We start from the raw sequence: 144,179 nt of genomic DNA, 5'->3' as shown, positions 1-144,179 counted from the left end.
GACCAAACAAAAATATCATATGTCATCGATGACCACCTCACATCTATTCTGATATAAGAATTCTCAGGTGGAGCATACAAGACCGTAAGCTTGAATAAAACACTGCAAATCCAATTGCTCAACTAAACTATCCAAGCCCTAAGGTACTACACTTGTATGGCAAGGAAACACGTAATATACAAATCCAAGATCTTGATTCCTTCTTACGAATCCAATCTAGTGGTTCATCAATCCCATCAATCATTACTTGACATAATACTCCAGCAAATTTAAAATTGATGGAGTTCTACATAATCTCCTAGAGTTCCTATAATCCACAAATCATTGGAAGGACTATTATTACAGTATATCCACCAATTCCCATCATGATGATCTAGAAAACTCCAATGTTAGGTGTATTTAGATCCTGGAATCAAATTGGACAACAATCTAGTGTTCCAGGTTTATCTTCTGTCAAGAAACATGGTATCATGGTTGACATCAATGGACTAAATCCAAATTACTCCGAACCATGTAGACTTACTTAACACCATTACTTTATTAGGATCACCTTTTAAATCCATATATCATGTCCAACGAGAATTCCTACTTGTTCCTCCAAGTCATCATTGTAACATCATCAATCCATGACTATTACTTGACAACATTAAATTCTTATACCACCAAGAATTTTAGCTCGTGAACCCAATTGTCCTACTAAATCCAACTTACTCAAGGGGGGAGTAAATCATGATACTATATCAACCTTATCTACCAAGTTCATCTATCATCATGAAAGTATCGTAATACACCAAAGAGTATCATCTACATCCTCAAGTCATCTACTAAGGCTAAATCAAATCATTGTGTACTAATCATATATCCTTAGGATGATCCTTCCTATGGAATCAATGTTCTGGTGCTAGCTTAAAAACGAAAGGTGTCTGTTCACTATGATCACTAGTCCCATAAGGAACCTAGTGCTAAATAATTGTTATTGAAGTTCAATAGGTTCCCTTGGAAATCCGCAGATTAAGAACATGGTTAAGGGTTTGAGCTGGGATAACTAGTGATGTCTAGGTTTGTCTAGGGAAGGGTTCCAATATCGAGCGGTAAGCATAACTCTATTGGGTGACACTTGATTAAGTAGGTTGTCACAATATTGTTTAGTGCTAGTTGTTTGTCAAGGTGGGTCCTTGGTGTATCTTGTCTTGCTGGCCTTCAGTTGCCGATAAAGGTGAGAGAGAAAATTTGCGTAGGGGGAATGCCTAAGGGGGTGGTATAGCGCGAGTCTAATGAAACAAGTGTCGAAAGGCCAAACGCAACATTAAGATAAGGTAGGCAATATAGCCGGTTTCTTGATTCCTATGGAAAAAGTGCGACTTATCTCAAAGCACAAACAAGAAAATAAGCAACACACAACATGGTCCCATATTAACCATCACAAGGACTCGACTTCGCATAGAGGATACATGACTTATCCTACCCTAGGGGTTGTCGGACTTAGTAGTCATGCTTGTTTGATGTCTTGGAGAGAAAGACTTTCAGTCTTCTATTTCTTCCTCAAATTTTGCTACATCTCTTGTATTTGCTCATTGAAATGATATGTGTTGATCCGGAAGTATTTTGTCAACTTCTTATCTGGTAAGCTGATGAGAAGGTGGTTCCTAATAGCTGCCATTGACTTGGTCTTTTGTTGTCTTCTTAAACATGACATCGCCTTTTGTCTTCTAAGACATCAAGGGTTCCAGGTAGGCAATCCTTTATGCAATGACATTGACAAGGCATAGAAGAGGTCCATCCTGTCAGTTATGTTGAGGATAATATCGACACCGAGAGTGGGGGATGAAGATAACCATTTTCCTTCTCACTATGGTGAGGCACGCCGATTGCCGAGCTTCTGATCCACCGGTGGTTGCCGACACAATTTTGGTAAAGACATGGTTGATCTATTAGTGATGTATTTCATGATCTTTTTATTGGAGATATGCCCTAGAGGCAATTCTGTAAGATGCTATTTCCTACGTGTTTATGAATAAAGATAGTCCTTCGACATTATCAATGATGTTTATTAACACGTACGTGTCTTGTTTGTGAGACTATGCATTGTATGATAACTGTACTAAATGGTCCTTACTTGAAAGGGTTGTGTGGACGCGCAGCCAATAAGCCTATCATATGGCATGGTGTATGGTCCGGTCTCACTGACCATGTAGCATTGGACGCTAGCCAGACAATATGGACACAAAAAGCTCTGATTGGATTCGACGTAGTCGGATCCAAGTCGAGTTAAACATCTGAGTTAGACAGACACAACTATAAGATGCAGCGATAGGTCATATGTGAGTCTCTAGTGCAATATACATTCTTTGTCCTAAGATCTGAGCTGGCGCATGTACTTGGGATGGTGACCAAATTGCTTTGGGCCGACCAAAGGCTACTTCGTGACTGTGTAGTTACAAAGTTAGGTTTCGGGCTTTTCCATACTCATGCTGCGAGACGTGGTTAAGCAACATGGGATTTGCCCCTCCCGTGAGGAGAGATATACTCTAGGCCCCTCGGGTGATCTCACCTAGATAAGCATGGCCATGCAATGAGGATTATGGGATAAGCCAAGTGTTGGTCGGATTCACCAAAACTTGAAATAGGTCATGTTGCAACAAGGATGACCATGCCACCTTGCGCACGAGAACATATATCATGTGGCAAAGGGAACAGAAGTATGAATTACATGTTCGCCTAACCAGCTTCATCAGATACTTGGATTTGGCACACTTTTCTAGAGGCCACTATCGGCTAGCCAAGTCAAATGTAATCTGACTCACGACCAAGTGAACGAGAACCTAAGGGGTCGCACACTCAAGGGAAGTAACACGTGGGCTTTAGGGGTCCGTGCGAGGCCCAAGAGCTGAGCCCTCATTTGATGCCAATATATAGCGGAGATGCAACACACTCATTTGATTGATCACTTTGGCACCATGAATGGGGCTTTGCATGTGTTCTGACCTAGCAGTCCGTCGCACAGTGTTCCTCCTGCACGCACGGATACCATTCGAACCGGTGCACTTGTGCCACTCCGGTGAATTTGTAGGTGGGTTACAGTGACCAAAAGTTCGAGGGGGAGGATCCAGCGACTCACTATTTGAGGGAGATCAGACGAGGAGGAGACAGACCACGTGAACACGCTTCCCCAACTCTACTTCCGCTACACGACACCACGCTTCTAGTGGTAACGATCTGTGATCCATGCCCGTAGCATGTTCTTGGTTGCTCTGTGTGTAGGACTTTTTTTTATTTGCAAGCGATACACCTACCGCATAACCCAACACTTTGTGTATCTTGCGCCTTGATCATTGTAGGCCAATGTTGCATCATCCTGGGCCAGTGTTGAGCGTGTCACCTGCTGCTGAGTCTTGATGTACTCATTCCTCGAGAATTATCTTTTGGTGGTATCGTCTTGTAACAGTGTCGCCAAGCTTGTGTTCAAGAAATGTGAGAAAACATCGGCTAGGTGGCTTCCTTCCAGTTTATCCATGAGGACTACAAGGAATCCAACGATCACGGCCATAAGGGTTCTATCGGCCGTTTACAAGGTTTAAAGAAGCAGATGAGGAGAGCCAAGAAAAAAAAGGTGGACGTGGTAAGGCAAAAACCTTCACTTTCATTGAAAATTATAAGAGGAGAGAAATATAGAGGTTTATAAGTGGTTTGAAGTGTCTCTATTTTCTTTGTCCTAACTAATGTGCATGCTAAGTAAGGCTTCCTACAATCAAGATGGCTCGGATACCATCTCTTTGGGCACCCCGACTCATAAGTTCTGATCACTGAATGCACGTGTACAGTGATCCCAGAGATTAATACTCACTGAACACACAAAAACTGAATACTAAGAGTCTAAAATCCAGTACATAGCATTTTACTCAGATATGACCATTATGGCCAAGTCATCGTACACTCGCATCGAAAATCTTCAACAATAGTGTGGACCCATGCCATGTTCCTTGACCCTACAAGCATTCTGACTGGGAAGCGCCATAGCTCGCATGTTTCTCACCAAGGTATTCTTCATTATATCCTGATCTTTCATGCCTGGCCAATAAAATAACAAGTGGCAAGCCAATGAGTACTTTGAATGTACTCGCAAGCAACCCATGTTTGGAACAAGGTAAACAATCCATGGTAAAGCACTAAATAGATAGTTTTGCGGAAAGCTAGTTTGAAATGTAATATCATGCCCTACCATTTCAAATGCATGCATCAAGATGCTACAGATATCCATAGGACATGTTAAAGATATCAACATAAATAGTGTATTTTAACTCTAGTTTCATCTTCTCGTCAATTCATTTGACTTAGCTCAAGTGTCACTTTTTTCACACACACCAAGTTTGTTAAAACAATGTACGTAGCACATGAGAGGTCATCCAACTGTCCTTGACCATGGACACAGCTATTCGAATAGTTTTACACTCTGCAGGGGTTGCACACTTTACCTACAAGACTCGGGGAACTTCCCTCTCATTCACGACTTGTGGTACCTTAGGTACTTGAGGTAAGCACCTAAAGAATGCCTTTCCTTTGACAACACTAAACAAATAGTCCACTCTTTGGTGACATCACTCATGATGTACATAACACGTACCATCCATGAGGTCAAGAAATGGTGTGCCCGGTGTCTATGTAAACAACCCCTGGTTGTCCTTTGAGGCACGACCCCGTAACGAGTGTGACCAGGCCACTCCCGCCACTAGTAATACAGGCTCTCTGCTAGCATTGACTAAAGTAATAAACAAAGCTCCTTCCCATATGGGGTTAGAGTGGTTGTACATGAAAGGTTTTAGTAACAGTTGCAACTTGAACAAATCCCTTTTTCAAAACAACACACACACTTGCCTCGGGAATTAGTGGAACCCGAGGGGGTTTTCAAAATGGTCTTTGGTAAAGATTTGTTATCCATCTCAACAGATATGCCGATCCCACTTGCGCAACAACTACTCAGCATGCTAACTACTTCCCACCCAGATAACCCCCATAGGAAGGTAGGGTGATGTACAATGCAAGTATCCTCGAGAAATGCATCGGAGAGCAACCCAACAAGGTGGTCACCACACCATCGACATTCTCTATCATGCAACAAGTAAGGTACTATAATTCCATGCATAAAAATAGTTTCACAACATGGTGAAAGGGCTGCTTGTCTAGCTCAGCAAAGTCTTGGAGGTCATTACCTGCTTCCGCTCCAACTCTGAGCATTCCGTCTACTACGTCAAGTACCATCGGGAAGAACCATAATAAGCGAAAGAACAAGAAGGGAAATAGAAGTGTTCTTAAATAGGAAGTTTATTTTTATTGCACACTTCTGGTTATAAGAAACATAACCAAAGAGGTTCTAATGGATCTCGATCAAGGGGGATTTTTGAAAGGTGCAAATGGAGGGATTAACGATCCTATAAGAAGTCTATAGAAAATATTTTTATAAAAAAGAGTGGAGGCACTCATTTAATAGGGCATGATTTTAGAAACATTTGGAAAGTGGTTTCACTAGATTTGGAGTTGGGATTAATTTCCTATGATTTTCCTAAGATGAAATGAATGGAAATCGGGCCTTTTATTAGATCCAATAAAAATGTAGCATGGGAAAAATGTTCACCCTAGATAGATAAATAGGTCATGCCTTTATAGTGATCTAGTAATTGTTGTGGGGAGAAACTTGACAATGAGTGAAGGAATCCAGCCCAGTGCAAGGTGGCACATGCGATGGTTTTTATTTAAACCTGCAGGAGGGTCTGCTTGGCAGTGAGAGGGTGGAGGATGAGGCTATGACAAGTGGGCTCCACATGTTATTCCTCACCTCGCGATAGGATGCACATAGGAGCTCACCGTTGACGGTTTAGGCCACGGTGGGCCACGTGGAGGGCACTAACATGCCTAGTGCAATCCCATGCATCAGTGAGTGGAGGAGGTAGTCGTCAGTGTCGGAGGAATCGACGACGAGGATGAACCGTATGACAAAGGTTCGGTTCGGGTTCGGGTGGCTCGTTCCTGTAGGAAGAATGGAAAATGGAGAGGGGTTGAGGCTTCTAAGGAAGCAGGAGAGTGAATGGAGAGGAAACGACGGCCGGAGCGGCTCTGTACCAGTCGGATGACGGTGGCACGTGGCGGCGGACCTCCATCTTGGGTCGACCACAGGGAGTTCGGGAGGGAGATTGGGTGACGCCCGCATTCAAAGGGGAGAGAGGATCACATGGTGGCCTTAAATAGGTGAGGCGCTCGTACACCATGGACCAAAGTCCGAGTACCTTGCGGTTGATTCCAGGTTTCTCAGGGGCTCTCCGGCCCGTCTCTGCGGCTTTGCAAGAGTTGGTATCGGTCTAGGGGAAGATAGAGAGGGAGCACAGGAGCGATAGGAGCTCGCGCGTGCGAGGCTGTCAATTGGAGCTCTCGGGTGGTCGCCTCGCGTGCAAGGAGGGGCAGCGAGAGGGAGAAGAAAGATGGGGTGACTCCTCGGTGTGTTGCGGATACCAAGGGAAATTGACAGGCGTGCAAGGGAGGGCCGAGGCTGTCGGGGGCCTTCGAAAAAGCGCGGCTATAATGTCAGAGAGCACTATAGCGCACTCCAGAGCGCCCATATGGCCTGCATGGCCACCCCTCGCATGCTTTAGATTGTACGCAAGTGCTCGGGGGTTTCTGGAGATGCTCTGAGCTGCTTAGGTGCTAGGGGAAGAGATAGCAAGTGAAAATGGGGAGGAGAGAGGTGTCGCCATGGCTGTCCAAAGAGGAAAAATAGGGGTTTTACCCTTTCAATGACGGAGGCTTGGCGAGGTAAACTTACTGGGTAGAGAGGGAATGAGAGGACAGTGGTAAAAAGGTAGGGTCAAGGAGTTCAATGTAGGTGCTGAAAACAACAACTTTAGAGAATCACTAGAAGGTGTTTGTTTCTAGTTTGGGCAAGCTAAATGGTCCTCCTTCCTATGAAATTGAACTGGAGTAAATGGTAGATGGAAATGAGGTTGATCACCAATTTTGAGCTTATTTTATGGAAGTTGCCGATGCAAACTATATAAACCCTACAAATGGGCAGATATTGTTTTGCTTAGATCTACTGATGCAAATCTATTGTCCTTGATGCACCACTTGGTGTGGTGGCATAATTTGGGGTTGATATAGTGTGAAGTCAAATGAAGAAACTTGACAATGTAAAATTCCACAAATTCTGATCTGGACAGGGAGGGTTTTGAGACATTTTGGTGAACAAAAACTATTTTGATCAGAATGAAACTTGTCAAGATCATCACATATGGCATATGTGACATGCTAGAATTTTTCTGGATTTATTTCCGAATATTTTTTATACAAATATTGCAAATACTTGAATTATGTAGAAAGGGTATTGTAGTGTTTTGTCCAATATTTTGAACATGACCATATGTGGAAACTCTTATATATGGAAGTTATATGTCCACTGAGTTTCCCTAAATTTTCTCAAATATTTTGAAAGCATTAAAAATACTCTGTAAAATAATATTTATGGCCTAAAAAGGGATGTTAATAAAATACGAAAATAACTTTTAAAATAATTTTTTGTGGTTTTGGGAAGTCTTTTTGATAATAGGATCCAAATAAAATATTCCGGGCATAACATTCACCCTATTTTGAGGACTTGTAGTACAGAACTCAATTGAGGGTGTTTTGAAAAGCTAATACAAATAAAAGCTTTTTGGTAAAATAATAAATGTTAAAAATAGGTTTAGGTCCTATACAAACTACATGGTCATTGGGAAAATATTTGGATCAAGGAGATGAATCTAGAGGGTAGGATGATATTTGTGAATTAAAACACAAACAAGTAAGCAAGCAAGCAACAATCAAGTCAATCATCACAAGCACACACAAAGTTTTTGTTGGCCCAAATTTTGGACCTATCCTCACTTACTAGTATAAGGCAAAACGCTGGGTGTGACAACTGCCGGAGCACCTGCTACACGGCACACTGGTCAGTTGCCCTCTTCTTGACAGCTTCTCCGCCTGCCGATTATAGACGAATGGGCTCTCCTGTGACTGTATTCCGAATCACACGACTCATCCTCGACACAACTAGAGGGATGAGGTGCTCATCATCCTCCTTGGCCTCGCAAACTCGTAGTCCTTCTCTCCGACGAACTCCTCCAACAAGTCCTCTACTTACTCATCTTCGGTCTCTTTATCATCATCGACTGCCGCAGATCTTTATCCACCGGTAGCCTTTCCCATGACTGATCCCTTCACCCTATAGGTGATGTGGGCCAGCTTCCCTTTGGTGGTGTCCCGGATGAGGCCTTCCCCCATCTAGACAGGCTTCTCTGTCAAGTTGTTGAACCACCACAACAACAACGCGTCAGCTCGTGTCTCCCATGTAGGTTTGACCCCGTGCGTGTTTCCTAAAGGCATCATCGCGAGGACGGTGTCCTTGGCGGAGTTGTTGCATAACAGGACCACGTCAACCGGTAGGTTGAACTTAACAGACACCCGAAAAGCTGATGGCAAAGGGCCTTCTTTTGCAGCATCGTCAGGTTGCTGCCGAGCCTAGTGTGCAGTCGCATAATATATGCCGCATTCTTGAAGTCCCAAGAAGCACATTGCCGTTCTTGTAAAGGAATAATGCAGAGGAGGAGAAAATCAGCTCCTGTCATCTCGATAGTGAGCACAATAGTCCTAAGGCAAAGATAACAAGTTACTGTGATCTTGAGGTCATTGTCGTGGGCGTCAAGATTGCTCCATGAATTGTGGTGGCCCCACTTCTTCTGGAGCAAGAAGAACTCCAAAATGTATTTCTCCTTGATCCAACACTAGTCTACCTGCCAGTCATCCCACTTTTGATGTAGCTGGCCTACGGGGTAGACCTGCTTGATGTCGTTCCAGTGGCTCCAAGCGACGTCGTAAAGAGAATCTCCTTGGATGCGGAGGACAAAGTAATGGAAGAACATGGCAATGCTAGGCATCACCCCGAAAAATTTCTCGCACATATGCTCGAACACGGCCATGCAGGTGACTGCGGTCGGCATGAAATCAAGGAGATGGAATCCATGAGTCACCATGAGCTCGGTGAAGAAGGCAGAAAAAGGAGGGCCAAACCCGCAATAGAAATATGAGGCAAAAATGATGTTTATCCGGCACAGGGTCATTGGTATTGGGCAGCACGACTAGCGTCAGGTGCGTCATCTTCTCCCTCCCCCACATATATGCATACATGACGGTGATGTCGTTGGCCTTTAGCATCAGCGGGAGGAAGACGACGTTCTCCCCATGCTTCTTAAAGATGGCCCCCTTCTATGCCTTTGCCTTTGGGTCGACTGGCTTTCGTGCCTTAGCGGCCTTGCTGCCCTTCTTTAGCACCATCTTTGGCTTAAGAAGCTGGGTGGTGGTAGATCAAGGGGCTATGTGGCGGTGGCGGTGCGCTCTAACGCAAGCAAAAAGAACATGAGAATGGTTGGTTGAACATGTGAAAAGAGGGGATGAATAAGCATCACCCCTCATGATTGTATTCTTATGGGGGAGGTACAGGGGCTGGTTCTTCATGTCTAACACATCCGCGCTTTTGTAGGGGCACGACCCAAACGCTATTTTGCTCGACCTCTCCCATGACACTAATTTAATGCCCATCGTGGGCAGACGGTAAAAAAGCACCATTATGGCGCTAACTCCCTACCACGTGTGCATGCTCATAGTTTTGGTCCTTACCCAACGATGCTTTGCATGTGTGTAGCTGAGGTCCAGGGACTCATGGCTCTTAGTACCCTGACTTATGTACACACGATAGTGGAAGTGTCCTTGCCGGCCTCATCCTACAGAGGACATATCCAACACAAGACTTAAAGCCAAGCAACCATGCGCCCGCAAGCTACTTGCGGGCAAGCGAAGGCTCGGCAACCTCCATGACATCGGGCTCTCCACTACCTACCCACTAGTCCACCTCATCAGTATGGTAGTCACTTGTCGATGACGTGTCAAGTGGGTACGTAGTATGGTGAGGCCTATCGGGGCACGTGTCATATCCATGTCGGAGGAGTAACTTTATTGCCACCTATCCTAATGGTGTCGCAGAGAAATAAGAGGTAGTTGGGCTGACGGCAAACAAGGAGATGCACCTCTTGCCGGGAAATGTCTCAGCGTACATCTCACGGCACATTTAATGCATTTGTCCTATCCCGTTAGTGCTAGGTATTTGGCAATGTAGACATTATTTACCCTATGTGAAGATTGTTTTACCACCATGGTAACCCCTTGGTCTATGAAAGCAGGTCCATGGCGACCTTTATAGCATTCGAACCCCCTTCCATTTGCACGGGTAGCTGCCCTTCCCATGCACTTTGCCGACTAGCCGCGCTCCTTGTACTTTGGACATACACATAATCTATGGGGACCCCGACTAATAAGTTGAAGTCACCAAATACACGTGCATAGTGATCCTAGAGATCAATGCTCACTAGACACACATAAACTGAATAACAAGAGTCTTACATCAATTACATACCGTATTACACAAATATGACCTTTATGGACAAGTCTTCATAGCTAGTTACAGGAAGGCCAAAGCACCAATCATAAACTCATAGCAGAAATTTTCAATGATAGTATGGAACCATGCCATCTGCCTTAACCATAGAGGCATTATGATTGGGAAGTGTCTTAGCTCGCATCTTCTGCACCAAGGTACTCTTCATCATATCATGTTCATTCATGCCTGGCTAATTAAATAACCAGGGATAATCCAATGAGTAATTTTGAATGTAATTGCAAGCAACCCATGTTTGGAGACAGGTAAACAATGCATGGCATAATTCTAAGCAAGTATTTTGCGTAAAGCTGATTTTGAGTACAATATCATGTCCTACCATTTATAAAAATCATGCATCAACAGGTTGCAGATTTCGTATGAACAAGTTACAAATATAAATATAAACAGAGTATCTCAACTCTAGTTTCATCATCTCATCTAGTCATCTGACTTAGTTCAAGTATTTTTTTGTCACACACCAAGTTTTCTAAAACAATGGACGTAGCCCAAGAGCGGTTATCCAAGTGTCCTTAACCATGAACACGGCTATTCGACTAGTTGTACACTGTGTATAGGTTGCACACTTTACCAACAAGACTCGGGGAACTTCTGTGTCATCCATGACTTGGAGTATATTACATACCCGAGGTAAGCACTCGAACAATGTCTTTCCCTTGACAACACTAAACAAAGAGTCCATTCATTAGACCACGTCCTCATGATGTACATCTGACGAGACACACTCAACATTGTACCATACATGAGGGGACACAACGGTGTGCCCCGTTGTAGGATCGAAAATATGTCTAGAGGGGGACACTCTATTTTTTCCTTTTCCCAATTCTACTTGAGAAACAACTATGACAGTCATAGCAGGTAAAGTACACCCTGCACATGCAATTCTAATAGTATAGCAGCGGAAAGTAAAACATGCAAGTGGAAAGTAGAGGAGTAAGGTAGGGATATCAAATGCATGAGGTTGACACGGCGATTTTTGGCATGCTTCCGATAGGTTGCGCTATCGTACGTCCATTTTAGTGGATACTTCAACCCATGTAGGGTAATGGCTGCGAGAGTCCACGGAGGGTCCACAAAGAAGCGGACTTGTCTATTCCAGCACGACTTCCATCCATGGAGGACTAGCCTTACTCATGGTAGATCTTCATGAAGTAGGTGATCTTCTTTCCCTTACAAACATCTTGGTTGACCTCCACAACATGATGTTGGAGGCTCCCAAGTAACACCTAACCAATCTAGGAGGCACCACCCTCGAAAAGGTAATAGATGTGGTAGATCAATGAACTCCTTGCTCTTGTGCTTATAAAGATAGTCTCGTCAACACAAATCACTCTCTCAAAGAATATGCATGTGTTGGAGAGGTTGATTTGGTGGAAAGAGGTTTGGGGAGGCTAGATATCAAGTTTCAAATGATTGGTTTGGAATATCTTGGTCTCAACACATGAGTAGGTGGTTCTCTCTCAGAAAATAGACCTGGTAGTGAAGTGTGTGTTGTCAGTGCTTCTCCCACAAATGAGAGGTGGGTGAAGTGGTATATATAGGCAACAGCCAAAATCCAACCATTACACACAAAAGGGAAAACTCGGTGACACCAAAGTTGAAAACTTGGTGGTACCGACTAGCACAAAGGTGTGAATTTTTGAATCTCGATGAGACCGATATATGAAACACGGTGGCAACAAAAGGGAGACTGATGGTCAAACGGCCAAACTCGGTGGCACCGATACTCAAACTCATAAATTCCAACTTTGCGTATCTTGTCAACAGAATGTTGGTCACACTAAACTCGGTAGCTCCGGCTGGGTTTCGGTTGCACCGATTTTGTGGGAATGGCTAGGGTTTCTGTCTGAGGTCAAACTCAGCGGGTGCGATATGGGAATGTTGGTGACACCGAGTATTTGTATGTGGAATTTCACACAGTGAATATGTGGGAAAAATGATTGAGTGTTTTGGTCGCTAACTTTGAGCATTTGAGCAATCAGTTCATTTTACTACCTCATCCCCTTTTAATAGTATTGTCTTTCCTATGGACTGAAAAGTGATTTCTCACAAATATAAAATAAAGAGTCTTCTAGCTTGAAGCTTGAGCCAACATTATTCCTTGCTTGCATCCAGGGGGCATTGATGACCCACAAGTATAGGGGATCAATCGTAGTCCTTTCGATAATTAAGAGTGTCGAACCCAACGAGGAGCAGAAGGATCTGACAAGTGGTTTTCAGCAAGGTAAAATCTGGAGGCACTGAAATTGTCGGTAACAAGTGATTGTGTGGTGAGATGATTCGTAGCAAGAAACAAGTAACAAAAGTAGCAATTGTGCAACAAAGTGGCCCAATCCCTTTTGTAGCAAGGGACAAGCCTGGACAAAGTCTTATAGGAGGAAAAACGCTCCCGAGGACACACGGGAATTTCTGTCATGCTAGTTTCATCATGTTCGTATGATTCACGTTCGTTACTTTGATAGTTTCATATGTGGGTGGACCGGCCCTTGGTTACTGCCCTTACTTGGACAAGCATCCCACTTATGATTAACCCCTCTGGCAAGCATCCGCAACTACGAAAGAAGAACTAAGACAAAGTCTAACCATAGCATTAAACTAGTGCATCCAAATATGCCCCTTACGAAGCAACGCATAAACTAGGGTTTAAGCTTCTGTCACTCTAGCAACCCATCGTCTACTTACTACTTCCCAATGCCTTCCTCTAGGACCAAATAATGGTGAAGTGTTATGTAGTCAACGTTCACATAACACCACTAGAGGAAAAACAACATACAACATATCAAATTACCGAACGAATACTAAATTCACATGACTACTATTAGCATGACTTATCCCATGTCCTCAGGAACAAAAGTAACTACTCACAAAGCATAATCATATTCATGACCAGAGAGGTAATGAGTAGAATCAAGGATCTGAACATAAACTCTTCCACCAAATAATCCAACTAGCATCAACTAGAAAGAGTAATCAACACTACTAACAACCTTACAAGTACCAATCGGAGTCGCGAGACGGAGATTGGTTACAAGTGATGAACTAGGGTTTGGAGATGAGATGGTGCTGATGAAGATGTTGATGGTGACGAGTCCCCTCTGATGAGAGGAGTTTTGGTGATGACGATGGCGACGATTTCCCCCTCCGGGAGGGAAGTTTCCCCGGCAGGATCGTCCTGCCGGAGCTCTAGATTGGTTCTGCTCAAGTTTCGCCTCGTGGCGGCGGCGAATCCATGAAAAAGCTGCTCCCTGATTTTTTCTTGGACGAAACCGTTCAAATAGAAAAAGAGGGGGCAATTGGGCCAGCAGGGTGCCCACAAGCCCCCATGGCGCGGCCTGGGGGGTGGCCGCGCCGTGCAGGCTTGTGGCCACCCCCTGGCGCCCCTGTGGCACTTCTTCGTCCCAGTATTTTTGATAACCGGAAAAAAATCCTCGTTGATTTTCACGATGTTTGGAGTTGCGCAGAATACGTATATCAACTTTGCTCCACTTTCAGGCCAGAATTCCTGTTGCCGGCATTCTCCCTCTTCATGTAAACCTTGCAAAATAAGAGAGAAAAGGCATAAGAATTGTATCGTGAAGTGAAATAACAGCCAAAGAAGCGAGAAATATCAACATGAAAACATGATGCAAAATGGACGTATCAACTCCCCCAAGCTTAGACCTCGCTTGTCCTCAAGCGAAAGCCGAGCTCAATAAATATGTCCACATGTTTAGGGAGAGAGGTGTCAACAAAACAAGATACGAACATACATGCATCATGATCAAGATCAGAACATCAATACCAACATATAATATCTCATGCTAAAGTGATAATTCCTTCACAAAGTAAAGCATGGATCAAGAACCTTACCGAGAAGTAAAAACCGATAGCCTTTAGTCATTGAAGCACTTGCAATTTATCACAACATCAGAAAGAGTCAAATAAGTGCTTGTAAAGCAAATCCACATACTCAATCATTCTTTCATTCTATACAATTGCTACAACTCACGTGGTACTCATGAGATCAAAGTTTGAGTTGGACACACAGAAAGATAGGGGCTTACAGTTTTGCCTCCCAACTGCTTACCTCAAGGGTAATGTCAACAATAATAATTCATGAATGCCTACCTCCAAGTTGACATATGAATATATATCTTTCCCAAGCATGTGACGGTAGCCAAGACAAAGGCGAAATAAGGAATCGGTGAAGATCACCATGACTCTTTCAAGGGCTAAAAGTAAAGGTACAAGATAGGACCTTCGTAGAGGGAAGCAGAGGTTGTCATGCGCTTTTGAGGTTTGGATGTGTGTCCTATTAGTGCGGAGGAACGTCACTTTATATTGCCTCCTATGATAAAGAACTTTATTATACAGTCTGTCGCTTTTATGTGTTCCTCATCACAAGTTCGTATAAAGCTTATTTTCCACACAGTAATAGATCATACATATTAGAGATCAATTTTTATTTCTTGCACCGATGACAACTTACTTGAGGGATCTTATTCAATCCATAGGTAGGTATGGTGGACTCACATGGGAAAACTGGTTTGAACCTTTATGGATGCACAAGTAGTATCTCTACTTGGTGCGGGAGTTTTGGCTAATGTGAGGTGGAAGCAATCTTCACATGCTAAGGGATCTCTAATCATATAACATTGTTTGGAGCCAAGAAAACACAATTCATTATGTTGTCTTCCTTGTCCAACACATCTACTTCTAGGCATGCAATAGTTTGGTGAGTGTTCACAATCATAGATGGTGTCAAGGATGATATATTTATATGTGAACCTCGCCTTCTTTATCACTTCCTATTAATTGCAACAATGACCAAGGTCTACGTTTTCCTACCCTCAACAAGTTTCAATCCTAATTCTTTTTATATGTGAAGCCATCACTTCCCAAAAGATCATTACATGATCTTTCATGCTTTTGTTCTATTCTCACTCTTTTGATCATGGCAAGAGGCAAAGCCCTTCAACTAACACACTCTTTATTATATGGCTCACGAGCTCGAATACATCGGGGGTGACACAAAGCAAAACTCAAGACTAAAACACTAAGACTTTTAATCTACTAGAGAAAAAAGAAAAGTGAAAAGGAACAAACTAAAAAAGGTAAAGGCAAAAGATGTGATGGTGATATGATACCGGGGCAACTCCCCCAAGCTTGGCTCAAGCCAAGGGGATTGCCCATACCAATGCTCAGTTGTCTTCCTTTGGTGGTGATGGTGGAGTTGTTGTTGAAGAGGTCTTGAGTTTGTTTAATTTCCACTTGAGCATAAAATTCTGCTCCCTCAGATCATCACTTTCCTCTTCAAGCTTCAACACCCATTGGCATAATTCCTGCTTACTCTCCTGCAAGAAGCGAGAAGGGACAAACAAGGTCTTAGGCTTCTTCCTTGAGTCAGGGAGGCTCGATCGACTTCTTGAACTCCACATGAGTGTGTCCAGGTTGAGGTAGAGGAGCATCCTCTTCATTGGAACTTGTTTGTTCCTTCCCCTTCGGATCATAATCTTCTTCCTGATCAGTGGTCCAGCCATAAGGATCCAAGTCCCCATAGACCTTGGGATTAGCAAGGTAATCAGCCACATAGATCTCCCCCTCTGGATCCTGAGAAGACATCTTGACCTAGATCAGCGGCAGAAAACAGGCTCGAAACCAAAAACAGAGGAAATCTGCGTGATGCAGGGGGCAGACCAAACGGGAGTATATATAATGATTTTTTCCTGACCAAAAGGAGTACCTTGCACGAAAACGGGGTCCGGGAGGCGCACGAGGTGTCCGCAAGCCCTCACGGCGCAGCCAGGTGGTGGGCCCGCGCCATGCAGGCTTGTCGCCTCCTCGCGGACTTTCCGGACTACTTCCATTTTTTGTATTTTTTCAAATATTCCAAAACGGAGAAAATTTCCTACAGGAAAAGTTTTGGACTCTGTTTTCTTACCGAATCACATAGCTCTTCGTTTTCGGAGTCTGTAATAGGCTGATAAATATCCCTTAGGTATTCTTCCGGAGTTATGGCATTGATAATATTGCTTTCAATATTTATGGGAGTACCTGACATATAATGCTTGATTCTCTGCCCATTTACCACTCTCCAAAAATTACCTTCCATGTTGTTGATCTTGCTAGCACCGGAATGATATACTTCCTCAACAACATTGGGACCTTCCCATTTAGAGAGAAGCTTGCCTGCAAAGAATCTTAAATGAGAGTTATATAGCAAGGCATAATCACCTACATTGAACTCACGCTTTTGTATCCTCTTATCATGCCACCTCTTAACCTTTCTCTTTGAACAGCTTGGCATTCTCATATGCTTGAGTTCTCCACTCATCAAGCGAGCTAATATCAAATAACCTCTTCTCACCGGCAAGTTTGAAATCAAAGTTGAGCTCCTTGATTGCCCAATAAGCTTTATGCTCTAGCTCAAGAGGTAAGTGGCATGCTTTCTCATACACCATTTTGTACGGAGACATGCCCACGGGATTCTTATAGGCAGCTCTATAAGCCCACAATGCATCATCGAGCTTCTTAGACCAATTCTTTCTAGACCTTTTGACAGTCTTTTGCAGAATCAGTTTAATCTCTCTATTACTTAGCTCTACTTGACCACTGGACTGAGGGTGATAGGGAGACGCAATTCTATGGTTGACACTGTAATTAGCAAGCATTTTACAGAAAGCATCAGGAATGAAGTGTGAACCACCGTCGGTCATTAGATATCTAGGGACTCCAAATCTACGGAAGATAACTTCTTTCAGCATCCTGATAGAGGTGTTGTGATCAGCACTACTAGTGGGGATAGCTTCTACCCACTTAGTGACGTAATCAACAGCAACTAAGATATGAGTATACCCGTTGGATTTTGGAAAAGGTCCCATATAATCAAAGCCCCAGACATCAAATGGTTCAATGACAAGTGAATAGTTCATAGGCATTTCCTGCCGTTTGCTAATATTACCTATTCTTTGACATTCGTCACAAGACAAGACAAACTTACGGGCATCCTTGAAGAGATTGGGCCAATAGAAACCTGATTGCAATACCTTGTGTGCAGTTCTATCTCCCGCATGGTGTCCTCCGTAAGCCTCAGAATGACACTTCTGTAGGATCTGTCCCTGTTCATGTTCAGGTACACAACGTCTAATAACACCATCTACTCCTTCCTTATAAAGGTGAGGATCATCCCAAAAGTAATGTCTCAAGTCAAAGAAGAATTTCTTCTTTTGTTGGTACCTGAAACTAGGTGGTATGTATTTGGCAACGATATAGTTTGCATAATCAGCATACCACGGTGCACTATGTGAAGCATTGATGACATTCAGTTGCTCATCGGAAAGCTATCATCAATAGGTTGTGGGTCATCAAGAATGTTCTCCAACTTAGACAAGTTATCCTCTACTGGGTTATCAACACCATTCGTGTCGACAACGTGCAAATCAAATTCTTGTAGCAAGAGAACCCATCTGATAAGTCTAGGTTTAGCGTCCTTCTTCTCCATGAGGTACTTAATAGCAGCATGATCAGTGTGAATAGTGACTTTGGAATCAACTATGTAAGACCTGAAATTTTCACATGCAAACATGACTGCTAAAAACTCCTTCTCCGTAGTAGCATAGTTTCTCTGGGCGCTGTCTAGAGTTTTACTAGCGTAGCGAATAACATTCTACTTCTTATTGACTCTTTGCCCTAGAACAGCACCAACAGCATAATCACTAACATCACACATGATCTCAAAAGGCAAGTTCCAATCAGGTGGTTGAACAATTGGTGCAGTTATCAAAGCCCTCTTAAGTATTTCGAAGGCTTCCTCACAATCATCGCCAAAAAAAAGGAATATCCTTTTGCAAGAGATTGGTAACATGCCTAGAAATCTTATAGTAGTCTTTAATGAACCTCCTATAGAAACCATCATGACCAAGGAAACTTCTTATACCTTTGATATCTGTGGGCTATGGCATTTTCTCGATTGCATCAACCTTAGCCTTATCGACTTTAATACCTCTTTCAGGAATTTTATGTCCTAAGACGATGCCTTCATTAACCATAAAGTGGCACTTCTCCCAATTCAAGACAAGATTGGTGTCTTTACATCTCTGTAAGACTCGATCAAGGTTGCTGAGGCAATCATCAAAGGAAGACCCATAAACGGAAAAGTCCTCCATGAAAACCTCGTCAATATTTTCACAAAAGTCAGAGAATAAGGCCATCATACATCTTTGAAAGGTGACAGGTGCATTACATAAGCCAAAAGACATACATCTATAAGCAAAGGTACCGAAAGGGCAGGTGAAAGTGGTTTTCTCCTGATCATATTGTGCAACTGGTATTTGGGAGAAACCAGAATAACCGTCTAGAAATCAGAAGTGTGTGTGTTTAGACAACCTTTCTAGCATTTGGTCGATAAAAGGCAAAGGGTAATGATTTTTCCTAGTGGCTTTATTCAGTTTCCTAAAATCAATCACCATCCTAAAGCCAGTAATAATTCTCTGCGGGATCAATTCATCCTTATCATTAGGGACAACGGTAATGCCTCCCTTCTTAGGGACGCAATGCACCAGACTCACCCAATCGCTATCAGCAACAGGATAGATAATACCCGCTTACAGGAGCTTTAGTATTTCTTTTCTTACTACCTCCTTCATCTTAGGATTTAATCTCCTTTGATGATCAGCAATTGGTTTGAAATCAGGATCGGTTTTAATCTTGTGTTGGCATAGAGTAGGACTAATGCCCTTAAGATCATCAAGAGTATATCCAATAGCAGCACGGTGCTTCCTCAGAGTTTTTAGTAAGTTTTTTTCTTCATGCTCTGAGAGGCTAGCACTAATAATGACAGGATATATCTCGTTTTCGTCAAGATAGGCATACTTAAGAGTATCAGGCAACTGTTTAAGCTCGAACATAGGATCACCCTTTGGTGGTGGTGGATCCCCAAGAAGTTCAACAGGCAAGTTATTCTTAAGGATAGGATATTGTTCTAAGACAAATCTATCTATCTCATCCCTTTCATCCATATGCATATCATTTTCATGCTCAAGCAAATATTGCTCTAAGGGATCAGTAGGAGGCAGGACAATAGAAGCTAAGGCAATAGTTTCATCCTTACTAGGCAACTCCTTTTCATGAGGTTGTCTACCAAACTTAGAGAAATTTAACTCATGTGACACACCTTCAAACCCAACAGTGACAATTTGCTTCTCACAATCAATATGAGCATTGAAAGTATTGATAAAATGTCTACCAAACATGATGGGACAAAAGCTATCTTGTGCGGTAGCAAGAACGAGGAAATCAGCAGGATAATTCATTTTACCACACAAGACTTCAACATCCCTAACAATTCCCATAGGGTAGATAGTATCTCTAATGTCAAACTGAATAGTGACGTCTATAGGTTCGATCTCAACAGGTGCAATCTCATCTTTGATTTCATCGTATAAGGATTGAGGTATTGCACTAACGCTAGCACCCACGTCACAGAAACCATGATAACAATGATCTCCTATCTTAACAGAAACCACAGGCATGACAAGAACATGCCTATGTTTGTCTCTAATGTGAGGTTTAGCAATTCTAGCAGCATCTTCACATAAGTGAATATTATGTCCCTCAACTTCTTCAGACAGAAGATCTTTGATAATAGCAATGCTAGGTTCAACTCTAATTTTCTCACGTGGTGTAGGTGTTCTAATATAGCCTCTACGTATCACAGTTGAGGCTTTAGAATGATCCTTTATCCTAACAGGGAAAGGTGGTTTCTCAATGTAAGCACTAGGAACAACAGGATCATTATAGACATTGACTTTCTCTTCAACTGGAGTGGGTTTAACTACATTGACTTCTAAAGGAGGATGATATTTAAACCACTTCTCTTTGGGGAGATCAATATGAGCAGCAGAAGATTCACACAATGAAGCTACTATCTCAGAGTCAAGTCCATACTTAGCGCTAAAATCACTAAAGCTATTTGTCTCAACAAAGGATTTAACGCAATCAAAAGTGAAATTCATACCTGACTCCTTACCTTCTTCAAGCTCCCAATCTTTCGAGTTGCATTTAATTCTCTCCAATAAATTTTGAAGTCAATATCTCTCTTCATAAAAGAACCGGTACAAGAAGTGTCAAGCATGGTGCGATCATCATGAGAAAGCCGAGCATAGAAGTTCTGAACGATAATTTATATCGAGAGCTCATGATTGGGGCATGAATATAGCATTGATTTAAGCCTCCCCCAAGCTTGAGTGATGCTTTCTGTGTCACGAGGCCAAAACTTGTAAATATGATTCTGATTACGATGTACTAAATGCATAGGATAAAACTTTGTATATGTCAACGCCTTATACTTCAAAGATAAAGGAGAGACCTTCTTCTTGACCTCATCCTCGGACACACCTGCAAGCTTAAATAAACCATAAACTTCATCTACATAGATCAGATGCAAGTGTGGATGTGATGTTCCATCTCTTGTAAAAGGATTAGCCAGCAGTTTCTCAAGCATACCCGAAGGAAATTCAAAGCAAATATTTTTAGTAGGTGCAGCAGGTTGAGGCGCAACTATTTGTGCTTCCGTTCGAGGTGAAGATACCCCAAACAAGCCCCTCAAAGGATTAGTTTCCATAGTGACAAGTGAGAACAAATTTCAACACACTATATGAATGTTTCCTTACCAAGTTCCACTAACCAAAGGCGCTTCACTCCCCGGCAACGGCGCCAGAAAAGAGTTTTGATGACCCACAAGAAAAGGGGATCAATCGTAGTCCTTTTGATAAGTAAGAGTGTCGAACCCAACGAGCAGCAGAAGGATCTGACAAGTGGTTTTCAGCAAGGTAAAATCTGCACGCACTAAAATTATCGGTAACAAGTGATTGTGTGGTGAGATGATTCGTAGCAAGCAACAAGTAACAAAAGTAGCAACGGTGCATAAAAGTGGCCCAATCCCTTTTGTAGCAAGGGACAAGCCTGGACAAAGTCTTATAGGAGGAAAAATGCTCCCGTGGACACACGGGAATTTCTATCATGCTAGGTTCATCATGTTCATATGATTCACGTTCGTTACTTTGATAGTTTGATATGTGGGTGGTCCGACGCTTGGGTACTGCCCTTACTTGTACAAGCATCCCACTTATGATTAACCCCTCTCCCAAGCATCCGCAACTATGAAAGAAAAATTAAGACAAAGTCTAACCATAGCATTAAACTAGTGGATCCAAATGAGCACCTTACGAAGCAACGCATAAAGTAGGGTTTAAGCTTCTGTTACTCTAGCAACCCATCTTCTACTTACTACTTCCCAATGCCTTCATCTAGGACCAAATAATGGTGAAGTGCTATGTAGTCGACGTTCACATAACACCACTAGAGGAAAAACAACATACAACATATCAAATTACCGAACAAATACCAAATTCACATGACTACTATTATCATGGCTTATCCCATGCCCTCAGGAACCAAAGTAACTACTCACAAGCATAATCATATTAATGACCAGAGAGGTAATGAGTAGCATCAAGGATCTGAACATAAACTCTTCTACCAAATAATCCAACTAGCATCAACTACAAAGAGTAATCAACACTACTAGCAATCTTACAAGTACCAATCGGAGTCGCGAGCCGGAGATTGGTTACAAGTGATGAACTAGGGTTTGGAGATGAGATGGTGCTGATGAAGATGTTGTTGGTGAAGAGTCCCCTTCGATGAGAGGAGTGTTGGTGATGACGATGGTGATGATTTCCCCCTCTGGGAGGGAAGCTTCCCCTGTAGGATCGTCCTGTCGGAGCTCTAGATTAGTTCTGCTCAAGTTCTGCCTCGTGGCGGCGGCGAATCCACGAAAAAGCTCCTCCGTGATATTTTCCTGGACGAATCCCTTCATATAGAAAAAGAGGGGGGAAAATGGGCCAGCAGGGTGCCCACATGCCCCCATGGCGCGACCTTGGGTGGAGGGCGCGCCGTGCAGGCTTGTGGCCACCCCCTGGCGCACCTCTAGCACTTCTTCGGCCTAGTATTTTTGATAAATCGGGAAAAAATCCTCGTTGATTTTCACGACGTTTGGAGTTGCGTAGAATAGGTATCTCAACTTTGCTCCACTTTCAAGCCAGAATTCCAGTTGCCGGCATTGTCCCTCTTCATGTAAACCTTGCAAAATAAGAGAGAAAAGTCATAAGAATTGTACCATGAAGTGAAATAACATCCAAAGAAGCGATAAATATCAACATGGAAACAAGATGCAAAATGGACGTATCAGCCATCTCCACATAAACCTTAAGCCATAACATCTTTTGAACTTTTTGAAATATACTTTAAAAACATATTAGTCCAATGATGCATATGTTGTGATCAATTATCAAACCACCCTAGGGAGCAATTTTGCTTTCACTTGTATGTGTATAAACAACCATAGTCGCCCGTCCAGGTACCACCCTGTATCGAGAGAGTGACTCGGCTCTTCTCGCCACTAGTAATGTGGGCTCTTGTCACATCCCTGACCCCTTAAGCAAGTTAGTCTTGTGCTCATGTCTTCTTTGCATTTGCATCTAAGAAGTTTCAACAAAAACAAGATAGTGGCAAAGGAAAAACTCAAAACCCTAGCTACTACTTTAAATAAAGGAAATCTCAAAGTAGTCAAAATCAATGAACCCAAAATGGCCTCAAGAAATGTTCAAACTTTCTGATAAATCATGAAAGTAAATGAGCATTGGAGAAAACTATTTTCTTGACAATTTAAGGATTTTAAATTAATGCAAAAGCCACTGGTTTCAAACTTTAAATTTGAAATCAGAAACTATAAATTTTCAAAAATGTTGAAAATTTTGGAAATGGTTGGGAATATTATAACAAATATTCAGGTGTGTTTAAAATAGTTTTTACAACCTTTTTGGAGCTGAAATAAATAGCAAAACATTAGTTAGCTAAAATAGAAACAAAAATAGAAAAAAATGGGAAACTCTTACATGTCGCCTAGCCTGGCCCTGCCCATCCCAGCTCCTGTCGTCTCCCTCGCGCCAGTAGGAGCAGGAGGTGGCCGCCGCCTTCTCCGGCGCGGCCACGCACCTGCGCGCCTGCCTGGTCGCGGCCTCGCGCTGGCAAGGCCGGGGATAAGCTCCCCGAGGCCACCGCTATCCATTCCCAGCGTCGGTTCCTTCCCCTCCTCTCGGATCTCTCCTCCCCCTCCTGCCGCCATTGGAGCCGAGCTCAAGCTCGAGCTGCTCGTGCCCCTAGCCTTAGCATCCTCTTGCTGAGCACGCCGTTAGCTCCGCCGCGTCGCGCCGGTCCTCTCTGCAGAAGCCGAAGCTTCCCCGAGCTCTGCATCGCCCGCGGCGCCATCGTCTTCCACCTCCGGCCGCCGGACCTCTCCCGTCGATTCGCTCCCTCCGACGCACCCCCGAGCCCTTTGTCAACACGATCGGAACCGCCGTGAGCTCGTCGTTGTTTCCCCTCTCGCCCCACGCTCTTCCGTGCATCGTAGCCCCGTTCCCCACCAAGGACGAGAGCTTCTCGCCGCCGGTCATGTCGTCGCCGTCGCTGTGTTGTCTTATCCACGCGCTCGAGCTAGGGATCCAGCTCCTGGAGCCTCCAGGACCGTGATGAGCCCTTCAGCTGCCCTGCCCGTGCCCTAGAGCCATCGCTCGTAGTAGGCTGAGCTTCGTCCGCCGCTTCGGCTCGTCGCCGGAGCCTCTTCCGGCGACCCTAGCCACCCCTGATGCCCCTGCTAGATCGGCTACTTCGCCAGCGTTCCGTAGCTGCAAACCGCGTTCGAATTGGTGCTGTGCAGCGCCTTTTAGGTTGTCTCCGGCGAGCCCTCTGCCGCGGGTTTGGTCGCCGGCGACCACCCTCCGGTGGGCGTCGACGTGGCCGACCATTAGGGCGTAATTTCCCTCCCCTCAGTCACTGCCAGAGGGCCCCACGCCTGGTCAAACCCCAATTAGGGGCTGGTCAGCGTGGGGTTAGCCCCTGGGTCACTGACCAGTGGGTCCCCCCTGTCAGGTTTGACCTGAACAGGTCGGCTGACCTGCTGACGTCAGTCTGATGCAATAAATAGGATTTCCAGTATAGAAATAATTCCAGGAAATTGCCAAAACTTGTAAAAATCATAGAAATTAATCTGTAACTCCAATGAAAATAATTTATATATGAAAAAGTATTAGAAAAATTCAAGGATTCTGATTATGCTATTTTCAACCATGTTTGAAAAAGTTACAGAACCCTAAATTGTGGAATAAGGAATAATTCAATTCTTATAATTACTTTTTAAATGGAATTTGGAAAAATATTCAAATTTCATTATGAATGCAATGATCACACACTGTCCTAGTTACAAACCAGTACCATAACATGACATTTCATGCATGCTAACATCAAGTTGATCTGAGCATCAGGTCGAATCAATTAAAACGGTATCCGAGAATACCCCGTTTGAATTGATATTCGAATGTGATTCAAATCAACTCTAAACCTAATACATGTTGAATATAATAACTTATCACCTTACATTCTCATGCCATGCTCACGCATCATTTTGATTGCATATGGTTGTTATTGAATGTTGCCATTTATTTCGGTAGGCTCCGCACCCTCGGATCCCACCGAATATCCGTCTGACGGATATCGTTCCTCCTCTGAGCAACAAGGCAAGCAACCTTTCGATCATCCCGATAATTCCCATGTTCTTGCTCCTGCACTTATTTATTGCATTAGGATCAAATGCTTCAACTGCTTTTGGCACGATAGTTGAAACCACTTCCTTTGCATGACCTAACCTTGTCACAGTAAATAGCCGAACCTTGCAACCTAGCATACCTGGTAGTTGCTTGAGCTATGATGTGCCTTATCCTGCTATGCATGCTATGCTTAGAGTTGTGTATGGTCTGTCATCTGGGAGATGAACAGAATTGTGGAATGTGTTCGGTGAGCAAAGGTTGTGTGTTGAACTTGATTTGGTAAAGTTACCGGTGAAAGGCTGTGTAGGAGTACATGGCGGGTTGTTTCATTGGAACCGTCCTTAGGAACTGAGTTCCGTGTATGTAATCCAAGACTAGATACTACCACATGCTGGGCCCTGAAATATGACCCCGCTCGGCCTATTAATCGCGTAGTACTCGGTCCAGGAGTTGCAAGTAGTTTCTGGTGTTTATAGAAATGCTGGAGGCCGTGCATGGTGCTGACCTGAGAGGTGGACCGTGATGCGGTAGGCAGTGGCACGGTGTACCAAGTGGCACCCGGATGGTGGGCTTGGGAACCCTGCGCATATCGTTTGAGGCCGTGGCGGAAACCTCGGCCGGACTTCCGTACGGGTTACTCTCAGATAGGCGATAAACCTGGACTAGGTACTAGTGTGGTTAACGGTCGTGGCCGACTCCCTCGCTGGGCTTCCGCTTGAAGGTTGCCGAGGTGCATGACGTGCACATGGCGATAAGTGGCGAGAGCGTGTTTGACGAAGTACACCCCTGCAGGGTTATGATCTATTCGAATAGCCGCGTCCGCGGATATGGACTACTTGGAGACATATGTTGTTCATAGATAACTTCAATGGCTACTCATAAAATTGCCAAGATAAGCGTGAGTGTCGTGGACGGCATTTCCGTATGGAGACGGAATGATTCCACGATAGAGTATTGTTGTGGTGTTAGTGGACTCGTGTGCGAGAAATCAAGTTGTCAAAATTATTTAAAAATGCAAGTTGTCTAGCCACGAGTCAAATGCTGGCTTTCCGCATGAAACCCCCACAATAGCTTTTGATACCTTGCATGAGTAGTTAGTTGTCCTAAAGTCTTGCTGAGTACCTTCGTACTCATGTTTGCTAAATACATGTTGCAGAGGTTGCTAATGACCCTAATGGAGGGTTCCTCTTAGACATCGACGACGACGAGTAGCTGGTGTCCCAGCTACGATCTGGCCCTACGTTGGATCTGTAGTATAGTCAGGCCATGTGCCTTCTAGTTGCCCTGTCTGTACTCAGACAGTTTATAACTCTTCCGCTGGCTTGTAACTGAATGACTGCTATTATGGGTCGTGAGACCCTTAATGTGTAATATTATGTGTGTGGCTCTTCCGAGCCTCTTAAATAAAGGTTGTATGTTTATGGTTATGTTGTGATGCCATCGATCTATCTATACATATCGGTATGCCATGCGTACGTGTGTCGTACTTGATATGTATGGGGTTCGATTACCTAGTCGTGAACTTTAGTAGCACTCCTTACAAGGAAATGCCCCTTTGTGATCCAATGAGCCTTGGTAGTTCGCTACTGCTCCGGACACATTGGTTGACCGGCATGTGTCCTTTTTAGCTGCCGTGTCTGTCCTCTTTGGGGAAATGTCACGCGATGTAATGGAGTCCTTGTAGCTTGCTACGACTCGTCTACATTCGCTGATGACCGACACCTGCTTTGTTGGGTCATGTATGCCTGTCCTTGTGCGGAACTGCCACTTTGGTTTATGACTAGACATGTCGATCCGGGTTCTTTGACATTGGAATGCTAGCGACACTATTGCATACGCGAGTCAAAAGACGCAAACGGTCCCGGCTAAGGTAAGGCTGCAGCCGAGGAGTTAACCGTGCGTGAGACCGCAAAGGGATGCGATGTGTTACAGGCTAGATTCTTATGGCTTAGGATCGGGGTCCCGACAGCTCTCTACTAGCATCGACCAACGTAATCAACAAAGCCCCATCCCATAAGGATTAGCATGGTTGTACATGTAAGGTTGGCATCACACCTTGTGTTTTTACCACTTTGCCACATTAGGATTTTATAAAATTTAGGACCATTTAAAACTTTTTGGTGTGCTTGTGATGATTGAATTGGTTGCTATATGCTTGTTTGCCTATTTGGGTTTTTTATTCGAAAAAAATCCCCTTCTCTCAAAACTCATCTTTTTGCACCAAATCCTTGCCCAATGACCATACCATGTGTATAGGACCTATACCTGCTTTTATTAAGTATTATTTTGACTAAAAAGTTTTCTTTAGTTTAAGTATTCAAAAACCCATGAATTGACGTTTGTACTACAACTCCTCAAATTAGGGTAGATGGTTTGCCCGAAAGATTTTATTTGGATCCTATTATCAAAAAGACTACACAAAACTAGAATTTTTTCCCAAATTTAATTAAATAAATTTTTGTGAGGCTAGAAATGATCTTTTATAGGGAAAAAAATTTATGCTTTCAAAATCTTTGAGAAAATTTAGAGAAACTCAGTGGACATATATTTTCCGTATAGAAGAGTTTCAACACATGGTCATGTTCAAAATATTGGGAAAAGCCCTCTACAACCCATTGTGCCTTCTTCAAGATTTTGAAGTATTGTCATAGGAATTGTTCTCAAATAGATCTAGGAAAATTCTAGCAAGTCACACATGTTATATGTGATGATCTCTCCAAGTATCATCCCAAGCCAAATTGATTTGGTCCACCAAAATATTCCAAAACCCTCTCTGTCCAGAACCATATTTGAGCAACTCTACATTGCCAAGTTTCTCCAATAAACCCCAAACTTTGTGGGCATGCTCGAATCACCAAATAATTCGACCACACCAAGTGGTGCAGTAGGAGGGATAGTTTAGCTTGACTATATCTAAGGAAAACCATTTCTATTGATTTCTAGGGTTTACCAAGTTTACATTGGTAACTTTCTTCAAATGAGCTCAAGCTTGGTGATCAAGCTTAATAATTCTGAGTATTTGATCCTGTTAAGTATCATACCTAGTAGGGAAGTTTCTCTTGCTCAAACAGTCATCAAACACCTTCTGGCCAGTTCTAAAAGTTGTTGTTTTCCCATTTTAACTTGTTCTCTTTGGGATGCAAAATTTACCACAACTCCTCCTAGTCACCAGCCATCTCGAGTAGCATCCCCAATGACTAGATCAATGGTTGAGCGCGTGAAACACCAACTTGCACCCCTTGAGAGCAAGGATTCCTTCCACACTCACCCTCCCCTCTCTCATGGCCAGCATCTAGAGCATCCAATGCTCCCTCCCCTGTTAATTATTCCTCATGCAGTGTGTGGACACAAGTGGCCGCGCCAGAGCACGTTAGTGGCATGCCCATGCCGGCTGAAAACCTACTCTCGAGCATTCTACAGGACAGGATGATGGTTGACCTCGTGCCCCGCCCCTGCCCCTGGCCACCTCGAGTCCCTTCCTTGCGCTAGTCAAGGAGCCTTAGCATCCGCGAAATGCTGCCGTGTCGGGAGCCACCTCTCCCCCTCTCTCTCATCCTCTCCAACGCGCGCTAGCCGTCGCCCGTCTCATCCAACCGCGTGCCTCGCACGGGCGTGCATGCCCACTATCCCTATGCCTCCCTGGACTCCTAGGCCACTCCCACGAGCACCCCCAAGCCTCCCATTTCTCCTCCCGTGGCCTACATCACCTCTCCAGCCAGCGCCGGTGGACCTTGTCCATGGTGAGCCATGGGCCGACTATATAAGACCCCCCAGAGGTGTCTCCCCTCTTGATCCTCTCTCTCACCTCAAACCGAGGCCCATGACCACCCAAACCACCTCCCGAGCTCCATGCGCTCGGTTCGAAGCGGAGCTCCGCCGCCTCGAGTGTCCGGTGATCTCGAGGTAGAGAGCTCCTCCAGCCCATTTTGCTTCCCGGCAGTTCTACCTCATCACCCTGACGTGATGCCATCTCTCTCTCTCGTGCGTTTGCAACTCGAAATCATTGACGGTGACCTCTTCCCGTAGCTCTCCACTGCGGCCTCCTCGTCGCTAACAGCTCTGTGCTCTCCGACGACTCCTCTGACCAGCATCCGAATGACAACTCCCTCCGGGTTCCATTCTTATCGTCGGTTGCCCTCGCTATGTCTGCTAGCATCTCTGGCAAGCACGCAGTCCCCTTTGCCCCGAGGTGGAATATGACAAGTGGAACCCACATGTCATGCTCACACCTCCCTCCTCTCCTCTCGGTGTGGTTTATGATGGGCCACACCTGTTGGGTTTAAAACCCACAAAGGTATGCGCTTCAGCTCACGCCATGCTACTTAGCCTCTGGGCAGGTCCCATTCCTTTTTCTAATTTCTGCCATTTTCCAAAAATTCAACATGAAAGAATAATTGTCCAAATTCAAAAATTCCACCTCGTAAATTCTTGTAATTTCGTAGGATAACTAATGATGCCACTTGTGCAATTTTTGAAGAAAGTTTTATACACTATTCTTATATAAAACCTTGTTTTAAATATTCTAACTCTCTTTAAAATGCGTTTCACTATTTTTGTGCTTCGAAACCAAACCCCAATAATTTTTACAAAGTTTATATTCACGCAAGTATTTACAAAAATGGTTTGACATTTTTATGAGTGATTCATTTTTCCTAGTTTTGCCCTGTCCTTATTTTGACCCGTTATATTGGGACGATAGATTGTGGTGTTGATGAAGGAGTTGGACCAGAAGATCTTGAAGACTTTGAAGACCTTGTTGAGCCAGGCAACCAACCCCTTGACCATGACTTGAAACCATTTTTATGCATGTCATAGGGCACTTTACTTCAATGCATTTGTATCATGTTGAACCAGTGACCCCCTTTGTGGGTTCTCTCTGATAAATCCTCGTTGAATCTTGCCCCGAGCATGACCCTAATTTCCTATGAGGGTTGTGCTGGTGGGATGTAGTTCGGACGCTAAGTACTTGATACGCAAATGGGATGGTATTATGCATGGTGTTGGAAACAATGGTGTTTTCAAAGACACTCGAAACCCCCGTCGGGTGCCACAAATACCCGAGGAAGATGATGTTGAGTTAGGTAACCAGTTGAGAAAGAAGTGGTGCACCAGAGCAAGTTGTGAGTATCTTGTTTTCAACAATGGATTTGTTTAATTTGTGACCTTTACTCCAACCTTACATGTGTGGTGCACGAGAGCAAGTTGTGACCTTTTCTCTTGGTGGAAGTGTGGATCTAGGCCTTCTCAACCAATCCCTAAAGAATCAACAAGTTTAATTGGCTAGGGAGAGAGATCGGGCACTTTTGAGCTTAGGGAGAAACAATGGAGCTTGGGGAGGTAAGAGATGAGATTCCACAGCTAGAAGAACCCTTTATATAGTGGAGGAAAAAATCCAACCGTTTTCCCACTCTCTGCACGAGCTCCAGCGGTACTACCGCTGGGTGCAGCGGTACTACCACTGGCACTGCAGCAGTACTACCGTTGGCTGCAGCGGTACTACCGCTGGGCCCCTGGTAGTGCAAACGCACTACCACCGCCAAGAAAGTTTTCGCAAAAAGGTCCGGCCACGAACAACCGCTAGGCAGGCGGTACTAAGCTCCTGGAGCGGTACTACCGCTGATCAGGAGAGGTACTACCGCCACCTAGCTGTACTACCGCTGACTGCAGCGATACTACCGCAAGCACTCCAGCGGTACTACCGCTAGGGCTAGCGGTACTACCGCTAGGGCCAGCGGTACTACCGCTTGGCCCAGTGGTACTACCGCTGGGGGACTATTTTGCAAAAATGAAATAAACGCAGAGGCGGGGGCCGCTCCAAAGATGCAGGTAAGGGAAAATATGTGAAGTGTGCGCGTGCAAAGATTGATTCCACCCAAACCTTTCCACTACGGTTCCCCTCTTAATAGTACGGCTTTCCTATGACTCAAATAAAGAGAATCATAGAGAACGCCGTGCTTCTGTTCCATGAACGAGGAGGCGAGTCGTCTTGTGTCGTTGACGTGTATTATCTGAAACCTTAACACACACGGTTAGTCCTTTACGTTACTGTCATCAATCACCAAAATTACTTAGGCATAAACTATGCCCCAACAATCTCCCCCTTTTTGGTGGATTGATGACAATACCGGATTTGCACAGAGAGAAATATGAGAACAAAAAAAGATAGAGATGTATGACAATACGGGGCATATGACTCACAGCATATGATGGAAATAAATCTCACATAAGTTCATGTCTCACAAACGATAGCAAACTAGAAGCAAACCAAGTTCGAAGTAAAACACGAAAGAAAGCAAAGCAAAGCAAAGTTCGACTCTGAAAGCAAATCGAACTCCTAGACTCTCTCCCCCTTTGGCACAAGACACCAAAAAGGGGCACACCTAATGCCACAGGTGGTTACTCCTCATCCTCAACATTGCCAGACTCGTCGGTACCCTCCGGATCGTCCTGCTCCTCCTCTTCCTCCTCATCGCCAGACCACTGGTAACCCTGAGCCTACATCCAAGTAGCCTCTGGAGTGATGTCGTCCTCTGATCCACTGGAGATGTCAACATCAAGAGTCCTTAGGACACGCTTGTGCCTCTGGCGACTCTCCTTCTAAGCCACGTGCGTCTGGTACTGACCCTTAGCCTGCATACAGAATAGAGTCTTCATCTTATCCTGCAGTTTGATGGCCCAAGATGGCATGGCAGAAGAGTGGGACTGAGAGGTGGTTCCTCTGTCAGCAGAAGTCTCTGTGTCAGTATCCATGTGCTGAGAGGAAGTTGATGGGTTGGCCCATTTATCCTTGACGCGAAGCTTGACAGGGTCGTGCACAATGTAGTCAGCATGAATGTATAGCTCCTCCTGCGGATAGGTATCTTGCCACTTCTGACGGATATAAGCGAACAAATAGGGCCCGTAGATGGGAACCTTGCGCATCATGATGCAGTTCCAGAGCTCCGTGAACATCACATCAGAAATATCAAGAGGACCAGACTCCTTAGTCATAGCCTCCTCACAAAGCAGCAGCATCTCAGCCAGAGAGCCATGAACCTCGTCGAAGTTACCAATGCGAGGAAAGAGAGTGTTGGGAAGATCCGATGCATGATGTCCGGATGCTTGGGGAGCACACCCATCTTCACATAGAGTTGCTGCAATCTTTCCTTGGCGGGGGGGCCTATCAGTGGGAGCTGCAACATGAGGACGCGACCCAAGTGGAGTATCAGCTCCCTGGAACTCAACCTTGAGGAATACCATGAATTCACACCAGGTATCGGTCATCTTCTGAGTCCCAGTCATCCACACCATAGAGCACTCGTCATCAGGAGAGAAATGGACCATGACATAGAACTAGGCAACAACATTGGGGTCAAAATCTGTCTTGAAAGTGATGATGTCCTTGATGCCCAGTTTGTCAATCAGAGAAAGGGCACCACCAAAATAGTCCATGTTCCGCCGAAGATGAGCTAGGTCAATCCACTGAACGGGGACAAAGTTCTTCTTGAAATGCATGACAATATCAGGTAGATCCTGCAGTGATCCCTTGCCCAAACATGGTCAACATTCTTGATCACAGCCTTCTCTTGGAGATAATTGTTTTGAGTGCGGAATCGCAGAAAGTCCTTGGGGGGCATTGTGCGGACATTGATCCCCTTGTCCTTGTGTGCGGTCTTCTTGAAGGACTCATTTTTGGGTTGGAGACCTGAAGTGGCGGAACCCTCTGGAGCCTCTGGGTTGCGATAATGCTTTGACTGCGTGTCCCGTGAGGTGTTCGAACGGCGAGCACCACCTATGACACAAAACACACACCGAAAAGGAGCGACAGAAAAAGAGTCAAGGCAACGAACTAGAGAAGGCAGAAAAGTAAACACTCATTGCCAAGCACATGAAAGGAATGCATAGTGAATCCTCTTGGCGGTAGTACCGCTACCCCTGGCGGTAGTACCGCTGGGGTCCTAGCGGTAGTACCACTACCCGTGGCGGTAGTACCGCTGGGGGTCCTAGCAGTAGTACCGCTACCCTGGCGGTAGTACCGCTGGGGTTTGATTTTCAGATCTGACAGATAAAATAGACCCCATAAATATGGCTACACGAATTTTACGAGGGGCATGGGCTATGTATGAACACTAAGAACTCCACCACAGCCCTACACACATGAGGATCACAAGTACCACCGAAATAAGTACATGCCTAGGCAAGAGAGAGCAAGTTTTAGATCTAATCCAAACATAGTTCAAGTGCTTGATCTAAAACATGTAAATCCTAGGGCATGGCAAAATAAACACCAAAGATTCATAGGACCTACACTCCCCTCAAATATCTCCTTCATGCCATCCAAGAACAAGGAACAAGATCAAAGACATGGATCCAAACCACCAATGCTCCTAACCCTAGAACAAGAACAACAACCAAGAGAAGAAGGGGAGGAGCTTTACCGGGATTCATGGCCCTTGGAGGAGGAAGGAGAAGTGGAGCAATACCTCCAATCCAACGGAGAGAAGGAGCTCCACGAATAGAGATCAAAACAGGGGGATTTCGGGGTTGGGGAGGGAGGAGCCGCGAGGAAGAAGAAAGAGCTAGGGAAAAACGGGCCCCCCTCCTTTATATGGCCCAAGGGGTACGGGCCAGCGATAGTACCGCTGTGGACCTGGCGGTAGTACCGCTACCTGGCGGTAGTACCGCTGGATGCAGCGGTAGTACCGCTCCCCCTGGCGGTAGTACCGCTCCCCCTTGAGACAGCCCTAAATATTTCCTAGCAAGTCGTGTTAGATGGGGATCCTGGCGGTAGTACCGCTATCCCTAGCGATAGTACCGCTACCCCTGGCGGTAGTACCGCTGCAAATGTCTCAACGCGACCTAGGATAAGAGAAGAACGTGGGCAAATGACAAGTAAGTGAAAAAGCAAGATGGCACCTGAAATATATACTAACTTGTCATTTTATATCCTTTCTTCTATAAGAGAGAAAGGTGGGGGGGGGCAGTGACCGAGGCCACCTATGTTTGAGACAAAGGTATGACACCGCGACGAATTATCCTTGGGTTCATGACCAATGCTCGTCTTTGAAGCACAAGTGCCATTTGACAATGGCTAAAGTGAAAGACTAGATTGATTTATGCATAATGGGGGGAGGGAAAGTTCATTGAGAGAACAACACCCCCCCTATGTCCATGCCTACATCTAGACCAAGATGGAATGCAAAGTGAGGTGCAACATGCCTAGCTTCAATCCACATTACTTGAATCAATGATATTTAGCTGATGCCTTAACTCCCGGAACCTTGCTTCATCTAGAGGCTTAGTGAAAATATCTGCAAGTTGCTCTTAAGTGTGGATGAAGTGAACCTCAATATCACCTAGCTTGATATGTTCACGAATGAAGTGATGGCGAATATCAATATGTTTGGTTTCGCTATGTTGCACTAGGTTGAGGGAAATCTTGATAGCACTTTGATTGTCACATAGAAGAGGCACTTTGTCACAAGTGACACCATAATCCTTTAAAGTTTGCCTCATCCATAGCAATTGTGCACAACAACTTGCAGCTGCCACATACTCAGCTTCGGTGCATGAGAAAGAGACGCAATTCTGCTTCTTTGTCGACCAACTTACCAATGAGCGACCAAGGAATTGGCATCCTCCAGACGTTGACTTCCTCTCCACACAATCTCCTGCCCAATGTGAGTCAGAATAGCCAACTAGATTGAAGTTTGCTCCTTTGGGATACCAAAGGCCAAAGTTTGGGGTATGAGCCAACTATCGAAGGATTCGCTTAACAGCCATATAATGACTTTCTTTTGGTGAGGATTGAAACCGTGCACATATCCCTACACTCAACATAATATCCGGTCTAGATGCACAAAGGTAAAGGAGGGATCCAATCATGGAGCGATATACCTTTTGATCCACTGCTTTACCATTGGGATCACTATCAAGCTTGCATCTTGTTGGCATGGGGAACTTGACCGGTTTGACATCTTCGAGCTCGAACCGTTTGAGCATGTCTTGAGTGTACTTGGCTTGTTTGATGAATGTCCCTTCTAGACCTTGTTTAATCTCGAACCCGAGGAAGAACTTCAACTCTCGCATCATGGACATCTCAAACTTCTCAGTCATTAGTGCAGCAAATTCTTCATTGAAGGAAATGTTAGGAGAGCCAAAGATAATATCATCAACATATAGTTGGCATATGAACAAATCCCCTTTAACCCTCTTAGTAAAAAGAGTGGGATCTATCTTCCCAATTTCAAACCCACGATCTTGTAACAACTCAGTAAGATACTCATACCACGCTCGTGGGGCTTGTTTAAGCCCATAGAGTGCCGTATTAAGTTTGTACACATGATTGGGGAGCTTGGGATGTTCGAATCCCGGGGGTAGTTTGACATAGACCAACTCATTTAAAGGACTATTAAGAAAGACACTTTTCACATCCATTTGTTGTAATTCGAAGTTATGATGAGACGAAAATGCAAGCAACATGCGAATAGATTCTAGATGAGCAACAGGGGCAAAGGTTTCACCGTAGTCCATACCCTCGACTTGGGAGTAGCCTTGAGCCACCAATCTTGCCTTGTTTCAAATCACAATCCCATTGGCATCTTTCTTGTTCTTGATTATCCATTTGGTCCCGATGACATTATGTTCCTCCGTTGGCCTAGGCACTAAATCCCAGACTTGGTTGCGCTCGAAGTTGTTAAGTTCTTCGTGCATGGACATAAGCCAATACTCATCATCAAGCGCTTCCTGTACCTATTGAGGTTCACAATACGAAACAAACGCGTGATGCTCACAATAATTCCAAATCTGTTGACGGGTGGATACTCCCCCTTTTAAACTGCCAAGTACATTCTTCATAAGATGTGACTTGACTGTCAGCTTGTTCGCAATCTTGGCTGCTCGACGCTCCAAGAGTTCTTCATTAGATAACGGAGGAGCATCGACTTGTTTACTTTGCTTGCCCTTGCGTCTTGAGCCGGCTGTTGGTGCTGCAGAAGGGAATTGTGAGACAGTCTCCTGATCATCTTGTCCTTCGACTTGAGAAGGTTAACTAGTTTGTTCTTGTATTTGCGGTTGCTCTTGATCTTGATCTTGTGCTTCTACTTGGTCTGGATCTCGGGGTTGCACTTGATCTTGATCATGAGCAGGTTCGGAGTCTTGGGGTAGTGCTTGAATATTCTGAGACACAACATCATTGTTGGGCAATTTATCTTGACCTTGAGCTTGTTTATTTTGTTGAGAGTCTTCTCTTTGTTCATCGGAAGCGTGTGGGACTTGTGGAGGTGATGGCTCCACTTGAGTAGAGCATTGTCCTTCTCCTTCAGCCACAAGGGGTTCCTCAATGGGGAGTATTTGACCAATCCCTAATCTTCTTATGGCTTGGGGAGGAATTTCATCACCTATATCACAAAGACCACTTTGCTCCACTTGGGAGCCATTATTTTCATCAAACTCTACGTTACACGTCTCCTCAATTAGTCCGGTGGACTTGTTGAGGCCACGGTAAGCATGAGAGTTTGTAGCATAACCAACAAAGATACCCTCATGTGCTCTAGAATCAAATTTAGCTAACCATGCACCTTTCTTGAGAATGAAACACTTACAACCAAATACCCGAATGTACTTGAGATTGGGTTTGTTTCTAGTTAGAATCTCATACGGAGTCTTGTTCAAGCCTTTGCGAATATAGAGCCGATTGGATGCATGACACACTGTGTTGATGGCCTCAACCCAGATGTTATATGGAGATTTGAAGTCTGCCATCATTGTCCTTACAACGTCTATCAAGGTCCGGTTCTTCCTTTCTGCCACGCCGTTTTGTTGAGGGGTATATGGTGCAGAATATTGGTGTTTTATTCCCTCATCACCTAGGAACTCATCCAAGGTGTAGTTCTTGAACTCGGTGCCGTTGTCACTTCTAATCATCAAAATCTTTGCTTCATGTTGACGTTGCGCTTCATTAGCAAAGTTGATGACCGTTTGTTGAGTCTCACTCTTCTTTTTAAAGAAATATACCCAGGTATATCTTGAGTAGTCGTCAACAACCACCAAGCAATACTTTCTGCCTCCAAGACTATCAAATGAGGGAGGACCAAACAGATCCATATGGAGAAGCTCCAATGGCCTCTTAGTGTAGATAAGAGTCGTCGGACGATGAGCGGTTTCATGAATCTTTCCTTCAATGCAGGCACTTCAAACACGATCTTTATCAAAACTCACATTTGTTTGTCCACGAATATGGTCCCCTGTCAGAAGGCTCTGCAGGGATCTCATATTGACATGAGCTAAATGGCGATGCCAAAGCCATCCCACATCAACTTTAGCCATTAAACATGTCGCGGTCTTAGTGAGTCGCTTTGAAAAGTTCACCACATAAAGACCATTTTCGACATATCCAACATAGGCTACTTTAAGAGTCTTGCTCCTCAGGAGAACCACAGTATCAAGATTAAAGAATGTGGAAAATCCCATAATTGCGAGTTGACGAACCAAAAGTAAATTGTAGGCAAGTGACTCAACAAGCATGACCTTCTCAATAGATAGATTTTGAGAGACGACCACCTTACCAAATCCCAATACCTTTGACGAGGATGCATCGGCGAATTGGACATGGGTGGGCATAGATGGAGAAGGATGCACATCCACCACTAAGTCCTTGCTTCCGGTCATATGATTTGTTGCTCCACTATCGAGCAAGCATGACACCCCACCGGAAGCAAACTCCTGCAATAGATCAAGGCTTGGTTTTAGGTACCCATTTCTTAATGGGTCCTTTCATGTTAGAGACAAGGGTCTTAGGAACCCAAATAGCCCATTCAATATCCTCATCGTAGGAACCAACAAATCTGGCATAAACATGCCCATCACTAGCACAACATAAGAAATAAGAAGAATTGAGTTTCCCGGTTGTGTCAGTAGGAATGGTTTTGCCCTTCTTGAGGTTTCCATAGTCCACCTTGTTCCTGTTCACCTTCTGAGTCCCCTCACCCTCTTTGACAAAGATGTCCATGAGGGTGGGAGATCGTTTGTTCCTGTTCCTCCTTTTACCTTTTGACTTGAAGGTAAGTCCAAGTCCCTCCTTTCCTACAACACCATTTTGAGTGCTCAAGAGGTCGTTCAGACTCTTCTCACCTTGTATGCATGCCATAAGGCCCTTCTCTAGTTTCTCCTTTAACTTGGCATTTTCCTCCACAAGATGTACATGCTCACAACAGGGGTTAGTTGCACAAGCATTATCAATTAACACAAAGGGAGGTCAAGTAGAGATCTCCTTGGTATGCTTTGGTTGGACTTGATCATGAGACTCTTTCAGAGAGAAATGGGCACCTTTCAAGACCTTGTGGGCCTTGTCAAGTGCGTCAAACTCCTCTTTGAGTCTATCATGGCCAACCCCAAGATCATACTTTTCAGACTTAAGCATACGAGTAAGAACAACATCATGATCTAGTTTCTTTTGCATTTTAGCGCAGTCGTCGTTATATGACTCCTCAAGAGCCAAACGAAGAGTGTGCTCCTTTTCTAGAGCATTAGATAATTCGACAATTTCATCGGCATAGTCACGATCGTGTCCCTGAAGCTCGGATATGGTCTCCTCATGAGACTCAATGAGGTCAGTGGCCTCACCTAGTTGTTCCAAGAGAGCAACAAAGTGCTTCTTGGGTTCTCCCTTAATAGTGCACAGAAACTTGTCAAGATCATGCTCATTAAGTTACCCAACAGCACTATCTTCAACACAATTTAACAATGAAGGGGCGGAAGCAATGTTGGTCTTAATGATGGGAGTTACCTGATTGATACCTTTTGCCATGAGGCACTTGGTGATGTGGTTCTCGTTGGGGGCGTTGAAGAGAGACACCTTCTGGGGAGAGGTAGTGGCAATAGCAACAGTTGCCGTTGCCACTGTATCATCATCATCATCGGAAGGGTACTCTTCAAGGGCCACCATCCCTTTTGGGTGAGGTTTCTTCACAAAGTTGTTCTTGATTGGAAATGATTTGGTTTTGTCTTTGCGAATGAGCTTGCCGCCGTTTTCTTCCCTTTTCTCATAGGGACATTCGGCCACGAAGTGACTCAGTTACCACATTTATAACATGTCCTTACTCGTTGTTTGGGTTTGAATCCACTCGAGTTGTTCTTGGTGAAGGTCGGTCTTGAGTTCCTCTTGTGGCCCAGAATTGCCTTGATGCAAGAGCCATGTGCTCATGACAGGCATACTTTGTGCCTTCAGGGCAGCCCTCCTCTTCGTCATCTTCTTCTTCTTCTTCTTCAAGCATTGCTTTTTCTTTCAACGCAAGGTTGGGTGAAGTTGTCTTTGAGCGAACACGAGCAAGTGCATTGTCGGCTGTTTCGTTCATGATTGACATAGCAGTGAATTCATCCAACACCTCATTGGAAGACAAGGAGTGGATGTCTGGCCACTGACGAATGACAGATGACATGGCTTTGTTGAAAGGCATGATGGCTTTAAGGAACTTGCGCTTGACCCATGTATCATCCACATCCTTACTCCCATGATCCTTGAGTGCCACAACAATAGTAGTCACCCTCCGATAGAGATCACGAGGGTCCTCGTCTTCCTTCATCACAAACTCATCGGCCTTATCAAGTATCACTTAATAGTTGGATCGTTGAATGCTTGAGCTTCCCTTGTACAACACCACAATATGCTCCCAACAATCCTTGGCCAAAGTGAAGGGACGCAAGTGAGGAAGATCTTCAGGTGGCACTGCAGACTGGAGAATAAACAAAGCGGAGTGATTGTATTGATTGTCTGCATCTTCTCTTGGAGTGAGGTTGCTTGGATCATGGGGATAATATCCTTGCTCGATGATTCTCCACAAGTTTGTTGAGCTGTGATTCAAATGAGACTTAATAGAAAATACCCAGTTAGCAAAGTCACCTTTCACAAGCTTAGGAGGAGGACCAATAGGATTAAGACGTGGTGCGGGAACGGATCCTACATAGACCATGGGGGGTGGAACTGAGGCATATGTTCCAGTCCAATCCTTTTCGTGAGATGAGGAAGGTCGCATACCTTTAGCCACTTCCTTAGAGGAGTTGGCCTCCGAATCGGTGACGGTGGGTTTAACCACTATAGCCGGTTCGGGTGAACTTTTAAATCCCTCAATTAACTCTTTAAGCATGGTATTGACTTAGTTTGTCAAGGACGTCTTGAGGGCGGCCATAGCCGTATTCAAGTCGTCCCTTCTGAACGAAGTTAAGTCCATGGCCTTGGGTTGCCCATGGTTAATTCCCTCTTCATCTTCCATACTCTTCGGGTGGTTAGACCCTTAATAAAGAGACGTGGCTCTGATACCAATTGAAAGGATCGATATGGTTGACTAGAGGGGGGGGTGAATAGACAACAACCACTTTTTAATTAATCTTAGCAAGTTAAGGTAAACAACTTATAGGTTCACAAATATTACGACAATGAGGTGAACCCTAATGAATCTAACAACGAGAGCTATTAAGACAAGTAAGATATAGTCAACAACATAAGCATACATAAAGTAAAGGATAGAGATAACCACAAGTGGAACCGATGGAGACGAGGATGTGTTACCGAAGTTCCTTCCCTTTGATAGGAAGTACGTCTCCGTTGGAGCAGTGTGGAGGCACAATGCTCCCCAATAAGCCACTAAGGCCACCGTATTCTCCTCACGCCCTCGCACGATGCAAGGTACCGTGATTCCACTGTAGGTGCCCTTGAAGGCGGAGACCGAACCTTTACAAACAAGGTAGGGGCAAACTCCACACAAAGCTTGGAGGCTCCCAACAAGACCACGAACCTTCACCACAATGGAATATGGATTCGAGGTGACCTCAACCGTCTAGGATGCTCAAACACCCAAGAGTAACAAGATCCACAAGGGATTGGTGGGGGAATCAACTTTTCTCTTGGTGGAAGTGTGGATCTAGGCCTTCTCAACCAATCCCTAAAGAATCAACAAGTTTGATTGGCTAGGGAGAGAGATCGGGCACTTTTGAGCTTAGGGAGCAACAATGGAGCTTGGGGAGGTAAGAGATGAGGTTCCACAGCTAGAAGAACCCTTTATATAGTGGGGGGAAAATCCAACCGTTTTCCCACTCTCTGCCCGAGCTCCAGCGGTACTACCGCTGGCTGCAGCGGTACTACCGTTGGCTGCAGCGGTACTACCGCAGGGCTCCTGGTAGTGCAAAGGCACTACCACCGCCAAGAAAGTCTTCGCAAAAAGGTCCGTACACGAACAACCGCTAGGCAGGCGGTACTAAGCTCCTCGAGCAGTACTACCGCTGACCAGGGGCGGTACTACCGCCACCTAGCGGTACTACCGCTGGCTGTAGCGGTAGTACCGCTAGCACTCCAGCGGTAGGCCAACGGTACTACCGCTTGGCCCAACGATACTACCACTGGGGGACTATTTTGCAAAGATGAAATGAACACAGAGCCGGGGGCCGCTCCAAAGATGCAGGTAAGGGAAAATATGTGAAGTGTGCGCGTGCAAAGATTGATTCCACCCAAACCTTTCCACTACGGTTCCCCTCTTAATAGTACGACTTTCCTATGACTCAAATAAAGAGAATCGTAGAGAACGCCGTGCTTCTGTTCCATGAATGAGGAGGCGAGTCGTCTTGTGTTGTTGACGTGTGTTATCTGAAACCTTAACACACACGGTTAGTCCTTTACGGTACTGTCATCAATCACCAAAATTACTTAGGCATAAACTATGCCCCAACAGTGTGTGTGTGTGTGTGTGTGCATGTGCAAAAGATGACACCCAAGTTATGTTAGATGACTTAACATTATGATTGAACACGAGATGTTCCACCCATGCTTACATTGATGTTAGTGACTTATTCCTATGAATATGTGCAACCTCATGATGCATCCTTTTACAAGTTATAGTGATCATGTGATTGCACTCAAAATTATTTTTCTACAACTTATGTGTTTAGTGTTATATCATGCATTCTTATACCTTGTTCCAAAACATGGGTTGCTTACGAGTACATTCAAAGTACTCATTGGCTTGGCACTGGTTATTTAATTGGCCAGGCATGGTAGAACAATAGTATGATGAAGAGTTTGTTGGAGATGAACATGCGAACTAGGACGCTTCCCAGTCGTAATGCTTGTAGGGTTAAGGTAGATAGCATGGGCTCGTTCTTTCGTTCAAGATTTCCGCTGCTAGCTTTGTTTGGTGTGTTGGCCTTCGAGGCCCTATTTTATGTAAGACTTGATCTTAAAGGAATTTATTTGTGTAAGAGGGTAAGTATTGATGAAACACCCTTGATTATCTAGCTTTTGTGTGTTCGGTGAGCATTGATCTGTGGGATCAATGTACACGTGCATTCGGCAATCACGACTTATGAGTTGGGGTCCCCGTAGAGGTGGTACCAGAGACATCCTAACTTTAGGAAGCCTTAGTTAGCATGGACGTTAGTATGGATAAAACCCCTTTCTAAAACCATACCTAGTACATATATTTGGAGTTTCTGCACTTCTTACCTCTTCCATTCTACATCCAAAATTTACTAACACCCACCCCTTAAGCTTTGTAGATGGCCATCGTACCCGAAGACCTCATAGCATCTGGATTTCCCTTACTCCTTAAGGATAGCCTGGAGAGGTGCCTGTTTTTCCGGTCCCCCATTTTCCTCTACCACGAGCACTGGGTCTATGCCACTACGAGGGAGTACCATGTTGATGTGGTCGTGAAGGCAATTGATTCCCCGAAAAGCTGGTTCTTTGCAGGAACACAGATGGATACACTTGCGTTAGCATTCGAGACAAGTGCACGGAAGGCACTCGTCCTCCTTCAAGACCTTATCCCACAGATGGCTGTCAAACCAGCTACCCGCCACCTACCTTTGAGGAAGGATGATATTTGCAAAAGTTGGACGTTGGTCCCATCCAAGGAGGATGGAACACCACTCAGATTCCAGACCTTCTTTGGCCTCTCCGCTGACAGTCTAGGTCATAACCTGATTAGGGAGTCCATGAAGATCTGCAAGGAACTTCACCACACCCGAGAGCTACTTCGTCAAGCCAAGACGGAGCCAAAGAAAAACAAGAAGGATGGAGCTCCCTAGGGATGACCAGCTATTGCTTACGATGGAGGAGGACCCCCAGCTAGATATGCACCCATACGTCATGGTCGCATGAGTACCAAGGAGTACCGTGCGCTCTTCACCAACCCACCGGTGAAGTGTTGTCAGGATGGACCTCCTCATTCCTCGACCCCGTCTACGAGAGGCGATGCCCGTATGGATGATGACCAGGAGGAATACCGTGAGGAGCGTGAGTATGAGACCGATCACTCCACCACTTGAGTTTGAGAACCCCTAGGGTAGGATAAGTCTTGTACCCCTCATGTGAAGTCAAGTCCGTGTAATGGTTCAAATGAAACCATGTGTGCTTGTTGCTTGTTTTGTTGTTTGTGTTACGATGTGTGCTTATTTTTTGTTTTGTTGTTTGTGTTTTGACGCAAGCCGCACATTTTCCTTTGGCAACATGTAAGCGACTACATCGCCTATCTTATCTTAATGTTATATGTTTGGACCTTCGACCTTTGTTTGATCACACATGCACTATACCAACCCCCTTAGGCGTGTTTTCCTCTTATTGCTTTTCCCTCTTGGATATTCTAGTTGTTTGATTTGGCTGCTCTAAATGAGATGCTAACTACAAGCTGCACCAAAACTTTTGGCAACACCAACACCAACAACTCTAGCCAGCACTCGGGGGTTGGTCGATCTGCTCAAGCTGGAGATCACCAGGAACAGCCACAAGGCGACATTCCCCCGCCACCACCTAGACCGGAGAACATGACCATAGCTCACTTTCTCGAAGTTCTTTGGGAGGAACGCCAAGCAAACTCTGCTGTTATGCAACAGATGGCTCGGGCTCTTATGAACATCCTGCATGGAAAGAACAATAATCGCTGCTCCACTCTATTGGAGTTTATGAGGAATTCCCCCCAACCTTCACCGAGACTCTTGAACCTCTGGATGTTAATGACTGGATCCGCACCATAGAGGAACTCCTTGCGTTGGTCAACTACAATGAGGATCGTGAGAAGGTTATCTATACCTCTCACTACCTTGGAGGTACCACCAGAGCTTGGTGGGCTGCATTCAAGTCCATGCAAGGCAAACATGTGATAACTTGGGCTGATTTCAAACAAGGATTCCACACGGCCCACATTCCTTCTAGGATTATGGCTATCAAGAAGCGGGAATTCCGAGCACTGAAGCAAGGAAGTGTTTTTGTCAAGGAGTACATGAATAAGTTCAACCTCATGTCAAGATATGCACCTCAAGACGTCATTAGTGAGGCAACCACGGTAGAACACTTCATGGAAGGACTCCCGCAAGCCGTGTAGTATCAACTTGTTGTCTACTACTGTTGGACCTTCTTCAACCTAGTGAATGAGGCTCTCATGTTGGAAGACAAGCATCGTGCCATGGAAGACACTCACAAACGCAAGATGATCAACAATAGTAGTTGCAACAACCAGAAGCCTCTCCTGGGGCAGTCAGCTCTAGCTACGCCAACCTATCAGTCTCAGCAAGCGAGGACTCCTACACCACGTCCGAGCTACCAGCCTCAGCAATATGCCAATATCAGACCATCTAACAACAACCACAACAATAATTGTGGAAACAACAACTAACGTCTAGTCACTTGTTTTGGATGTGGTCAGCCAGGGCACATCTCTAGGTAGTGCCCCAACAAGAAGCCAGATGCACCGTGCCCCAATGCGCTAAATCAAGGTCAAGGCCATGGAGCGCCACAAAGGAACCAAGCTCCCTGCAACTAGACCGACAAAGGCAAAGGTTGTGTGAACCACGTCACCGCTGGAGAGTCCCGGGAAGATCCAGATGTCATACTGGGTATGTTCCTTGTCAACTCAACCCTATCAATACTTATGTCTGATTATGGTGCTTCGCATTCTTTTGTTACCCAAAAGTTTGCAATTAAGAGTGGTATGAAGCCTATGCCACTGTATAGTCATATGATGGTACAAACCCCGGGTTTTAGTTGGGATTAACATCACCGGGGTAAACTTCCAAGCGGACCTCGTAGTTTTGTATTCGCCAGGCTTGGACGTCATTCTTGGCATGAATTGGTTGACCAAGAACCAAGGCTTGCTAGACTGCGCCAAGCGGACTATTACCATGACCAATAGCCAAGGAGTTGATGTCAAGTATGTTCCCAACCCAACCTCTGATCAAGACTCGTAGGTCAATAGTCTGGCAGGAATCGAGTTTGATGAAGTGCCAATGGTATGTGAATACCTTCTACCTCTTGAGCTTGAGTTGGTTTTTCCCTTGAAGAGGAAAGGGTGATGCAGCACAGTAGCAGTAAGTATTTCCCTCAGTTTGAGAACGAAGGTATCAATCCAGTAGGAGTATCAAGACAAGTCTCCAAAGTACATGCACAAAAACAAACAAACTTGCACCCAACGCTATAAAGGGATGGTCAATCCCTTCACGATTAATTGCAAGGTGAGATCTGAACGTGGAAAGTGCAACAAAGTGAAAGTGTAGAGCTGAAAATATGATGTGAAGTAGACCCGGGGGGCATAGTGTTCACTAGAGACTTCTCTCAAGATAGCAAGTATTACGGTGGGTGAACAAATTACTGTCGAGCAATTGATAGAATCGAGCAAAGTCATGATGATATCTAAGGCAATGATCATACATATAGGCATCACGTCCGAGACAAGTAGACCGATACTTTTTGCATCTACTATCCACACATCAACCACTATCCAGCATGCATCTAGTGTATTGAGTTCATGACGAACAGAGTAACGCCTTAAGCAAGATGACATGATGTAGAGGGATAAATTCATGCAATAGATATAAACCCCATCTTTTTACCCTTGATGGCAACAACACGATGCGTGCCTTGCTACCCCTTCTGTCACTGGGTGAGGTCACTACATGGTATGAACCCAAAACCAAGCACTTCTCCCATTACAAGAATCATAGATCAAGTTGGCCAAACAAAACCCACAACTCGAAGAGAATTACATGGATATGAAATCATGCATATAAGAGACCAGAAGAAACTCAAATAAGATTCATAGATAATTTGATCATAAATCCACAATTCATCAGATCTCGACAAACACACTGCAAAAGAAGATTACATCCGATAGATCTCCATGAAGATCATGGAGAACTTTCTATTGAAGATCCAATAGAGAGAAGAAGCCATCTAGCTACTAGCTATGGACCCGAAGGTCTATGGTGAACTACTCACGCATCATCAGAGAGGCAATGGTGTTGATGAAGAAGCCTTCCGTATCTGAATCCTCCCTCTGGCAGGGCAGCAGAACGTGCCCCAGATGGGATCTTGCGGAGACAAAAGCATGCGGCGGCGGAAAAGTATTTTTGTGGATCTTTCCCGTGGTTTTGGATTTTTTGGCGATTTATAGGCGGAAGAAGTAGGGCTGAGGAGCCACAAGGGGCCCACAAGCTTGCTGGCTCCCCCCTTGGTCGCGCCTAGGGGGCTAGTGGCCTCCCCTAGTGGCCTCTGCCTTGGTTCTCACGCTCCCTCCGTATCTTTTGTTCCGGAAAAAATCTTTTTGGAGGTTTTATTCCGTTTGGACTCCGTTTAATATTCTCCTCTGAAAAGGGTCAAAAACACGGAAAAAACAGGAACTAGCACTTGGCACTTAGTTAATAAGTTAGTCCCAAAAAAGATATAAAAGGTATACAAAACATCCAAAGTTTGACAAGATAATAGCATGGAACCATAAAATATTATAGATACGTTGGAGACGTATCAATACCCAGATGTCTTTCCTGATGAGCTCCTCGGAAAGCCTCCTCACCATGACTTTGAGTTCATTACTGAGGTAATTCCTGGAGTAGGACCCATCTATAATAAGCCTTATAGAATGGGTTCGGAAGAGTTGGCTAAAGTGAAGAAGTAACTAGGAGAGTAGCTCAGGAAGGGATTTATTCGCCCTAGTGCCTTCCTTGGGGATCACGTGTTCTATTTGTGTCAAATATGGACGAAACTATTTGACTCCATGTCAATTACTGTTCTCTCAATGAGGTCACAATATAGAACAAGTACCCACTCCGCAAGATTGAAGACCTATTTGATCAGCTGAATGGTCCCAAGGTGTTGAAGATCAGACACCAAGATATTTTGAAGACGACCTGTGTGACCAGGTATGGCATATATGTGTACACGGTCATGTCATTTGGGTTAACCAATGCCCCATCCTACTTCATGTACCTCATTAGCAAAGTCTTGATGGAGTATTCGGGAAAGTTTGTCGTTGTCTTCATCAAAGACATACTCGTCTTCTCCAAGTCTGAAGAAGAGCATGAGCAACACTTGGGGATGGTCTTGGATAAGCTTCGAGAGCACCAGCTTTATGCCAAATTCAGGATGTGTGAATTTTGGCTACATGAAGTTGGATTCCTGAGTCATGTGTTGACGGCAGAAGGATTTTCAATAGATCTTGCCAAGATTTAAGACGTGACTAAATGGAAATCTCGAAGCAATGTGAAGGAAGTGAGAAGCTTCCTCGGACTCGTTGGATATTACGGTTACCAAGTGTCGCCCGACCTATGACTCAACTCTTGAAGAAGGACGTTGTAGTGTGAAGAAAGCATCCAAGAGCGCAAGACGAGACCGACGATAGCCCCCAGTTTTGGCCACCCCGATAGTCACAAAGAGTTTGTGATATATTCTGATGCATCAAGAATTAGGCTTTGTGGTTATCCGATGCAAGAAGTCAGGGTCATAGCATATCTATCCATATAGCTACGTCCTCATGAAGATAACTACGCCACTCACGATCTTGAGTTGGCAGCTCCGGTCCATGTCTTGAAGACATGGTGACATTATCTTCTGGGAAAGCGATATGAGGTATACATAGACCACAAGAGTTTGAAGTATATTTTCACACAATAGGAATTGAACATGAGGCAACGAAGGTGGCTTGAGTTTATCAAGGATTATGACCTTAGTGTTCAATACCACCCCTACGAGGCTAATGTTGTAGCGTATGCCTTGAGCAGAAAGGCTTGTTCCTTGAATGCTATGATCAAGAAAAGGCTACCCGCCTTGTATGCACAACTTGAAAGCTTTGGGTTGGAAGTAGCAACACAAGGATTTATCACTAACCTCGAAGCAAAGCCTATGTTGATGGATGATATCAAGGAAGCTCGTAAATAACATGATAGCATTAAAGTCATCAAGAGGAAGATCAACATAGGCAAGGCCCTAGGATTCTCAGTGGATGAACAAGGAGTCGTATGGTTTGGGAACCACATTTGTGTACCCAACAAAGTTGATCTCAATAATATGATCTTGCAAGAAGCCTATGACACTTCATATTCTATCCATCCTAGAGGAACCAAGATGTACCCAGATCTCAAAGAAATATTTTGGTGGCATGGCATGAAGCGAGAAATAGCCACTTATGTCGTCAAGTATGACATATGCTAGAGAGTGAAAGCGGGGCATCAACGACCCGCTAGATTGCTACAACCTCTCAAAGTTCTTAAGTGGAAGTGGGAAAAAGTTGGGATGGACTTCATCATCGGATTACCCAGATCAAGCAAGGGACATGATTCCGTTTGGATCATCGTCGGCCACCTAACCCAGGTAGCCCACTTCATACCTGTCAAAATAACCTACAATGGGAACCAACTACCCAACCTCAACATCAACTCGATCATGAGTCCACATGGAGTCCCTAAGGAAATCATGTCAGATCGAGCTACTCAGTTTACGTCGAGATTTTGGAACATATTTGAAGAAGCCATGGGAACCAAGCTATCATTCAACACTACTTTACAACCTCAGACTAATGGACAGAGGGAACTAGTAAATCAGATAATCAAAGACATGCTTCGTGCTTGTGTTTTGGCATATGGACCCAAATGGGTAGATTGCTTTCCCTTTGTCGAGTTCTCGTACAACAACAACTATGAGACTAGTCTTCAAACGGCACCATTTGAGGTGTTTTATGGATGCAAGTGCCGCACTAGCCTCAACTGGTCAGAAACCAGAGAAGGACTAGTTTTGGACCAGATATCCTCCGTGAAGCAGAAGAGAAAGTTCAACTTGTCAGAGAATATTTGGAAACTTCCAAGTCAAGATAGAAGAGCTACATCGACTCACATCACCGAGACATGAGTTTCTGTGTTGGAGACAATATCTATTTTCGAGTCACACCTCTCAAGGGAACCAAGTGCTTTCACGTCAAGGAAAAGCTCGCACCAAGATACATAGGCCCCTTCAAGGTGACCGACAGGCAAGGATAAGTTGCCTACCAGCTAGACATACCTTTTGAGCTCTTCGATGAGCACAACGTTTTCCATGTATCACACCTCAGGGAGTGCCTCCAAGTTCCCGACGGCCCAGATCTCTACAAGGACATTGATCAACAAGCCACCTACCTTCAGCGAGACCTCACTTATCTTGAGAGACCAGTTTGTATCTTAGATGAAGCCGAGCGTTGCACGCCTAGTCGTACCATCAAGTATTTCAAGGTCCACTTGAGCAACCACACTAAAGCAGAAGCAACCTAGGAGCATGAAGACTATCTTAGATCTGATTTCCCTTATCTCTTTAGCACTTAGCCTAGGAATCTCGGCAACGAGATTCTTCTAAGGGAGTAAGATTGTCACACCCTGTGTTTGTACCACTTTGCCATGTTATGATTTTGTATAATTTAGGACCATTTAAAGCTTTTTTTGTGTCTTGTGATCATTGAATTGGTTGCTATATGCATGTTTGCCTATTTGGATTTTTATTCACAAAATTTCCCCTTCTCTCAATACTCATCTTATTGCACCAAATCCTTGCCCCATGACCATACGATGTGTATAGGACCTAAAACTACTTTATTATATATTATTTTGACCAAAAAGCTTTTCTTTATTTTAAGTTTTCGAAACCCTCTAAATTGATGTTTGTACTACAAATCCTCAAATTAGGGTAGATAGTTTGCCCCAAAGGTTTTATTTGGATCCGATTATCAAAAAGACTCCCCAAAACCACAAAATTATTATTTTAAAAATTATTTTCCTATTTTAATTAAATACCTTTTTCTGTGATGAGAAATGGTCTTTTATAGGGAAAACTTACTTTTATGCTTTTAAAATATTTGAGAAAATTTAGAGAAACTCACTCTAAGTCATTGTTTGATCATATTAAGTATCATAGCTACTAGGGAGGTTTATCTTGCTCAAACAATCATTCAACACCATTTGTCCACTTATAAAGTAATTGTTTTCCAATTTTAACTTGTTCTCCTTGGGCTGCATATTTTACCACGACTCCTCCTGGTCATGAGCCATCTCGAGTAGGAACCCCAACGGCTAGCTCCATGATTGAGGGGTGAAACCCCCACTTGCACCCCCTGGATAGCAAGGAGTCCTTCCTCTCTCACCCACCCCTCTCTCCAGGCAAGCATCTAGAGAATCCAATTCTCCCTCCCCTATAATTTATTCCTCCTGTAGCTGGTGGACACAAGTGGCTGCACCACAACACGTTAGTGGCATGCCCATGCCGACCAAGAAGATGCTCTGGAGCGTGCTACAGGATAAGCTGAGGGTTGACCTCTCGCCCTGCCCCTGTCCACCTCAAGCCCCTCCATTGCGCTAGTCGAGGTGCCTCAACGTTCGCGACATGCTACCGTGTCGGCAGCCACCTCTCCCCCTCTCTCTCGCCGTCTGCAGCATGCGCCCAATGCTTCCCTTCTTGGCAAACCACGACCTCACGCGCCTATGTACCCCCGCTCTTCGTCTGCCTCCCTGGACTCATACACCACTCCCACGAGCACCCCTCAGCCTCCCATTTCTCCTCTAGTGTCCTGCATCACCTCTCCAGTTAGCTCTGGCGGACCCTATCCATGTTGTGCCGCAGGCCGGCTATATAAAGCCCTCCTCGAGATCTCTCTCCCCTCTTGGTACTCTCTCTCCCCTCAAATCAAGCCCGAGCACTACACAAACCTCCTCCCGAGCCCCCTGTACTCGTATCAAAGCGGAGCTCCACCGGCTTGAGTCTCCGGCTATCTAGAGGTAGAGAGATTCTCTAGCCCCATTTCTCTTCCACGTAGCTCTACCTCATCACTCTGACACGGTTCCATTTCTCTCCCATGCGTTTATAGCTCAAAATCATCAGCGATGACATCTTCCCGTAGCTCTCCGTCGTGGCCTCCTCGTCGTCGGTGACTCCGTGTGCTCCGACGACTCCTCCGACCACCAACCGAGCGGCGACTCCCTCTTGGTTCCATTCCCGTCGTCGGCTGCCCTCGTCGTGCCTTCTAGCATTGCTGGTGAGCTCACCGTCCCCTCTATCCTGAGGTGGAAGATGACAGGTGGAACCCACCTATAATCCTCACACCGCCCTCCTCTCTTGTTTGTTTGGCTGACGCTGGGCCACACCTATCGGGTTTATTACCCAGAGGCGCGGGCCTCAGCTTGCCCCGGGCTAGTTAGCCTCTCGGCCAGCCGAGCTGTGGCCAGATCTGATCGAGGGCACCACGTCCTTTTCCTTTTTCTAATTTCTTCCATTTTCCAAAAATTCTATAGGAAAGAATAATTGTCCAAATTAAAAAATCCCACCTCCTAAATTCTTGTAATATCCTAGGGTATTTAATGATGCCACTTGTGCAAATTTTGAGGGAAATTTTATACATTGTTTTTCTTTAAAACCTTTTGTTAAAATTTTTTAACTCTTTATAAAATGCCTTTCACTACTTTTTATGTTTGAAAACCAAACACCAATAATTCTTCCAAAGCATATATTCACCCAAGTATTTTACAAAAATGGTTTTCCATTTTTAGCACTGATTTATTTTTCATGTTTTTATCATAGCCTTATTTGTACCCGTTATATTGCAACGAGGGATTGCGGTGTTGAAGAAGGACTTGAACCAGAAGATTTTGAAGACTTTTAAGACCTTGTTGATCCAGGAAACAACCCCTTGACCATGAGTTGAAACCATTTTATGCATGTCATATGGCACTTTACTTTGTTGCATTTGAATCATGTTGAATCGATCAATCACTTGGTGGGTTGTCTCTGATAACACCCCGTTGATACTTTCCCTGAGCATGAACCTACCTTCCTATGAGGGTTGTATTGGGTTGGATGTAGTTAGGATGCTAATTAGTTGATACACAAATGGGATGGGATAATGCACGGTGCTGGAAACAATGGTGTTTTCAAAGACTTTTGAAAACCCCGTCGAGTGCCACTAATGCCCGAGGGAGATACTATTGAGTTAGGTAAACACTTGAGAAAGAAGTGGTGTACCGGAGCATCTGTGAGTATATTGTTTTCGAAAATGGATTTGTTTAAGTTGCGACCGTTACTCGAACTTTACATGTACGACCATAATGCCCCTTACGGGACGGGGCCTTGTTGATTACTTCGGCAGGTACTAGGAGAGAGCCCGCATTACTAGTGGCGGGAGTGACATGGTCAAGGACAATTGGATGACTGCTCTTGGGCTACGTCTATTGTTACAAAACTTTGTGTGTGTCTATGCAGAAGATGATACCCGAGCTAACTCAGATGACTTACCATGATGATTGAACATGAGATTTTGAACACCTACTTAAATTGATATCTGTGACCTGTTCCTATGGATATCCGCAACCCCATGATGCATTCTTTTACAAGTTATATTGATCATGCCATTGCACTCAAAATTAGCTTTTTGCAACTTGCCTAATTAGTGTTATATCATGCATTTTTATACCTTGTTCCAGAACATGGGTTGCTTGCGAGTACATTCAAAGTACTCATTGGCTTGCTAGTGGTTATTTGATTGGCCAGGCAAGGAAGGACAAGATTATGATGAAGAGTTCGTTAGAGACGAACATGGGAACTAGGACACTTCCAAATTATAATGCTTGTAGGGTTAAGGTAGATGGCATGGGTTCACGCTTTCGTTTAAGATTTCTACTGCTAGCTATGTTTGGTGTGTTGGCCTTTGAGGCCCTATCTATGTAAGACCTGACGTTAAAGATCTTTATTTGTGTAAGACGGTATGTATGAATGTAAGACCGTTGATCATCCAACTTCTGTGTGTTCACTGAGTATTGATCTTTGGGACCGCTACACAGGTGCATTCAGTGATCACCACTTATGAGTCGGGGTCCCCCACAGTGGGAGTAACGGTCGCAACTTAAACCAAGCCCTTTCTGAAAAACATCACACAGTTGCCTCGGTACACCACTTCTTTATCGAGTGGTTACCTATCTCAACATCTCCCTCGGGCATGAGTGGCACCGATGGGGTTTTCAAGAAGTCTTTGGTAAAATGATTTGCCTTCCTTCTCATGCATACTCCTATCCCATTTGCGTAGAAACAACTTGCACCTATCTACTTCCCGCCCGCATAACTTTCAATAGAAAGTAGAGTCATGCACCACGCAAGTATCAGCTAGCAATGCATCAGAGACAACGCAACAAGGTGGTCACCGTATCATTATGCTTTTCAATGCAACGAAATAAACTGCTAGAATGATATGAAAAAAAGGGTTTGATCAATATGGTCAAAGGGATTCTTGCCTGGTTCAGCAAAGTCTTTGAGGTTTTTAAAGCTTCTCGTCCAACACCTTCATCAATAATGTGATCTAACGTCACAAAGTAACACGCACAAATAAGGCCATCACAAAAACATGAAAAATAAAGCTGTAACACCATATGTTTTAACTCTCCTGACTAATTTAACTTATTTCAAAAGTCAGGACGAATTAATGTTTTTGTGAATGCTTGTGATGCTTGATGTGATTGTTGCTTGCTTGCCCCTTGCTTGTATCTGAATCAATGTTCCTTATACTCTCTAGACTCACCTCCTTGGCCCAAATCCTTGCCTAATGATCATGCCATGTTTATAGGACCAGAAACTATTTTTACCAAATATTATTTTCACCAAAAAGCCTTTCCTTGATTTAAGCTTTGAGAAACCCCTCAGTTGGGATTTGTACTACAAGTCCTCAAATTAGGGAACTTATTTTGCACCAAATGTTTTATTTAAAACCCATTATCAAAATTACTTCCCAAAAGCACAATACTATTATTATAAAATTTATATTACAATTTTATTTAAATACCGTTCTCTGAGGCTAGAAGTGGTCCCTTATGAAGGAAAGTTATTTTTATTGCTTTCAAAATATTTGAGAAAAATTAGGAAAACAGTGTGGATATATATATTTGAGATATGAGAGTTTCAACACATATGATATATATATTTGTGGATATATATATTTGTTATGTTAAAAATATTAGGCAAAACCATTCAAAACCCTCTGTGCCTATTTCAAGCCTTTGAAATATTTCTATGGGAAATATTCTCAATAAATTCGTGTAAAATTCTAGCATGTCACATATGATATATGTGATGATCTTGCCAAGTTTCGTCTCAATCAAAGTTGATTTGATTCACTTAATTATTCTAAAACCCTATCTATCCAGATCCAAATTGAGCAACTCTACATTACCAAGTGTCTCCAATTCTGCTCAACTTTGGTGGACATGTTCTCATACTCCAATAATGCATCAACACCAAGTGGTGCATCAAGGAGAATAGAAGGACTTGTCCCAAAACCCTCAGAACCTTGTCTGTTGATTTCTAACTTTGAGAAATTTTCATTATAAAGTTCTCCAATTGATCCCAAACTTTTCGGGCATGCTTTAATGCTCAAATAATGACCCCACACCAAGTTGTGGGTTTGTGGGAATTGATTTGCATGGTCTCATAAGCACAAAGGCATTTTGCCCATTTCCCAGGTTTTTCAAGTCTACATTGGAAACTTTCTCCACCAAATGAATTTTTTTGTGTCCAAGCTTATTTGCATCTATTATGTGATCCTGTTAAGTTTCATATCAATTGGAATCCATCTGTTAGCCCTAACCTCCATCAAACACCTTGTGTGCATATACCAAAATAGCTACTTTGGCCACTTCCACTTTTTCCTTGGGCTTAGATTTTTACCACAACCTTCCCTAGTTCCCCTTTACCTGCAGTAACCTTTCCATGGCCACTTGTCAATTATTGGAGGATAACTCCATGTATCTACCTTTCAATTTCTACCTTGCCAGCACTGTTTCACCCCTGTTGCTATACTTTTGCTTAAGCCAAAGCCCCCACATTCTTCCAAGCATCTCTAGCATGATAATGCATCATTCCAAACCTAATTATGGCATGCTCATGTGGGAAAATTGAGCAACACATCTGAAACTTGATTTCTGGTAGCATTGTAGCCTTGCACTACAACTACCATCTAAACTCATCCCCCTGAGCTAAAACTTTGCGGAACTGTAGTCCTTCCATGCCTAAGACTACTAGAAATTGTTTCACCCCATTATCTCTCTAGTAAGTGCCTTCATTATTAGCCCTAAGTTTGCTGCTGCAAAATAAACTAAAGTCAAAACCAATTCAAACCAGCCCCATTTGGGTCCAAAATTCACAACTGATCTCTAGAACGCATGCCTTACATGCTTGACACCTTGGTACGGCCAAGGGGTGGCTTTGGAAAAGTAGAGGGGTGGTGACCATCTCCTCGGCGTGCAAAAATAGTGCTCTACGCCTTGTCTTCTTCCTCCAGGCAGTGTCCGGCCATTGCAGCGTGTCTCAGCGCGCCACAAAGGTCCCTTTGACTGGACTTGCCCCTCCCTGACGCCAGCTCGCCTCCAAGAAGCCTCTGGCATGCGTGTCTCCCCCGTGCCAGCGCATCTAAGGTGAGCCCGAGCTCCCCTTGTCTCCCCCCCCCTCATTTTCCTTCTCCCCCGAGCACCCTGGCCCTTTCCACCACTCAAGTGGCGGGAATGGACGGCAGCCCTTGTCAAATTGGCATGCCTGAGCCCCTTCTCCCACCTTGAGGTCGCTAGGGCCTCCCGGAGCTCCACCTGCTTCTTCCCATGGCTCCTCTCCCTCTTCTCGGTGACTGGAGCACCCTTTTCGCAGCCGATGTCGCTGGCCTCCGCCGCGGCCGAGGCCGCCTCTCCCTAGGCCCTCCCCATCGGAGGTGAAGCTCTAGGAGGATGCGACATGTCGCCCCGTGGGCGTCGGTGAACGGGGCGCTGCTGGGCATGGTCGGAGCCACCAAGGCGGTCGCGAGCACCAGCCGGGTCGGCCTCCCCTGCCTCTCGTGCATGCGAGCAGGAGGTAGGAGGAAGACCTGTCCAACGGAGCCCCGTGTCAGCCTCCCAGTGGGCGGGCCCAGTCCTTTTGAGTGGACATGGGTCCTGTTGGGCCGCGTGACCCCGTGGCGAAGGCATATTTCACGAAAGGCGCCTACGGCCTGGCCCTCGCGCACCAGCCTCTCTATTGGGCCGGCCCGAGGCCTATCTTGTGCCAAGGGCGACAATAGCCCCTCCAGTATAGACCCCTTTACCTTTTTCTTTTCTTAGGAACGTAAAAAATCCTCAACAAATTCATTTCTACACCAAATCTAATGATTCAAATTTCTACAGGTTCCTAAAATCAAGACCTCTCCGAATATGTGCTTTGCACATTTTTCCAAGGATATTTTCGGCAGAGATCTAATGCAAACATGGATCTGGATATCTAACACCCCACCTTGTGAAATTCCTAGGAATCCCAAATCAACTCCAAATGGAGTGATTCCAATTTCCAAAGACATCTTAAATCATTCCCTAATTTCCTATCCTAGGTGAACAGTTTTCTCTGCCTTCTTTTTGTTGCATTAATTGCATTAAATAAATAGTGTCTATTCCTATTTATTCCATATTGTAAAATCCCTAGAATATTCACATCAACTCCAAATCTAGTGAAACCACTTCCTAAATTTTCTAAAATCATGCTCTGTTAAATGAGTGCCCCCACTCATTTTTAGCAGAATGTTTTCTGTAGGCTTCTTAAAGGATCACCTACTCCTCCTTTCGTCCATTCAAAAATCCCTGATGGTCCAAATCTCCTATGGCAAGCTTGAGGTATTTTTCTTATGACCAGAGAGGTCCAACAAAAATAAAACTCATATTTATATTGCACTTTTGATTATGCTTGTTGTGTGGCTTACTGTGATTGTTTTCGACGATAGTTGACGGACTAGACGGAGTACTCGGAGTTGGACCAGAAGACCTCGAAGACCCCGAGGACTTATGTGAGGAAAGGCAAGCAACCCTTTGACCATCTCTGAGAAAATGTTTTATGCATGACATGTTGATTACTTTATTCCGATGCATATAGTCATTATTAATCAGTACACCCAGGTATGGTGTTATCGATGGCTCCTCTTGAGCAATTGCATTTGAGCATGACCTTACCATCTATGAGGGTCATGCTGACAAAATCTTGACAAGTAGATAGTAGTGCTACACATAGGATGAGCATATGCATGATGATGGTAACACATATTTGATATCAAAGGTTTTATGAAAACCTCGTCGGGTACCAGTAATGCCCGAGGGTCATGATGTGGAGTTTGATGACCACTTGAGAAATAAGTGGTGTACCAGACAAGTTTTGTCTGAGTGGTTTCAGAAATGGGATTAGATTTATGATGTGTCGACCGTCCCAACCTTACAGGTGAGACCACGATACCCCTTTATGGGACGGGGCTTTGTTGATTACTTTGATCGGTACTAGCAAAGAGCCCGCATTACTAGTGGCAGGAGTGATATGTTCACTCTCGTGATGTGGTCATATTAGCTAGGTTGACTATGCCATTTTTACGTGTTCTGGGCACATCGTTGGTCCCTGCATGGATTATACGGTCTAGAGTTGGTGCTCGTAAGACGTACATCATGTGGGCTGGGTACCAATCCAGTGGACTCTTTGTCTAGTGTCGTCAGGGGGAAGGCATTGATCGGGTACATACCTCGGGTATGTTATATACCGCAAGTCGTGGATGACACGAAAGTTTCCACAGCATACAACCTCTACAGAGTGTAAAACTATTTGAATAGCTGTGTCTATGGTCAAGGACAGTTGGGTGGTGCTTCTTAAACTACGTCCAGTCGTTTCCGCATAAACCAAGTGTGTGTGTTTAAATATGTTATCCGAGAAAGATGATATTGTCAAGTCCGATGACTTGGCATATACACTAGTAGGAAAAACCTTATAGGTAGGATCCTATTAGTAGCGCTCGAAAATAGCACGCACTGCTGCTACTTAGAATAGATATACTACGCGCTATTGCTAATGTCCTTAGTTGTAGCGCTGGCCCTATTTTCAGCGCTACTGATAAACAAGGCCCAACGAGGCCACCCGCAGTAGCTATAGTAGCAGCGCTGGTCCTAATCTAACGCTACTACTAAGGTCCATAGCTGTAGCGTTGTGTCGCATCCAGCGCTACTACTAAAAGGGGCCCAATGAGACCACCGACAGTAGCTGTAGTAGCAGCGCTATCATGGTAAAAGCGCTACTACTATGTTGAGTTAAGTACAATAGCAGTAGAGCTCCTCCGGAACCAGCGTTACTGCTATGTTCAGTTAACACCCCACCGCGGACTCAAAATTTCCTAACTCCCCCACTCCACCACCCCCTCACCTCAATCTCAAGTCGTCGCCGCCTCCCTCGCCGTCACCATCATCATCGCCGCCTCCTCCCTCGTTGTCCCCATCGCCCCCTACCCTCATCACCTCCACCGCCCCCTCGCCGCCGCCTCCCTCGACGTCGCCACCGCCCCCCTCCCGCTCCAGTAAGCCCCCACAGCGGCCTTGATCTTGTTCACTGCCTCGTACCCATGTAGTGGGATTGTTGTTTTCTCAGTTTGTTTGTTGCTGGTGGTTGGTTCCAGCAGAATGGAGGCATCACAACCCTGCAAAAGGTCTTTATAAAAGATACATTGTTAGATTTGTACGCATCTATGTATATTTCAGTAAAGTTCATTGAAATATATAGTACTATTTCCACCATAATAGTTTTAATCTACTCTTAATGATTGGTAGTTATAACTAGAATGTTAAATGCATCCTTTGTGGATAGTCTCATGTTTATTCTACAAGGGACACAGGGAGTAGTATGTTTCTTAGTTTATATAGTATGAAAATGATAAGACAACTTCTTCGTTGTTTGTGACCACATAAATGGATTTAGTTCATGCTATGACATGTTGATCATTGGTCATCTAAACTTGGGGAAAATATCCCTTGTCATATGATCCTTAATCATCTGAAATTGTTGGTGTTGTTCACCTAAAGGTCGATGCTTTCAAGTACTTAGACTTAGTAAGAAACACCTCTTGCATAATTTAGGTTTAAAACATAAATCTTATTTTTCTAGACCCTATAATCTTAATAAGAGTTGAAGTTCTCTCAAAATATTGCTGCAAAGAAGGTACTTATGACAATTTGGTGAGAAACCAAAAATTAAGCAAATGTTTTTTCTTACCTAACATCTAGCAAAAGTTATATTTGGAATGTAGCGCACATTATTATTCGAGTTTTGTCAGAATGTCCGACTCACCTATGTTTTGCCGGAATATTTATTTCTTTTCTGTTCCAGCAAATTTCAGGCGCTCCATATCTCCACTTTTTAGCAAAGTTCGTGCTGAAAATGTCCTTGAATTTCTACATGACTAGTGCTAGAAACTAGGACATATGGAGTGCTTGGGAATTGCGGGAAAGGGAAATGAATCAACATTCTGACCAAATATAGGTCCCTTTTTATTATTCATGCTTCTTTTTAAATATAGATGTTCAATTCTTTCGATATAGTGTCACGGTTGTTGTTTACACATTTACAAACATGTTCCATGGATTATAAGTTAAATTACCACATTAAAACAGGAAATGTCCGACGATGAATATTAGGAGTGTGAATATTGCGGCGACTATCGGGGTATGTGCGACACGCCTCACCTGTGATACGATAGGTTCTTTGATACGTCTCCATCGTATCTATAATTATTAATTGTTTCATGTCAATATTCTACAACTTTCATATACTTTTGGCAACTTTTTATACTATTTTTGGGACTAACATATTGATCCAGTGCCTAGTGCCAGTTCCTGTTTGTTGCATGTTTTTTGTTTCACACAATATCCATACCAAACGAATTCCAAACGCAATGAAAAAACCTACGGTGATTTTTATGGAATATTTATGATTTTTGGGAAGAAGAATCAACACGAAACGATGCCCGAGGGGGTCACAAGCCCAGGAGGCGCGGCCCCCCCTAGGGCGTGCCTGGCAGGCTTGTGACCAATCCCTAAGGAGATTGGGGCCCTTCTTTCTCCGCAAGAAAGCTAATATCCGGAAGAAAAACGTGTTAAAATTTCAGCCCAATCGGAGTTACCGATATCTGGGAATTTAAGAAATGGTGAAAGGCAGAATCTGGGACCGCGGAAACAGAAGGACACATAGAGAGAGATCCAATCTCGGAGGGGCTCTCACCCCTCCTCTGCCATGGAGACCATGGAACAGAGGGGAAACCCTTCTCCCATCTAGGGAGGAGGTCAAGTAAGAAGAAGAAGAAGGGGGGCTCTCTCCCACTCTCTCCCGGCGGCGCAGGAACGCCGCCCGAGACATCATCGTGTGACGGCGATCTACCCCAACACCTCCGTCATCTTCACCAACACCTCCATCACCTTCCCCCATCTATATTCAGCGGTCCACTCTCCCGCAACCCGATGTACCCTCTACTTGAACATGGTGCTTTATGCTTCATATTATTATCTAATGTTGTGTTGCCATGCTGTGATGTCTGAGTAGATTGTCGTTGTCCTGTCGGTGATTGATGAATTGCTATGATTGGTTTAATTTGCTTATGGTCATGTTTTTGTCCTTTGGTGCCCATCATATGAGCGCCCGCGTGGATCACACCATAGGGTGACAGAAGCTTCCGCCTAGCATAGAAATTGATGCATACGAGATTGAAGGGGGACCAATATATCTTATTGCTATGGTTGGGTTTTACCATAATGAACGTTAGTAGTTGTGGATGCTTGCTAATAGTTCCAATCATAAGTGCATAGAATTCCATGTAAGGTATGACATGCCAGCAGTGGCGTCTCCCACATAAAACTTGCTATCGGTCTAGTAACGTAGTCAATTGCTTAGGGACAATTCCACAACTCCTACAACCACTTTTCCACACTCATTAAACTAACGTAATTCTTTCTTCATCGAAACAGCCCCTATCTTTATTTACGTGTTGTTTACTTTCTTGCAAGCCTATCCTATCAGACCTACAAAGTACTTCTAGTTTCATACTTGTTCTAGGTAAAGCGAACGTAAAGTGCGCGTAGAGTTGTATCGGTGGTCGATAGAACTTGAGGGAATATTTGTCCTACCTTTAGCTCCTCATTGGGTTCGACACTCTTACTTAATGAGAAAGGCTACAATTGATCCCATATACTTGTGGGTTATCATTCTTCAACATGAAGCTTGACGAGACCTTCAAAGTTTGTATTGTATGCAAGGATGACAAGTTTTTTTTCGTAATTACGCATGCATGACTTATGTTTCTTAGCTTCAACGTGTAATTTTTATTTTATACAATTCATCTAGTTCCTCCCCTGCCGTGCAAGAATATATATGTTGCAAAGGCTCAGTTTCGAAGACCACGAGAGTATGGAGACGAGGAGCGCTAACCTGAGGACTATACATGGTCACACATTTGTTATCAAAGTATTTAATTCAGTTTTTAACACAGAAATAAGGTGCCCAAATTGGGAAGATCTTTGCAAGGCATATGGATTTCGGGAGGGTATGCAAATAACCTTCGATCTTCGTCCTGAAGATAATATGCCACGCAACATCGACATTTGGGTGGTTGTCGATATGCTTCCTGTTTTACCTCCATGTGAGTTCCTCAACCATATTTGTCAAGTAATTTGCATTGTATATTTAGAAATAGTTGGTGTTCATCCATATACTAAATTTGTTAAATTGTAATTTACATCTTATTTCGTTTCTTCGAGTGAATTACGGAAATTAATTAACATGGCACACTACACGTATGGATCACATCTAACTTGGGAGGAGAAGGATGTTCTTCTCTACTTTCTTGTTGGTGTCCTGGTTTCTAGGGACAACATCCCGTATAATTTGGTAATAGGCCAAAATTATACATTTAACATGCCACTAGTTCGTAGGTTGAGGCCGGATGACATTGACCGAAATATCTTGGTAAGAGTTTCCTAATTAAGTACGCTCTACTATTGCATAAATAGTGTTGATTACATTGCTAACAAGGTTATTATTATGTTCTTGAATAGAAACTGCCAAATGATGTGGTGCCTCTGTTGATGCACCCAGAAGGTCATATGAAAATTAAATACCCGCTGAGGGCTGAGTTCGATGCTCCATACTCGAGTAACTGCAAATCAAAAAGGCTCCAAATTGAAGCATGGAGAGAAGTAAAGAAGGATCGCAACCCACAAGTTGGAGACCGTTGGATCTCTGTGCTTCATCATGGAGACATAGGTGTTATTATGTTTTATGACATTATACCTAGGAGCGAGGACTAGGTCTTATGAGATACAATTATTATGGTTTATATTAACTTTACATGATCGATTAGGATGCATGCATATGATGACTATTACGATGTTTTTCTGTTTTACAAGATTTTAAATTTGTATATGATTAAGATGATGATGAGTTGTTAGATGAGTACGTAAGGTGATGATGAGTTATATGACATGATACTTTATGTGTAGGATGTGATGCAAATTATGCATGTTTATTATGATATGATGAAACCACTGAATAGAGCATGCACAAATACGTAGGGAGGACATAAATATGATGCAAAATAAATATTAAAAGCAGGAATATTAGTAGTAGCGCTGGAATATTAACAGTAGCGATGGCTTAGCAGTAGCACTTTCTTTATTCGAGCGCTATAGCTAACGTAGATGCGAGTAGCGCTTTCAATCGAGCATTATTGCTAACAGGTTAGCTCTAGTGCGTTAGCAGTAGCGCTGGCCCCAATGCTACTAGTAAGGGTAAAACCAGCGCTACTGGTAGCCTTTCTCCTAATAGTGATAGGGTGAACCTGTGGTGTTGAGCCCTCAGCAGATATGTTGATATCTGCAACCTGTTCTTATGATTACCATCTAGCTTATGATGCATATCCATACAAGTAATTGACCATGCTTATTATTAAGTAAAACTTGCTTTCTGCAAAGGCTGCATATTACTTTATTATCGTACCAACTAGATTATCCATATCATGGAATGTTTGCGAGTACATTCAAAGTACTCATTGGCTTGCCACTGGTTATTTCATTCACTAGGTATGAGAGAACAAGGATGGTGAAGAGTAACTTGGTGACGTTCCTGCGAGCTAGGATGCTTCCCAGTTAGAATGCCTGTAGGTTAAGGCTGATGGCATCGGTTCATGTTTTCGACCAATATTTCCGCCATTGGTCGAGATTACTGTGTTGGCCTCCAAGGCCCTATATATGTAAGACTTGACCGCAATGGTCATTTATTGTATCAAATGGTATATGTGGATGTAAGACTTGTTATTCAGTTTCTATGTGTTCGGTAAGCATTGATCTCTGGGATCACTGAGCACGTTCATTCGGCGACCTTCACTCATAAGTCAGTGTCCCCATAGAGCTGGTATCAGAGCCATCCTGACTAAAGGAAGCCGTTAGTTAGTACGGACGTTAGTTAGGACAAAACTAAGTTCCTGTACCTTCAAAAGTACTTACAAAGCTATATCTTTATCACCTCTCCTAAATTTTCAAAGGAAGCAAGGTCTTTCAAAGGAACCAAGGTTTTGTCCTAACTAAATCTTCAAAAGTACTTACTTAGCACTTCCACTCTTATTCTCTTGACACTCCTCGTCTGCTTCTTCAAAACTTGCAAATGGCCGCTAGCTCCCTTATGCCTGATCACGGGATTACTAAAATCCTCGTGCGTAACTCGGAAGGAAGCAATCTTTCCAAGCGACCACCCACGTACTTGGAGGACAAGGATGGCAACGCTAGGACCAGACGTGAGCAACAGAAGTACCTCCATGAGGAACAAGGACATTGAGGCCCAGAAGATGGCGACACCCTCGACACTGTTCCGGGGTGATGCCACCTTCACCTATGATAATTAGGACATAATATGTGCAAGACAATGATCTACATTGCTAATAGAGCGAACCTGTCAACATCAAGGTTGTGTCTACAACCACCGGTGGATGAGAACCTCGCCATTTGGCCCGCCTCACTTTAGTGAGCAGGAAAATGGTTCTCTTCATCCCCCGCTATAGGTGTCGAGATTGTGATCAACGTGATTGACAGATCGAAACTCTATCATGCCTTGCTAACCTCATTGCATAAAAGTTGCCCACTTGGAACTCTCGATGCCTTGGAAGGCAAGAAGACAATGGAAAGATTATAAACACAACAGAAGACCCTATCAACGAGAGCCATGAAGAACCACCCTTGTCGGCAGCTCAGCACACGAGAAGTTGTAAATAACTCTTTTCAGCCCAACCCGAGTCGTTTCGGCAAACAACAACAAGACGCATGGCAACACCGTAAGAAGACCAAGAAGATTGAGAGGGATCCTCTCCTTAGCATGCAGCAAGCACGACCGTCGAGTCTGAGAACCCCTAGGGTAGGTAGAGTCATAAATCCCCTATACAAAGTCGAGTCCTTGAAATAGTTTGATGGGACTAAGTTGTGTGTTGCTTCTTTGATTGTGCTCGATATAAGTCACACTTTTGTGTCAGGTAGCGAGTACGGGATTATATCACCTATTTTATCTTGATGTTTGAGTTGACTTTTCAACACTTGTTTGATTGCACTTGCACCGTACCACCCTCTGATGCACTTCCCTCTATGTTACTTCGTCTCCCTCACCTTTCTCGACAACTAGGGACCAGCAAGAAAAAGATGCCCAAAGATCCACTTTGTCGGTGCACTAAAGACTGAGGTCCCTAGTGCCCCAGACTTGTGCACGGGCGCAAAGAGCCCCTGATGGCAGGGCGTAGTAGGATCCAGACAAGATGCACCCCCAAGATATCCAAGCCCCGACAAGTCTGCCTTGCGCGGAAGGAATCCAAGGCCACGCCCGTTTAATCGACGTGATGAACTCACCAGGCACAAGACCTCGGCGAGCCTCCCTCACCGGGAAGACAACAGAAGCCCCCGGGAAGTTTTCTTTCCGGGACGAAAACCTAAGTCCACGGTAATCTCCCTTGCCTCTATGACGAGGCTAAGCACTGGAGGGCGACCGCCCTTGCCATAGTGCCACCGCCCCAAGTTTCAGCGCATTCCGCATGCGCCAGCGGGGCATCCAGGTCTCGAAACAGCTGGACACATGTCTTCACCAGCGTTAGCTGACTAGGACAAGACGTGCATTTAATGCACCTGACATCGGTAAATGGATAAGCACCGCTCTAGGCTCACTGTAACATCTCGTTAACCTACCATCGAGCACTTTAGGTGACTCCTTTGCCTACAAAAGGAGGCCCTTAGCTCATTCACAAGGGGTTAGACTCTTTGGAGATTGGCCAAGAAGACGGTTATCATCACTGTAATGACAAAAACGCTTAATATTATCAGATGAGCGGGACGTAGGGTTTTATGCGTAAGCGGCCCGAACCTGGGTAAAAACGCTTGCCGGGTGTCGATCGTTAGATCTGCTCTTGACATTGTCTTTCCCTACCCTACAATCACAAGTGTATCACCTTGATCCCCATAGGTGTTGACCTAGCATTGCCGATATCTACGGCGTGCCAGGTAGGGGAAGGGGGAGAGACGCGTGAATCGGAGCAAACTCAGCATCGGCTCCATCGAAGTTTTGGCGCTATGTCGCGTTCTCCCGAAAATGGGGTACCGCGGCGAGCACCCTATTCTGCTACGGCTTCCCAAGGCCTGCGCGAGCGCTGGGGGTCCGGGAGGCAAAGGCTCCAAGAGCAGCGTTGTCAGGCCGATGCGTCGCTCAGGGGCCAACGCGCAGCTGTCGAGGGCGCGCCTGGGAGCTTCACAAAGGCCCCGTCGCATACTCCGGCGGACGCACCTCCGTGGAGCGATGCATAGTCATTTTGCATCATGCTTTCATGTTGATATTTATCGCTTTATGGGCTGTTATATTACTTTGTGGTATCATATATATGCCTTTTCTCTCTTATTTTGCAAGGTTTATTTGAAGAGGGAGAATTCGGGCAGCTAGAATTCTGGACTGGAAAAGGAGCAAATCTGAGTCCTCTGTTCTGCACAACTCCAAATGCCCTGAAAATTTACGTGGAATGTTTTGGGAATATATAAAAAATACTGGGCGAAAGAAGTACCAGAGGGGATCTACGAGGGCCCCACAAGCCTGGTAGCCGCCACCCCCTAGTGGCGGCGACAAAGCTTGTGGACTCCCTAACGGCCCACTGGCCCCCTCTTTTGCTATATGAAGGATTTCGTTCCATAAAAAATCAAGAGGGAGCTTTTTCGTGGTTTCGTCACCGCCACGAGGCGGAACTTGAGCAGATCCGATCTAGAGCTCCAGAAGAACGATCCTACTTGGGAAACTTCCCTCCTGGAGGGGGAAATCGTCGCCGTCATCATCACCAACACTCCTCTCATCGGAGGGGAGGCATCTTCATCAACATCTTCATCAGCACCATCTCCTCTCCAATCCCTAGTTCATCTCTTGTAACCAATCTACGTCTCGGGACTCCGATTGGTACTTGTAAGGTTGCTAGTAGTGTTGATTACTCTTTGTAGTTGATGTTAGTTGGATTACTTGGTGGAAGAGTTTATGTTCATATCCTTGATGATATTCATTACACCTCTGATCATGATTATGATTATGCTTTGTGAGTAGTTACTTTTGTTCCTGAGGACATGGGATAAGTCATGCTAATAATAGTCATGTGAATTTGATATTCGTTCGGTATTTTGATATGTTGTATGTTGTGTTTCCTGTAGTGGTGTTATGTGAACGTCGACTACATAACACTTCACCATACTTGGGCCTAGAGGAAGGAATTGGGGAGTAGTAAGTAGAGGATGGGATGCTGGAGTGAGAGAAGCTTAAACCCGAGTCTATGCGTTGCTTCGTAAGGGGCTGATTTGGATCCACTAGTTTAATGCTATGGTTAGACGTTGTCTTAATTCTTCTTTCGTAGTTGCGGATGCTTGCGAGAGGGGTTAATCATAAGTGGGATGCTTTTCCAAGTAAGGGCAGTACCCAAGCGCCGGTCCACCCACATATCAAACTATTAAAGTAACGAACGCGAATCACATGAACATGATGAAACTAGAATGACAGAAATTCCCATGTGTCCTCGGGAGCGTTTTTCCTCGTATAAGACTTTGTCCAGGCTTGTCCCTTGCTACAGATGGGATTGGGCCACTTGCTGCACCGTTGCTACTACTTGTTACCTGTTACTTTTCTCTTGCTACGTTTCACCTCGCTACATCATCACTTGTTACCGCTACTTTGAGTGCTTGCAGTTATTACCTTGCTGAAACCCGTTTATCAGAGTCTTCCGCTCATCGTTGGGTTCGACACTCTTACTTATCGAAAGGACTATGATTGATACCCTATACTTGTGGGTCATCAAGACTCTTTTCTAGCACCGTTGCCGGGGAGTGAAGCGCCTTTGGTGAGTGGAATTTGGTAAGGAAACATTTATATACTGTGCTGAAATTTATTGTCACTTGTCACTATGGAAACTGTTCCTTTGAGGAGTTTGTTCGGGGTATCTTCACCATGAACGGAAGCACGAGGAGTTGTTCCTCAACCTGAAGTACCTACTAAAAATATCTTTTATGAAATTCCTTCGGGTATGCTTGAGAAACTGCTGGCTAATCCTTTTACAGGAGATGGATCTTCACATCCAGACATGCATCTAATCTATGTAGATGAAGTTTGTGGTTTATTTAAGCTTGCAAAGTTTGCCCAAAGATGAGGTAAAAAAGAAAGTCTTCCCTTTATCTTTGAAGGACAAGGCGTTGACATGGTATAGGATATGTGATGATACTAGATCATGGGACTACAATCAGTTGAAATTGGAATTTCATCAAAAGTTCTATCCTATGCATTATACATTGTGATCGGAATTATATTTATAACTTTTGGCCTCGTGACAGGGAAAGCATAGCTCAAGCTTGGGGGAGGCTTAAATCAATGCTATATTCATGCCCCAATCATGAGCTCTCAAGATAAATTATCACTCAAAACTTTTATGCTCAGCTTTCTCATGAAGATCGTACCATGCTTGACACTTCTTGTACCGGTTCTTTTATGAAGAAGATATTGACCACAAGTGGAATTTATTGGAAAGAATCGGACAAAACTCTGAAAATTGGGAGCTGGAGGAAGGTAAGAAGTCAGGAATGAATTTCTAGTTTGATTGCGTTAAATCTTTTGTTGAGACAAACACTTCTAGAGATTTTAGCGATAAGTATGGACTTGACTCTGAGATAGTAGCTTCTCTATGTGACTCTTTTGCTGCTCATGTTGATCTTCCCAAAGAGAAGTAGTTTAAGTATCATCCTCCTGTAGAAAGCAACATAGTCAAAACCAATCTAGTTGAGGAGAAAGTCATTGCTTTTAGTGATCCTGTTGTTCCTTGTGCCTATGCTGAGAAACCACCTTACCCTGCTAATAAAAAGGATGATTCTAAAGCTCCAACTGTGATACGTAGGGGTTACATTAGACCACTTGCACCCCCTGAGGAGATTAGAGTTGAACCTAGTGTTGCTATTATCAAAGATCTCTTAGCCGAAGACATAGATGGGCATGTTATCAAATTATGTGAGGACTCCGCTAGAATTGCTAAACCTCACGCGAAAGACAAATACGGACCTGTAGTTGGCCTGCCCGTTGTTTCTGTCAAGAAAGAAGATCACTATTACCATGGTTTATGTGATATGGGAGCTAGTGTTAGTGCAATACCCCGTTCCTTATATGATGAAATCAAAGATGAGATCGCACCTGCTGAGCTAGAACCCATTGATGTCACTATTACGCTAGCTAATAGAGACACTATCTGCCCTCTGGGAATTTTGAGAGACGTAGAAGTCCTGTGTGGTAAGATGAAGTATCCTACTGATTTCCTCGTCCTTGGTACTGCACAAGATAGCTTTTGTCCCATCATATTCGGTAGACCCTTTCTCAACACTGTCAATGTTCAAATTGATTGTATTAAGCAAACTGTCACTGTTAGTTTCGAGAGTGTGTCTCATGAATTTAACTTCTCCATGTTTGGAAGACAACCCCATGAAAAATAGTCGTCTGGTAGGGATGAAATCATTGCTCTTGCCTCTATTGCCGAACCTCCTACGGATCCCTTAGAGCAATATCTGCTTGAGCATGAAAATGATATGCATATGGAGGAAAGAGATGAGATAGATAAAATTGTCTTAGAACAATATTCTATTCTCAAGAATAATCTGCTTGTTCAACTACTTGGGGATCCTCCCCCACCAAAGGGTGATCCTCTGTTCGATCTTAAACAGTTGCCAGATACTCTTAAGTATGCCTATATTGATGAGAAGGAGATATATCCTATTATTATTAGTGCTCTCCTCTCGGAGCACGAAGAGAAGAAGTTACTAAAAACTCTGAGGAAGCACCATGCTGATATTGGATATACTATTGATGATCTTAAGGGTATTAGTCCCACTCTATGTCAGCACAAGATTAAAACCGATCCTGATTCTAAACCAGTTGCTGATCATCAAAGGAGCTTAAATCCTAAGATGAAAGAGGTCGTTAGAAAAGAAATATTAAAGCTTCTCGAAGCAGGAATCATTTATCCTGTTGCTCATAGTGATTGGGTAAGTCCAGTACATTGCGTACCTAAGAAGGGAGGTATCACCGTCGTTCCTAATGATAAGAATGAATTAATCCCACAAAGGACTATTACTGGCTATAGGATGGTGATAGACTTTCGGAAACAGAACAAGGCAACCAGAAAAGACCATTATCCTTTGTCGTTTATCGACCAAATGCTAGAAAGGCTATCCAAACACACACACTTCTGCTTTCTAGACGGTTATTCAGGTTTCTCACAAATACCTGTTGCACAATTTGATCAGGAGAAAACCACTTTCACCTACCCGTTCGGTACCTTTGCTTATAAACGTATGCCTTTTGGCTTATGCAATGCACCTGCCACCTTTCAAAGATGTATGATGGCTATATTCTCTAACTTTTGTGAAAAGATTGTCGAGGTTTTCATGGATGACTTCTCCGTTTACGGGTCTTCCTTTGATGATTGCCTCAGCAACCTTGATCGAGTCTTACAGATATGCAAAGATACCAACCTCATCTTGAATTGGGAGAAGTGCCACTTTATGGTTAATGAAGGCATCGTCTTAGGACACAAAATCTCTGAAAGAGGCATTGAGGTTGATAAGGCTAAGGTTGATGCAATTGAGAAAATGCCTTACCCCACAGATATCAGAGGTATACGAAGTTTCCTAGGTCATGTTGTTTCTATAGAAGGTTCATTAAAGACTTCTCTAAGATTTCTAGGCCTCTTACCAACCTATTGCAGAAGGATGTTCCTTTTGTTTTTGATGATGATTGTGAGGAAGCTTTCGAAATACTTAAGAAGGCTTTGATAACCGCACCTATTGTTCAACCACCTCACTTGAACTTGCCCTTTGAAATCATGTGTGATGCTAGTGATTATGATGTTGGTGTTGTTCTAGGACAAAGAGTTGACAAGAAGTTGAATGTTATTCACTACGCTAGTAAAACTCTAGACATTGCCCAAAGAAACTATGCCACTACGGAAAAGGAGTTTTTAGCAGTCGTGTTTGCATGTGAAAAGTTCAGATCTTATATAGTTGATTCCAAAGTCACTATTTACTCTGATCATGCTGCTATTAAGTACCTTATGGAGAAGAAGGACGCTAAGCCTAGGCTGCTCAGATGGGTTCTCCTGCTACAGGAATTTGATTTGCACGTTGTTGACCGAAAGGGTGCTGATAACCCTATAGCAGATAACATGTCCAGGCTAGAGAATGTCCTTGATGACCGACGACCTATTGATGACAACTTTCCTGATGAGCAATTAAATGTCATCCGCACTTCACATAGTGCACCGTGGTATGCTGATTACGCAAATTATATCGTAGCCAAATACATACCACCTAGTTTCACCTATCAGCAAAAGAGGAAATTCTTCCTTGATTTGAGACACTACTTTTTGGATGATCCTCACCTTTATAAGGAAGGAGTAGATGGTGTTATTAGACGTTGTGTGCCTGAACATGAACAGGGACAGATCTTGCAGAAGTGTCATTCCGAAGCCTACGGACGACACCATGCTGGAGATAGAACTGCTCATAAGGTATTGCAATCAGGTTTCTATTCGCCCACTCTCTTCAAGGATGCCCATAAGTTTGTCTTGTCTTGTGAAGAATGCCAAAGAATAGGGAATATCAGTAAGCGTCTGGAAATTCCTATGAACTATTCACTAGTCATTGAACCGTTCAATGTCAGGGGCTTTGATTATATGGGACCCTTCCCGAGTTCCAATGGGTACACTCACATCTTAGTTGCTGTGGATTATGTCACTAAGTGGGTAGAAGCTATCCCCACTAAAAATGTTGATCACCACACCTCTATTAAGATGCTTAAAGAAGTCATTTTCCCAAGATTTGGAGTCCCTAGATATTTGATGACTGATGGTGGTTCACACTTCATTCATGGTGTTTTCTGCAAGATGCTCGCTAAGTATGATGTCAACCATAGAGTTGCATCTCCTTATCATCCTCAGTCTAGTGGCCAAGTGGAGTTGAGTAATAGGGAGATCAAATTGATCCTACAAAAGACTGTCAATAGATCTCAAAAGAATTGGTCTAGCAAACTTGATGATGCACTATGGGCTTATAGGACTGCTTATAAGAATCCCATGGGCATGTCGCCGTATAAAATGGTTTACGGTAAGGCCTGTCATTTACCTCTTGAGCTGGAACACAAAGCTTATTGGGCAATCAAAGAGATCAACTTCGATTTCAAACTTGCCGGTGAGAAGCGGTTGTTTGATATCAGCTCATTAGATGAATGGAGGGCCCAGGCATATGAGAATGCTAAGTTGTTCAAGGAAAAGGTTAAGAGATGGCACGATAAACGAATACATAAACGAGAGTTCAATGTAGGTGATTATGTCCTCCTATACAATTTTCGCTTAAGATTCTTCGCAGGCAAGCTTCTCTCTAAATGGGAAGGTCCTTACGTTATCGAGGAAGTATATCGTGCCAGTGCCATCAAAATCAATAACACGGAAGGAAATTTTCCTAGAGTGGTAAATGGGCAAAGAATCAAGCATTATATCTCTGGTACTCCCATAAATGTTGAGACCAATATCATCAATATCATAACTTGAGAGGAGTACATAAGGTATGTTTATCACCCTATTTCAGACCCTGAAAACGAGGAGGTATATGTTTCGGTAAGTAATTGGACTCTAAAGCTTTTACAATAGGAAATTTCCTCCGTTTTGGAATTTTTGGAAAATTAGAAAAATATAAAGGATTCGGAGAGCGCCCCAGGCGGCCACAAGCTTGGTAGCCGCCACCTACCCCCTGGTTGCGGCTATTGGTCTTGTGGGCACCTCGTGTGCCTCTCGGACTCCGTTTTATTGTGGAGCACTCCTTCAGGTCCAGAAAAAATCATTATATATACGCCCGAAGGTTTTGATCTCTCTATCGCGCAGTTTTCCTCTGTTTTCATTTCGAGCCTGTTGTCTGCCGCAGATTTAGAGCAAAGATGTCTCAGGTATCTGTTGGGAAGAATGATCTTCCCCAAGTTCATGAAGAAGTAGATGCTGATCTGAAAAGAGTAGAAGGCAACCTATGTTCAACATTGAAGACATTGAAGGAGTAGATTTTCTCCAGCCCTTCCTCCACGTGTTGTCTCCATCCTTGACTGAACTCTTGAGGTTTTGCGAAACAACTCGTGGTCGCAATATTTCCCTTTCTCGTGAAGTTGTTTTGCTGGAAAACCATGTCGCAGATCTCAAAGGTATAAATCAAAGATTGATAGCTCTCTTGGAATCAAAGGAAACAACTCCACCACCATCACCACCAAAGGAAGACAACTAAGCATTGGTATGGGCAATCCCCTTGGCTTCTGCCAAGCTTGGGGGAGTTGCCCTGGTATCGTATCACCTTTATATCTTTTGATTTTACCTTGGTTTTAGTTCTTTCCTTTTCAGTTTTTATTTCTTCTCTTAGTGGAATAAGTCTTTAGTGTTTAGTTTGAGTCTTTTGCCTTGTGTCACCCCCATGTATTCGATCTTGCGAGCTATATAATAAAGAGTATTTTAGTCAAGGGATTTGCTTTGTGTCGTGATCAAAAGTATGAAAAGAACGATAGCATGAAAGATCATGAGATGATCTTATGGAAAGTGATAGCTTCACATATGACACGTATGATGATTGAAACTTGTTGAGAATAAATCAACATAGACCTCAGTCATTGTTGCAATTAATAAGAAGTAATAAGGAAAGAGAGGTTCACATATAAATACATCATCTTAGACACTTTTTACAATTGTGAGAACTCACCAAACTATTACATTCTTAGGAGTAGATGTTGGACAAGGAAGACAACATAATGAATTGTGTTTGCTTGGTTCCAAACAATGTTATATGATTAGAGATCCCTTAGCATGTGACGATTGCTTCCACCTCATATTAGCCAAAACTCCTGCACCAATTAGAGATACTACTTGTGTATCCATAAACCTTCAACCCAGTTTTGCCATGAGAGTCCACCATACATACCTATGGATTGAATAATATCCCTCAAGTAAGTTGTCATCGGTGAAAGCAATAAAAATTGCTCTCTAATATGTATGATTTATTAGTGTGTGGGAAATAAGCTTTGTACGAACCTGTGATGAGGAAGACATAAAAGCGACAGACTGCATAATAAAGTTCTTTATCACATGAGGCAATATAAAGTGACGTTCCTCCGCACTAAGAGGACACGCATTCAAACCTCAAAAGCGCATGACAACCACTGCTTCCCTCTGCGAAGGGCCTATCTTGTACCTTTACTTTTTGCCCTTTAAGAGTCATGGTGATCTTCACCAATTCCCTATTTTTTCCTTTGTCTTGGCTACCGTCACATGCTTGGGAAATATCTATATTCATATATCAACTTGGAGTTGAGTACTTATACTTTATTATTGTTGACTTTACCCTTGAGGTAAATAGTTAGGAGGCAAAACTATAAGCCCCCTATCTTCCTCTGTGTCCAGCTGAAACTTTGTTACCATGAGTACCACGTGAGTTGTAACAATTGTGGGAAATAAAAGAGATGATTGAGTATTTGGGTTTGCCTTACAAGCTCTTATTTGACTCTTTCTCATGTTATGATAAATTTCAATTGCTTCAATGACTTTGTACTGTTGTTGGTTACTTCTCGGTAAGGTTTTTGCTTCATACTTTGCTTTGTGAAGGAATTTTTACTTTCCCATGAGAATCTTTATGATGTATTGTTGTTCTATGTGTGATCATGATGCCCTCATGTCCGTATTATGTTTTATCGACACCTTCGTCCCTAAACATGTTGACATGTTTATGGAACTTGGTTTTCGCATGAGTACAAGCGAGGTCTAAGCTTGGGGGAGTTGATACGTCCATTTTGCATCATGCTTTCATGTTGATATTTATCGCTTTATGGGCTGTTATATTACTTTGTGGTACCATATTTATGCATTTTCTCTCTTATTTTGCAAGGTTCATTTGAAGAGGAAGAATTCAGGCAGCTTGAATTCTGGACTGGAAAAGGAGCAAATCTGAGTCCTCTATTCTGCACAACTCCAAATTCCCTGAAAATTTATGTGGTATTTTTTGGGAATATATAAAAAATACTGGGCAAAACAAGTACTAGAGAGGAGCTACTAGGGCCCCACAAGCCTGGTAGCCGCCACCCCCCTGGTGGCGGTTACAGGGCTAGTCGGCTCCCTGAGGGCCCACTGCCCCCCTCTTTTTCTATATGAAGGCTTTCGTTCCAGAAAAAACCAAGAGGGAGCTTTTTTGTGGTTTCGCCACCGCCACGAGGCGGAACTTCAGCAGATCCAATCTAGAGGTCCGGCAGGACGATCCTGCTGGGGAAAGTTCCCTCCCGGAGGGGGAAATCGTCGCCATCGTCATCACCAACACTCCTCTCGTCGGAGGGGAGGCATCTTCATCAACATCTTCATCAGCGCCATCTCCTCTCAAATCCCTAGTTCATCTCTTGTAACCAATCTCCGTCTCGCGACTCTGATTGGTACTTGTAAGGTTGCTAGTAGTGTTGATTACTCTTTGTAGTTGATGCTAGTTGGATTACTTGGTGGAAGAGTTTATGCTCAGATCCTTGATGCTATTCATTACACCTCTGATCATGATTATGATTATGCTTTGTGAGTAGTTACTTTTGTTCCTGAGGACATGGGATAAGATATGCTAATAATAGTCATGTGAATTTGATATTCTTCGGTATTTTGATATGTTGTATGTTGTTTTTCCTCTAGTGGTGTTATGTGAACGACGACTACATAACACTTCACCATACTTGGTCCTAGAGGAAGGCATTGGGGAGTAGTAAGTAGATGATGGGTTGCTGGATTGACAGAAGCTTAAACCCTAGTCTATGCGTTGCTTCGTAAGGGGCTGATTTGGATCCACTAGTTTAATGCTATGGCTAGACGTTGTCTTAATTCTTCTTTCATAGTTGCCGATGCTTGCGAGAGGGGTTAATCATAAGTGGGATGCTTGTCCAAGTAAGGGCAGTACCCAAGCGCCGGTCCACCCACATATCAAACTATCAAAGTAACAAACGCGAATCAGATGAACATGATGAAACTAGAATGACAGAAACTCTCGTGTGTCCTCGGTAGCGTTTTTCCTCCTGTAAGACTTTGTTCAGGCTTGTCCCTTGCTACAAAAGGGATTGGTCCACTTGCTGCACCGCTGCTACTACTTGTTACTTGTTACTTTTCTCTTGCTACGTTTCACCTCGCTACATCATCACTAGTTACCGCTACTTTCAGTGCTTGCAGTTATTACCTTGCTGAAAACCGTTTATCAGAGCCTTCCGCTCCTCGTTGGGTTTGACACTCTTACTTATCGAAAGGACTATGATTGATCCCCTATACTTGTGGGTCATCACACTCCAGTGCGAGTGTTCCGCCCTTGAGAGCGTCGCATCGTCGCCCAAAGACATTCTCGGGGGCTTCGCAAGCACAACCTAGCAAGAGAGTAGCAAAGGGGATACACCCTTGATGGCTCTTTCTCCAAGCGATGGTCACGGACCGTCGGCAAGAAGTCCTTGCCGGAGAAAAGACCGCAGGAGCGGTGATGTCCTGCTTGCCGAGGGCTCCAACACCCCGGCAAAAGATTTAAGAGCCTCGCAACCACGGTGCGGACATATAAGTTTTTAAGTTTGAGATTCAGATCTGAAGTAGATAGATCCTTCGCTTTTTCCCTTCAAAAGTTTCCAACCATTATATGTGGAGTCTGCGCATACTAGGACCTTCCCAAAGTTCGGTGCACCTTGTCTCTGTTTTGAACTCATTCAAATGACCTGAATGGCCATAGAGCGCCTTCAAATAGTTGCGAACTTGATCAACAGAACAAGCGGCTATGTAGCACCCGATTTCGTCTCAAGATGCGCTTGGCGATTTCCATGGTTGCGCCGAACGCGGTGAGGAGCCTTGTTGGTAGTCGCCGGCAAGCTCCCAGATTATGCAAAAACAAATCATACAAAGAACGGAATCGAAAAAGGGAAAAACAGTCTTTTCATTCATTTGTTTGGGGTATTTATTAAACATTTCACATGGATGATATGACCTACTCTAACCTAGAACTTTTGCCCTTGGTGAGGAACTACGCTCGTCGGACTTGAGCTCGGGAAGATATGGAGCGGCCCTCCGAGCGATCCAGGATGGTTCCCCCGGGACCAACATTGCACGGAGGAGAACGAAGCCCGAGGAGATGGAGGAGTAGAAGTACGGGCGCTGACAGGAAGATGAGGCAGCTCCGGTCGGTCCGGCGCGGCAAAAGGGCGAGCGGCAGACTGACAGCGATGGTATGGTTGGAGGTTAGCCCGAGGGCAGGCCCCCTCATGCAGACAATGACTGCAGGGGACCTGGCCCGCGTCCGCTGTCGTCATCGCCCGTCCATTCCTCGCTACTCCCACGCGAGGAAGGGCTTTCAGTCCCGCTCGAGCTTTCTTCACAGCAGCCGAGAGGCGCACCCGAGCTCCCATATAGCTTGAGGGAGAGCGTGTTCTCCACCACCTTCTTTAACCGGAGAACATGCCTATCCCAGATGTTATTGGCGTGGGCAAAAGTTTTCCACCCGCGACCGAGGAACAGGGTCCGAGGCCTAGTGCACTCCGCAACCACCGGCACGACACCATTGCGACAATCGTGCATGCGGAGCCACATGGACGCCCCTCCCCCTCTCCTTCCATTGCCTCGGCGAAGACACCAGGGAGCTGGAGGAGGGACCAGATGGGTCCTCGCAGCTGGACGAGGAACTCCATCAGGTTCCTTCGGACGTGGGCTACCATAGGAGCAAGCCCCGGGGAAGGCGGAGTCATTGGAGTAGCGCGCCGCCTCCCCCAGCCTCGACCTCTGCGGCGACCTCGGCCCCTCACCCTTCCTCCACCATGGGCGTTCGGGATGTCTTCCGTTGCGGCACCCCCAAAAGATGTGGCATGATCCAATCGGGATCCCCTCGCCACCATCACGGCCGACGGTGGCCGACCCCGTCCCCTAACCATGGTTAGGGGCAAGTGCCGCCAACAGACAAAAGAAGATTCTGAAGGCCAAGATCGAGGAGTTGGTGGATCCAGGAGGAGTTGGCTGAGAAAAACCCCTGACAAATCCACCCAATTTATAGGACGGGGTGCAGGGGCTAGCCTCCCTTACTCGAGAAGCCACCACCCTCTACGACCAATCGCTCGAGCTTACGGGCGAACAGAGAACCGCCCTGATGCGCTAATGCATGCACGGGCGTGCCCAACCACTACTGGGCCTTTCAAGGCATCGTCTGCCACCTGTCCATCCATGACTGCGCATGCCACGCACGTGGTAGAGGAGTTTCAGGAGACGGAGAGGCCACTCTGCCCACGACCTCCCACTTCACGCATCCGATATGCGGCGTAGGGAAAGGCAACCGCCAACAGATCTAGCCACGAAGGCCCGTGCACCTCTTTGGGCCTCGCCCAACAGCGCTATGCACGCATGTGTGGCCAAGGCCAAGGGGCTCCTATCGGTGCACTAAAAACTGGGGTCCCTAGTGACCCAGACTTGTGCGCGATCGCAAAGAGCCCCTAACGGCAGGGCATGGCAGAATCCAGACAAGATGCACCCCCAAGATATCCAAGGCCCCGACAAGCCTGCCTTGCCGGGAAGACATCCAAGGCCACGTCCGTTTAATGGACGTGATGAACTCACCATACACAAGACCTCGGCCAGCCTCCCTCACTGGGAAGAAAACCGAAGCCCCCGGCAAGTTTCCTTGCCGGGACGAAAACTGAAGGCCCGGCATGGTCCCTTGCCGGGATGACGAGGCTACGCACTGGAGGGGCAACCACCCTTGCCACAGTGCCAACGCCCCCAAGTTCCAGCATTCTGCATGCGCCAACGGGGCATCCAGGTGTCGAAACACCTAGACACATGTCTTCACCAGCACTTAGCTGACAAGGACACGACGTGCATTTAACGCACCTAACATCGGTAGATGGATAAGCACCGCTCTAGGCTCACTGTAACATCTCGTGAACCTACCATCGAGCACCGTAGGTGACCCCTTTGCCTATAAAAGGAGGCCCTTAGCTCATTCACAAGGGGTTAGACTCTTTGGAGATTGGCCAAGAAGACGGTTATCATCACTATAACAACAAAAATGCTTAATACGATCAGACGAGCAGGACGTAAGGTTTTACGCGTAAGTGGCCCAAACCTGGGTAAAAAGGCTTGTCGGGTGTTGATCATTAGATCTGCTCTTGACGTTGTCTTTCCCCGTCCTACGATCACAAGGGTATCACGTTGATCCCCATAGGTGTCGACCTAGCATCGCGACACACTTCGACGAGCAACTGACCCTCAAGACGCTAGCTATGACGTGATCCACCACACGTGGCATGTAGAAGTGATGCTTCCCCTCGAGATTGGACAACCCCTTTGTAGGCCAACCTAACCTCCACAAGCTTCCCCAGCTCGAACTTCTAGTCACGTGTCTAACACACGGATTTTCCAGAGCAACCATTGAGCTCCGATAAACCCTGTTCACCACTCGGTTCTTTATGGAACGATTGATCATAGTGAACTAGTATCCTTCATTTTTAAGCTAGCACCATAACCATGATGCCATAGAAAGGATCATTCTCGGATATATTAAATGCAGACTATATATGATTTGTTGTGATGATGATAGGTGTCTTGAGGATACATCTAGACTATCTTGGAGGATCGTAAGACCCTTATAAAGGGAGGTGAACTTGGTGGAACCAGCTGATAAGTAGCATAACCTACATGTTCCTGGAGTAAGTTTGGATTCAGTAGGACGATTATGATCACGAGCAATAATTCTTGGTGGTATGATTGACTTAATGGTGTATCAATGATGTATGATGCGACATGGTTAAATAGGTAAATAGGTAACCTTAATGGTGTATCAATGATGTATGATGCGACATGGTTAAATACGAGTAAAAGTTCTTATTGGACTTGAGATTCTGGTTAAATAGGTAACCTTAATGGTGTATCAATGATGTATGATGCGACATGGTTCGGAGTAAATTGGACTTACCCCGATGATCACGATAATGATACCATGTTTCTCGGTGGATAGCGAGTTGATGTTATTGGAGTCGTCGAAATGATTTACGGCCCTATATAAGCTGGTTTCAAAGATTAGTTGGCTATGATATTGAAAGTTGGTGGATACACTATGACTTAGTCCTAGCGATAATATGTGGAACATGACGACTCTAAGTGATTATGTAGAATCCCATCAATACTCGATTTGTAGGAGCAATGGGTAAAGTGAATATTGGTGGAATGATGAACAACTTGATTGGATTCGTAGGAAGGAAACAAAATCTTGGATTGGTATACTAGTTGTTTCCTTAATGAAGAAATGCAGTACCCTATCCATTGGATGATCTAGCTCGACATTTGGATTTGTGGTGTCTTAATTCAAGCTTAGGACCTTGTATAACTCCCTGAGGTCCTTGCATAGGAATACATCTGCGACGTAGCTATATCATACTTGTGGTGTTGGGTTTAGTCCCTCTCTCAACCCTGGAGTCCACTAACATGAAAGGTGTGGAGTTGACCTATGTGAGGTGGTATTTTCAATGATATAGGGTGATATTACCTAGAGATAGAGGTCACACTATTGGCATCTATGGAATGTAGTTAAGGATAAGATGATAGATGTTCACTCACATCCTAAGTTCCTTGAAACCCCAAAGCTTCACCGACCCATAAGATGGTCGGATTACGATCATAGAAAACGGCTCTAAGTTGTTGGAATATGGCCAGTACTCCGCACTGACTGCCACCTATAATGTCTATGACAAACATGGGCATGAGGCACCAGATCATGTTGGACCACAAACCCCTCAGCCAGTGACCGCCCATAGCGGGTTCCCGCTCTACTCACCTGTCTCATGAGAACTGTGCTTATGTGATACTTGGGGAAGTATGTCGTTATCCTCAGGGATGACATACTTATCCACCCAATAAGTGGAGGAACACTTTAGTCCTGTTTGGACGAGCCCAGGAATGCCGACCGCTATGCCTCTCAGGAATAAGGTGTTATCTCAAGAGGATGGGTTTTTCGAAGCAATCTCTGAGCAACACAAGTTTGTCCTACCCAAGACAAGACGAAGAACCGCAATGGTTGGGAAACCACGACAATGAAGAAGAAGCAGTAGAAGTCAACTACCGATCTTGCGCCGACTACATCGAAGATGTCAAAAAGCCTCGATGGTTCAATCCGATGAAGCTGTTGGACAGCGAGAGAAATCATAGAGCCTCATCTTGGTCCAAATCAAGGACGAAAGTCCTAATTAGATCATGGTGAAAACCTGCTAAAGGTGATTCACCCGCTTGTCGAGCCCCAAAAACCCTCACGAACCCTCCCGGAGGATAGATCCCATTCTAAACAGTGAGTCTCCGAGCTTAGGCTCATGGGCGAGACCCAACTCAGACCCTTTCATGAGAAGCCTTCGAAGACCCACTACAATGCCCTCGGGGACGAAGACCACCTGCGATCATAGCTGGCGTGTCTTAAGGGAGTCAAGGACGTACCCATCACCAGGGAGCTACGCCAATACCATGACCCTTATGTTCTAACACAAGACATGTAGATGTCACTAACCGACATGAGCATCCCCAGGACCAGCAGCCACACACGCTCCCTTGCCATGTATTCTGACCTCGGAGTACACGCGCAAGCCAGAACCCTGCAGGAACTTAGTTCATCAAGCCCTTGGCCTCAGTCAAGCCTAACTTATTACCAGAACCCCGCTCACGGTCAGGCAAGGGCATGCGGAACATTCAAAGCTATATCATCAAGCACCTCAAGATCCACAACAACAACCTGGTAACGTGAAGACTGCCTTCAACTTAAAATTTAGTATCTCTGCAACGCCTAGCCTAGAAACCTCGAGGACAAGATTTTCTTAAGGGGGTAAGGTCTGTAACACCCTATGTCTTCACTCTCCTGACTAATTTAACTTATTTCAAAAATTAGGACGAATTAATTTTTTTGTGAATGCTTGTAATGCTTGCTGTGATTGTTGCTTGCTTGCCTGTTGCTTGTATTTGAATCAATGTTCCTTCTACTCTCTAGACTCACGTCCTTGACCCAAATTGTAGCCTAATGATCATCCCATGTGTATAGGACTAGAAACTATTTTTACCAAATATTAATTTCACCAAAAAGCATTTCCTTGATTTAAGCTTTCAGAAACTCCTGAGTTGGGATTTGTACTAGAAGTCCTCAAATTATGGAAGTTATTTTGCACCAAATGTTTTATTCAAAACCCATTATCAAAATTACTTCCCAAAACCACAATACTATTACTTTAAAAGTTATTTTACTATTTTATTTTAAATACCTTGCTCTAAGGCCATAAATGGTCCATTATGAAAGAAAGTTATTTTTATTGCTTTCAAAATATTTCAGAAAATATAGGGAAACTCAATGGAGATATATATTTCAGAGATGAGAGTTTCAAAAAATGGTCATGTTGAAAATATTAGGAAAAACCCTTCCAAACCTTCCTGTCTATTTCAAGACTTTGAAATAGTTTCATGGGAAATATTCTCAATAAATTCGTGTAAAATTCTAGAATGTCACATATGATATATGTGATGATCTTGCCAAGTTTCATCTCAATCCAATTTCATTTTATTCACTAAATTATTCTAAAACCCTATCTGTCCAGATCCAAATTTGAGCAACTCTACATTGTCAAGTGTCTCCAATTGTGATAAAATTTCGTGGACATGTTCTGATACTCCAATAATGCATTCACGCCAAGTGGTGCATCAAGGAGAATAGAAGGACTTCTCTCAAACCCCTCAGAACCTTCTCTGTAGATTTTTAACTTTGGAAAACTTTACATTATGAACTTTCGCCAATTGATCCCAAACTTTTTGGGCATGCTTTAATGACACCACACCAAGTTGTGGATTTGTGGGAATTGATTTGCATGGTCTCACAAGAAGAAAGGCATTTCTTCCCATTTCCTACGTTTTTAAAGTCTACATTCGAACCTTCCTCCACAAAATCGCAAATTTGGTGTCCAAGCTTATTTTCATCTATTATGTGATCCTGTAAAGTTTCATATCAATTGTAATCCATCTGCTAGCCCTAACCTCCATCAAACACCTTGTGTGCATATACCAAAATAGCTACTTTGGCCCCTTCCATTTATTTATCTCCTTGGGCTTAGATTTTTATCATAGCCTTCCCTAGTTCCCTTTTACCTCGAGTAACCTTTCCATGGCCACTGGTCAATTATTGGAGGATCACTCCATGTATCTACCTCTCAATTTCTACCTTGGCAGCACTGTTTCACCACTCTTGCTATACTTCTGCTTAAGCCAAAGCCCACACATTTTTCCAGGTCATCTCTTGCATGATAATGCACCATTCCAAACATAATTATAGCATGCTCATGTGGGAAAAATGAGCAGCACATCTGAAACTTGATTTCTGGCAGAATTGTAGCCTTGCACTACAACTACCATCTAAACTCACCCCCGTGAGCTGAAACTTGGCAGAACTGTAGTTTTTCCATGCCTAAGACTACTAGACATGGTTTCACCCCATTATCTGTCCAGTAAATGCCCTCATTATAAGCCCTAAGTGTGTTGCTTGAAACTAAACTGCAAACAAAATCAATTCAAACCGTCCCCATTTGGGTCCGAGATTCACTAGTGATCTCTAGCACGCATGCCTTGCATGCTCGACACCTTGGTCTGGCCAAGGGGTGGCTTTGGACACGTAGAGGGGTGTTGACCACCTCACTAGCATGCAAAAATGGTGCTCTGCACCTTGTCTTCTTCCTCCAGGAAGTGTCCGGCCGTTGCAGCATGTCTCATCGTGCCACAAAGCTCCCTTTGACCGTTCCTGCCCCTCCGTGATGCCTGCTCACCTCAAATATGCCTCTGGAATGACTGTCTCCCCCGTGCCAGTGCATCTAAAGTGAGCCCAAGCTCCCCTCGTCTCTTCCCCCTCGTTTTCCTTCTCCCCCGAGCACCCTGGCCTTCTTGGTCCACCCCACTACCTCACTATCGCCTCCTCAAGCTCCTCCCTCGCCCTTTCCACCTCTACAGTGGCGGCAATGGTCGGCGGCCCCTGTCAAATTGTCATGCCCGAGCCCCTTCTCCCCCTTGAGATCACCAGGGCCTCTTGGAGCTGCGACGACTTCTTCCCATGGCTCTTCTCCCTCCCCTCGACGACTGGAGCGCCCTTTCCCTAGGCGCTCCCCGTCGGAGCTGAAACTCTAAGAGGATGCGGCGCGTTGCCCCGAGGGCGCAAATGACCGGGGCGCTGCTGGGCATGGCCAAAGCCACCAGGGCAGGCGCGGGTACTTGCCGGGTTGATCTCCCCTGCCCCTCATGCATGCGAGCGGGAGGCAGGAGTAATACCTGACCAGCGGGGCCCCCGGGTCAGCCTCAAGTGGCCGGGCCCAACCCTTTTAAGTGGACATGGGGCCTGGTGGGTTGTGCGACCCCATGGTGAAGGCGTATTTCACGGAAGGCGCGTCTAATGAGGACCTCGCGTGCAAGTCGCTCTCTTGGGCTAGACCGAGGCCTATCTTGCGCCCAGGGCGACTATAGCCCCTCCGGTATAGCCCCTTTTACATTTTTATTTTCTTAGGAACTTAAAAAAATCCTCAACAAATTCATTTCTACACCAAATCTGATGATTCAAATTTCTACATGTTCCTAAAATCAAGATATATCCGAATATGTGCTTTGCACATTTTTCCAAGGATATTTTCTAGAGAGATCTAATGCAAAAATGGATCTGCATATTTAAAACACCACCTTGTGAAATTCCTAGGAAGCCCAAATCAACTCCAAATGGAGTGATTCCAATTTACAGAGACATATTAAATCATTCCCAAATTTCCTAGCTTAGGTGAACAAAATTCTCTGCCTTGTTTCTTTTGCATTAAATAAATAGTGGCTATTCCTATTTATTCCATATTGTAAAATCCCTAGAATATTCATACCAACACCAAATCCAGTGAAACCACTTCCTAAATGTTTCAAAAATCATGTTTGTTAAATGAGGGCCTCCACTCATTTTTAGCAGAATGTTTTCTGTAGACTTCTTAAAGGATCACCTATTCCTCCTTTCATCCATTCCAAAAACCCTGATGGGCCAAATCTCATAGAGCAAGCTTCAGGTATTTTTCTTATGACCAAAGAGGTCCAAGAAAAATGTTGTGATTGTTTCCGACGATAGTTGACGGAGTAAACGGAGTTGTACCGGAAGACCTCGAAGACCCCGAGGGCTTATGTGAGCAAAGCCAAGCAACCTTTTGCCCATGTCCGAGAAATTTTTTTATGCATGACATGTCGATTACTTTATTCTGAGGCATATAGTCATGATTAACGGGTACACCCCATTATGGTGTTACCGATAGCTCCTCTGGAGCACTTGCACTTGAGCATGACCTTACCATCTATGAGGGTCACGCTGACAAAATGTTGACAAGTAGATAGTAGTGCTATGCATAGGATGAGCATATGCGTGATGATGGTAACACAGAGTTGATATCAAAGGTTTTATGAAGACCCCATCGGGTGCCACTACTGCCCGAGGGTGATGATGTGGAGTTGGATGACCACCTGAGAAATAAGTGGTGTACCGGAAAGGTTTTGTCTAAGTGGTTTCGGAAATGGGATTATATTTATGATGTGTGGACCATCCCAACCTTACATGTGCGACCACGATACCCCTTTATGGGGCGGGGTGTCACGCCCAAGATACGACCCTATCCTCAATTTGGCACGAGGGCCTCGTCAGGGATCGAAGCGCATCTCGTCGTGTCGCAAGAATGGATATCGTTACAAGTACATGTACTGAAAAGAAGAGTTATATATATAAACATCAAGAGTAAGAACAGGGTCTGACTACGGACGAAAACAAACGAGAAAACAAGAACGACATCCATCCTTGCTATCCCAGGATGTCGGCCTGGAACCCATCCTAGATCGATGAAGAAGAAGAAGAAGCAACTCCAAATGAACAATTAACGCGCTTGCGTCAAGTGACCTTTTCCTGTACCTGCAACTGGTGGTGTAGTAATATGTGAGCCACGGGGGACTCAGCAATCTCATTTCCAAAGGTATCAAGACTAGCAAATCTTGTTAGGTGAGGTAAGGTTAAGTGGTGAGGTTGCAGCAGCGGCTAAGCATATATTTGGTGGCTAAACTTACGAGTACAACAAATAATAGTGGGAAGATCTACGTGTAGCGGACGTGAACTACTCATGATAAACTGAATGATCTTGAACACCTACCTATGTCAGACATAACCCCACCGTGTCCTCGATAGTAGAAGGAACTCACGAAAGAGACAGTCACGGTTACGCACACAGTTGGCAAGTTTTAATTAAGTTAACTTCAAGTTATCTAGAACCAGTGTTAAACAAAGTTTCCACGTTGCCACATCACTGCGGGCAAGGCTTTCCAAAAATATTTAACCCTGCAGGGGTGCTCCAACTAGTCTATCACAAATTACCACAAGCCGCATAGAAATCCTAAATCACGAAGCTCGCGATCTCGTCAGATTCCCTAGTGGAAAACCTCAACTCTGAGATTACCCAAAGCATCACTGGAATCCCTATGCACAAGATATCTCGTCAAAGGTAAAACTAATCCAGCAAGGCTGCCCGACGTGTCGATGATCCCAATAGGAGCCGCGTATCTCATTCTCAGGACACGACGTATGGGTCACACTAGGAGATACCAAACCTCGGGTTGCCCCACAGTGGCCCCGTAGTCTGCCAATTTGGACCAACACTCATGAGGAGCACTGGCCTGGGGGTTGATTAAATTATCCTCGGGTTAATTACTCCCTATGCAGTTGAGTAGTTATTAGGCAAATGTAGTACCAAAGTTGGGCCTTGCGAGACCAGCTTTAATCTAAAACGAATTATCAAGGGGGTCCCCATAAAAACCCCGATCGTGTTAGGAGCGCTCATTTATGGAACATAACACCGGTAGCCGAAACTAAGGGGGCAAAGTTGGAACAAAACACCAGGCTAGAAAGGCCGAGCCTTCCACCTTTTAAAAAGTATATAGGTGCATTAAATTAAATAGCATTTAATATGGTGATATGACAAGGAACCCATGTTTTCACAAGGAAGCAACTGCACCTGCAACTAGCGACGCTAACTACATGGTCAAGCAAGTAGTAACATAGCCAATCAGTGGTTTGCTAGGTCGAACAGGTTGAAGGTTATCATGGCATTGTTGAGAGGCTGATATTTAACATAAACGATAGAAGCGATAAAACTAGCATGGCAATGATAGTAATGGTATCTGGGGAAATGGTCATCTTGCCTGAGATCCCGCTTGGAAGAAGAACAACTCCGAGAAGTCGGCGAACCCATGTAGTCAAACGGGTCCTCACATTCTGACACGCTTGCGGAACTCTATCGAGATGGAGCAAACCGGAAAGAAACATTAACACAGATATTCACCACACAATGCAGAACATGATGCACAACCTAATATGATGCATGAACTGACCAATGATGCAAGGGATGGCATGACAATTCACCTCACGCAAACACTACACATTAAGTGAAGCTCGATATGCAACGAGTTGCATATCGACGAAACTCCACGTTTAATTATTTAGTTCACTCCCAGTTATTTACACGGCAATATTAAATGTGGTTAACATGAAAAGGGGTGAAGCGGTGATCCTACATGTCATCCTAGTCAGTTAACACACGGGACTAGATGATAAAACATGCAACACAAGATATCATGCCATGAATGCGTCATGCATGCGAGCTACAACATCACAACAAGAAGAGAAAGAGCATGTGTCGCCTCGGCGAGCAAAAGGGAATCATGGCGGCAAAACGGAAACGATGCCACGACAACGTTCCTATCCCGATAACTCGTCGAGATATCGTGCCAACGTATAGGAAGCGTGTGCGGGAACGCTAAATAAAGAATGGAGTGATCCCGCTACCGGGTTCCCATGTGTCGGGGGCACGACAAAAAGAAGACAACGTGCATCATATACATGCGCAAACATATGGGTGCATCTCATACATCACATATGCGTCCGGTACACGACACGTTCCAACGGTATACCTTCGAAGCGTGCATATCGGAGTGGATCGGTTCGTAGCGGACATCGTGGAAGTAGTGGTACTTGGGTCTCGTCCACGGTATTCGTACTCTCGGCGTCGGTTCAAGGGTCTTCGGCATCGGGATTCGAACACGTTTCCGAAGAGGTCGTGGAGGACGTCGTGGTACTCGTGATCTTGTCGACGACCCACGGTGGCAGGGAGGGTACTTGCGAACTTCTGCGACGGAAACCAGCGACACCACAGCAACACCGGTGGCAACAACTAACAGCAAGCTACGGCATCTAGCACTCGCAGCAACACTCGGCACAGCAGCTAGCAACCTAGCATCTAACAGCAAAAACTACTAGCACAAGCTATAGCAGATAGCTACCTACAACAAGAGCAACAACAACAAGAGCAACAACAACTAAGCAGCAACTATCATCTAGCAGCAGCAAGCACAGCAACCTAGCCTAGCAGCAACAACTAATTACAGCAACACGCAAGCAAGCACTAGCCGGTATGGGCAGCAAGCAGGCCAAACAGCTAGCAAGCAGCTACGGCACAGCAAGGCATCAGGAAGAGCAACTCCAAGCAGCTAGGCACAACAAGAAATCCGCAGCAGCAAGCTCTAGCAAATAGCAAGCGGCAGCAGCTCCACAACAATCAGCAACAGCAAAGCCCAACAGCTAACTGCATCAATAGCGGCAAAACGCATCGGCAGCCAAGCACGAGGCCAGCAGGCAACCGCATGGCAGCAACGGCTCGGCAGGGGAACCACAACGAGGCAGAGGAGGTCGGGGGCGAGGATGATAGGCGACGATCAAGGAGCAGGGAGGCGGCGACCGGCGGGGAACAGCAGCGCGCGGGGCTGCCGGAGGGTGCAGGCAGGCGATGGGGAGGAAGGAGGAGGCCACGGGGCCCTGGAGCAGGCGGCTCCGCAAGGCGCAGAGTAGCTCCTAGCGGCGGCACCTCGGGCAGGGGCTGGCAAGCTTGAGCCACGGCAGGGCGAGCATGGCGGCGAGGAGGAGGAGGTCGGGGTGAGCCACGGCGGGGCGAGGATGCAGAGGCGGAGGGCCTCGGTAGGCGCGCATGTGCTCGGGACGAGCTCCTTCAGCGGGACGAGGGGAGGTGCGCTGGGGGGCAGGGAGGCCAGGGCGGCTCGGCCATGGCGGCGAGGGAGCACGGGAGGCCATGGCTGGGGATCGGGGGAGTAGCGGGAGGGTGATGGGAGAAGGGATGGGAGAAGGCTGGGGACCAGGTCGAGGGGAAAGGAGAACGACGGGGGAGCGGGGGACGAGGCCACGAGGGAAGCGGGGCTGGCTCGCTAGGTCAGGGGAGAGATCGAGCTTCCTAGGCATGTCAGCTGGGCCTCCTTCCCTCTCTAAATTATATTTTTTTTAACTTGGTTTTTTCCTTTAAAAAACACACCGCAAGAAGAAAAAGGTTTAAAGAAAAGGAAATAAAATAAATACTTTTGGCTTCTTGAAAATAAAATATTCCCCAACAATAAAAATAGCTTTGTCATTTTTGAAAAACGAATAAAATAAAACCTTTTGAAGAATTAAAATTAAAATCCTTTTAACAGGAGAATAAAATAACCCCCTTTTAGAAATAAAAATGCAAATCTAGTTTGAAATGAAACAAAAGAAGAAATAAGAGAAAAGCACAAGGGTTTGCCCCCACCTTTCTACAAAAGGAGTTTTAAAAGAAGACGATTTTTAAAAGGGGATAAAACAGAAACTTTTACGCAACCCCTAAACAAATAAAAGAGAAGAGAGGAGGGGAGTTACTATCGCACTAAGACTCGGTGAGCACTCTAAGCACACACACTCAAAACACCACACGCGAGAGACGATGCAAGATGCCATGCATGATGCGACTATGCAAACTAAATGATGATGCAACAAATAAAACTAATCACACGACGAAAACGGAAATAAAGGGGGAATCTTCTCGGGCGTCGGTCTTGGGCTGTCACAACTCTCCTACGCTACAAGAGGATCTCGCCCCGAGATCCAAGAATGAAAGGGGGAGAGGATGAGAAAGAACAAGAGGTAAAAACTTAGTCGCTTCTTTGACAAACGAGTGAAACCAACATTCCTTGAAGGTTGCAACGAGATTAGGAATGATATGAGAAACAAGCAAGAATTCATGGAAAATTTCGGCAGCACTTCGGGAGGAAAATGGGACAAAAAATTCAATAAGAAGAGAGAATTAGACAGTATACATAACAAACAACTAAATAGAACAAGGGAACACCATGATCTTGACACAACAAGATGATAGACCCGAAAGAGCAATATCACAAAGCCTCCGGAACAATAGAATAGGAACTAGCTCAAGCAGAAGAAGAGAATGAAGAAAAGAATGACAACTATCATCACAATAGAATTGAAGAGCCTCCGGATAGAGAATTGACGTAGCAGTTGGAAAACCAAAAACGAAAAGAACAAGATAGTAGTGGGCTTATGAAAATCATCTCAACATATATGAGGTGACAACCAGCAACTAAAAGAAACAAGGATAGATTGGGAGCATCAAGATATGAACACTTCTTACACCAAAAGGATACATGAGAACTGGGATTAATGACAAGCACCATGATAGCACAATTCATAGGAAAAGCTTTAGGTGAAATCCAAACCAAGATAGCTCAATGAAGAAATCATGTGTTGAAAATATTTCATGACCAAAGGATTGGTGGATTTAATTATCTCATCCTTGAAAGGAAATCTCTTCAAGGCTCCTACACTAACAAGAATTCTATAATACCACCTCAAAGGATAAAGGAAGAATAATTGCACATATGAAAGCAAGAGAAAGGATACTTGAGGTTCTCCAACAAGAATCTTGAATAACACTTGAGAATGAATCACATCCTTCAAGAACCACCATGACGAGCCTCCTTATCAAAAGAATGATGCAAAGATATGAAGATAGAAAAGAATAAGATTATGACCTTCCCAGGATTTATATGAAGCCTCGCAAAGAGATACTTGATAGAACTTGGAACTCCGGAAAAGAAAAGATAAGAACACTTGAGAAAAAGGAATTGATATTTTGAGGCACTCCGGAAGAAGAATTCAGATTACTATGAACAAGAATAAGAATTATGTTATGCTTATCCTTCATCAAATTAAATTTATGACAAGCAACGGATTAAGCATACAACTTATTCTTCTTGAAAGAATCTTGAAGAGACGGAGAGATAAGCACCACTTTAGGCATAATTGAAGGAAGCACCGGTAAGAATTCACAATTGAATGGGAACACCACGAATTAATGAAGATACATGAAAATGAAGAGATCATAAGCCACCTGAGAGAAAACTTGAACAAGGCACCGGATAAACGAGAGACGAACGAAGAGACAACAATTGAGAAGAATTGAGGATGAAAGCTGAAAGTTGAGAACGAAGATTCTTCTGAAATGATGGCCTTCGGAGGATCGAGAATGAAAACAACTCAGATAAGCACCGGATAGCACGAAAGGAATTACTCATGATTGGAACAAAAGATGACGACACCAAGCTGAAATGATGAATCTCCAAGAGAATGGACAAAGATTTGAGAGAAACACTCCTTCGAATTTGCAAGCTGAGACTGATGACGAGGAACAGCACCAAGAATAGCTGAGACACTCTAGACTAACGAAGAATGAAAGGTTGAGCCAAAGACGAAAATAAATTTGAAACGATCTTGAAGAAGGAATATGACTGATGAAATTCATACTTACGTCATAGTTGAAATAATTAGAGATCTCCGGGCAAAGATTAAAAGACCCAGGTAAGATCCTGGGAAAGAACTTGTGGGTTATGGGCCCACTCAAAGAAACCACCGTTGAAAAGATTTCTTAGAAAGAGAGATATTGCACCGGTATAAGGAAAACTAGATGAGGTTAACACCTCGAAATAATTAAAAGAATTGAAAACATGAAACTTCCGAGATATCTTCAACACTCCGGATAGAAAAGAGAGGAATGAATAACAGGATAGGCTGATAAGAATTCCCAACATAGGAAAGAATTACAAGGAAGAATGGGATATAATGAACACGGACAACTAAATTGAATTCATCGGAAAAAGATAACCAGGTTGAAGGAATGATGAACTAGAACTCCTGAGAATCTTCACAATGAATCACCGGGTAAGAGAGAAAAGAACAGACACCGGAAGCACAATGAAACGAAAACTCTTGGCTGAAAATTGAATCATCGAAGAAAAAGGGTGGGAGGGCGGGGAGAAACAAAGACAACTAGAGACACATGAGATGAACTCCGGTAAGAATTGAGAGAATGATCTTGCAAAAAATTGGAGAGGATTGGATCCACTTGAAGAGAAACACACCGGTTGAATGGAATTGGTACGATGTCTCCGGTTGACAAGAATTGATACGACATTTGATTAAGCAAAAGGATTAGCACTCTCATATGAATATGCGAACACTACTTAGAAAAGATCTGAAATCACCACATGACATCGAAGCAACTTGAATTACTATATTACAACAAAAACAAAGGGAGAGGCTTATGAAACAAGCCAGAACAAACTCATGAGAAAGATTCCCATTCGATATTTTTGTGGACAGGATCGCACAGGCTCGAACCTTACAATAGACATCAAGTGCAAGGCAGTGCGCCCGACATATGAAGCATCCCCGAGTCGTAGCAAGCTAGAAGGACTCTTTAAGACACAACGAGAACTACTGTAAGTCGACCGTCAGCAAACGAATCCACAAGATGTCGAACCCCAACCTAACATCATGCATTTGTTGGAAAGATTGTCCTATAAGCAACTACTTGAAATCCCACCTAAGAATTCCCAAAATATCTGTTCATGCAATCTGCTACACGGATACAAGGACTAATATCACACAACTCCTATACTTACCAGTCACCTATATCACATCCATCAACAGACAACCAGAATCTCGGACCTTCATCTACAACAGACCCTCGTGATCACAATGATACAAAGTATGGCAGTACTCCCGAACAATCTGCACCAGTACTGGGGACATCGGGGTTATCTCGCCACTACTAGTATTGAAGTAATTACGAACATCCTTCATTCTGAGATACTAAGAAATATGAATGATAACGATGTGCTCAAGAATCCCCTGGAGTGCAACTCCTCGGAAGAAAATCAAGTCAGACAGGAGGCACCAAGACAGAACTCTGTCACATCGGCATCATATAGATCCCAAGAATATTCGCGTGGTCCTAAAAAAATTTGAGTGAGAAGAGGAGTAGAATAAACTATTACGTCAGGATTCCTCACCAGAGCATAGAATAGGAGAAAAAAGAATCCTACCCTCCGATATATAACTAGCCTCAATGTAGTTTTTCACTAGACTCGACTAGGCCAAGTTCGATCAATCAAGGGGGGCCTAGGTCGGTACTGCTCTGATTCCAACTTGTCAAGCCCAAGATGCGACCCTATCCTCAATTTGGCACGAGGGCCTCGTCAGGGATAGAAGTGCATCTCGTCGTGTCGCAAGAATGGATATCGTTACAAGTACATGTACTGAAAAGAAGAGTTATATATATAGAATTGGCTAACACTCGCCACAAGTTACATCAAAGACACAACAGTACAATACATAAACATCAAGAGTAAGAGCAGGGTCCCACTATGGACGAAAAGAAACGAGAAAAGAAGAACGACATCCATCCTTGCTATCCCAGGCTGCCGGCCTGGAACCCATCTTAGATCGATGATGAAGAAGAAGAAGAAGCAACTCCAAATGAACAATCAACGCACTCGCGTAAAGTGACCTTTACCTGTACCTGCAACTGGTGGTGTAGTAATCTGTGAGCCACGGGGGACTAAGCAATCTCATTTCCAAAGGTATCAAGACTAGCAAAGCTTGTTAGGTGAGGTAAGGTTAAGTGGTGAGGTTGCAGCAGCGGCTAAGCATATATTTGGTGGCTAAACTTACGAGTACAAGAAATAAGAGGGGGAAGATCTACACATAGCGGACGTGAACTACTCATGATCAAATACCTACCTACGTCAGACATAACCCCATCGTGTCCTGGATCGGAGAAGGAACTCACGAAAGAGACAACCATGGTTATGCACACAGTTGGCAAGTTTAAATTAAGTTAACTTCAAGTTATCTAGAACCAGTGTTAAACAAAGATTCCACGTTGCCACATAACCGCGGGCACGGCTTTCCGAAAAGATTTAACCATGCAGGGGTGCTCCAACTAGTCCATCACAAATTACCAAAAGCCACATAGAAACCCTCAATCACGAAGCTCGCGATCTCGTCGGATTCCCTATTGGAAAACCTCAACTCTGAGATTACCCAAAGCATCACCGGAATCCCGATGCACAAGATATCTCGTCAAAGGTAAAACTAATCCAGCAAGGCCAACCGACGTGTCGACGATCCCGGTAGGAGCCGTGTATCTCATTCTCAGGACACAACGTATCGGTCACACTAGGAGATACCAAACCTCAGGTTGCCTCGCGGTGGCCCCGTAGTCTGCCAATTTGGACCAACACTCACGAGGAGCACTGGCCCGGGGGTTGATTAACTTATCCTCGTGTTAATTACTCCCTATGCAGTTCATTAGTTATTAAGCAAATGTAGTACCAAAGTTGGGCCTTGCCAGACCAGCTTTAATCTAAAATGAATTATCAAGGGAGTCCCCATAACAACCCCGATCGTGTTAGGAGCGCTCATTTATGTAACTTAACACCGATAGCCGAAATTAAGTGGGCAAAGTTGGAACAAAACACCAGGCTAGAAAGGCCGAGCCTTCCACCTTTTACCAAGTATATAGGTGCATTAAATTAAATAGCATTTAATATGGTGATATGACAAGGAACCCATGTTTTCACATGGAAGCAACTGCACCTGCAACTAGGAACGCTAACGACATGGTTAAGCAAGCAGTAACATAGCCAATCAGTGGTTTGCTAGGTCGAACAGGTTGAAGGTTATCATGGCATTGTTGAGAGGCTGATATTTAACATGTGGTAGGCAATGAGACATAAACGATAGAAGCGATAAAACTAGCATGGCAATGATAGTAATGGTATCTGGGGAAATGGTGATCTTGCCTGGGATTCCGCTTGGAAGAAGAACAACTCCGAGAAGTCGGCGAACCCACGTAGCTTGCGGAACTTCATCGAGACGGAGCAAACCGGAAACAAACATTAACACAGATATTCACCACACAATGCACAACATGATGCACAACCTAATATGATGCACAACATTGTGCACAACATGACGCAAACACTACACATTAAGTGAAGCTCAATATGCAAGGAGTTGCATATCGACAAAACACCACGTTTAATTATTTAGTTCACTCCCGGTTATTTACACGGCAATATTAAACGTGGTTAACATGGCAAGGGGTGAAGCGGTGAACCTACATGTCATCCTAGTCGGTTAACACACGGGACTAGAAGTCGCTTCGTCACAAGAAACATGCAACACAAGATATCATGCCATGAATGGGTCATGCATGCAAGCTACAACATCACGGCAAGAAGAGAAAGAGCATGTGTCGCCACGGCGAGCGAAAGGGAACCATGGAGGCAAAACGGAAACGATGCCACGGCAACGTTCCTGTCTCGATAACTCGTCGAGATATCGTGCCAACGTATAGGAAGCGTGTGGGGGAACGCTAAATAAAGAATGGGGTGATCCCGCTACCGGGTTCCCATGTGTCGACGAAAATAAGAGAACGTGGAACATATACAGGCGCAAACATATGGGTGCATCTCATACATCACATATGTGTTCGATACACGACAAGTTCCAACGGTATACCTTCGAAGCATGCATATCGGAGCGGACCGGTTCGTAGCGGACGTCGTCGAAGTACTGGTACTTGGGTCTCGTCGACGGTAGTCGTACTCTCGGCGTCGGTTCACGGGTCTTCGGCGTCGGGATTCGAACACGTTTCCGAAGAGGTCGTCGAGGACGTCGTGGTACTCGCGATCTTGTCGACGACCCACGGTGGCGGCGAGGGTACTTGCGAACGTCGGCGACGGAAACTAGCGACACCACAGCAACACCGGCGGCAGCAACTAACAGCAAGCTACGGCATCTAGCACTAGAAGCAACACTCGGCACAACAGCTAGCAACCTAGCATCTAACAGCAAAAACTACTAGCACAAGCTATAGCAGATATCTACCTCCACCAAGTGCAACGGCAACTAAGCAGCAACTATCACCTAGCAGCAGCAAGCACAACAACCTAGCCTAGCAGCAACAACTAACTACAGCAACACGCAAGCAAGCACTAGCCGGCATGGGCAGCAAGCAGGCCAAACAGCTAGCAAGCAGCTACGGCACAACAAGGCATCAGGAAGAGAAACTCCAAGCAGCTAGGCACAGCAAGCAATCGGCAGCAGCAAGCTCTGGCAAATAGCAAGCGGCAGCAGCTACAGCATGGCGCAGTAGCTCCACAACAATCAGCAACAGCAAAGCCCAACAGCTAACTGCAGCAACAGCGGCAAAACGCATCGGCAGGCACGCACCAGGCCAGCAGGCAACCGCATGGCAGCAACGGCTCGGCAGGCGAAGCACAGCGAGGAGGAGGAGGTCGGGGGCGAGGGCGATAGGGGACGACCAGGGAGCAGGGAGGTGGCGACCAGCGGGGAACGGCGGCACGCGGGGCTGCCGGAGGTCGGAGGCGGGCGATGGGGAGGAAAGATGAGGCAACGGGGCCCTAGAGAAGGCGGCTCGGCAAGCCGCAGAGCAGCTCCTGGCGGCGGCACCTCGGGAAGGGGCTGGCAAGCTAGAGCCACGGCAGGGCGAGCATGGCGGCGAGGAGGAGGAGGTCGGGTTGAGCCGCGGCGAGGCAAGGACGCGAAAGCGGAGGGCCTCGGAAGGCGCGCACGTGCTCGGGACGAGCTCCTTCGGTGGGACGAGGGGAGGTGAGCTGCGGGGCGGGGAGGCCAGGGTGGCTCCGCCATGGCGGCGAGGGAGCACGGGAGGCCAGGGCTAGGGATCGGGGGAGTAGCGGGAGGGAGATGGGAGGAGGCGGGGGATCAGGTCGAGGGGAAAGGAGAACGACGGTGGAGCGGGGGACGAGGCCACGAGGGAATCGGGGCTGGCTCGCTAGGTCAAGGGAGAGATCGAGCTGCGTGGGCCTGTCGCTGGACCTCCTTCCCTCTCTCTGTTTTATTTTTTTTTACTTGGTTTTTTTCCTTTAACAAAAACAAATCACACCGCAAAAAGAAAAAGGTTTAAAGAAAAGAAAATGAAATAAATGGTTTTGGCTTCTTGAAAATAAAATATACTCCAACTATAAAAATAGCTGGGGCATTTTTTAAAAACAAATCAAATAAAAGCTTTTGAAGAATTAAAATTAAAACCCTTTTAACAAGAGAATAAAATAACCCCCTTTTAGAAATAAAAATGCAACTCTAGTTTGAAATGAAACAAAAGAAGAAATAAGAGAAAGACCCAAGGGGTTGCCCCCACCTTTCTACAAAAGGAGTTTTAAAAGAAGACGATTTTTAAAAGGGGATAAAACGGAAACTTTTACGCAACCCCAAAACAAATAAAAGAGAAGAGAGGAGGGGAGTTACTATCGCACTAAGACTCGGTGAGCACTCGAAGCACCCACACTCGAAACACCACACGCGACACACGATGCAAGATGCCATTCATGATGCGACGATGCAAACTAAATGATGATGCAAAAAATAAAACTAATCAGACGACGGAAAGGGAAATAAAGGGGGAATCTTCTGGGGCGTCCGTCTCGGGCTGTCATACGGGGCTTTGTTGATTACTTTGGTCGATGCTAGCAAAGAGCCCGCATTACTAGTGGCGGGAGTGATATGTTCACTCTCCTGACGGGGTCGTACCAGGTAGGTCAACTATGCCGTTTTTACGTGTTCCCGGCACACCGTTGGTCCCTCCATGGATTATACGGTCTCGAGTTGGTGCTCGTAAGACGTACATCATGTGGGCTGGGTACCAATCGAGTGGACTCTTTGTCTAGTGTCGTCAGGGGAAATGCATTGATCGGTTACTTACCTCGCGTATGTTATATACCGCGAGTCATTGATGACACGAAAGTTTCTCGAATCTCGTGGGTACAACGTACAACCTGTGTAGAGTGTAAAACTATTCGAATAGCATTGTCCACGGTCAAGGACAGTTGGGTGGTGCTGCTTAAACTACGTCCAGACGTTTCCGCATAAACCAAGTGTGTGTGTTTAAAGATGTTATCTGAGAAAGATGATATTGTCCTGTGGTGTTCAACCCTCAGCAGATATGTTGATATCTGCAACCTATTATTATGATTACCATCTAGATTATGATGCATATCCATACAAGTAATTGACCATGCTTATTCTTAAGTAAAACTTGCTTTCCGCAAAGGTTGCATATTACTTTATTATCGTAACAATTGCATTATCCATATCATGGGCTGTTTGCGAGTACATTCAAACTACTCATTCGCTTACCACTGGTTATTTCATTGACCAGGTATGAGAGAACTAGGATGGTGAAGAGTAACTTGGTGACGTTCCTCCGATCTAGGATGCTTCCTAGTCAGAATGCGTTCACACTTTCGACCAATATTTCCGCTATTGGTCCAGGTTATTGTATTGGCCTCCAAGGCTCTATATATGTAAGACTTGACCGCCATAGTCATTTATTGTATCAAACAATATGTATGGATGTAAGACTCTTGTTATTCAGTTTCTATGTGTCGTTGATCATTGATATCTAGGATCACTGAGCACGTTCATTCAGCGACCTTGACTCGTAAGTTGGGCTCCCCACAAAAGTACTCAAAAAATGTTAACCTATTTTTGTTAAATAGTAGATTAAAAACTAAAAATACTATAGGTTTTGGTTTTGGAGGCAGAGTGGCAAAAATAAAGCGTTTTATTTTTGAAGGTGCCAAATATGAGTTCAAATTTAGATAGTGTACAAAAGCATGATTGACATGCATGAAAGTTACACCATTAAATAGGTCGAAATTTTAGAATAATTTAGGAGTTGAAATCATGGCATTTGGACTTGTATTTTGTATTATGGAAAATTTCAAGATTTTGGAAAACAGAAAAAGATAAATGCACTATTTGCGATGGGCCGAAACAAACGAAGGCGAGCCGACCCGTTGGGAAACAGTCCACGCGTAGTGCAACGTAGCAGCTACATTGAAGATGTACTGGTCGAATACACCATCAGCCGAAGCGGTTTGCACGAGGCCAGGCTTTCAAACCACACGACTGAGCTCCAGTTATCAGTGAGACAAGGCAGGGTTTGTGTGTATGATAGGTGGATCCCACCTGCCATCACCAACCTCGGGTCAGGGAGGCTAGGGACCTCATAGGCTGCGACAGGGCCATGACAGGTGGATCTGAGGGAACCGACGGGTTCCTAGGAGCAGTGCATGTCTCTAGGAGGTGGAGTAGGCCGCCATAGTTCACGGGAACAACAGCGATGTCGGACCCGAGCGAGGCCAAAGAACTCGGGGATGAACTGCTCGAGATCGTCTATAATTCATTCAATGGAGGGCTGGGTCAGCTTCCTGGGAGCGAGGGCGCGTGTGAAGGAGGAAGGAGTGTAGGAGATATTATATATCGTTGGGGCAGCAGCGAATCATTGCAACGGAGCCTGATACGTCTCCGTCGTATCTACTTTTTCGAACTCTTTTGCCCTTGTTTTGGACTCTAACTTGCATGATTTGAATGGAACTAACATCGGACTGACGCTGTTTTCAGCAGAATTGCCATGGTGTTGGTTTTCTGCAGAAATAAAAGTTCTCGGAACGTCCTGAAAATTTACGGAGATTTTTTCAGGAATAAAAGAAAAATACCTGCGCAAAGATCCACCGGAGGGGGCGTGCGAGTGGGCCACAAGCCCACAGGCCGCGGCCACCCCCTATGGTCGCGCCATGCAGGCTTGTGGGGCCCACGTGGCACCACCGCCCCCAATCTCAGCTCTATATCTTCAGTTTCGCCTGGAAAAAAAATCAGAGAGAAGGTTTCATCGCGTTTTGCGATACGGAGGCGCCGCTACATCCTGTTCTTCATCTGGAGGGCAGATCTGGAGTCCGTTTCGGCCTTCGGAGAGGGGCAATAGTCGGCATCATCATCATCACCCTTTATCCATCGACAATTCCATGATGCTCTTCATCGTTCGTGAGTAATCTCATCGTAGGCTTGTTGGACGATGATGAGTTGGATGAGATCTATCATGTAATCGAGATAGTTCTTCACGGGGATTGATCCCTGATACTTCTCAAACGTATCTATAAATTTTGATGGTTTCACGCTGTTATCTTGTCTTCTTTGGTTTTTATGTATCTTTTCATATTATTTTGGGACTAACTTATTAATTCAGTGCCAAGTGCCAGTTCTTGTTTTTTCCGTGTTTTTGACTCTTTTCAGATCTGATTTTGGAACGGAGTCCAAACGGAAGAAGACCAGGGGGCTTTTGGGCCAAGCCAGGTGGGCTCCAGGGAGCCCACAAGCCCCCTCTCCGCCACCAGGGGGAGGCGGCGGTGGGCAGGCTTGTGGCCTCCCTGGCCGTGCCGTGACCTAGGTTTTTGGCCTATAAATTCCCAAATATTCGGCAAAAGAAATCAGGGGAGCCTCGAAAATACTTTTCCGCCGCCGCAAGCTTCCGTTTCCTCGAGATCTCATCTGGAGACCCTTCCCGGCACCCTGCCGGAGGGGACTTTGGAGTTGGAGGGTTTCTTCATCATCATCATCGCCCCTCCATTTACTCGTGAGTAGTTCACTTCAGACCTACGGGTCCGTAGTTAGTAGCTAGATGGCTTCTTCTCTCTCTTGGATCTTCAATACAAAGTTCTCCATGATCTTCATGGAGATCTATCTGATGTAATCTTCTTTGGCGGTGTATTTGTCGAGATCCGATGAATTGTGGACTTGTGATCAGATTATCTATGATATATATTTGAGTCTTTGCTGAATTCTTATATGCATGATTCGATATCTTTGTAAGTATCTCCGAGTCTTGGGCTTTGTTTGGCCAACTAGATATATGATTCTTGCAATGGGAGAAGTGCTTGGTTTTGGGTTCTGCCATGTGGTGACCTTTCCCAGTGACAGTAGGGGCAGCAAGGCACACATCAAGTAGTTGCCATCAAGGGTAAAAAGATGGGGTTTTTATCATTGGTTTGAGATTTTCCCTCCACATCATGTCATCTTGCTTAAGGTGTTACTCTGTTCTTATGGACTTAATACACTAGATGCATGCTGGATAGCGGTCGACGTGTGGAGTAATAGTAGTAGATGCAGAAAGTATTGGTCTACTTGTTTCGGACGTGATGCCTATAGAAACAATCATTGCATAGATATGGTCACGACTTTGCACAGTTCTATCAATTGCTCGACAGTAATTTGTTCACCCACCGTCTATTTGCTTTCATGAGAGAAGCCACTAGTAAACACTACGACCCCCGGGTCTATTCACATCCATCGTTCACACCTTCGCTTTTACTTTGCTTTGTTTCTTTGTTGCTTTCAGTTCTCACTTGGAAAACTATCTATAAGGGATTGATGGGGCGGGGCGGGGAAGGAGCAGCACGGGACGGTGACCGGGCAACTCAAGGTTGGCGGCGGGGGCGGAGGCGACTTGAGGGTGGGAGACGAGGCGGCGGTTCGGTGGAGAAAATATGATGCCTGGGAGTGGACGGCGAGGGACACGATGGCGCGTCGGAAAGCTGTGGATGGCGGTGGCGATGGGTCGCGCCGGCGACGAGGTGGGATCTGGAGGTGCCAAAGAGGGGTGTTCGGGAAGGATTGGGAGAAGGAGGCAGCTGTGGGACTTGGCTAGGTTTTTGGGATAGAGAGGCGTGAGGGTGTGCTGGTCGGTTGTGGGCTTATGGGCTGGATCTGGAAATTTTTCTTCTCGGAGAGGTGCGCCATTAGTAATGGCGCATCCCAGAGAGGTGCGCCATTAGTAATCTTTTTTTGGATAGCAATGGCGCACCCCAGAGAGGTGCGCCATTAGTAATTTTTTTTGGGATAGCAATGGCGCTCGAGAGGGGGGAGGGGGTGGGTGGTGCGCTCGGCCGATTCCGTTCGGGGGAACCGAGCGAGGAGACAGGAGAGGGTGCAGGGGGTCGTCGGCGGCGGTGGAGCGGGGGAGGGTGCGGGGGTCGTCGACGGCGGTGGAGCGGGGGAGGGTGCGGGGGGTTGGCGGCGGCGGTGGAGCGGGGGAGGGTGCGTTGGATCGTCGGTGGCGGTGGAGGGGGAGGGTGCGGGGGGTCGTCGTCGGTGGTGGAGCGGGGGACGGTTCGGGGGGTCATCGACGGTGGTGGAGCTGGCCAGGGAGGGTGCGGGGGGTCGTCGTCGGCGGTGGAGCGGGGGAGGGTGCGGGGGGTCTTCGGCGGCGATGGAACGAGCCGGAGAGGGTGCGGGGGGTCGTCGACGGCGGTGGAGCGGGGGAGGGTGCGGTGGGTGCTCGACGGCGGTGGAGCGGTGGAGGGTGCGGGGGGACACTATTGGGATAGTATGATGCAAATGAGGTGAGGAGGAGGAGGCACCCGAGACAAGCTTGGAGGAGGAGGTGGAGAGAATGAAAGTGGGGAAAGTGAGTGTGGTAGGTGGTTGTCGAAAATATCTAGCTATGATGCAAGAATATGAACCATGATCAATGAAAAAAGACATAATTTGTTATGCTATTTCTCTGCGGTTGTAGTTGTAAGCCAGGTATTTCTACATGTTAGAACATGCTTGGATACAGAAAATTCGAAGAAAACTTGCATAAACCGGCCTACTTCTGCATAGGGAAAATGATTTTATATGATATATTGACATTACAAATATTAAATACGTAGAAAAATAAACATCATATGGCCCATACATATTTCTTTTAGAGATTGGCTTCTGGCACATTGCCCATAAATGAGGCATACTAATGGCGCACCGTGAGCAATACTAATGGCGCACTACCTGGTGCGCCATTAGTATACCAGATACTAATGGCGCACTTGTGGTGCGCCATTAGTAAAAAAATCTAATGGCGTGATTCTAGTGGTGCACCTATAGTGCGCCATTAGTAGCAAAAATAGGTGCGCCATTAGCAAGCCTTTTCCTAGTAGTGTTGGGGCTATATTTTTATTAACCATATGTTGTGTGTTTTTGCTTGGAGCGTCTTGTATCGTAGGAGTCTTTTATTTTTTGTTGTGTCATAATCATCCTTGCTGCACACCTAGAGAGAGAGAGACATGCACACACCGTGATTTTGTCGAGCTTCACTTATATCTTTTGGTAGACAATTCAGCTCACATGTGCTTCACTTATATCTTTTGAGCTAGATACTTTTTCTCTATGTGCTTCACTTATATCTTTTAGAGCACGGCGGTGCATGGCTTGGTAGTTGATCTATGCTTTGAATGTAGTCTCAAAAGGGGTAGTTATCCAAAGGGATACGAAAACTTCCACCTTCATGTGCATTGAATAGTTAGAGAAGTTTGATTCATCTCAATTAGTTTTGAGTTGAGGTTATGGTAATATTGAAGTCATGCTAGTAAGGTGTTCTGGATCTAGAAATACTTGTGTCGAAGTTAGTGATTCCCGAGCATGCACGTATGGTGAACCGCTATGTGATGAAATCTAAGCATGATTAGTATATTGATTGTCATCCTTTGCGTGGCGATCGGGATCGCACGATGGTTTATACCTACCAACCCTTCCCCTAGGAGTATGCGTTCAATGCTTTGTTTTGATTACTAATAAAACTTTTGCCACAAGTATATGAGTTCTTCATGACTAATGTTGAGTCCATGGTTTATATGCACTTTCACCTTCCACCATCACTATATTCTTAGTGTCGTGCAACTTCCGCCGGTGCACAAAACCCACCATTAGCCTCCCTCAAAACAGACACCATACCTACCGACTATGGCTTTTTCAAAGTCATTCCAAGATATATTGCCATGCAACTACCACCATGATATGTGCCACCACGTCTACATTGCCATTGCATGATCGTAAGATAGCTAGCATGATGTTTCCATTAATGTCTATGCCATGATATATCACTACCACGGTACACTTCCGAAGGCATTCCATATAGAGTCATCGTTACTCTAAGTTTTGAGTTGAAAGTGTGATGATCCTCATTAATGGAGCATTGTCCCATGTGAGGAAATAAAATAGGCCAAAGAAGCCCACAAAAAAAGAGGCCAAATAGCCCACCAAATAAAAAAATGAGAGAAAAAGAGAGAAGGGACAATGCTACCACTTTTTCCACACTTGTGCATATTGAGCACCATGATCTTCATGATTGAGAGTCTCTCGTTTTGTCACCACCATGTAGCTAGTGGGAAATTTTCATTATATAACTTGGCTTGTATATTCCAATGATAGGCTTCCTCAAAATTGCCTTAGGTCTTCGTGAGCAAGCAAGTTGGATGCACACCCACTAGTTTTCTTTAAGAGCTTTCACATACTCGTAGCTCTAGTGCATCATTTGTATGGCAATCCCTACTCATTCACATTGATATCTATTGATGAGCATCTCCACAACTCACTGATATGCCTAGTTAATGTGACTATCTTCTCCTTTTTGTCTTGCAACCTCCACCACATTCCACACCATCTATAGTGCTACAACCATGGCTCACGCTCATGTATTGCGTGAGAGTTGAAAAGGTTTGAGAAAGTAAAGGTGTGAAACAATTACATGGCCAATACCGGGGTTGTGCATGATTTAAATTCATTGTGCAATGATGATAGAGCATAGCCAGACTATATGCTTTTGTAGGGATAACTTTCTTTTCGCCTTGTTATTTTGAAAGTTCATGATTACTTTGCTAGTTTGCTTGAATTATTATTGTTTCCACGTCAATAGCAAACTATTGTTTTCAATCTAATGGATCTGAACATTCACGTCACATAAGAGGAATTACAAAGGACACCTATGCTAGGTAGCATGAAAGCATCAAAAATTCATTCTTATCACTTCCCTACTCGAGGACGAGCAGGAGTTAAGCTTGGGGATGCCTGATACGTCTCAAACGTATCTATAATTTTTGATGGTTTCACGTTGTTATCTTGTCTTCTTTGGTTGTTTTATGTATCTTTTTATATCTTCTTGGGACTAACTTATTAATTCAGTGCCAAGTGCGAGTTCCTGTTTTTTCCGTGTTTTTGACTCTTTTCAGATCTGATTTTGGAACGGAGTCCAAATGGAAGAAAAACCCTCAAATAATTTTTTCCCGAACGGAAGAAGACCAGGGGGCTTTTGGGCCAAGCCAGGTGGGCTCCAGGGAGCCCACAAGCCCCCACTCCACCACCAGGGGGAGGCAGCGGTGGGCAGGCTTGTGGCCTCCCTAGCAGCCCCCTGACCTAGGTTTTTGGCTTATAAATTCCCAAATATTCCGCAAAAAAGTCAGGGGAGCCTCGAAAATACTTTTCCGCCGCCGCAAGCTTCTGTTTCCGCTAGTTCTCATCTGGAGACCATTCCCGGCACCCTGCTGGAGGGGACATTGGAGTTGGAGGGCTTCTTCATCATCATCATCGCCCCTCCAATGACTCGTGAGTAGTTCACTTCAGACCTACGAGTCCGTTGCTAGTAGCTAGATGGCTTCTTCTCTCTCTTGGATCTTCAATACAAAGTTCTTCATGATCTTCATGGAGATCTATCCGATGTAATCTTGTTTGGCGGTGTGTTTGTCCAGATCCGATGAATTGTGGATTTGTGATCAGATTATCTATGATATATATTTGAGTCTTTGCTGATGTCTTATATGCATGATTTGATATCCTTGTAGGTCTCTCGGAGTCTTGGGTTTTGTTTGGCCAACTAGATCTATGATTCTTGCAATGGGAGAAGTGCTTAGTTTTGGGTTCCGCCATGTGGTGACCTTTCCCAGTGACACTAGGGGCAGCAAGGCACACAACAAGTAGTTGCCATAAAGGGTAAAAAGATGGGGTTTTTGTCATTGGTTTGAGATTATCCCTCTACATCATGTCATCTTGCTTAAGGCGTTACTCTGTTCTTATGGACTTAATACACTAGATGCATGCTGGATAGTGGTCGACATGTGGAGTAATAGTAGTAGATGCAGAAAGTATCGGTCTACTTGTTTCGGATGTGATGCCTATAGAAACAATCATTGAATAGATATCGTCACGACTTTGCACAGTTCTATCAATTGCTCGACAGTAATTTGTTCACCCACGTTTATTTGCTTTCATGAGAGAAGCCACTAGTAAACACTACGGCCCCCAGGTCTATTCACATCCATCGTTCACACCTCCACTTTTACTTTCCTTTGTTACTTTGTTGCTTTCAGTTCTTACTTGGCAAACAATCTATAAGGGATTGACAGCCCCTTCATAGCGTTGGGAGCAAGTTTTTGTGCTTGTGCAGGATCTTGAGATACTCCTCCACTGGATTGATACCTTGGTTCTCAAACTGAGGGAAGTACTTACCACCGCTACGCTACATCACCCTTTCCGCTTCGAGGGAACACCAATGCAAGGCTCCAGGGCCACAGGGGAAATCCTTTGCATACTTGCCTAGGAAGTCAGTTAAGGCGTAGCCGAAGCTGAAGGATTCCTGGTGCCGTTGCTGAGGAGTATCAAGCAACACTCCTATTTCTGGCGCCGTTGGAAGGTTTTTTGTTGCAGTAGCAATCCCTAGTATCCACTATGTTCTAGATTGATGTTGCTACTACTTGGCTATGCTTAATGTTTGTCACTAGGGCCCGAGTGCCATGATTTCAGATCTGAACCTATTATGTTGTCGCCAATATATGTGTGTTATCCTATTTTGCAAGTTGTAGTCACCTACTATGCGTTATGACCCGGCAACCCCGGAGTGACAATAGCCGGAACCACTCCCGGAGATGACCATAGTATGAGGAGTTCATGTATTCACCGCGTGTTAATGCGTTTGTCCGGTTCTTTATTAAACGGAGAACCTTAATATCTTGTAGTTTCCATTAGGACCCCGATGCAACGGGAGGGATGGACAATAGATGTCATGCAAGTTCTTTTCCCTAAGCACGTATGAATACATACGGAATACATGCCTACATTAAATCGACGAACGGGAGCTGGTTACTTATCTCTCCGTGTTATAGCTTTTACATGATGAATCACATCCTTCATACTCATCCATCATCGATCCACTACCTACAAGTATTTTACTACTGGTTCTCGCTATGTTAATTTGCCTAGGCTTGTCCCTTGGTACAAAAGGGATTCAGACACTTTGCTTCTACTATCACTATTGTTGTTACTTGTTACTTTGCTGCTGCTACTACTGTTCTTTACTACTCCGCTGTTACTTGTTGCAAGACATTGTTGGCGCTGTTGCCAGGGAGGCTAGGTAAGCGGCACTAACATCCCGTCAACAAGGTTTTTTCTGGCACCGTTGCTATCATACTACCTTCCTACTGAAACTTTGCTTGCAGACACTAATCTTTCAGGTGTCACAGCCCAAGTTTGCCTTGCTTGCCATTGCATTTCATGCATGCATTCAAATTTCATTGAATCTGGAAATGGAAGTGATCAAGCCAAATGAGTTGAAATTGACAAAAAGGCAATAAAAATATTACCTTAAAAAGAACCAAAAAATGTTCCAAACATTTGGCAAAATAGTGACAGGGAATAAATTTGTCAAACCAAATTTCTAAGTCACAGGAACATTCTGAAAAGGATTTTTGATTTGATTAAATAACTGTTTGGAATGGATTTATTTTGTTTTCTTTTAAAATAAAAGTTTCAAAAATGTTGAAACTATTTTGTGGCATTGATTATTTTTATTACTGTCACATAATACTATTTTAGGATTTTATAAAATGATTAAATGTGTTATTAAAATCCTAAATCTAAACGCCAGAAAGAAAATAAAACAAAAATAGAAAAGAGGAGAGAGAGAAACTTACCTAGTGCCTACCTGCTCGCCCAGCCCACCAGGGGGGGGGGGTCTCCCCTGTCGTCTTCCTCCTCGTGCGAGAAGGCACAGGAGAAGGAAGGCACGGCGCCCCCTCGCCATCTCCTGCTTCGCCTTGGAGGCTTCTCCTTCCTCCACCGCGTCAGCACGAGGCTCTCTTCTCCCTTATCTCCTTCCTTCTCTCCATTCCCCTCCTCTTCTTCGTGTTTCCTCTCCTCTCTCGCCGTCGTTGCCGAGCACTGCTCAAGTTCGTCGCCATCGACCCCGGCCACCCCTTGCTTCCCTGTCACACCCTACACCTCCGCCTCGATGAGCTGCTTCTCTCCATCAACAACCCCGAGCTCCAGGGCCTCCGCAGCGTCACATCGCCGTCTTCCCCATCTCCGGCCGTCGGCAACCTCGAGGCCGATTCGCCCTGCCCCGCGCTTCTCCTCCATCGCTATTGCCCCCTTCGGAACCGCCGTGAGCTCCCGCGCCTCCTCCTATGCTCTCCCCCTCCTTTCCTGCCCTCTAGCGCCAACCCCCACCATGGCCGACTCCGGCCACCGCCCGAGGTCATCGCCGGCCTCGCTCCGGCCACCTTCTGGCCCGTAACTTGGTCGGAATGGATGCTGCGATTCCTTAGCAAGCCGTAGAGCCAAACCGCGACCGAAATGGATGCCCATAGGGATTTTCCGATGAGCTCCGCCGCGCCTGTAATCGCCGGCGTTGAGCCGCCGATGGTCTCGACCCCGTGTGACCGTGGGTTGACTCCCCTGAGTCACAGACAGGTGGGGCCCAGTCCTGTTTAAATTAAGTAAATCACAAAATTAACTAACCAGATTAATTAACCTAAAGACTCACTAACAGTGGGCCCAGACCCTAATTAGGAATAAAAGATTAAAATTAAACTATTCTTAACATGTGTGTCACTGACTAGTGGGCCCTGGCTGTCAGGTTTGACCTGGCCGGCCAGTTGACCTGCTGACGTAAGTGCTGATGCAATAATAGTATTTTCTGATTATAAAATAATTCCAGAAATGTCTAAAACTTCTAAAATTCATAGAAAATAATCTATAAGTCTAATGAAAATAATTTATATATGAAAAAGGATCAGAAAAATCCAAAGAATCTGATTATGGCATTTCCATGCATGTTTAAGAAAGTTAACAACACTAAATAGGCAAAATGATGAATAGGGTAAATTTAATAAATAGTTTGGAGTTGGAAATTGATACTTATTTGAATTCCACTTCAATTGTTATGACCAAACATTGGTGAATGCAAATCAGTACCTCAAAATACTAACTCCATACATGTTGGAATAAATTATTATGAGCATCAGGTCGAAACAATTATAAGGGTACTTGGAAAGATACCCGGCTTGAAGTGATGTTTGGATCCTAATTCAAACCAACTTCAACTTAACAAATGATAGCCACATTAGCCCTGCCACCTTTCATTTCATGTTTTGAGCATGCATCATAGTGTTGCATTTCCGTGAAGTAATTGTTGTTCTTTCTTGTTTGTCGGTGTTGTTCCCCTTCGCTAAACGATGTTTCCGACGATGTGATCGTTGACATTGATGAAGACTCATTGCTATCTTCAGAACTGTCAGGCAAGCAAACCCGCCTTGAGCATATTGAAATAAACCCACTCCCTCGCTCCTGCTCTCTTTTACTGCATTAGGACAAGCATGATTCAACTGTACATGTTATCGGTAGTTGAAGCCATGCCTGTGCATGACCTGAGTTTGTCACAGTAAATAGTTGAAACCACTTAGCATGAGTAGCAACTGCTTGAGCCTTGTTGTGGTTACTCATCCATGCTTGTTTACAATGCCTGATATGCTTAGAGTCGTGTCGAGTCTGATCCATCTAGATGATGAATCGGAATGGTTGTGTTCATGTCCTACAGTGTGAGAGTAAAAGTGTGAATCCGATTTGGTAAAGGTAGCGATGAGAGGCCATGTAGAAGTACATGGTGGGTTGCCTCATTGGGACCGTCCTTAAGAACCGAGTTCTGTGTATGTTATCCAAGACAAGATACTACCATGCATTGGGCCCTGAAATATGACCCCGCTCGGGTTATTAATTGCCTAGATCCCTATCCAGGAGTTGCAATTAGTTTCTGGTGTTTGTAGGAAAAGTGTTGGCGGCCGTGTTTAGCTTTGCCCGACGGGGTAGGCTTCTCGGCGCTAGATACACAGTGGCACGGTGTACCAAGTGGCACCCGGATGGTGGGCTTGGGAACCCTGCGGGCGTCGTTTGGGGCCGTAGAGGAAACCTCGACCGGACTTCCTTGCGTGTTCAGTCTCAAATAGGCGATAAACCTGGACTAGGGTCTTGTGTGGTTAACGGTCGTGGCCGACACCCACGCCAGTGCTTCCGCTTGAAGGTTGCCGAGATGCATGACGTGCATATGGTGCTAAGTGGTGAGAGCATGTGCGAGGAAGTATAGCCCGGCAGGGTGATTCAATATGTTCGAATAGTCGCGTCCTCGGTTATGGTCTACTTGGAAACATTACGTGGTACATAGACAATTTAAATGGATACTCTAAAATATGCAAGATATGTGTGAGTGCTATGAAAGGCCTTCTCGTAAGGAGACGAGAGTGGATCCATAGTGGTGTATTGAATTGGTGAATATGTGGACACGTGTGCGCTATCCCACCTCAAAGAAAGAACTTGTAGTCGTAGTACAGGTTAGCCAAGAGTCAAAGATGGCTTGCTGCAATCAAACCCCACAATCCTTTCATTGAAACATGATGCATATGTAGATAGTGTTGGAAATATGCCCTAGAGGCAATAATAAATTAGTTATTATTATATTTCTTAGTTCATGATAATCGTTTATTATCCATGCTATAATTGTATTGATTGGAAACACAGTGCATGTGTGGATACATAGACAAAACACAGTGCATGTGTGCCTCTAGTTGACTAGCTCGTTGATCAAAGATGGTCAAGGTTTCCTGACCATAGGAAAGTGTTGTCACTTGATAACGGGATCACATCATTAGAAGAATCATGTGATGGACTAGACCCAAAATAATAGACGTAGCATGTTGATTGTGTCATTTTATTGCTACTGTTTTCTGCGTGTCAAGTATTTGTTCCTATGACCATGAGATCATATAACTTACTAACACCGGAGGAATACTTTGTGTGTATCAAACGTCGTAACGTAACTGGGTGACTATAAATATGCTCTACAGGTATCTCCGAAGGTGTTCGTTGAGTTAGTATGGATCAAGACTGGGATTTGTCACTCCGTATGACGGAGAGGTATCTCAGGGCCCACTCGGTAATACAACATCACACACAAGCCTTGCAAGCAATGTGACTTAGTGTAAGTTGCGGGATCTTGTTTTACGGAACGAGTAAAGAGACTTGCCGGTAAACGAGATTGAAATAGGTATGCGGATACTGACGATCGTATCGAGGGCAAGTAACATACCGAAGGACAAAGGGAATGACACACGGGATTATATGAATCCTTGGCACTGAGGTTCAACCGATAAGATCTTCAGAGAATATGTAGGATCCAATATGGGCATCCAGGTCGCGCTATTGGATATTGACCGAGGAGTCACTCGGGTCAGGTCTACATAGTTCTCGAACCCGCAGGGTCTGCAAACTTAAGGTTCGACGTTGTTTTATGCGTATTTGAGTTATATGGTTGGTTACTGAATGTTGTTCGGAGTCCCGGATGAGATCCAGGACATCACGAGGAGCTCCGGAATGGTCCGGAGGTAAAGATTGATATATAGGAAGTCCTGTTTTGGTCACCGAAGAAGTTTTGGGCTCATCGGTAGTGTACCGGGAGTGTCGGGAGGGGTGCCGGGGATCATCGGGAGGGGTGTCACGCCCCAAGGGGTCTCATGGGCTATGGGAAGATATAAACCAGCCCCTAGTGAGCTGTAATAAGTTCCCACTAAAGCCCATAAGGTTTGAGAAGGAAAAAACACAAGGTGGAAAGAGTTTCCAAGTGGGATGGTGGAATCCTACTCCAAGTAGGATTGGAGCAGGACTCCTCCACCTCCAATTTCGGCCAAACCTTTAGGTTTTGAGGCTGCCGCCTCCCCTCCCTCCCTCCTATATATAGGGGGGTTTTAGAGCTGATTTGAGACAACTTTTTCAAGGCATCCCGACCACATACCTCCACGGTTTTACCTCTAGATCGCGTTTCTACGGAGCTCGGGCGGAGCCCTGCTGAGATTAGATCACCACCAACCTCCGGAGTGCCGTCACGCTGCCGGAGAACTCATCTACCTCTCCGTCTCTCTTGCTGGATCAAGAAGGCCGAGATCATCGTCGAGCTGTACGTGTGCCGAACACGGAGGTGCCGTCCGTTCGGCACTAGATCGTGGGACTGATCGCGGGACGGTTCGCGAGGCGGATCGAGGGACGTGAGGACGTTCCACTACATCAACCGCGTTCACTAACGCTTCTGCTGTACGGTCTACAAGGGTACATAGATCAACCATCCCCTCTCGTAGATGGACATCACCATGATAGGTCTTCGTGCGCGTAGGAAAATTTTTGTTTCCCATGCGACGTTCCCCAACAGTGGTATGAGAGCTAGGTTCATGCGTAGATGTCTTCTCGAGTAGAACACAAAAGTTTTTGTGGGCGGTGATGTGCATTTTTCTGTCCTCCTTAGTCTTTTATTGATTCCGCGGTATTGTTGGATCGAAGCGGCTCGGACCTACATTACTCGTACGCTTACGAGAGACTGGTTTCATCGCTACGAGTAACTCCGTTGCTCAAAGATGACTGGCGGGTGTCAGTTTCTCCAACTTTAGTTGAATCGGATTTGACCGAGGAGGTCCTTGGATGAGGTTAAATAGCAACTCATATATCTCCATTGTGGTGTTTGCGTAAGTAAGATGCGATCCTACTAGATACCCATGGTCACCACGTAAAACATGCAACAACAATTAGAGGACGTCTAACTTGTTTTTGCAGGGTATGCTTGTGATGTGATATGGCCAACGATGTGATGTGATATATTGGATGTATGAGATGATCATGTTGTAATAGATAATATCGACTTGCACGTCGATGGTACGGCAACCGGCAGGAGCCATAGGGTTGTCTTTAAACTAACGTTTGTGCTTGCAGATGCGTTTACTATTTTGCTAGGATGTAGCTTTAGTAGTAATAGCATGAGTAGCACGACAACCCCAATGGCGACACGTTGATGGAGATCATGGTGTGGCGCCGGTGACAAGAAGATCGTGCCGGTGCTTTGGTGATGGAGATCAAGAAGCACATGATGATGGCCATATCATGTCACTTATGAATTGCATGTGATGTTAATCCTTTTATGCACCTTATCTTGCTTAGAACGACGGTAGCATTATGAGGTGATCTCTCACTAAAAAATTTCAAGACGAAATTGTGTTCTCCCCGACTGTGCACCGCTGCGACAGTTCTTCGTTTCGAGACACCACGTGATGATCGGATGTGATAGACTCAACGTTCACATACAACGGGTGCAAAACAGTTGCACACGCGGAACACTCGGGTTAATCTTGACGAGCCTAGCATGTGTAGACATGGCCTCGGAACACATGAGACTGAAAGGCCAAGCATGAATCGTATAGTTGATATGATTAGCATAGAGATGCTTACCACTGAAACTATTCTTGACTCACGTGATGATCGGACTTGAGATAGTGGATTTGGATCATGTACCACTCAAATGACTAGAGAGATGTACTTTTTGAGTGGGAGTTCTTAAGTAATATGATTAATTGAACTAATTGTCATGAACATAGTCTAATGGTCTTTGCGAATTACGACGTAGCTTGCGCTATAGCTCTACTGTTTTTTATATGTTCCTAGAGAAAATTTAGTTGAAAGTTGATAGTAGAAAAATTTGCAGACTAAGTCTGTAAAACCGAGGATTGTCCTCGTTGCTGCACAGAAGGCTTATGTCCTTAATGCACCACTCGGTGTGCTGCACCTCGAGCGTCGTCTGTGGATGCTCTGAACATCCGACATACACGTTTCTGATGACTACACGATAGTTCAGTGCAAAATACTTAATGGCTTAGTAGCAAGGTGCCGAAAACGTTTTGAAACGTCACGGAACATAAGTGATGTTCTAAAGAGATGAAATTGTGATTTCATGCTTGTGCCCTTGTTGAGAGGTACGAAACCTCCAACAAGATTCTTTGTCCACAAAGTAAAGGAGAAAAGCTCAATCGTTGAGCGTGTGCTCAGATTGTGTGAGTACGACAATCGCTTGAATCAAGTGGGAGTTAATCTTCCAGATGAGATAGTGATGGTTCTCCAAAGTCACTGCCACCAAGCTGTGAGAGCTTCGTGATGAACTATAACATATCAAGGATAGATACAATGATCCTTGAGTGATTCGCGATGTTTGACACTGCGAAAGTAGAAATCAAGAAGGAGCATCAATAGTTGATGGTTAGTAAAACCACTAAGTTTCAAGAAAAGGCAAGGGCTAGAAGGGATACTTCGTGAAACGGCAAAACCGTTGCTGCACTAATGAAGAGACCCAAGATTAAACCCAAACCCGAGACTAAGTGCTTCTGTTATGAGGGGAACGGTCACTGAGGCGGAGCAACTCTAGATACTTGGGAGATAAGAAGGCTGGCAAAAGTCAAAAGAAGTATATTTGATATACATGATGTTGATGTGTACTTTACTAGTACTCCTAGTAGCACGAGGGTATTGGATACCGGTTCGGTTGCTAAGTGATTAGTAACACGAAATTAAAGCTATGACATAAACGGAGACTAGCTAAAGGCGAGGTGACGATACGTGTTGGAAGTGTTTCCAAGGTTGATATGATCAAACGTCGCACGCTCCCTCTACCACCGGGATTGGTGTTAAACCTAAATAATTGTTATTTGGTGCTTGCGTTAAGCATGAACATGATTGGATCGTGTTTATTGCAATACGATTATTCATTTAAAGAGAATAATGGTTACTCTATTTGCTTGAATAATCACGTTCAATGGTTTATTGAATCTCGATCGTAGTGTTACACATGTTCATGATATTGGTGCCAAAAGATACGAGGTAATGATGATAGTACCACTTACTTGTGGCACTGCCGCTTGAGTCATGTTGGTATAAATTGCATGAAGAGGCTCCATGCTGATGGATCTTTATACTCACTTGATTTTTAATCACTAGTGACATGCAAATCATACCACATGATCAAGGCCTTGTTTTCATTGAGATGAAACAAGATAGTAACTTGTTGGAAGTGATACATTTTGATGTATGCAGTCCAATGGGTGCTGAGGCACGCAGTGGATATCATTATGTTCTTACTTCAATGACGATTTGAGTAGATACAAGAGTATTTACTTAATGAATCACAAGTCTGAAATATTGAAAAGTTCAATTCTGTTTCAGGAGTGAAGTTCGTCGTAACAAGAGGATAAACTGTCTACGATATGATCATAGAAATGAATATCTGAGTTACGAGTTTTGGTACGAAGTTAAGACAATGTGGAAATTGTTTCGCAGTTCATGCCACCTGGAACATCATAGTGGGATGATGTGTCTGAACGTCATAGCCACGCACTATTTGGTATGGTGCATGCTATGATGTCTCTTATCGAATTACCACTATCGTTTATGGGTTATGCATTAGAGACAACCGCATTCACTTTAAATAGGGCACCGCATATTTCCGTTGAGATGACACAGTATAGACTCAGGTTTAGAGAAATCTAAACTGTCGTTTCTTGACAGTTTGGGGCTTCGACACTTATGTGAAAAAGTTTCAGTCTGATAAGCTCGAACCCAAAGCGGATGAATGCATCTTCATAGGATATCCAAAACAGTTGGGTACATCTCCTATCTCAGATCCGAAAGCAAAGTGTTTGTTTCTAGAAACGGATCCTTTCTCGAGGAAAGGTTTCTCTCGAAAGAATTGAGTGGGAGGGTAGTAGAACTTGATTAGGTTATTGAACCATCACTTCAACCAGTGTGTAGCAGGGCGCAGGAAGTTGTTCATGTGCCGCCTACACCAATTGAAGTGGAAGCTGATGATGGTGATCATCGAGCATCGGATCAAGTTACTACAAGCCTCGTAGGTTGACAAGGTCGCGTACTACTGCAGAGTGGTACGGTAACCCTGTCTTGGAGGTCATGTTGTTGAGCAACAATGAACTTACGAGTTATGAATAAAGCAATGGTGGGCCCGGATTCCGACAAATGGCTCGAAGCCATGAAATCCGAGAGAGGATCCATGTATGAAAACAAAGTGTAGACTTTGGAAGAACTACTTGATGGTCAGAGGACTATTGAGTAAAGATGGATCTTGAAAAGGAAGACAGGCGATGATGGTGATAAGTCACTATTAAGAAAAGCTCGACTTGTCGCAAAGATGTTTCTGACAAGATCAAACAGTTGACTATGATGAGACTTTCTCACTCGTAGCGATGCTAAAAGTCTGATTAGAATTATGTTAGTAGTTGCTCCATTATTTATGAAATATTGCACGTAGGATGTCAAAACATTGTTTCCTCGACGGTTTCCTTGAGCAAACATTGTATGTGATACAACCAGGAGGTTTTGTCGATCCTAAAGATACTAGCAAGTATGCAAGCTCCAGTGATCCTTCAAGGGACTGGTGCAAGCATCTCGGAGTTGGAATACACACTTTGATGAGATGATCAAAGATTTTGGGTTTGTACAAGGTTTATGAGAAACTTGTATTTCCAAAGAAGTGAGTGGGAGCACTATAGAATTTCTGATAAGTATATGTGGTTGACATATTGTGGATCAGAAGTAATGTACAATTTGTGTAAAGCATACAAGGTTGTTTGAAAGGAGTTTTTCAAACGAATACCTGGATTGAGCTACTTGAACGTTGCGCATCAAAGATCTATGGAGATAGTTTGATAGCGCTTAATGGAAGTTTCAACAAGATGCATGCCTTGACAAGTTTTTGAAGGAGTTCAAAATAGATCAGCAAAGAAGGAGTTCTAGGTTGCGTTGTAAGGTGTGAATTTTAGTAAGACTCAAAACCCGACCACGACAGAATAAAGAGAATAGACGAAGGTCGTCTTCTATGCCTTCGCCGTACACTCTAAAGTATGCCATGCTGAGTACCACACCTGATGTGTGCCTTGCAGCAAGTTTGTACACAGAGTGATCCAGGATTGAATCACTGATCAGCGGTCAAAGTTATCCTTAGTAACTAAATAGACTAAGGAATTTTTCTCGATTATGGAGGTGGTTAAAGAGTTCGTCGTAAAGGGTTACGTTGATGCAAGCTTTGACACTAATCCGAATAACTATGAGTAGTGAAACGGATCCGTATAGTAGAGTAGATATTTGGAGCATTTCCGAATAGCACGTAGTAGCAGCATCTATAAGATGACATAAAGATTTGTAAAGAATGCACGGATCTGAAAGTTTCAGAACCGTTGACTAAAACCTCTCTCACGAGCATGACGTGACCAGACCCCATAACTATATGGGTGTTGGATTCGTTGAAATCACATGGTGATGTGAACTAGATTATTGACTCTAGTGCAAGTGGGAGACTATTGGAAATATGCCCTAGAGGCAATAATAAATTAGTTATTATTATATTTCTTAGTTCATGATAATCGTTTATTATCCATGCTATAATTGTATTGATTGGAAACACAGTGCATGTGTGGATACATAGACAAAACACTGTCCCTAGTAAGCCTCTAGTTGACTAGCTCGTTGATCAAAGATGGTCAAGGTTTCCTGACCATAGGCAAGTGTTGTCACTTGATAACGGGATCACATCATTAGAAGAATCATGTGATGGACTAGACCCAAACTAATAGACGTAGCATGTTGATTGTGTCATTTTATTGCTAGTGTTTTCTGCGTGTTAAGTATTTGTTCCTATGACCATGAGATCATATAACTTACTAACACCGGAGGAATACTTTGTGTGTATCAAACGTCGCAACGTAACTGGGTGACTATAAATATGCTCTACAGGTATCTCCGAAGGTGTTCGTTGAGTTAGTATGGATCAAGATTGGGATTTGTCACTCCGTATGACGGAGAGGTATCTCGGGGCCCACTCGGTAATACAACATCACACACAAGCCTTGCAAGCAATGTGACTTAGTGTAAGTTGTGGGATCTTGTTTTACGGAACGAGTAAAGAGACTTGCCGGTAAACGAGATTGAAATAGGTATGCGGATACTAACGATCGAATCTCGGGCAAGTAACATACCGAAGGACAAAGGGAATGACATACGGGATTATATGAATCCTTGGCACTGAGGTTCAACCGATAAGATCTTCGGAGAATATGTAGGATCCAATATGGGCATCCAGGTCGCACTATTGGATATTGACCGAGGAGTCACTCGGGTCATGTCTACATAGTTCCCGAACCCGCAGGGTCTGCACACTTAAGGTTCGACGTTGTTTTATGCGTATTTGAGTTATATGGTTGGTTACCGAATGTTGTTCGGAGTCCCGGATGAGATCCAGGACATCACGAGGAGCTCCGGAATGGTCCGGAGGTAAAGATTGATATACAGGAAGTCCTGCTTTGGTCACCGGAAAAGTTTTGGGCTCATCGGTAGTGTACCGGGAGTGCCGGGAGGGGTGCCGGGGACCATCGGAAGGGGTGTCACGCCCCAAGGGGTCTCATGGGCTATGGGAAGAGATAAACCAGCCCCTAGTGGGCTGGAATAAGTTCCCACTAAGGCCCATAAGGTTTGAGAAGGAAAAAACACAAGGTGGAAAGAGTTTCCAAGTGGGATGGTGGAATCCTACTCCAAGTAGGATTGGAGCAGGACTCCTCCACCTCCAATTTCGGCCAAACCTTTAGGTTTTGAGGCTGCCTCCTCCCCTCCCTCCCTCCTATATATAGTGGGGTTTTAGGGCTGATTTGAGACAACTTTTTCAAGGCATCCCGACCACATACCTCCACGGTTTTACCTCTAGATCGCGTTTCTGCGGAGCTCGGGCGGAGCCCTGCTGAGATTAGATCACCACCAACCTCCGGAGCGCTGTCATGCTGCCGGAGAACTCATCTACCTCTCCGTCTCTCTTGCTGGATCAAGAAGGCCGAGATCATCGTTGAGCTGTACGTGTGCTGAACGCGGAGGTGCCGTCCGTACGGCACTAGATCGTGGGACTGATCGCGGGACGGTTCGCGGGGCGGATCGAGGGACGTGAGGACGTTCCACTACATCAACCGCGTTCACTAACGCTTCTGCTGTATGGTCTACAAGGGTACGTAGATCAACCATCCCCTCTCGTAGATGGACATCACCATGATAGGTCTTCGTGCGCGTAGGAAATTTTTTGTTTCCCATGCGACGTTCCCCAACAGATATTTCTGATGTAAGACTTGTTGAGTACCTTTGTACTCACGGTTGCTTTATTTATGTTTTTGCAGAGAAGACTTAGACTCATTAAAAGGTTCTACGCTATGTGTTCGATGTTGACCGGAATAGCTTGGAAATCCCAGACAGAGGTCTGGCTCCTTTGGTAGGGTCGTAGTAGCTTTTCAGGCTCTTCCAGCCACTTTTAGTAGATGTCTGTTCCCAAACATGATTTGCTTCCGCTTGTTGTTTGTATGACTTGGGTGTCGGGTCACGAGACCCCTGTTTGTAATATCATACTATGTTGACTCTTATGAGTCTTTAATAAATGCTTGAGTCATAGAGTTATGTTGTGATGCCATGTTGTATCTACACATATCGTGCATAATGTGTGTATGTTTGAAATGCATTATATGTGTGGGATTCGACACCTAGTTGTTTGCCTTTAGTAGTACTCTTTACAGGGAAATGCCTCTTTGTGATTCCATCGAGCCTTGGTAGTTTGCTACTGCTTGGAACACATTGATTGACCGGCATGTATCCTTCTTTGCTGCTGTGTCTGTCCCCTCAGGGAAATGTCATGCAGTGTAATGGAGTCCTTGTAGCTTGCTACGACTCGTCTACACACGCTGATGACCGACACCTGCTTTGCTGGGTTATGTATGCCTGTCCCTGTACGGTTGTACCACTGGGGTTTATAACTAGTCATGTCGACCCGGGTTCTTTGTCGTTTGAACGCTAGCAACATATTCATATACGTGAGCCAAAAGATGCAAACGGTTCCGGCCAAGGTAAGGTGGCAGCCGTGGAGTTTACCGTGCGTGAGGCCACAAAGTGATGTGATGTGTTACAGGCTAGGTTCTTATGACTCGGGATCGGGGTCCTGACAGCTTTGGTATCAGAGCTTGATTGCCTGTAGGATAACCAAGCCAAACTGGTCGATGTTGAGTCTAGCAACTCTTTAGTTATATAAGGGAATTGTTTGTGGAAGGGAACGTAAGGCTCTTTTTACTCCTTTCCTTGTGTCGTTCTTATTCGGAGTCACCCTCTTCTTTATTCTACGGGGTTTAAGAATTAGGCTTTCTCATCTATTCATTAGGATTACGAGTTACTATGTTGGAGACTTATAGAGAAGTTGTTGTCTTCCTAGATCAATGTCTCCATAAGAATTCAATTGTGATGTTGTTAGTTTTCTTGCAGGTTGCCTCATATTTCATGCCCGTATAGCCGTTATGTTGTCCGAGTTTTCCAAAGTTTCCAAATAGTCTGATACAATTGCAAATTCCTTTCTTTTTTCCCCAATGTCTTTTGTCCGGACAAAGCACACTAATAATTGTGTTGAGGTACTCTATCACCTCGACGTTTTGTTGAAGTATTAGGAAACCATGTTACTTCGAAAACTACCCAATAGTCTAGATGTGTGGTATGTCTTCCAGTGTGATAGTTCAGGCCATAATTTTTGAAAAACATCTCATGATGTTGAATAGCTTGTAGGTACTCTATTTCTTGGTCTCTGAATCCAATGATCATTCTGCTTAACTCTATTGATAGTGTTGCTAGTTCCTCTAGAATGATTAGTAACCTTGTTGTAGTTCCCAAGGTTCATGGTATATCATTCTTCCAACACCATGAATCATCTTTGGCAGAAGTTCTTCGTGAATTAAAGATCATAACAAGAGTGCTCGTGATGAGTTCTCTACTCCATATTGTGATTCTGCCTACTCCGCCCTTCTACATGGATTATCTGGAAGAATTATGTTGAACTCGTTCGACATGCTAATCCATGCATCCACAACTCATGAAACCATGTGCTCTTGAGTTCGCCCTATCTAGTTGTATTTTGACCTTCATCCATGAGAGGATAATCAAGAATAGTTGTGCATTCGTGTCATTAATGTCTTTTATTTCGTGGTCTGTCAAGTTGTTCTATTCTCGGAAGACTGGGAGAAGCAAACTCCAGTACCACATCCATTTCTTGGATTGGGTCAAAGTAGTTGTATTCCGCAGATCGAAATGCTAAACCAGCTTTTGTTCTGTTCTATCCTGGAGTATTACCCTCTTTTTGTCAAGAGTGTTATGAGAATTGCACCATCTCTTATGATATCTTGATGTAGCGATACTTCTCGCTATCATTGTTCATCCCTCGGTTTTCGTGTTGGTTGTAACCGGAATATCGACAAGTGAACCATGATGTGTGAAATCAATACTCCTAGCAATGCTATTGCTTGGTAGCTAATGGACAATAAATTCACTCTCATGGTGATGATGATTGGATCGTCATCCTAAGATTGAGTGTGCTACCTAGTACATGTTTCATGGTGCACTTTTCGATCGATGGGTTAGGATTGTGTCAATCCCTCGCTCTATTGATCACATAATCTTGCCCTGAAAAGCAAGATTGTTCCCGAGCTTAATAATATATCGGTGGTTCGTGATTTTCCAAATATCTTCTCGGAAGTATTACCAGGTTGTTTCCTTTCTACTATGATAGAGCTCGTGATCAAGTTGGTTTTCTATAAACCAACCCCTTCTAAAAGAATTTGTATTGGATACCCCGAGCTAGTTGGTTAAGCTAAACAACAACTTGGAGAGTTGGAAGACAAAAGCTTCGCCTAAACTCAGCTCATTTAAATGGGATATCTTTCTGTTGTGTGAGTCTGAAGAAAGATGATATTTTCATCGGTTGATTCGTGTGATCAATTGTTGCATATATTACCTTGTTCAATTTTGATTTGAGCATGGGCTATTGTCAAATCAGACTCAGAACCAAAGATTTTCGTAGCGGTGTCTTACTCAGGGTTTTCCTTGAGCCTACACCATTATATTCTTTGATCTGACCAATGTTATTATCTTGCTCACATAGTTTTGGAAATCCATTTATATGGGTATCTTGACGAATTATTGTTGAGCCCATCGGCAACATTCTAATTTGTTCCATGATCTATGTTGGGCATTAAGCTACTGCTGGAAACTTTGTAGACATTGTCTTCGTGTCTCGTGCACGAGGTATATGATAGGTGTAAGAAGTGACTTCCTCTAATTCATGTGCATCTGGTGCAAGTTGCCACCGTGAATTCGAGAAAAGTTAATTTGTTTCTTCGGAATCAACCCAAGTCAGTCATGCAAGTGCGAAGTATTCTATGGTTTGATAGACTGATCATCTTCACTCCATATGTATCTCCTAGCACACTAAGCCACTGATTGATTTGTTCAAGGAAAAGAAGTTAAGTCCCATTCCTGAAGGTACTAGACGGACTTGCACATGGCTTCGTTATCCGCAATGATGGTTCCCATCCAGAACTCGATAGTGTTTTGTTGTAAGACTTTTCATGTGTTCATAGTTGTCTTGGGCAGTGTGTTCATGTGGGTCTTGCGATCCAGCTCATGTTTTGGAGTTGTCTTCCGCAGTTCATTTCCTGAGAATCTCGCAGCGTTATCTCATCGATTTGTGTTGCAAACTTTCTTTTCGGACATGCTGAGTCTGAAGCATCGTGGCACCAACCGGAGCTGAATCTCAGGCAGTTATAATGGTTGGAACTTCCCCAAGAATTATTATATTGGTCTCTATGTAACCCAGTAAAGTGATGTAATGGCTAACACACCTAGTCGGAAGACTTGATATTATAATATCTTGTATCAGCAATCTTAGCCATCTCCCCGTGAGGTTTTGTATGAATTATTTTGGAAGTTGTTCCTCATGGACTTCCTTTGATGTCCCGAAGTCCGACCTATACTTGATGCGCTAGATATCAAGCACGATCTATAATTGGGTTGTGCTAGTACATCAAGGAGAAATTAGAAGCGGAGTGCTAAATGTCTCTCGGTCGATCAACCAGATTTCGTTTCCTTGGCACAACTAAGGTGAAATCTGAGGAGGTGTTGTCTTCCTTTGCATCTGCATCCTCCATCACTGTTCATCATGGTAGTATGTTGTGTCACCAGGATCCTTGGCACGGATGTTGGTAGACCTTGATGAATATGGAAATGCTCAAGTTCTTGGGAGCACGCTCAGACACTAGGTTATATCCTCGGTAATATTTGGAATGTGCCATCTATTCGCCGAGATGTTCTATAACCCTAGTTTCTTTCCAACCTGAGTATGTCATTCTTCCAAATTGCTTCAAACAATCATTTGTGAATTGTCTTTCCTGATAGGAAGAGTTTCAATGATCTTAGGATCAAAAGTAATTCTTTTTGCCACTTAAGGGGAATAACTCTAAGAGTCACCTTCCTAAGGTGTCCCGTTGTGGTATGAAGAGCAACCTAATCCTCGCTACTTTCAAACCTCGCCAGCATTTGTTTTAAGCATGGATTTGTTGCCTACCCATTGAACCTCTGTCATATGTCTCTTCTCCTCGTCCGTGTTATGTGTGTTGTGTCTCAGCTCAAGGGATGTTCCTACGTCTCATTCTATGAGTTGATCTTGAGTTGCTCGATCTTCGAGGAGATCGAATCTTATGTCATCTCCCTGTTCTTTTGACGTCAAGCTAGATGAAGACCTCAAGGACAAAGATGTCAAGATCAACATGGTGCGATGAATCAACGTCCTCGGGAGGAGCAAATGGATCTTGAAGATTGTGGTATTTTAGTGCCCTATTCCTCTTCCTGACTATGCCTGAATCTCGGAACGAGATTCTGGTTTAGTGGGGGTGACTTGTCACAGCCCAAGTTTGCCTTGCTTGCCATTGCATTTCATGCATGCATTCAAATTTCATTGAATCTGGAAATGGAAGTGATCAAGCCAAATGAGTTGAAATTGACAAAAAGGCAATAAAAATATTACCTTAAAAGGAACCAGAACAATGATCCAAACATTTGGGAAACTAGTGACAGGGAATAAATTTTTCAAACCAAATTTCTAAGTCACAGGAACATTTTGAAAAGGATTTTTGATTTGATTAAATAACTGTTTGGAATGGAGTTATTTTGTTTTCTTTTAAAATAAAAGTTCAAAAATGTTGAAACTATTTTGTGGCATTGATTATTTTTATTACTGTCACATAATACTATTTTAGGATTTTATAAAATGATAAAATGTGTTATTAAAATCCTAAATCTAAATGCCAGAAAGAAAATAAAACAAAAATAGAAAAGAAGAGAGAGAGAAACTTTCCTAGTGCCTACCTGCTGGCCCAGCCCACCACGGGGGGTCTCCCCTCTCATCTTCCTCCATGTGCCAGAAGGCACAAGAGAAGGAAGGCATCACGCCCCCTCGCCACCTCCTGCTTCGTCGTGGAGCCTTCTCCTGCCTCCACCGCGTTTGCATGAGGCTCTCTTCTCCCTTATCTCCTTCCCTCTCTCCATTCCCCTCCTCTTCTCCGTGTTTCGTCTCCTCTCTCGCCGTCGTTGCCGAGCACTGCTCAAGTTCGTCGCCGTCGACCCCGGCCACCCCTTGCTTTCCTGTCGCGCCCTACAGCTCCGCCTCCATGAGCTGCTTCTCTCCATCAACAACCCCGAGCTCCAGGGCCTCTGCAGCGTCGCATCGCCGTCTTCCCCATCTCCGGCCGCCCGCAACCTCGAGGCCGATTCGCCTTGCCCCGAGCTTCTCCTCCGTCGCTGTTGCCCCCTTCGGAACCGCCGTGAGCTCCCGCGCCTCCTCCTATGCTCTCCCCCTCCTTTCCTGCCCTCTAGCGCCAACCCCCACCATGGCCGACTCCGGCCACCGCCCGAGGTCATCGCCGGCCTCGCTCCGGCCACCTTCTGGCCCGTAACTTGGTCGGAATGGATGCTGCGATTCCTCAGCAAGCCGTAGAGCCAAACCGCGACCGAAATGGATGCCCGTAGGGATTTTCCGATGAGCTCCGCCGCGCCTGTAGTCGCCGGTGTTGAGCCGCCGGTGGTCTCGACCCCGTGTGACCGTGGGTTGACTCCCCTGAGTCACACACAGGTGGGGCCCAGCCCTGTTTAAATTAAGTAAATCACAAAATTAACTAACCAGATTAATTAACCTAAAGACTCACTGACAGTGGGCCCAGCCCCTCATTAGTAATAAATGATTAAAATTAAACTGTTCTTAACATGTGTGTCACTGACTAGTGGGCCCTGGCTGTCACGTTTGACCTGGCCGGCCAGTTGACCTGCTCACGTCACTGCTGATGCAATAATAGCATTTTCTGATTATAAAATAATTCCAGAAATGTCTAAAACTTCTAAAATTCATAGAAAATAATCTGTAAGTCCAATGAAAATAATTTATATATGAAAAAGGATCAGAAAAATCCAAAGAATCTGATTATGGAAATTTCATGCATGTTTGAGAAAGTTAACAACACTAAATAGGCAAAATGATGAAAAGGGTAAATTTAATAAATAGTTTGGAGTTGGAAATTGATACTTATTTGAATTCCACTACAATTGTTATGACCAAACATTCGTCAATGCAAATCAGTACCTCAAAATACTAACTCCATACATGTTGGAATAAATTGTTATGAGCATCAGGTCGAATCAGTTATAAGGGTACTTGGGAAGATACCCGGCTTGAAGTGATGTTTGGATCCTAATTCAAACCAACTTCAACTTCAGAAATGATAGCCACATTAGCCCTGCCACCTTTCATTTCATGTTTTGAGCATGCATCATAGTGTTGCATTTCCGTGAAGTAATTGTTGTTGTTTCTTGTTTGTCGGTGTTGTTCCCCCTCGCTAAACGATGTTTCCGACGATGTGATCGTTAACATTGATGAAGACTCATTGCTATCTTCAGAACTGTCAGGCAAGCAAACCCCCCTTGAGCATATTGAAATAAACCCACTCCCTCGCTCCTGCTCTCTTTTACTGCATTAGGACAAGCACGATTCAACTGTACATGTTATCGGTAGTTGAACCCATTCCTCTCCATGACCTGATTTTGTCACAGTAAATAGTTGAAACTACTTAGCATGAGTAGCAACTGCTTGAGCCTTGTTGTGCTTACTCATCCATGCTTGTTTACAATGCCTGCTATGCTTAGAGTCGTGTCGGGTCTGATCCATCTGGATGATGAATCAGAATGGTTGTGTTCATGTCCTACAGTGTGAGAGTAAAAGTGTGAATCCGATTTGGTAAAGGTAGCGATGAGAGGCCATGTAGGAGTACATGGTGGGTTTTCTCATTGGGACCGTCCTTAAGAACTGAGTTCTGTGTATGTTATCCAAGAGAAGATACTACCATGCATTGGGCCTAGAAATATGACCCCGCTCGGCTTATTAATTGTCTAGATCCCTGTCCAGGAGTTGCAATTAGTTTCTGGTGTTTGTAGGAAAAGTGTTGGCGGCCGTGTTTAGCTCTGCCCGACGGGGTAGGCTTCTCGGCAGTAGATACACAGTGGCACCGTGTACCAAGTGGCACCCGGATGGTGGGCTTGGGAACCCTGCGCGCATCGTTTTGGGCCGTAGAGGAAACCTCGGCCGGACTTCCTTGCGTGTTCAGTCTCAAATAGGCGATAAAACTGGACTAGGGTCTTGTGTGGTTAACGGTCATGGCCGACACCCACGCCAGTGCTTCCGCTTGAAGGTTGCCGAGATGCATGACGTGCATATGGTGCTAAGTGGTGAGAGCATTTGTGAACAAGTATACCCCTGCAGGGTGATTCAATCTATTCGAACAACCGCGTCCTCGGTTATGGACTACTTGGAAACATTACGTGGTACATAGACAATTTAAATGGATACTCTAAAATATGCAAGATATGTGTGAGTGTTATGGAAGGCCTTCTCATAAGGAGACGAGAGTGGATCCATAGTGGTGTATTGAATTGGTGAATATGTGGACTCGTGTGCGCTATCCCACCTCAAATAAAGAACTTGTAGTCGTAGTACAGGTTAGCCAAGAGTCAAAGCTGGCTTGCTGCAATCAAACCCCACAATCCTTTCATTGAAACATGATGCATATGTAGATAGTTCTGATGTAAGACTTGCTGAGTACCTTTGTACTCACGGTTGCTTTATTTATGTTTTTGCAGAGAAGACTTAGACTCATTAAAAGGTTCTACGCTATGCGTTCGATGTTGACCGGAATAGCTTGGAAATCCCAAACAGAGGTCTGGCTCCTTTGGTAGGGTCGTAGTAGCTTTTCAGGCTCTTGCAGCCACTTATAGTAGATGTCTGTACCCAGACATGATTTGCCTCCGCTTGTTGTTTGTATGACTTGGGTGTCGGGTCACGAGACCCCTGTTTGTAATATCATACTATGTTGACTCTTATGAGTCTTTAATAAATGCTTGAGTCATAGAGTTATGTTGTGATGCCATGTTGTATCTACACATATCGTGCATAATGTGTGTATATTTGAAATGCATTATATGTGTGGGATTCGACACCTAGTTGTTTGCCTTTAGTAGTACTTTTTACAGGGAAATGCCTCTTTGTGCTTCCATCGAGCCTTGGTAGTTTGCTACTGCTCGGAACACATTGATTGACCGGCATGTATCCTTCTTTGCTGCTGTGTTTGTCCCCTCGGGGAAATGTCACGCGATGTAATGGAGTCCTTGTAGCTTGCTACGACTCGTCTACACACGCTGATGACCGACACCTGCTTTGCTGGGTTATGTATGCCTGTCCCTGTACGGTTGTAACGCTGGGGTTTATAACTAGTCATGTCAACCCGGGTTCTTTGTCGTTTGAACGCTAGCAACATATTCATATACATGAGCCAAAACACGCAAACGGTCCCGGCCAAGGTAAGGTGGCAGCCGTGGAGTTTACCGTGCGTGAGGCCTCAAAGTGATGTGATGTGTTACAGGCTAGGTTCTTATGACTCAGGATCGGGGTCCTGACATTAGGTGTGGTTGAATCTGAAAAATTCAGCTGCTAATACTTGAGAATATTCTTTTACTTCCCGTCTTGGCGAATCAACAAATTTGGGTTGAATAATCTACCCTCGAAAACTGCTGCGATCCCATACGCTTGTGGGACATCAGATCCGCTACTCGAATCTGAGCGTCTGGTGTCCGAAAGAGAAGGGGCAAGGTGTAGAGGCCAAATTGGGCAAGAGGTTGGGCTTACAAAGGAGTAGACGGAGCTTGGGGGTTACCCTTTATAGCACTACACCAGTGCACCATATGCATGGTGCACGGTGATTGCTGGCTAAGGCGAGGAACAACAGGTGGAGGCCGTACTAGTGCAGGTTGGAAACGAGCGCGCGAGGGGAGCTGATGAAGCAGCGCACACGGCTAGCCATGCCCTTTGAGCTACGGGTCAGCTATGCGAGGCTAGAGCGCATGCGAGGTGCTTGATTGTGGGTCAGCACGTTTAGGGTAAAAAATAAGGAAGGGATAGGAAGCCAGGAGACTTGCTGGCGAAGGAGAGGGTGGTCCATGTCGTCTCCATATAGGTGTGCCAAATAGCAAGTGGGAAAAGCGTCGGAGGGAGGGAGGGTGCCGCAGCGGCAATTCTCTATCTCGGGGAGCACCTTGCAGCATGAAGGGATGGAGAGAGAGAGAAGGGGATACGACTAGAAGAGGTGTGCAGACGTCGAGGCGGTCCATGTGTCGTGCTCGCCTGGCCCGAGGTGTTCGGGAGCATCGCGATCGGTCGGCTACAGTTTGGGAGCGCACAATAGCATGCTCCAGAGTTCCTAAATTGTTGTCCTCACATTGCTTGTCAAGGGAGAGTGCGGCCAGTTCCGCTAGGGGGTCTAGGGAGTGCATACAAGAACATAAGGCCAAGGGATGCCTAGGAGAGCCTTTGGAAGGCAGGAGGGTAGGAGGGGACTGAGAAAAGATGTTGTCCAGGCGGGGGGGGTAAATGGAGGTTTTTCCCCACATAATGATTGAGCCCTGGCTTCAAATTCTTAATGGAGTTAACACGTGACTAGGAAGAGTTGTGGTAAAAAGTTTATCTCAAGGAAAAGAGTAGAAGGGGTCATTATAGTGAATACCCGATTTTACAAGAAGGTGTTTGATCAAGATTTGATCTAGACACGTTGTTCTCCTTGCCATGAAACTTAACCAAATTAATAAATGGGATTAAATGGGCATGTCCACAAATTTGTAGCTCATTTAAAGAAAATGCCCAATGCAAAAGTTTCAAACCTTAGAAATCAACAAAAATTTCTTAGATCTAGCTAAGATACACTATTCTCCTTGATGCAGCACTTGGTGTGGATCCATTATTAGGGTATTTGAACATCTCCACAAAGTTTGAGATGAACTGGTGATAGTTTGCAATGTAAAGTTGATCAAATTTGAATCTGGACAAAGAGGCTTCTCAAAAACTTTTTTTTACCAAAACTACTTGGATTTAGATGAAACTTGACAATATTATCACATGAGGCATATGTGTCTTGCTCGAATTTTCCAGGATTTATTTAAAAATATTTATTACATAAATATTTCAAATGCTTGAAAAATCCAGTAAGGGTTATGGAGGGGTTTGTACAATATTTTCAACATGACCATGTATTGAAACTCATCTATATGGAAGATTTATGTCCACTAAGTTCCCCTAAATTTCTCAAATGTTTTTTAAACATTTAAATAATTTTTCCTATAAAAGACATTTTCCGGCCTAAAAAAAGGAGTTAAAATAAAATACAAATATCAATTTTAGAAGTATTTTTTTGTGGTTTTGGGAAGTCTTATATTTAATAGGTGTCAAATAAAATATTTGGGATAAAATATTACCCTAAGTTGAGGACATGTAGTACAAATCTGAATTCAGGGGGTTTTGAAAACCTAAATTAAATAAATGCTTTTTGGCCAATATATTTTTGTATAAAAATAGTTTTACGTCCTATACACATGGCATGATCATTGGGCAAGGTTTTGGATCAAGGATATGAGTTTTTAGAGTAGGAGGAAATTTTGTGGGTTGGGAGCACACTTAGTCAAGCAACCAAACAGCAATCAAGTGAAACACCACAACACACAAAAGTTTTTGTTGGTCCAAATTTCCGAGCTTAATTAACTTAGTAATGTGATGCAAAACACTAGGTGTGAGAGGCCTATCCCCTTACAAGAATATCATCTCCAAGATTCCTAAGCTTGGCAGTAAGGAGATGCGGAAATTCGGGTTTGTGGTAGTCTTCACGTTTCCATGTTACTTATTCTTCGGTGTGGTTGCACCACTGGTCCTTGAAATGCATGACGATATGGCTCTGAGTGCATATTTTTGCTCCATCTAAGATGTGGGCGAGGCTATTGCGAAAATCTAGGTCTAAGTATAGGTCAAGGGCTTGATGAACGGGGTTCGAGAGAGGGTCTATCTTGTATGTGTATATCCAAGGCCGGAATATGTTAAAAACTCTGGAGTCTAAGGTTTTGCCCTGGGGCCACCCATGCTAGTTATAAATGTCATACTATCTTCCGTTAGTTTAGTAGTGTGAATGTTAGGTTGACGTGGAATCATTGAATTTGTTAAAGAAGGTGATCTTCAGTCACACGTGGTCTTCATCTACGTGAGTGTTGCAGCTTCTCCATGTAGGCTTCTTGTCAAGACCTTCCACTTGACTAAGTTGTTGAGGCATATCCTCCAGTTAACCTCATTTCTATCTACCATTTACTCCTGTTAAATCTCATAGCAACGAGAATCTTATATCTTTCCCAAAACAGCATCAAACACCTACTAGTAAATTCCAAAAGCTACTTATTTAACCTCTTCCAGTATTCTCCTTCCCCTCAAAATTATAGGAGAGCCTTTCCTAGTCACCATTTACCTCTCGTAAATGATTCAATGCCTCAAATCAATGATTGAGGGGTGAAACCCCCATTTTACCTCGCCGGTCAGCTAAGAACAGCACCTCTTCTACCTTATTTTCCTTTACCTCTACTTTCACTTAGACCCTAACCTACAAAGTTGATCTCAAATACACCACCAGCAGCTAGTCGACAAGGCAGGGCACACGAAGAGCGCGTGGGCATGCGCTCGCATACCAAAACTATGCTCTAGAGCATGCTATACTGCAGAGTAGCACTGTAGTCGGTGCCCATCCCATACCCCAATAAACTTGGGAGACAGGATCTTGTCCCGTAACACCCCTTCACGTCCGAGACATGCCACATTGTCGGACCCATCCTCTCCCTCCCTCCGTGGTCCTCCCTCACACGCACAGCATGGCCGCCTGAGCGCTTCAATTGGTGAGCTTACACGAGAGGGCCTCTGGCGTCCCTCACTTCTGTCTTCATCCCTGCTTGGTCGTATACCATCTCCACCAACTCCCCAAAAACACTCTTAGGTGCTCCCGAGGCCTCTAGCGTCGTCTATCACCTCGCTGGTACACAGGTCCATGGTGCAGCTCGCCCCCCTACTTAAGCTTCCCTCGTGCTATGTCGGCTCGAGTCACCGTTGTTTGCACGGTAGGGAGCTCCACTGCCCCTCTTCTCGCTCGATCTGGAACCGCGTCCTCCACATAATCATTTCCCCAACGTCTCCTGCACGTTTTGCAGGCTCGAGCGACTAATCCATCCGCGGTCAAAGCTCCACTGCCGCTCGTCCTCATCGTCGGTGAATGAGGCCACTCCAGCGACCCCTCGACCCCATCCGAATGGCGACTCGACGCTTAACCGATACATGTTATTGGTTTGCCTCACCGTGGGCGGAGACGACGCCGGTGAGCTCTCCCCCCTCCCGGTCAGTGGTTGACGACTATCTTGCAAGGCCTTCTCGTTAGTCTCCAATTTCTCTCCTCCTCCGTTCTCTGCTGTTGTTGCCTAGGGCCCACGCGCCCTCGCTCATCTGGGCTTGCACGCCTCTGGGTCAGCCAAGACGCACACACACATCTCGCCTAGCTAGTTCTGGTCGTTTTTCTTTTTCTCTGTGTTTTCCTTTTAAAAAACTCCATAGACCATAATATTTACAACCTTGTTAATGGTTTAGTTTCTGGCATGTAAAATAAACTTTTCTATATTGTTCTTAATTGAAATCGTATTTAAAGTATTTAAATTCATTGTTTAAATTCAAGACACTATTTTTCGCACTCCAAACTCAAAACGTTGGCATTATGTTATTTTTGGTTTTCACTCTCGTATTTTACAAAAATTAGTTGACATTTTTAGGAGTGATTTATTTTTCCTATGTTTGTCGTGGTCTTATTTTTGGCCTTTATATTCCGACGATAGATTACATTGTTGACATAGAAGTTGGACCAGAAGCTTTCGAAGACCCCAAAGACTTTGCTCGGCTAGGCAACCAACCCTTTGACCATATCGATGAAACTCTTTCTTGCATGAGATTATACACTAGTGGAGAAATGGCTAGCCACAACCCATGTTGGTGTCACACCATTTTTCTACAACACCAGCACTATTTTTTCAAATAGCATTGTCGTCGGCTAAATTGGTATGCGAATTGTAAATGGTTAGTGATGGCATTGATATTTTTGGACACGTCACAAATCTATTGGCCCACGTGCACTCACCATTTGGAAGATAGTGCTCATGTTGCATTTTTGTGCACATCATAGATAATTAATTAGTGATGGCGTGCGAGATTGTTGTATTCCACACATTATATTTCCACTTATACTAGTATTTTAGGTATTTAAAATTATATATGCTAGTTAGAAAATACTAAACATTTTATTTTACATTTTGGACATTATTATTTTTAATAGTCCTAAGTTTGAGTGTTTAATTATGTTTAGTCTTTCGATAAACTAATTTTTTTTATACATGTTGTTATTATCTATGGCGTTGCATTTTAGGCCCACCTAGTTAACTCCCACACCTTAGTAAAAGACTTAGTCCACGTGCCCTTTCATTTCACCTACCCCTCAACCAGACGCCACCCCTTGTTGCCCGTCGCAGTCCGTCGCGCCCCTTCACCGACCAGCAAGGTTGAATCCTCTCCTTCCCCTCCCGCTGTATCTCCTTTCATATGTGTGGGATTCATATATTTTTTGATTTAGGATTCATTTGTGTGGATATTTCAGTACATATATATAATGGATTCCTTTCTGTGATGTAGAATTCAAATTTCATTCCATGGGTTGTTTTGTGTAAATTTTTTAGTGATAATCCAATGTAGAATGTGATTTAATAGTGCATTTTGAGTAAAAATGTTTTTAATGTCTACAATGTTAATGATTCTAGTTCAACTTAATTTGGTAGTGTAGTCTACAATTCTAGAGGAATAAATGAAATGAACTCCTAACGTGATACATGTCACTAGTGTTGAATTTACATGTTACTTGTGTCGTTTTAGTAGTCTAGAATCCGATTATATACTTAGTTTTCAACATGTTTCGTATAGAATGGAGCAACCACCACCATGTCAAGTGTGCAAGTCAAGGTGCACAACTAGCCCTGTAGCTGCCATGTTGTTCGACATATACTTCCAGCCGTGTTATGTTCCTACGACGGTAAGAAATTATGAACCTTCTAATAGTTTTTTATTTTGTTTTTGTTGTTATTTCCACTAATGCATTGTGTGTGTTTTTATTTTTTCGTACACATATCGTCCCTTGCAATGTGAGATTGGATTTCAATGAGCTCAAATCTAGAGACACTGTCATCTTTGACGGCCCTGGGGGGCCTACACTATGGAGGTGAATAAGGGATGGAATATAACAGAGATTGGAGGAGATGAATGGGATCGTTTGATCGCCCGCATGCATCTCACTTGGGGAGAATCAATCAGCTTCTCCTTCGGAAGAGGAACTCCAAGGCTTGCTATTATCTATCTCAACTATGAGGAAGAACATGATGACCCACGTAATGAAGTAGTATTTTCCCAAAGACTTACTAGGCAGAGCGAGAATGAAACTGACACACTTTGGGAAAAACTTCCACCGCGTGATGCATATGTTGTGATGCCATTCGTGACCTGCCTGACACGAATGATGGTTAACCGCCATGTCATGGTATGTTACTTATTACTGTAGTAGTGATATCCTTAGTATATATTAATGTGATGATATGCTTGGTGTAGAATTTGATGATATGCATAGTACATACGTTAATGTGATGATATGCTTATAGTGTAGTAAAGTGACATGATCATCTTGTTTTTTCCAGAAATTACCTAACGGTGTATGTGTGAGCTATGGAATCAAGCCATATGGAGAAGGCATTGCTAGACTACGCCTTACCCTAAGGGGCTCCGTCACCACCTCTGCTTATGCAGTGCCCATGGACGGGTGCACTATCTTCAGTGCGGCTGGGTGGAGCAACTTCCTGACTTGGAAGAATCGCCTGGTTAGACAGGCCATCTTAGTCACTACCAGGAACACCCCAGAAAGTGACTTGAGGATGATGATCGTTATCGATCTCCTTTAAGTATGTTAGTTTGCCCGTGTGAAATAAACTCCTTATTAACTAAGCTATAGGTAGATATACTTTGCTCGTGTTTGTGAGGATTGTCATTAATACCTACTTGTGAGCTTGACAATTATTATTAACTGGAATGCATTGTTTTATTAGACTAGGTCCTCATGTGCAATGCTAAAAGGTAAATGTTATGTGATGGGTAACTTTTTTTGGCTGCACAAAACATTCCTGGGGTGCAATGTACGTTCCTGGGAAACTATTTTACACTGGTGGCGTTGCCTACGTGGCACGCCATCAACACGTAGAATACTGCTGACATGGGACCCAACGCCACCATTACTTATAAACAATGGCATGATATTGGTGGGGTAGGGCTACCATGCCTGCAAATCTTTTTTTGTCACACCATTTGTAGGCTTTTCTGCACTAGTGATAGCACTTTAAAATATCTACATCAAAAGCATGTTGATGATGTGGTGACAACCTTGCTGGGTTGGTCCCTGATACGTCTCCAACATATCTACTTTTCCAAACTTTTTTCCCCTTGTTTTGGACTCTAATTTGCATAATTTGAATGGAACTAACCCGGACTGACGGTGTTTTCAGCAGAATTGCCTTGGTGTTATTTTTGTGTAGAACTAAAAGTTCTTGGATTTACCTGAAAATTTATGGAGAATACTTTTGGAATTAAAAAACTATCAGACAAAGAATCAACCGGAGTTGGTACACCACCAGGCCACAAGCCTCGAGGGCGCCCCCAAGGGCGCGCCCCCTGGCTCGTGGGGCCCCTGTGTCTCCTCCGACCTCGTTTACACTACTATATATTCCTATTCGGGGAGAAAAAATCCAATGAGAAGAGTTCATCACATTTTAAGATACTGAGCCGTCGCCACCTCCTGTTGTTCCTCGGGAGGGCAAATCTGGAGTCTAATTTGGGCTCCGGGGAGGGGAAATCGTCGCCATCGTCATCACCAACCATCCTTCATCACCAATTTCATGATGGTCTCCGTCGTTTGTGAGTAATTCCATCATAGGCTTGCTGGACGGTGATGGGTTCGATGAGATCTATAATGTAATCGAGTTAGTTTTGTTAGGGTTTGATCCCTAGTATCCACTATGTTATGAGATTGATGTTGCTATGACTTTGCTATGCTTAATGCTTGTCACTAGGGCCCGAGTGACATGATTTCAGATCTGAACCTATTATGTTTTCGCATCCCCAGGGTGACAATAATTGGGATTCTTTCTGGTGATTACCGTAGTTTGAGTAGTTAATATATTCACTAAGTGCTAATGCTTTGGTCCGGTTCTCGATTAAAAGGAGGCCTTAATATCCCTTAGTTTCCATTAGGACCCCGCTGTCACAGGAGGGTCGGACAAAATATGTCATGCAAGTTCTTTTCCATAAGCACGTATGACTATATATGGAATACATGCGTACATTACATTGATGAATTGGAATTAGTTTTGTGTCACCCTATGTTATGACTGTTGCATGATGAATACCATCTGACATGATTATCCATCACTGATCCATTGCCTACAAGATTTCCACATATTGATCTTTGCTAAGTTATACTTTTCCGTTGCTATTGTTACAATCACTACAAAACTGCTACTATCAGGTTGTCACCTTTACCGTTACTTCCATACTACTTTGCTACTAAATACTTTGCTGCAGATATGAAGTCTTTCAGGTGTGGTGTAATTGACAACTCAGCTACTAATACTCGAGAATATTCTTTGGCTCCCCTTCAGTTGAATCAATAAATTTGGGTTGACTACACTACCCTCGAAAACTCTGGCGATCCCCTGTACTTCTGGGTTATCAAGACCTTTTCTAGCGCCGTTGTCGGGTATCATAGCTTTATTCTCTGATTCACTTGGAATTTATATCTGTTAATCACAATGAAGAATCTGAAATACACTAAAACCAAGATATACCCCACAACTACGAGGACATGTAAGGAACTGCCATCTAGCTCTACACTTGATTCACCTTCTGTTATGAGTATATTTGCGACACCACCACCTGCTAATGAATCTAATATGTTGCAAGTAATTGATGATGCTACTTCTGCTATGCATGATGGTTATTGTGATACTTTGCTTGATACTATTGTTCCACTTGGTGAATTTCTTGATGAACAACTTGCTAGAATGAATGCTAAAACTGATGATATTGATGGATCTGATGAAACTGAACACTATGATTCACCTGCTAGACCTAGCTCTCCTAGATATGAATTGTCTAATATACCTGAAGGTTATGTGATGGAAGGAGAAGTAGTTAGGGACTTTCTTGCTTGTAAGGATAGATATGATCTTAGGAAATTGCTATGCAAGTCGAAGGAAAAATCTTTGAACACTAGAATGCAATTTGATCCCAAGTTTGCTACTTCACCTATCTTTGTTACTCATAAGGATTATGAATTCTTTGCCGATCCTGAGTTAATTTTTGGTAGAACTTGATCCTTTCCATGGTAATGAATCTGAAACTATTGTGGCACAGCTTACTAAATTGAATGATATATCCACCCTATTTACTCATGAGGAATTTTTGTTTTTATTACTATATTCTTAAGCTGTTTCCGTTCTCATTAAAGGGTGATGCTAAGATGTGCTTTAATTCTCTTGCTCCTGGTTGTGTGCATAGTCCCCAGGATATGATTTGCTACTTCTCGGAAGAGTATTTCCCTACCCGTAAGAAACAAGCTGCCTTGCAGGAAATATTTAATTTTGTGCAGATTGAAGAAGAGAGTCTCCCACAAGCTTGGGGGAGTCTTCTCCAGTTACTTAATGCTTTGCTTGATCACCCTCTCAAGAAAAATAAAATACTTCATATCTTTTATAATGGACTAACCGATGCTTGTAGGGACCACCTAGATAGTTGTGCTGGTTGTGTTTTCAGGGAACGAACTGTTGAACAAGATGAACTACTATTGAATAATATATTGAGCAATGATAATGATTGCAATGTTCCCGAACCACCTCCAATACCAACTCTGAAGGAAAGAGGTATTCTATTCCTCAGTCCTGAAGATATGCAAGAGGCAAAGAAATCTATGAAAGAAAAAGGTATTAAAGCTGAAGATGTTAAGAATCGACCACCTATTGAAGAAATACATGGTCTTGGTAACCTGACACAGGTAGTACAGGTAAATTATCTTCATTGATTTTATGAAGGTGATATTCCTTATAATAAGTCTCATAGCCAATGCATGGATGAATTTGATAACTTTATTGTTAAACAAGAAAATTTTAATGCTTATGTTAGTACACAATTGAAACACAATGCTTACATGCTTGATCGCTTGGGTTATTATATGAGTAGAACTATTAATGACCTTGGGCTTATTAGTAAGCATGCTTCCATAGTATCTACTCAAGTAGAATAGGTACTTAAGGCACAATATTATTTGATCAATGAGATGATTAGTAAGAACAATGATCATCCTATTAGAGTTGTGACTAGAGGTGGTAGAATGACTTAGGAACCCTTGTATCCTGAGGGCCATCCTAATAGAATTGAGCAAGATTTTCAATGAGTTAATATTGATGTACCTGGTTCTTCTAATAGAAGAAAAAGAATGACGACATGACTTTGCATGCTGCTAGTGAACCTGTTGTAGAGTCACATGAATATCCAAATGATATCTCTATTTCTGATGTCGAGACACAATGTGGTAATGAACATGAACCTAGGGATAATATTAACGATGATGTTCATGTCGATGCTCAACCTAGTAATGACAATGATGTGGAGATTGAACCTGTTGTAGATCTTGATAACCCACAACCTAGGAGTAAGAGATATGATAAAAGAGATTTCATTGCTAGGAAGCATGGTAGAGAAAGAAAACCATGGGTTCAGAAACCCATGCCCTTTCCTCCTAAATCATCCAAGAAGAAGGATGATGAGGATTTTGAGCGCTTTGTTGAAATGCTGATACCTGTCTTTTTACGTATGCACTTAACTGATATTCTGAAAATGTCTACTTATGATAAGTATATGAAAGATATTGTTACAATAAAAGAAAGATATGGGAAGATGAGATTTCCATCATGCTTGCTAATTATACTTTTAAGGGTGGAATACCAAAGAAACTAGGAGATCGTGGAGTACCCACTATACCTTGCTCTATTAAAGGAAATTATGTTAAAACTTCTTGATGTGAACTCGGAGCTGGGGTCAGTGTTATGCCTTTCTCTATATATCGTAGACTTGATTTGAATAAGTTGACACCTACTAAAATCTCTATGCAAATGGATGATAAACCAACTTCTTTACCCATCGGTATTTATGAGGAAGTGCCTGTTGTGGTTGCAAACGTTACTATCCTGACGGACTTTGTTATTGTTCATATTCCCGAGGACGATAGTTTCTCGATGATCCCTCGTAGACCCTTTCTTGATACTACAGGGGCTGTTATTGGCTGGGAGAAAGGCAATGTCACTTTTCATGTTAATGGTAATGAGCATACGGTACACTTTCCGAAGAAACAACCTCAAGTTCATAGTATCAACTCCACTGAATTTTTCTCAACATTTACTATTGGAGAAATTGAATTCCCTCTCCCTACCGTCAAGAAGAAATATGATATACTTATTGTTGGGGATATGCATATCCCCATTGAGGTAACCTAGTGTTATTCGAAAGTTGTCTGGTTCCATGTCATTTGAAAAAAGTTTGTCAATAAGACTTGATCTACCTTATTGATGGATTCTTCTTGACGGGCAAGAGATGGATGAATTTAGAAAGCACAACCTTGTGTACCCAACTTTTAGTTTATGTTCCTTAGTTTCAATTTAGTAAAAATGCTATTATTTCCCTATTATCCGTTTTATCCGTGCAATAGAAAAATGACCTGAAAATAAAAGTTCTCAGAACGCCCTGAATATTTAGTATGGTTTTTTCTGGAATATTTAAGAATTTTTGGTAATAAGAACACATCAGGGGACTGCACGAGTGGGCCACAAGCCTACAGGGCGCGGCCACCCCCTTTGGCGTGCCCCTGGCTTGTGGGTCCCATGTGGGACCCCTTCACTTATTCCAGTACCCATCCACTTCATCTTCCTCCAGAAAAAATCCCACCATTGCTCAAACTCGTGTTCTATCTCATATTGGTGCAATTTTCGATCTCCTTGCTCAAAGCTCCATTAGCAAAATGGTTTTAGGGGATTCTTCATCGGTATGTGACTCCTCCTATGGTCCAATTAGTTTTTGTTCTAGTGCTTTATATATTTCAAAATTTTGCTGCTGTGGTGACCTCGTTCTTGAGCTAGCATGTCAAATTTGTAGGGTCCCAAGTAGTTTTCGCTGCATGATATAGCTTCGAGGCACTCGTGAGAGTAGTTGCTATAAGTGTTCATTGAGTTTTGTTCATTTTTTATGTGTAGTCACTAAAAATTTCAGATTTATTTTTCAGAGAAAGAAAAGATGAGGAGATTGTTGAGAGGCTCTTCAAGCTGTGGTTTTAAAGAAAATGAAAATTAGAAGCCTAGATACAATATTCCAAGCACCGCAGAAGTTCGACCATGTTAATGGCCAAGTGAGGCATTCTTGAGGGCGGCCGGAATTTATGAAGATTTCTACTATATAGCAGAAAATGCAGGCATCACTGACTTCCTCAAAGATAAGTGCGACCAGTATCTCCTACTTACTAATACTTTGGTGCAAAATTTTCACTTTTATCCTAGGAAGAATCCTCCCATGGTAAAATTTCATGTATATGATGTGCCTAAGGAAATGTCACTTTACAATTTTTGCAATGTTTGCAAAATACCTTTTGAGGGCAGCATCAGTGAACCACGTACTAGGACATGGAGGATTTTATTTCCGCAATCACTGTAGGGGAAGAGAGAGGGGTGTCAAAGGCAAGCGCAGCCAACGTACATTTTCCTGTTCTACGTTATTATTCATTGTTTGCAGGGAGATGCTTAGTTGGTCGCAGCGAGAATGGAAGCCTTAGTTCTCCCGACCTCGCTATTCGGCGCCACGCTTTATTTGCTGATAGAACTTTTAGTCTCGGCATTATACTGGCCCAAGAGTTGAACTTAAATCATTCGAAGGGCCCTATATTCGGAGGTATGTATGCATCTCGTTTAGCTAAACACTTTGAGATACCTATTAGGTTTGACGAGGAAGAGGAAAGGCTACTTCCTATAAGATATTTAGATTATGATAGGATGGTAGCACATGATTTTATTAAGAAAGATAACGATAAGAGGCTGCTTTATAACTTAGTATTTAGTCAGGGTACTTGTGAGATTATTGCTTTGCCTGCTTCTCCTTTGTTCGATATCCTTTCAGGAAGGTACGCTATTATGCCTGAGGACATTTACAAATATTGAGGATTGTCGCAACCCCCAACATGTGGCCCTGTACCAGCCCTCGATCCATATCAGATTCCAGTTTTTCGGTAGGAGCCATAGGATCTCGCAAACTAGTGGAACCCTCGATATCATCCGGAGTATCTAGGAGAGGGTTATTTCCAGCCATGGCCAAAATCCTAAGCTTGGGGGAGTATGTATTTCTCACCAACATTACATTCATGTTTACACACTCATTCCAGTTGTCGGTGTTCATACTTTTTCATTGTACCATCCATGGTAGTTTATTTCCTTTTTTGTTTTCTTCTTGTGTGTTTTATTAACCTTGAGAAAATCAAAATAATAGTTCTAGCTTTACCTTCTTGTTTGTTTAGTTGTAGGATTAAAAGAAAACTCAAAAAGATTTCTCGTTCTTCTTTTTGCTTGTTGGGGGCTTTCCCGTGTAAATAGTTTTTCTTTCTTCTTTGGGTCGTAAGGAGAAGACCATGATGACATGCTGAGTGGCTCTCATATGCATTATCGTTTATCTATCAAAGAGCCCATATTACCTTGTCTTCTCCTTTGAGTATTGCTTGCAGATTCCATCTTAGTCCAATGCGCGTGCACTCTTATTATTATTATTCACACCATTCGGTTGTGCAAGTGAAAGGCAATAATGTCACACCCTGTGTTTAGCTTTCCTGACTAATTAACTTATTTAAAAAATTAGGACCAATTTAAAAAAATTGTGAATGCTTGTGATTCTTGAAGTGATTGTTGGTTGCTTGCTTCCCGGTATGCTTGTGTTGATTCTCAATAATTCTTGCTACTCTTCAGACTCACCTCCTTAACCCCAAACTCATGCCTAATGATCATGCCATGTGTTTAGGACGAGAAACTATTTTTACCAAATATTATTCTCACCAAAAAGAATTTCTTTGAATTAAGCTTTCAAAACACCAGAGAAGAGATTTGTACTACAAGTCCTCAAATTAGGGAATTTATTTTTCATCACTTATTTTATTTAAAACCCATTATTAAAATGACTTCACAAAACCACAATATTATTATTTTAAAAGTTATTTTACTATTTTATTTTAAAGCCTTCATGTGAGGCCAAAAATGGTCTCTTATGAAGGAAAGTTATTTTTATTGCTTTAAAAATATTTAAGAAAATTTAGGGAAACTCAGTGGACATATTATTTGCATATATATGAGTTTCAACACATGGTCATGTTCAAAATATTGGGCAAACCCCTTCAAAACCCTTCCTGCCTATTTCAAGCTTTTGGAATATTTCTACAAAAAATATTCTCAATGAATTCCAGTGAAATTCCATCATGTCACCTATGATATGTTTGATGATCTTGCGAAGTTTCATCTCAATCCAAGTTGATTTGACTCCGCTAATTGTTCCAAAACCCTATGTGTCCATATCCAAATTTGAGCAATTCTACATTGTCAAGTGTCTTCAATTGTGCTCAAATTTGGTAGACATGTTCTTATACTCCAATAATGCATCCACACCAAGTGGTGCATCAAGGAGGATAGAATGACTTGTCCCAAGCTCCTCAAAACCCACTCTATTGATTTCTGACTTTGGGAAACTTTACATTATAAAGTTTCTCTAGTTGACCCCAAACTTTTTGGGCATGCTTTCATTCTCAAATAATGCCCCTACACCAAATATTGGATTTGTGGGAATTGATTTGAATAGCTTTGTAAAGAAAAAGCCATTTTTGCCCATTTCATGGGTTTTCGAAGTCTACATTGGAAACCTTCTCGACCAAATCCCAAATTTGGTGTCCAAGCTTATTCTTATCTAGTATTTGATCATGTTAAGTTTCGTATCCATTGAAGTCCATCTGGTTGCTCTGCCACTCATCAAACACCTTGTGTGCATTCACTTTATTAGCTACTTTGGCCCCTTCCACTTTAACCCTTGAGCTCAACTTTCTACCACAAGTTCATATAGTTACATTTTACCTCCAGTAACATTTCCATGGCCACTGGTCAATTATTGGAGAGAGGCTCCATGTAACTATTCCTCATTTTATCCTTGGAATCACCATCTTCACCCCTCTTGCCTCAGTTCTGCTTAAGCCAAAGCTTCCATCTCTTTCCGAAGGACCCCTAGCATCCCAAGGCATCATTTCAAACCAATAGATGGCATGCTCATGTAGGAAAAATGAGTTGCACATCTACAAGTTGATTTATGGCAGGTATGTAGCTTTGTACAACAAGTACTAGCTACACACCTGTGCCTGATCTCAAACTTGGCATTGTTGTAGTCCTTCCATATATAAGACTGGTAGACAAGGTTTCACCTCAATTCCCTTCCTGTGAAAACCAATTTTACCAGCCGTTAGTTTCCTGATGGAATGTTAACGTCAGTCAAAACCAATTCAAACCAGCTTCATATCTATCCAAACTCCACCAGTGCATTTTGGCATGCATTCCTTGCATGTGTGACACCGTGGCCTGGCCAAGGGGTGGCCCAGGACATTTAGTGGGGTGGTGACCACCTCCCTCGAGTGCAGAAACGGTGCTCTGCACCTTGTCTCCTTCCTGTACCTCGATTCAGGTGACCACAACTTGTGTCAGCACACCACGGGATTCCCCTTGACCAGTACAACCCCTCCCTGACGCCAGCTTGCCTCCAAACCTCTTCTGACACGCGTGCCCTCGCCGCGCCCAAAACATGCAGAGACCTCCCGAGCTCCACCGCATCGCCCTCTCCTTTATCTCCCCTCTCCCCGAGCCTCTGATGCTCCTGCTCCTCTCTCTCTCCCTGGAGCACCCCTAGCCCATCCATTCCTCCTGCTGTGCCCTGCGTCCGCGGCAATGGTCGAAGAAGCCGTCGGCCACCACGTAGATGCGAGCAACCGGTGCTTCCCCTTGCCCCGTGGGCTCTACGGCATGTCCTCCCCGTTGCGTTAGACCCCTGAGGCCCCCCATCTCCTCCCTAGGAGCCGCGCGCCCGAGGCCGTGAGGGACGTCTACCTCCCTCGCAACCACCCAGCCGGTGCCGCTCTAGCTCTCCCCGTCAGTGCGTAGGGGCTGGTCGGACGCGGCGCAACCGCACGAGCACAAGCGTCATTTAAACCTTATGTGATTCCATCTGTTTTCTCTCTTTTCTTTTTCTGATAAGATTCATAAATCCATATAAAAATCACTCTGACTCCAAATTGTTTGATTCAAACTCCTGCAGGTTCCTAAAATTCAGGGCTATCGAAATATGTGTCTTGCACATTTTTCCAAGCAACCTTTCTGTGGTGTTTTTATTTAAATCCAAATCTGAATGATTTAAACCCCACCTTGTGAAATTCCTAGAGTATCCAAATCAACTCCAAATGGAGTGATTCCAATTTCTAGAGCCTTCTACTATCATACCCAATTTTTGAAGCCTTGGTCAACATTTTTATCATGATTTATTTTGTTGCATTAAATAGATAGCTTCCTATTGCTATTTATCCAGTATTGTAAAATTCCTAGTATAATATTTTCAACTCGAAATCTAGTGAAACAACTTCCTAAATATTTCTAAAATTTTTCTCTGTTAAATGAGTGCCTCCACTCATTTTTATCATAATATTTTATGTGGGCGTCATAAAGAATCCCCTACTCCTCCTTTCCTC

General features: G+C 44.2%; 1 protein-coding gene across 2 annotated transcripts; it reads left to right on the top strand.

Annotated features, from left to right (window-relative positions):
- Positions 1-131,102: 131,102 nt before the first annotated feature.
- On the top strand, positions 131,103-134,439 carry LOC123439909. Of its 2 annotated transcripts, XM_045116531.1 has the most exons (4): positions 131,143-131,319; positions 131,410-131,573; positions 133,214-133,823; positions 133,978-134,439. In XM_045116531.1, exons 3-4 carry the CDS (start codon positions 133,503-133,505, stop codon positions 134,236-134,238), a joined length of 582 nt encoding a protein of 193 aa, XP_044972466.1. In that variant the 5' UTR covers positions 131,143-131,319; positions 131,410-131,573; positions 133,214-133,502; the 3' UTR covers positions 134,239-134,439. The 2 variants fall into 2 exon arrangements, with proteins under 2 accessions (XP_044972467.1, XP_044972466.1); XM_045116532.1 differs by having other exon boundaries at positions 131,103-131,319; positions 131,410-133,823.
- Positions 134,440-144,179: the final 9,740 nt, after the last annotated feature.

This window comes from Hordeum vulgare, chromosome 3H, assembly GCF_904849725.1.
Source record: "Hordeum vulgare subsp. vulgare chromosome 3H, MorexV3_pseudomolecules_assembly, whole genome shotgun sequence".
In the NCBI taxonomy this organism is placed as follows: Eukaryota; Viridiplantae; Streptophyta; class Magnoliopsida; order Poales; family Poaceae; genus Hordeum; species Hordeum vulgare.
The sequence above is the reverse complement of the archived record's forward strand: the minus strand, read 5'-3'. Positions and strand labels throughout refer to the sequence as shown.

What these genes read in the sequence shown, in the direction of transcription:
- LOC123439909 (XM_045116532.1), top strand. Translation starts at nt 133,503, where the DNA reads ATGGAGGTGAATAAGGGATGGAATATAACAGAGATTGGAGGAGATGAA. An exon ending in TGGTTAACCGCCATGTCATG is followed by an intron (nt 133,824 to 133,977) that starts GTATGTTACTTA and finishes TGTTTTTTCCAG; the next exon opens with AAATTACCTAACGGTGTATG.